This window comes from Corythoichthys intestinalis, chromosome 10 (assembly GCF_030265065.1).
Source record: "Corythoichthys intestinalis isolate RoL2023-P3 chromosome 10, ASM3026506v1, whole genome shotgun sequence".
Classification (NCBI taxonomy): Eukaryota; Metazoa; Chordata; class Actinopteri; order Syngnathiformes; family Syngnathidae; genus Corythoichthys; species Corythoichthys intestinalis.
In genome coordinates, this window is record NC_080404.1 from 23,561,539 (window position 1) to 23,696,352 (window position 134,814).

Genomic DNA, 134,814 nt, shown 5'->3' on the forward strand with positions numbered 1-134,814 from the left:
GCCGACGTCAGAGTGCGCCCGAAACCAAGCAGAGTATAGCTCTCTTTCGGGAGCACACAAAGACGGCCGAGAGGGGTGGAAGTCTCTACACAATCAAGAACCGCGGACGAGAGCGCGTGGGTGCCCGAGCACGGGCACTCACCGGCCAGCGACCATGGTGTGCGACAGGCCGCCAGTCGTCGGCCAAGGGAGGCGGCCACTCCCGCCTTCTAGGTGGGCAGTAGGGGTTTGACAAAATGGTGATATATCGTGATACTTTGTATCCCAAAAGGTTATTGATATGCTCCTGCAACAATCGAGATATCATTTTGAAAAGGTGTCAATGTCTTAAAAAAAAAAATAAAAAAAAAAATTTTTTTTTAAACAAGTTGCTACCAAAATCTTCCACCATAATAGTGTCTCAGTTAACTCTAAGGCTGCCTTGACGGGGCTCGACAACCAATTCATTTAGAAACCAGAGCATTCACAGTCATTCTGTCAGATTTTCAGGGCATTTATAGGTCACTTGCTGTTCATTTTAGGGCATTTCCAGGTCATTTCCTGTTGAGTTTGAGTCACTACCTATTCATTTGGGTGATTCCCAGGTCACTTCCTGTTCTGTAACACAAAATGAACAGGAAACGACCCATAAAATACCCCAAAATCAACAGGAAGTAACTGAAAATCATCAAGTAAATGACCTTAAATGGCCCAAAATTACCACATTGCCTGGCATTGGCTGCTACCGACAGCCATAGACGTTCAATCCGTTTGAAGTGGGAGGGATGACAGTGAATGAACGAATGTTCATTCGCTGCCACCCTCCCAGTTCAAATGGATTGGACGTCTACTACTGATAAACTCATTCCAATTCACAGCAGAAGCTTGTTTTTCTGTTTATTAGTTGGTTTTAGAATCCTAGAATGATTTCCTGACCAATGTTTCGATAATCGTTGTATCACCGTATCGTCAGATCATCGTTGGAGTGAGCTTTGTATCGCAAACCGTATCATATCGTGAGGTACCAAGAGGTTCCCACTCCTAGTGGACAGGTAGCATTGTCACCCACAAAATGCAAGCCACCTCCTTATTAAAACGTGTGTCATGATCCCAGTATTTGACATAATATAAAACAATAACTTACTCACTTCCTCGTCCTTCCAATGGTCGCTCCATTGTCATATTTGTTTTGCCCATTCTTTGCGGTGAACAGGATCTTTTTAAAACCCAGATATGCTCATGCCACTCTCCATGGTGTAGCAACAAAAGCCTGCAGCTGGTGTGATGCGAAACAGAAATTAATCCACAAAATAAACTGGATCCGCAGTCCTTTTGTATAGAATAGTTAATTGTATAGTGAAGATAATGTCTCCCGTTAACGTCACATTGGCCTTCTTCCTCAATCCGAGACTGAGGCCGGAAGGCTCCCATTTTCGTAGCGCGGGATTAGAAAACAAATTGAATAAACATATCGATTACTTCTGCCCACAACAAAGTGGTCCATTTCATTCAGGAGCATAAAATACTGCGTGTAATATGAAATAAACATGCTTTTTTGTGTCACAGGCATTTTAACAATATCTACTTTATTCAGAAGGATTGACAGTGTGCCATTTTACATGAATCCATATGAAATGAAGAATTATCATTTAATATCAACTTTATATGTGGATGAATATTCTAACTAATATTAAACTAGATTGAATCAAAACAACATGTAGGAAATCCAAATGGTAAACAAACAATATCAATTTTATCTGTAAGTGCTGTGCCATTTTACACTGATCTCAAACATTATTGATATAAGTATGAAATAAAGAATTATCACTCAATAGCAAATGTACACTGCATGTGGATTGACGTTGTGCCTTATTCTTTTTGATATCGAATACCTGTATTGGCCTATAAGTATGAAATGGAGCATTATCATTCAATAACCACCTTATAAAGACATTCCTTTTTTTTTTTTTTTTTTTAACTAATATTAAAAATGATCGATATCTGTATCTATTCATCAATATGAAATAAAGCGTCATCGACAGGGGTGCACATATTTTTTTTGCCCAGGTTCTCAGAGGAGGACCCGGAGATGTGACTTGGTCCTCATTGAGCTTGAGAGCCGACCCGCCTGATGCGATAAAATTATGACAAGCTTTACTTAGAGCCAATTAACTTTAAATAATTATATTAACAATTAATGCTTGATTAACATCAACTGGGCACAACAAAATTGCCATTACTTTGAAGTGAAATGTATAGAAATAAACATAAAAGCACCAATTCAAAATAAAGGGCATTATGCGGCTCCCACATTAACTCCAAGCCTTTGTAAAAGTGGGATGGCCTCCTCATAAGACCTTATTGAACGTGCATGTTTAGCTTTGTAAAATGCGAGCAAAAACACGTTTGTCAGTGCATGGCGCTGTTTTCATTACCTTTATTCCGACACTTGTCCATAGGGCGAGTGGGGTCCTGTCTGACATCGATAGTTTGCTTAATTACCACATGCTCTCTGTTTTTTTCGTGCTTTTCAAAGTTTGGATGGCTGAAATTCTTTGACCCTACATAAAATCCGCTGCTCTTATCAGCAACATTGGGATTCTCACGGCACATTTTTTACCGCATTTCCGTGCGAGCATCATTTGCTTCTAGCCATTGTACCTCCTGCAGCCACTTTTCAGTAAAAGTCCTTTTTTTCGGTAGCTCCGGTGACGTCTCTGTCGTCTGTCTGTCTTTTGACGGGGGTGGGGGAACACGGAAATAATTACTCAGTGGGGCCTGCCTCTTCGACATTTTGAGAAGTTATTTTCTCGTGTCCACCGCAAAGCCATCGGTACGCAAAAGCGTATGGAAGCCGTTGAGGGCCAGCGCGTTTGTCTACGTCCAGTACGCATGCGCACATGCGCACCACTTATGTGCATCCCTGGTCATCGAACTATATCAACCACAACCATACGTGGACTGAAGGTGCGCAGCCTGAAATCGATTATTATCAATATGTATCAAGCCTTCAATAAGAAAAGAAGTTAACGACCCGAGCCTGTATCGATCCACCCACACCAGTGGAAATGACAAGACGCATTTTCTCCAGCTGATTCACCGCAGATCTCACACCTCCTCCTCCTCTTCATCCTCCTCCTCTTCCTCCCCCTAGCTCAGTACAAGGCGTGGTTTTCTCTCGGATGGAGATGCGAGCTCCGTCTGCTCTCGCCGGGATCCCCCGTCCGCTTCTGCGCAGGCACGTTTGATCCTCTGTTTTCCTCCCTCCGTCCTCGCCGCGAAGGAGCGTCCGTCTCGTCCGGAGAGAAGGAGGAGGAGCAGGATGGCATCCCTGTGGCTGCTGGCGCTCGCGGTAGCGTGCGCGGGGCCGACCGACGGCAGGCGGCTCAAGCAGCCGCGCTGCCCCTCGTCCTGCACGTGCACCAAAGACAACGCGCTGTGCGAAAGCGCCGCTCTCATCCCTAGAGCTTTCCCGCCCGACGTTATCTCGCTGTGAGGCTGCCGAACGATGGCTCCTAACCCTCCTCCGTCTGTCCTCATTGCGGTTTTTCTTCAGGTCTTTCGTCAAGTCGGAATTTACCGAGATCCCCAAGGAGAGCTTCATCCACACGCCCGCCCTGCACCTCCTGTAAGTCCTCCCCGCCACTGACGGCAACGGACGTCCGATCCGTTGCTATCAAAGCTTGGTTAACCGGATTCAAATACCACTTTGCAGCTTGTTTACGGCCAATAACTTGGAGTCTTTGGACGAGGACGCCTTCCTCGGCCTTCCCCATCTGGAGTATCTGTGAGTGAGCACGCATCCCAGTCGAGAAAGCCGACGCTTTTCTCACCGGCGCTCGTTGATGTTTTCCTCCGAGGTTCATCGAAAACAACCAAATCCATTCCTTATCACCCTACGCGTTCCGAGGGCTGAAAACCTTGACGCATCTGTGAGTACCACATCATTACTTTGAAGTATTTTCCGTATCGTGTCGAAACTCGTGCAAAGCGGTCGGACGGGAAATTCATAAGTGAGCCGCGTTGGATGGAAATCGGCGGCCTTTTTCTGTCATGATAGTCATTTATTTCAGTGATGAATAATTGAGGTCCATTTCAGATGAGTCTTTTTTTAAACGCGATTTTAATGAATAGTTGGGCGAGGAAGTCTATTTTAGATGAGTCATTTACTGTATTTTGATCCCCGCCACTCGGTGAAAACTACAGAAGGCTAAAGCATCGGATTCCGTACGTATGTTTATATTCAAGATATGTAACTCCAGAGTGAAGAAAGACATTCTTCTAAAACTTGCAGGATATGTTTGTAAGGAAGATGAAACACAAGCGGTCATTAAACTTTGGGGTAGTGAGGTCAAAGGTCACAGGGCCAAATTGAATTTGTGAGTTTGCATTCAAAATCACACGATAACGAAAAAGGGATCGTTATCAAACTTGCTTGTAATATGATTATGAAATATTGGGGGTCAAAGGTCAATTTTAGGTCTTCTCTCATGGAGTGCTATTTCAGATGAGTATTTTTTTCCGTAGGGCCGAGATCCAAAAGTGGTGTTTGCCATGTGGCAAAATGGATTTTGCCATGTGGTGTATTTTTGCCATGTGGCAAAATTGATTTTTCCATGTGGCATTTTTTTTTGCCATGTTGCAAAATGTATTTTTTACATGTGACTTTTTTTTTGGTATGTGGCAAAATGGATTTTGGTTTGTGGCTTTTTTTTTTTTTTTTTTGGGATAGAAAATCACAGCCACAGCCTGTTTTTCTGCCATTTAATATGAATGGAAAATTTGGACGTGCATAGCCATCAATGGCATAGCCTGACTTGGTTGTCAGTTGATTGTCAATGCGCTGTAATGCTAAGTGTATGGTCAAAAATCACAGCCACACCTTTTTTCTGCTGTTTAATATGAATGGAAAATTTTGACGTACATAGCAACATTAACAACAGTGTTGTTAATAACGGCGTTAGAATATAACGGCGTTACTAACGGCGTTATTTTTTTCAGTAATGAGTAATCTAATTAATTACTTTTCTCATCTTGGCAACGCCATTACCGTTACTGAGGCGGGAAAGGCGTGCGTTACTAAGTTGGTTGAATAAAAAAAAGTCTGAGAGAGACGGACTCACGGAGACGAGAGAGCAGAGCAGGAGTGGGGAAGACGCCGTTGCAACCGCGATGATAGGTGGCTCCAATAATACCTGACTGTAGCCATAGCCGACAAACTACGCCCACATGACACGGTAGATATCATATTATAAAACTAGATGCAAATGACAGACACAGCTGCATTGGCAACATGTTTTAAGGACTACATGCGTTAGTAAACAGCCGCCATCTTAAAGCAGTAGAGATGTAGAGACCCTTCCTAGTGAACCTAAGTAACTTTTTTTAAAAATCTAAAATGCTCCTAAATCGGCAAAATCTTAACTTAAATCTATCTTTAAATGATGAAACAGTTTTAAAACTTACACGTTTAAAGTAGACAGAAGGGAACTAATGCAATAACGGGAGAAATTTTAACAACTTTAACGGTTGATTCACAACTTTAAATGACTTCCACACATAGCAAAGGTTACTATCTAGTTATCGCAATACCCTTGTGTCTAGTTAATTGGAGGGTAAAGAATTGGGCTAGGGCCAATTGTCCTCCAAACCCTTTAAACTTCACATTGCGTGACCTGTTTTTTTTTTTTAGGTTTTTTTTGAGAAAAAAAAAAAAAATTATCACTAGTTACTTTGCCAAGTAACTAATTAGTCTTACATTCAGGTAACTGAGTTACTAACGCAATTACTTTTTGGGAGAAGTAATTTGTAACTGTAATTAATTACTTTTTTAAAGTAAAATGAACAACACTGGCTGTCAATGGCATGGACGCGCATGGCCTGATAAACTGCCATACACCCCCCAAAAAATGCCACACACCAAAAAAAAAAAAAAAAAAGAATGCCACATGGCAAAATCAATTTGCCACATACCAAAAAGCGCCACATGTCAAAATCAATTTTGCCACATGGCAAAGAAAAAATGCCACATGGCAAAATCCATTTTGCCACGTGTAAAAAAAAATTCCACATGGCAAAATCCATTTTGCCACATGGCAAATACCAATTTTCATTCTCGCTGTCACTCATTTAAAAAAAAAAAAAAACTACTTTTTTTGTAACCCTAACAGTGGAGGTCATCAGTGAATGATCGTAACCGTAAATATGATCTTCTTTTATAATGATTTGTAATCACTTTTTACAAACAGAAGACCTGTAAATATTATGTTTTTGTTTTGTTTTGTATGTATTCAAAAATATGTTTAGATGAAAATTCGAATTCTATTTTAAATTAATTTCCATTTTTATTTATTTTAAAAAACACCAATGAATGAAAAACCCCCAGTAGATATTGTATGATTTCTTGTGCTACACTGTAAAAAATTGCTGTAAATTTACGGCCAATTTTGAACACTAAAATACCGTTTTTGTGTTAAACAGTTTATTACTGTAGTTAGCAATGCACTGTGGGTAGTTAGCAATGCATTGTGGGTTACCAACATTAAAGCAACAAGACAAATGCTGTAAATGGTATGTTAATGTTTCAATTACATGACACTACCGTATTTTTGGAAACTGAGTTTTGACTGGAAATTTGTAGAATGGTCAGAAATCTGACATCTTTTACATTGTGGCTATATAGACTATGTTTTTTGCCAATTTAAATTAAAATAACTAGACACCACAAATAATTTGCCATCAAATCCTGGAGGACCTATTTAGCCATAATTTGGATGTTGGAGACTCTTCAGAGGATGACTTTAGATGACATTTGCTGCTCTTCAGTGCTTGTTCTTCAACTTATATTGGGATTTATGTGTACCAATTTATAAACGGTGAGTTAATTAAGTCTTACTCATATTACCTAAATTATTTTATATTAAAGTTCTGAGGATTGCTGGATAGCGATGTATAATATTGATGTTAATTCCTCTGGAGTGCCAGTAGAGGGCAGTTTTCTATTGTTTTGCAAAAGATGCAGCTAAGTGAATTTTTTGGGGGAAATAAATAAAAGGTGTTTGCTGTTGAGCGGTTAAAAAGGCAAAATCCGAGGGTCTCGTATGTATCCAACTGTGGAGTTACAATACGATAAAATTTATTTTTAATTATTTCTCTATTTATATTATCATTAATAAATTTATTATGTTTATGTTTTGATTGTTAGTAGTTTTAAATTTTGATGTTGCAAATGTTAGCTGAATGCATTAGCGTTAGCTGTAGCGGATGATGTATGGGAGTTGAGCCTCAGACTACAACACAATCACATCGACGCAAACACCAGACTGGATGTTTTGTTGGCCTATAGGCTATATTATTATATTATTTGGCGTCTCCTCCATTCTATTCTACTCATATGTTATATGTTTCTTGTTGTATCCCCACTCTGATCTAAACTGGCCCTTCTCCAAAAATTGTAGTATTCCATCACCCTGAAGGCTGATTTATGCTTCTGCGTAGCGGTGACGGCGGACCTACGCCATTAACGCAGACCCGATTATGACCCTACGCCATAGCCTGACGTGCACCTCTAAAAAGTCCTGACAACACATCACGTCAACGCGCTTGACGTGAACGTCGAAGGACTGTGATTGGTCTGCTCAGAACATTGTTTCCGGTTCAGCACAACAACAACACCATTTTCACACATTCGCAAACGACTTCTGTGTCGCCTACGCTTCAACATTTGTATTGACAACATTTGTTGTTTAATATTAATCAGCTGCAGCTGCAAATGCACACGTTCCATCTCCATTGCCATTGCTGTCAATGACCGGTGGAAAATTAAAGGAATTCGACAAGAGTCCCCCAAAACCATACAAAGACAAAGCCCCACCAATCTAGTGGTATGGCGGTGAATTACGGTGGAAACGTCACTGGCTGCGACAAACTTTGTCCCCAAATGCCCCTTTACATTTGGAGTAAATTAGACAGGTGGTTTTTGCTTCAATTTTTTTTTTTTTTTTTTTTTTACAAACTCTTACTTCTTCATATTGAAGAACCCATGCGAGGAATGGGAGTATTATGGACAATGATTTTTCATGCATTGTAAAGTGAAATCCTGATAAAGATCAACAAAAAAAGCATTGAGCAGACGACCAGGGCGTGAACTGGAAAATCACCGGCATGCAAGCACTATGGAAACGATGCACAGCTGGAAGAGATTGGCCAATCAACCCATGAGCAACCCAGAGCTATAAAAGCAGGAAAGGAAGATGGCAGCCCGATTAGGCTATTGACACTTGCGGTCCTGTGCAGCTGGAGACGTTGGCAAAAGATAACCAGAGAGGCAGCCGGTAAGCAGCAGAATTAAAAGATAAAATGTGCCAGCAGCGGCCATTAGCACATGGCTTGATTCACCGGTAGTATATTGTTTAGGGGTAATTTGGGATTTGTCCTTGACCGATCACCACTTCTGACCCAGCCTGTCCTGCTTGACCCGACTTCACCAACTCTCCAGCCCGATCAACCTCCTCAGCCTGTCCTGCTTGACCAGACTATGCCAGCACTCCACTGAGCTCAACCTGTCCTGCTTGACCCGATTTCGCCATATCTCCAGCCTGCTCAGCCTGACCTACACGACCCGACTACACCATCTCTCTAGTTCCTGTCCGTTTTCACTGCCTGCCAACACGATGAAATAAAACCTGTTCTTTCGCTCCTGACATCAGCATTTTTTTCTGTACTAGACGGAAATATATGCATTCATAGACTGTAAAGTCATTTTCCCAAATACCGCTAAAACACAGCATATCGTTAAAAACGCAGCATACTGCAGCTCCTCAGTTGCCTGCTCTTTACTGTGAATTCTGATAATACAGGACTATACAGTGTTTCCTGGATTAGACTACTACTGTTAAATATTTTTACATTACCAAAACTGTAAAATAAGTCTGGTAATGGCAATCCAGCTGACGGACTTTTACTGTATTTTCTATAAATACAGGAATCAACCGTTTTTCTGGATTACGTACTATTACTGTGAAACATTTTTACATTACCAAGACTGTAAAATAACAGTCTGGTAATGGCAATCTTGCTCACAGACTTTTACTGTATTTTCTATAAATACAGGAATTAACAGTTTTTCTGGATTACGGACTATTACTGTGAAACATTTTTACATTACCAAGACTGTAAAATAACAGTATATAAATGGCAACCCTGTTGCCAGCTCTTTACCGTTATTTTACACTGAAATTTTTTACAGTGTAGGAAATACTACGGCAAGTGATGGAGCATATTTTGGACACAAATCCATCCCAAATAGTCACTCCAAAATCTTCAATGGCACGTGTCACACCCAGAATGAGCTAGCTCAATAACTGTAGCCTGTCTATTCTTTCTTTTGTTGATGTAAGAGCGTTCTTTCAGTCTGTCAACATGAGCAGCACTAGACACCATGGTCAACTCTGGTTATGAGTGGGCGGGTTCACCCAGATGCCCGCCCACTTTTGGCTGGAAATGGTCAAAAGAGCTAGCCAAACTTCTTTTCTACATGTAAAATGACATGAGTGCAGTCATTTTCATTTTTTAACATTCTCAACATTTCTTATTACCTTTAAACATGATTTATATACTGTATATACTGTACTGTAAAGCGTTAACCAATTTAATTTACCATATGTCTAAATTTAGGCAAGGAAAGCGAAAAAAAAAAAAAAAACTGCATTGTTTTGAGATGTTCTGTTGTGCAATATGCTCATTTCTAATGAGAAAGAAAGAAAAAAAAGAATGAAAAAGGGGCTGTTAAACGACATGCCGTTTGTGTATTCCAACAGGAGTCTGGCTTACAATAATCTCGAGAGTCTCCCCAGAGATTTGTTCAAGGGTTTGGAAGCCTTGACCAAAGTGTAAGTATAACTTCATTTAAACATTTTGTTGCTTTTTTCTTTAACACTTGCATAATGCGTTACATAATGGGCCAAACTATGCAAACGTGAACAATGAGATCGTTGTGTGTTTAACGACCTCTATATTTAGCCTATGACATCACGGCGCTGGCTCGTACGTTTGGCACCGAAGAATTTGGACTAGTGTATAAACCCGGACGGGGAAAAAGCAAAAATGGTCAATTGTAACAGAACGTTTTTTTCTAGAGACCTGCGAGGAAACCGCTTCACGTGCGACTGCAAGCTAAAGTGGTTGGTGGAATGGATCTACAGCACAAACGCCACTGTGGATCAGATTAACTGCAAAGGCCCATCCACTATGCAGGACAAGAGGATCAACGACCTGGCGCCGCAGTCCTTCGACTGCATCACCACAGGTGCCGTTACGCCGTAAAATCGTCCAAATCACAAAAATGCAGTTTTTTGAAAAATCCATCTTTTTATTTAAAGCTATCACGACATTCTGGGCAAACACGTACCTGCGCATGTCCCCGTTTGACCAAGCCTCCGCCTAGTCTCCGCTTGGCTAAAATACTTTTTTAACCCGCTTAAGACTTGATACTAACACTCAAAAATCACGTTTGCTTTTTATGTTTCTGGTGCTGATCATTTGATGTGCGACAAGCACGCACGCCGTGCACCAGCTCGACACAATTACGCTTAGGCCAGAGGTAGCTGTCGCCAGTAAAAAAGATCATGCCATACAGCAGCTTTAATTGAAATACAGTGATCCCTAGCAACTTCACGGCTCAAATTTTGTGCCCTCAGTGCATGGCAGATTAAAAAAAAAATACAATATGTATACATGTGCCGGTTATCCGTTTGAAAACGTCAACCGTCAACATTATTACCATCAGAACAAAAATAATTATTTTCCACAAAAAGCACGTGCGTATGACTCGTATCATTTTTTACATTATACACACACTCTCTTTCTCAACATAGACATTGGCCAGAGAGAAAAAAAAAACACGTTTTACCACTGCTAGACACACTAACCATGCTGGAGTTAACTATCATAGCTGGTGAGAAATGTTCATGACAATAACCCTTAATTTTGCATAAATGTGAACTCATATTGGAGGTATTGCCTCCTCAGCAGCCACCCTCCGCAAACATGTTTTACATGTCGGTTGGCCCTCCTCCTATAAGCCGCGACCGTCTATAACTTTTCTGATGGTGAAGTATTCCCATACCGGCTATTTCGTTTTCTTCGATAGGGGAAAAAAGTTGAGGAGTTTCACCTCCACCAGCCATCGTGTAGCACAGCTGACGCACTGTCACTGAGCAACAACCGGTGGGGGAGATTTGAGCCTTGCAGCTGCAAGCAAGGGATTTCTCCAGCATTTTTGGGGCATAAAATATAGTGGTAAAACTTTACAATAAGGGTCCCTTAATAAACATTAGCTAATGCATTTTTAGACAATAATTAATGCTTAAGTAACATTATAATAATTAATATAATTGCTTATCTAACATTTATTAATAAATGAATGAACATGAGTTAAAGCATTAGTTAATGCATTAGTTAATGGATAACCAGACAGTAACAAATGGTTTAGTAAAATTAAAAATATATGTAGGCCTATACTGTATAGGGTTAGGGTTTGTTAACTTAAGCATTTATAATTTCTTAGTTAAGGGACACATGTACTACATTTTACAATAAGGGTCCAAAAAGCATTCAGTAATGGTTAATAAAGGTTGGGGGGGTTTAAGCATTTATAATTTCTCTGTTAAGGGACGCATGTGCTACACTTTACAATAAGGGTTCAAAAAGCACTCAGTAATAGCCCAAATATAAGACTGTGTTTTTTGATTTGAAATAAGGCTGAAAAAGAGGAGGGCCGTCTTATATTCGCGGTCTAGACAGGATACCCATTCAAGACACTAGATGGTGCCAGATATCATTGAAGCTGTGTTCTGTCATGAGAGATCTCAGATACTCTCCCCATTCACGACGCTAGATGGTGCCAGATATCATTGAAGCAATGTTCTGTCATGACAGATCTCAGCTACTTGGCATTATTTCATTGCAATGTTTTTCCTTATTCAGATTTGTTTCAAGACTACAGTTACAGTTAGACTTCACGTTAATGGTTAATGCAGTTATTGCAATTTTGTTGTTTTATCACAATAGATCGGTTTATATGAATTTCAAAAACCAGAAGCCATTCATTTACGAATGTGATTGCGCTTTAGTTTACATATTTAAATGTTCAGATATTAAAATTTGAATGAGGCAAAATATCATGCTTTTTCTCTCAAATATATTGTTATAATCATTTGTTTCGGATGTAATGTAATTATTTTCTTAATAAAAATTAATTTGGTGTTCAAAAAGTCTTTTTTTTTAAACTTGAGTCTTGAAAACAAGGAGGTCGTTTTATAATCAGGGCAGTCTTATATTCGGGCCAATACGGTAATACTTTTGAGGTACGTTCACGTAAAATAATACCATACTTCAGGTTAGGTTAGCAGCACCCAAGGACTCACAGAGATATGTTTCATTTTAAAATAACATAATCACTTACTAGTACCAGTATATATTAATAACTATTTATTAATGCACAAATGTATATGTGAATTAATGTTAAGTAATTTATTATATATATAATATATTATAACCTAACCTTAAGTATGGTATTATTTCACATGAACGTACCTCATAAGTATTACTTAACATTCATTAACCATTACTGGTACATTACTGGTACTGTTACTTGTGTACATCATCCCCTTCATTGCTTGTTTCAGTTCCTCCCTTCAGGCAGGAGATTCAGAGTCCCTTGTTTTAAGTTAAATAGGACCTTCTTACCCAGTGCAATTTGGTTTCTAAATCTGACCGATTCTTGCACCTAGATGCAAAACTGTCTATAGCATTAGATGCAAAACTGTCTATAGCATTTTAAATTTGTAGTCTGTGTTGTTTTATTGTATGTGTACGAATTGTTGTGTTATCTGTTATCTGCATGCTTATCTGCTGTAAGACAAGTTTCCCCTTCTTAGGGGACAATAAACTTAAACTGAACTGAATGTTTTTTGGACCCTCATTGTAAAGTGTAGCACATGTCCCTTAACTAAGAAATTATAAATGCATAAGTTAACAAACCCTAACCCTATTTTTTTTTAATTTTACCAAACTATTAGTTACTGTCTGGTTATACATTAACTAATGTTAATTAATACATTACTAAATGTTAAATAAGGGATTATATGAATTATTGTAATGTTACTTAAACATTAGTTATTGTCTTAAAATGCATTAACTAATGCATTAACTTAATGCATTAACTCATGTTAATTAATATATTAATAAATGTTAGATAAGGGATTAAATGAATTATTTTCATGTTACCTACACATGAGTTATTGTCTAAAAATGCTTTAACTAATGTTAATTAAGGAACCCTTATTGTAAAGTGTTACCAAAATAACTAATACCTTAACCTTTATTCGGAATATATTGTTTTTATTATCTATTTTATTTTATATTATTATTTTAATTTAACATTATACTTATGTTACAGTTTGCTTATATGTTTTGAAAAATCAAAATCCTGTTTAATTGATTTTTTTAAAAAACCCAGATACCTCAAAGTAACACATTTTGGAGCTTTAATTGCAATATCGTGATACCGTGATATTTTGGCTTAAGTTTATCATACCGTCACAATATCATACCGGCACATGCCTAGTATGTAAAAGCATATTTAACAAAAAAACAAAAGTAGGCAGGGAGAGCCCGCAAAACTCAAAATCCACTTAAATAATATTTATTATACATTGGAATTATTATTTTATTTACATGTTTCAAACTTTAATGTTGTAATGATAACATTTGCATTTATAGGGTTTTATATACACTTATTGATATTATTTATACAGCCCAAAAAAATTTTAAATGGGTGGGTGACACTACTTTACCGTTTTTCACTTAATGCAGTCGGTTCTGGTCCCCGTTAACAGCGATAATTGAGAGATCACTGTGCTGTCCAAAAAATAACTTTCTCCATTTGAAAAAAAAAAAAATTATTCATCTTCTGGACTGCTTATCCTTATAAGGTTCGCGCGGGTGATGGAGCCTATCCCAACTTTTTACGGGCAGGAGGCGGGCGGTCTGAACACCCTGTAATGGTTGCCAAACCATGGCAGTTATTGCTTGAATGAATTTCCTCTATTTTTCTTGATTCTTTTGATTTATTTCAACAGCCTCGGGTCATCGGAGAACATGACAACTTGCATTTCACTCATCCTAGGGCCCTTCTGCTTCATTGTTTGTTTTTGTTCTCCTTCAGAGTTTGCTTCATACCAGTCCTTGAAATTCGAATCCATTTCCGTGGAGGCCTTTACTTTCGGTGAAGACCAGTACGTGGTCTTTGCTCAGCCCTTCATCGGCAAGTGTAGCTTCATGGAGTGGGATCACGTGGAAACGGTCTTCCGGAACTTTGATGATATTGACAGTGAGTACCGAGAAAACTGACTGCCGCCCTTTCTGTGAAACTTTCATTTCAAAGTGGAAGTCACGTCATCCGATTAAAAAAGGCCACATGCATAAACATGCATTGTAGCGAGATGATGTCAACCCTGTTTACACGGATCGGGATCGTCAGGAGACAAATCAATCCCTAATGTGCCTGCCACGTGGAACATCTGGTTCTGGAAATGTTGTCGTTTCAGTCAGATGTTTGTCAAGCAGCTGTTGCCGTATACTAAGACACTGCCGTGACCGGAAGACTGAAGGTCGCGCTGTATGATATGACCATACAAACAATGACATTTTACATGTATGCCATAAATACACCTGCTACATTGACAAGACTCGATATGCCGTAGCGGTAGCACCGATAGGCCTTGAGATGTCCCTTTAGCAAATTGGCTCCCCCTGCCGACCGTGAGTAAGTAATGCATGCGAGACAGTTGAAAATAGCAACGCATATACAATTCCTTCCAAAATCAATATTAACACGGATAATGATATATATATATATGGTGGAAACCACTCAGGTGACTTGAAGTTCCGCTCTGAGACCCCCAATTTGACCAAATTTTAAAATTGTCTTATATGCATGTGTGATACATCATTGAAAAGCTTAAAATCTCTATTTTCTAGGGGAAGAAATTTTTTGAACAGGAGGGCATTTTAAAAAAAAATTTTTTTTTTCAAACAGCAAAATCCTAACTGGAAGCGAAAGCACGCGAAAGCAGAATTAAAGACGCCATGGTTTTAACAACATAATATCCTGTACATACCTTGTTTCGATCCAAAAACTCCATGTAGCATGTATCATCGAGTGTCAAGACACAGATGTGAATGGCCACAGCCGGATTTTGGGGGGATTTTATGGGTGAAACATGGTAATATAACAAGGGTCGCGATGAAGAAATCGCAGACATCAAGGAGTGGTCGAGATGTTCTTTTTCATATATTTACTCTTTTAAATGTTTTTTTTTTCCTTCCAATTTTTCTTTGTTTGGATCGATTATTTATCATCCAACATATCGGGAAAAATGCGACAGTAACAAAAAAAAAATACAATTAAGCGATAGTTATGAGGTAGTTATCCGTGGCTTTTTTACAGACGCCATTTTTTTCATTGTGACATAATTTGTTTAAAGTTAAAGTTTAAAATATGCGAGTGAATAATTTTTTTTAAGTTTTTTTTTTTTTTTTTTAACGAAATATTAGACATTAAGTAATGATTCTAAGCCAAAAATGACGGACATTTTGAATAATAAATAAAATTAATTACCTTTTTCCTACCGACTGGAAAAGCAGTTTCTGCTCTTCCACTCCTCTTTAAAAGAAACTCCTGTATTTTAAGCCAAAACAACTGTTGTGTTTGATAGAAAAATATGTCTATATGCTGCCATAGCAGATTCATGGCGCATTAAGCCCCCCAAATTTTTTTAATTTGTCCGTTTTACCCTGGAAACCCCGTTTACAGTCGTCGCGCAACCGCTTTTGTTTCAACCCAGCCATAAAACGAAGGTAATTAATTATATTTATCATTCAAAATGTCTGTCATTTTTAGCTTAGAATCATTAGTTGATGTGTATATGTACCTAATAACTATCGCTTAATTGTATTTTTTTTTGTTACTGTCGCATTTTCTCTGTTAGATGATAAATAATGGATCCAAACAAAGAAAATTTGAAAAAATACGTTTGAAAGGGTAAATATATGAAAAAGAACATCTCGACCACTCCTTGATGTCTTCGATTTCTGCATTGCAACCGTTGTTATATTACCATGTTTCACCCAAAAAAAAGAAACAAAAATCCAGCTGTGGCCATTCACAGCTGTGTCTTGACACTCAGTCATACATGCTACATGGAGTTTAGGATCGAAACAAGGTAAGTACGCGATAATATCTCGTTAAAGTCATGAGTCTGTAATTCTGCTCTCGCGTGCTCTCACTTCCAGATAGGGTTTTGCTGTTTAATTTTTTTTTATTTTTTTAAATGCCTTCCTGTTCAAAATTTTAATTCCCCCAGAAAATAGAGATTTGAAGCTTTCCAATGATGTTTCACACATGCATATAGGACAATTTTGAGTTTGGCCAAATTGGGGGTCTCAGAGCGGAACTTCAAGTCACCTGAGTGTTTTCCGCCATATATGTACAGTGTATATATATTTTATTTTTTTAACCCTTACAGAACAGTCAGTTAACTCACTGGCTGCCATGGGCGGTGCTAGACGTCCGAACTGTTTGTCTGGGAGGGGCGAATGAACGCTCACTAGCCACAAGGAGATCATTTGATATCTTCACATTTGAGCAAAAAATAAAAAAAGATGCTACTGGGCCGCTTCTGTTTACACCGGATAGTTTTGCGGAGGTTGGAGCACTACTTGAAAAGTTCAACATTTGTGGATGGTTAGTTTAATAATAAAGTGAGGGGGGCAGAGAAGCTGTCATAATTGTTGTATCATTTAAAAATGTACTATACGTTGCCATCATGATATAAAATGGCCTACACGGTGATGGATTTTTTTCCCATATCACACGGCCACAAATTCAAAATTAGTGATGTACAGATCACATATTTTTTGCACCCGAGTCAGACTCATCTGATTTTTAAAATCTGCCAATATCGAGTCCCGATCAGGTACCGAAAAAAAAAAACAATTTAAAAAAAAAAAGAAAAAAAGCTCCTAATATGTTACAGTACTGTCGTCTTTACAATACTGCTTTTTCCTAGAGGGTTGCGGAGTATAACTCGTATTAATTTTGGCATCTTTTGCCAATGCCATTATATTTCTGGATTATTTTGTTATTTTTAGCCCTTAAAAAGTAAAAAAAAATGTATATATATAACAGAGGTTGCGCTAGACATTTTCGTTGTCTGTCATTTTGACTGACAGGCTCATAAAAATCCGGTCATAATCTATTTTTACCAGTCACTGAAAATTTTAAAATGATAATGATGACATATTCAATAGTATTTAGTTTTCATTCATTTTTAATTTTGTAACGCTTGCTTGGCGGCGAAAAATTAGACACTGAAGTTGTATTTTTTTCCCTCTTTTTACTCTGCTTACCGCCAACAACACCAACAAAACAACTCCACTCCCAAAGAAAAAGAGGCAACCATATAGACTCCAATCACCAACGTCACACAATGATCTTAATTGTGGTTGTCAGCCCAAAATCTTCTAAATATATATTAAATGCATCTTACCAGATATAAAATGACTACTACATAGTCTGTGGTGATCGTTTGGTGCCCCGACTTCTTGTCGAATTACAGCATTCCATCTCGCTCTCCTCTTCGGTAATTCCAGCTCCAATAGCATATATTTAAAAATGCTACCGTTCACAAGTTCGTAGTTGGATCACGGCGATCTCGGCGAACCACCGTCTGTCACAATTCCTGCCTCTCTCGGCCTCTCCCGGGAGTCGAGCTGTCATCCTCATTGTGGAACGCAAACTATATATGTTCGATATATGTCCATCAACGTACAAGTCAAGTTGTCTTCTCTTTTATAACAGCATTTCCCAGCTGTAAACAAACGAATAAAAACTTGTAACACTTGGATATATGCGGTGCATTCAAACACGATTAGCAACAGGCGGCTAGCAGCAGTAGCAGAAGCTAGTTGTTGTAAAAATGATTAAACTTCGTAATTACAATCATCATCGTAATATCAATAGCAAAGGCAACAAGTCGTTTCATGCGCCAGATTTTAGGTTTCGTATTTTTAGAGCACATTACCTTCCATAACAGCGGGGGTATGACTGCAGGAGCTGTCAGTTTTGTCCATCTCCTTATGACGAGTACGAGCACCCATGGTTTGGAAATCGACATGGTACGAAGCATGGAGGCCTTGGCTTGGTTCTCCACCCGCCTACATCAAAATAACATTCCCGGGATCTTGTATAAAGACCTTCCAACTTCGATTCCACCGCCATTGACTTCAATGGTAAACAGGCGGAAACGGAAGGGGAAGGAAGACACAAGGAAGTAAACCGGTACCTCGAAAACTTGTCTATACACAGGCGGCAATCTAGTCCACCAATTGGATCACGCGCTGGCACACCGGGTGCACCAATAAGAACCTCGCGTTGATGTGTCAATCACGGTGCCGCCGCCAGACCCCGGTTACACTACAATATTCTGACAGAATAGCCAACAACGTCATGCATTAAGAGAGACAATAGCTAATTAATGTGCCACCCTGTGGTCTGGGGTGTGAATTGCAACCTGTCAAAATGACTGACGGACTTCAGTTTTTTCCGTCACCGTTTTAAAAAACCGGTCAACGACGGAAAATTTCCGGTTAACGCGACCCCTGATATATAAATTAGGCTTGACTGATAAGGCAAAACATTGATTGCACTGGTGTGTCTAACTTTTTTCTTAAGGTGCACCAGCACAAAATGTAGGCACACCCACATCTTTCATTGCATCACCTTTACTGCCATACTTTTAATCATTCTCCATAACATTCATATAGTTCAAATGAGTGAGTCCACTCAAATTCACTCATGCTTTGACGCTCGCGGTATCGAAAACAGCCTCTAGACACCAAAGATTGAGAAAACAATGATTAACACATTTGTGCCTTTGATCGTAGAGGTACAGAGCCTTCATTCACCAGAACAAAGCTAAGTAGCAAACCTCAGCTGGCTGCTGACTAAGAAAAGCAGAAGGAATGAGAGTGACAGATAAATAACTACAGTGGTACCGCTACATACGAATATAATTCATTCCAGGACCTGGTTTGTAAGTCGAAATGGTTGCAAGTCGAGCAGGATTTTCCCATTAGAATACATTATAATTTGATCAAGTCGTTCCACAGCCCAAAAACTTACGCTACATCCTTAATAAATGCTGCAGGTACAATTAGAAATAGAAATTACACATAACAAAACAAAAAATTATGAATACAAATCATAATAATAATTATTTTAATGATTCGATAGAAGGACTTGGTGTAACAATCCCCTGGACTATGCATGGCAGGGGTGTCCTCCCCCCTGAGCCAAGCTTGCACCTGACCGCATACCTGGATGGACTAGGAGCTGCTGCTTTAAGGCTCTGCTCAGCCACTGAGACACATCATCAGTTGTATCCTCAGATCACGGGGCGTTTCGGCCACTTATCACAAGACGCCCTCAGCTGAGGCTGGCCCACCACAGGTTGATCACTCCTGGGTGTGTGTCTCAGGGCTAAGCATTTGCCCTAGCGGCCCAGATGGTGTCGCTCCTCTTCAGCCACAGCCAAGGGCTTGCCCTCTCGGCGGTGTTGGCCAGCTCTTTAATGGCCTGTCTGTGGACCTGTCCCCTGACTCCAATTTCCCTAAGGAGCTTTGCTGTTGAGCTGGCCACAAAACCCCTACACCCCACCTCCAGTGGGCGCACCCTCGCCTTCCAGCCTCTGTCCTCTGCTGCAGCCGCTAGGTCGGAGTACCGCAGCTTTTTGCGTTCATACGCTTCTTCGACCGCATCCTCCCAAGGAACTGTTAGCTCAATTATGTAGGCGAGCTTGGCTGTATTGGACCATAGGACGAGGTCTGGGCGTAGGGTAGTCGTTGCGATCTCCGGGGGAAAGATGAGCCTCCGATCTAGGTCGACCTGCATCTGCCAGTCCCTGGCTGCCTTCAGGGGGCCCAGGTCAGGGTGTGCGGGCCTTGACCTCTGCTTTTCCCCCTCCCGAATAAACGATGGTGGGTGTTGGTAAGCGTGCTGGTTCATTGGTTGGGCATTGATGGAAACTCTCTTGCGCTCAAGTTTATCAGCTAGACATCTGAGGACCTGGTTGTGTCTCCATGTATATCTGCCTTGAGTGAGGCTAGTTTTGCAGCCCACCATGATGTGCTTGAGTGTTGCTGGGGTCGCACACAGGGGGCATGCTGGGTCCTTTCCAAACCACTGCTGTAGGTTTACGGGAGATGGTAGCACATCATATGTTGCTCGAATAATGAAACTCAGCCTGTTGGATTCCATGCCCCAGAGTTCACTCCATGAGAGCTTCCTCTTCTCGACTCCCTCCCACCTCGTCCAGCGGCCCTGTTTGGCTTGTGTTACCGCTTTGGACAGTCTGGTTGCTTCTTCCTGTCGGCGCACCTCCGCTACAACCATGGTTCGTCGATCAGTTGCTGATGCCTTTGGGTTTGAATGTGACGATCTTGTTTTGCATGCAGCGTAACGTGTGATTGACAACAGACTGAGAGAGGTGCGTTAGAGGAGGAAGCTTTTACTTTCTCTTTTCATGTTCTGTTGTTGTTAGCGTCAGCTACGGCGGACAGTCGCCGTGTTGTGTTGCACAAGTTCTGAAATAAATGATTAAAAACTAGACAAAGCTGGCGACTTCCTTGCCGATGTTACAATAATATGAGACGTCCTTGAGATTTTAGACATTTTCTGGGCGTATTGTCAAGCCAGTTCACTGACGTGCACACCATGTTCATATTTTTCTATCATTTGTTTCTTAATTTAAATGGTAGGTGTCACCTTTTTTCACCACCTGCACTAACCTTCTACGGACCCTCTCCCAAGAAAATCCGCCGTGCGTCCGTCTTGCTGGAAAACAATGAAATTGTGACGCTGTTGTAAATTGTCGTATTTTGAGCATATCGTCACGTCGAGACAAATGACAAGTCGAATTTTACGTCGGATGTCGAAAGGATCGTATGTCGAAGCGATCATATGCTAAGGCAGCGATGCATATTTTTAAAATTGAAAACCCGATCCCGATCCCCTGAAAAATGGAGCGATCGGCCTGATTTCCGATTACGTGGTAGGATTGGGACATCTTTACTCTACATACAATCGGATGGAGCAAAGGAAAAATGCGGTCTTCTCTCCATGCAGGCACTTCAACGGTGATCTGCAAACCCCTGGTGATCGACGAGCAGCTCTTCGTCATCGTGGCTCAGCTTTTCGGCGGCTCGCACATCTACAAGCGCGACACCTCGGCCGACAAGTTCATCAAGTTGCAAGGCATCGACGTCCTGAAGATCCGTAAGCCAAACGACGTGGAGACCTTCCTGATTGACGGCGAGTCCTTCTTCGCCATCGCTGACAGCTCCAAAGCCGGCACCACCACCGTCTACAAGTGGAACGGCAACGGCTTCTACTCGCACCAGTCGCTTCACCCCTGGTACCGCGACACTGACGTGGAATACCTGGAGATCTCCTCCAAGCCTCACCTCATCCTGTCCAGCAGCTCCCAGCGGCCAGTCATTTACCAGTGGAACAAAGGCAGTAAAGTCTTCGAGCGCCGCACCGACATCCCCGAGATGGAGGATGTGTATGCCGTGGAGCATTTCCGGGTGGGCTCTGAGCTCTTTCTCTGCCTGACGCGCTTCATCGGCGACTCCAAGGTCATGCGCTGGGACGGCGCCCTCTTTCGGGAACTGCAGACGGTGCCGTCGCGTGGGTCCATGGTCTTCCGGCCTTTCACCGTGGGCGACTGGCAGTACGCCGTCCTGGGCAGCGACTACTCCTTCACTCAGGTGTACCGCTGGGATGCCGAGAAGGGACAGTTGGTCCGCTTCCAGGAGCTCAACATCCAAGCTCCCCGGGCCTTCTGGCCCGTTTCCATCGACGACCGCCGCTTCCTGCTGGCCTCCAGTTTCAAAGGGAAGACGCAGATTTACGAGCATCTGGTCATCGACCTGAGCGACTGACCGAGTGCTCCCTTATTCTGGCGTGTACTAAGCTATCGGGACACGTTGGTCGGGAGGACTGTAAATGGCTGGTTAACATTTTGCAGTCGGTAACATGAAAATTGAGAAACATCAGGGGTGTCAAACTCATTTTGGTTGGCGGGCTTCAAGCGGGTCACTTTTATGGCAATTCAAAAATCTCACGTGGTATATTTTTGATTAAATAAGTGAACTCGTCGGCTGTCCTCGTGGGGGGGAACGTCAAAATAGATCGGACGTCGAGTGCCGTCAATGGCGCTGGAAGACGGGCGCTCGCAGCCGGTCCTTCAGGTGTAGGTGAATTGCACGTCAATCCTTCTAAATGGCAGGCAACGACTTCATTTTGCCTCACTTCTGTGTCGCTTTAAGATACCTCCAGTCAATTTTCCTGTTGATTTTGGGGTATTTTCGTGGTGACCTCCAGTTGATTTAGTGTCACTTCCTGTTTGTTTTGGATAACTTCCTAGTTAACTCATTGGCTGCCATTGACGGGGCTAAACATCCAATCCATTTTGACCGCGAGGGGGTAAATGCAGGGTGTAAACGCACCGGACACGAAAGCCAACCAAGTGCTGTAGAGATTACACAAATCAAAAATCCATGGCTTTACGGCGCCGATCTCAAAATAAAAGCATGTGATTTTTTTATGTACAAGATGAATGAGCTACAGTCAGGCAGAACAACCCAGCCAGGGGCTGGATCGGAGTATTTGACACCCCTGATCATGAGCCCTTAAACCTTTTGAAGACCGCCATTTGGATGTTTTTGGCAAGATTTTGAGGTTCATTGGCAAAAATAGCCTTTCAAAGAAATCAGAGCGTTTAATTCTGTCACAGTAATTTTTTTCAGGGCGATAAATTGTCCCAGAAAATAGCGAAGTTCCCAATTTGAGGAATTTTTATGTTCGTTGTCTTTTTCTATGACTTTTTTTAAAGCCAATTACGAACGGCTCGTCGGTGTTTGCTAGCTCCAAATATTCCATTTCACATTCGACTTTCTAAGCATACAGCCGTCGGATAACCTATTCTCGCGCATCAGTCGTCCACCAGTGATCATCAAAACTATTTCCGACCAGATAATTGGTATCGGCACCCTATACGGCTATTTTTGGTGTATCAGACAGTCTCCGACCTAGTTTTCACGTGTTTTCGGCATTGTCGTCGTTCTCGACCGCGTTATTTTTGGGATGACTTTTACCGGTCAAAAATGACGGATATCGGGCAAAAATAGCTTGAAAAAAATCGCAAGTCCAAAAAATATGAATTGGGACACCACTAATAGAAACGTCTGTACCAGCTACAGTAAGTAGTGGGATGATCAAAAGTATCCAAATTTGCTTGGATTTCTTCAAGTGCTAGAGATGAACTCGAGTGCGTCTTAGAAGAAGAACAAATTGTATTTTTCAACTCACTGGCTGGCAGTGACGGCAACAGATGTCGACCGTCGCAAAACTTCAGCATCTGATTGAGAATCAAAGCAATTTTCATGGCTTGAAATTGACTTGTTTCTTGCTCATTTTTTTAAATTCTAAATTGAAAAGGAGTTGAATGAACGATACAAATGTGAAATTCGGTCTATTATGAGCAAATACTTCCCAGTCACGCCACAAAATACTCCGGAAGGCCACCATTTTGACAAACCTTTTGAAGGTAAATGCGTCAAACCAAGTTTTTTTTTTCTGTATTTTTCAATTTCCCAACGTGTCCCGATACGTTCATCCCTCTGTTATTATATTTCACTAAAATCCCGTGTGGTCAGGCGGGCAGGGTGGACTCTTTGCATGCATCTCAAGCTAGAATGGGACTTCATGCATGACCGAGCCGAGCCATCGTCCACCGATCCGGAATGTGCATTATAACATTTTTCACCGTCAGCCGTAAACATTTGTACGCTTGTGTCTTTATCTGATGTAAAACTTTTCAGCCAGTCTGCCAAAAAAAATGGAATGTTTACATTTTTTCAGACTAAATTTATAAATAAAAATAGGATGCTTTTCTAACGGCATTTAGATTGATATTCAGAGACGCGCCTTTCTCTCCTTGTACATTTTAATCACGAATGTTTGTATTTTTAAACAATCAGGAGTACTCGACACTATTTTCACGACTTATGCCTGTCAAGGGAATATTGATTTTTTTTTTCTCAGTGATTACTGCAATGAGTGAGTTCTCGGAATTGTAGCACCGTCACGGTTAAATGATATCATCACTAACATTGTGCTATTTCAATAAAAGCTTCAATCACTGACTTTGGCTGCTTTGACCGCAAGAGACTATTTTGAAATGCCCCATAATTTCCAGGATGTGGCCCTAAATCAACAGAAAGTGAGTCGACCCGAACAACGTAAGTAACCCATTTCTCCCCAAATTCAACGAGAAGTGACCTATAACGTCATGTAATGCAATGCGAAATGCCGCGCGATTTACAGGAAGGGGCCCGAAATTCGCAAGATGAGACGTGAAATGCGTCAAAATTTACAGGATGCATTTACCCAAAAATCTTCAGCTCGAACATGACAGTAACAAAATCAACAAAAAGCGACATGTCATGACCTCAAAATCAACAGAGATCGGCTGTATTGATGGCGACTGTCGTCTAATGCATTTTTACTCATTCGCTGCCATTGACAGTGCTAGAACGTCCAATCTGTCTGGACTGGGAGGGCTTCGCTGCAGACTTCTGGTTAAATTGGATCAGACATCTTGCGCCGAGGAAAGCGGCAAATGACTTAAATGGGTGGGGCCAGATGTCATCGTTGCCATGTTTACTTGACTTGAAAACACTAAGAAAATATTGTGTACTAAACGGGTTGGTGGTGGAATCCATCTTTACAAAGGCCTAACAGTATGGAGCCCAAGCCATAATCGTTTGCTGCCACACCCCAAGATTTGACAAGAAACAGGGAGGGAGGACTGAGCCAAGCTGGACATAAATCTTGAAAGACGCAATCCTGAAGATGAGGGGCCTTGCTAACTCGCTATTGCTTCTTGTGGGATGAAGAATTGTTTACTCAATAAAATGTATTTTAAAAATTTCAGCATTTAATATAAATCCATTTTAAAAATGTGACCGTTTTGTATTCATAAAATGTCAATCAAATTTGAAAAAATGTTTTTTTTTAAAAATGAGAATAGTGATGGATTCCCCCATTTTTAAATAAAAAAGCCAACCATTTAAAAAAATTGAAGCATTATTTAAAAAAGAAAAAATGTATTTGTTTGTTCCCATTTTTTAAAGGAATCATAAAAGAACATTGTTATCATTAGGCTTAACAAATGGAAAAATGAGATAAATGACCAAAAAGTTGACATTTCTAATCAAAAAATGAAATAGAGCTGTTTTTTTGTTTTGTTTTTGCTGTCATTTTTTTATTTATTTAAAAAAATATTTGGTTGTATTTTTTTTCTTTGAATGAAATTGTTTAAGGAATTAAAATGAATGTCAATCAAATTTGAAAAATGATTTTAAAAAAATGAGAATAATGATGTATTCCCCCATTTTTTAATAAAAAAAAGCAAACCATTTTCAAAAATTGAAGCCTTATTTTAACAAAAAAAAAATGTATTTCACAGTTTGTTTCCATTTTTTTACAGTAATCATAAAACAACATCGCTATCATGAGGCTCAAAAATTGGAAAAAATGAGATAAATGACCAAAAAGTTGACATTTCTAATCAAAAAATGAAATAAGAGTGCTGTTTTTTTTTTGTTTTATCTGTTTTGTTTTCTTTCTTTTTAAATTTAAAAATATATTTAGTTGTTGTTGTTGTTGTTGTTTTTTTTTTTTTTTTTTTAATGAAATTGTTTAAGGAATTAAAATGAAATACAGTGGTACCTCTACGGAAATTAATTGGTTCTGGAAGTAGTTTTGGAACCTGAAAATTCTGTAAGTAGAGACGTGTTTTCTACTGAAAATGTCCTAATCCGTTCCAAGCCCCCCACAATTCAGACATAAATCTTTTGGAATGCATAAAAATGCATCAAAACATGTAACACATGCATGTTACGATTAGATTATTGCACAATAAAGATAAAATCAGAGTTGTGCAAAATGCAAAAACCAAGAATAGAGTAAAAAATAAAAGTTAATACACTCGTGTAAAGCTGTCGGAACACGAAGGGCAAATGAAGAGGACGCTGGGATATACATATACACATACAGTAGAGGTCCCTCTTTGCCAATTGGATACCAGGAATGGTAGGCAATAGCCAATGGCAGAGCAGGTATAAGCAGTGTTGTTAATAACGGCGTTACAATTATTTATTATATTATATTATTATTTATTTATTTTTTTCAGTAGTGGGTAATCTAATTAATTACTTTTCTCATTTTGGCAACGCCGTTACCGTTACTGAGGACGGAAAGGCATGCGTTAGTATGCGTTATTATATTGGTTGAAAAGTCTGAGGGAGACGGACTCACCGAGACGACAGAGCAGAGCAGGAGTGGGGAGGAGAGATGGTAAGTAAAAAAGTAGAGAGATGGGAACTAATGCAATAATGGAAGCAATTTTAACAACTTTTAACGGTTGATTCAGGGTAAAGGGTAAATTAGGGTAAAAAATTGGGCTCGGGCCAATTGTACCGAAAACCTTTTAAAACTTCACATAGTGTGGCCAATGTTTTTTTTTTTTTTTTAGGGGAAAAAAAAAGTAATTATCACCAATTACTTTGCCAAGTAACTAATTACTCTTACATTCAGGTAATTGAGTTACTAACGCAATTACTTTTTGGGAGAAGTAATTTGTAACTATAATTAATTACTTTTTTTCCAGTAAGATTAACAACACTGGCTATAAGTATGTTATGTTCAGTAAACTCTGGGAGCTGTGAGTACTAGCTATACTGTATTGTTGCATTTCTTATGCTGAAATTTATTTCGTAACTAGAGGCAATATTTTCCCATTAAGGCGTGTCTTAACCTGAAAATTCTGTATGTAGAGACGTTCATAGGTAGAGGTACCATTGCAGTAACATATTACCGAATAAAAGTGGGGATTTTTAGTTCTCTAAACGATTTGACTTTGGCTAACAGATTGACAAAGAAAGCTCGCTAACAACGGACATTAGCCTGAGCTATGCTAGCTTGTTTTGTAATAATGAAGAGGAAGAAAAAACGAAGACTTAACTTGCATAAATATCCAAAAAAGGGCAGCAGTTTTGAGACCACTGTATTACAACACCACAACTGATAAAACCCACAGCCATATCTTGAAAAGAAAGTTTGTCTGCCATTGACAGCATGAGACGTCCAATCCATTGGAAGTTAGACTATAGGCAGCGAACGAATGTTCATTTGCTGCCACCCTGCCGCTTCCGATGGACATCTATACGTGATAGACTCATTTCAAGAGTTTTAAAGTAGTTTTGAAGAGCCATACAGTCTGTCATCGCCAAGACTAACAAAGCATTGTTTACCAAACGGGTTGCCGGTGGAGTCCACCCTTGAGAAGTTTACAGTGGGCTAACCATACGGACCCCGACCCATAATCCTTTGCAGCCACACCTGAGGAGCCGGGTATAAAAAGGCCTGAAGTAGAACGTGGGACATCAGTCTTTTTACATACTGTAGACTTGAAGATGCCTCGCTTTGCTAGCTTGATACTGCTCGTCCTGCTCGCTCTTTCTCGGGCCTATCAAGAAGAAGATGAAGAATTCCCAGAAGATGAGGAGGAAGATGCCGTGGACATCTCCGCCATGATCCTCGCCACCAACAACGGCACCGATGAGCTCCTCCTGGAAGGGGACTTGTTGCTTCCCAAAACCAGGAATGCCATGAAATGCTGGTCCGGGAGCTGCCGCTGGAGGAAGGACTTCAAAGGCTACGTGACTGTCCCTTACGTTGTGAGCGGCGCATTCCCTGAATGGGAGAAGCAAAAGATCCAAGCGGCCTTGGTGTCCTTCCACTCCGGCACCTGCGTCCGCTTCGTTCCACGGCGAAACGAGTACGACTACGTGAGCGTGGAGAACAAAGGCGGTTGCTTCTCGTCTTTGGGGAGGCAAGGCGGCAGGCAGGTGTTATCCCTCAACCGCCACGGGTGCCTCTACACGGGGATCATCCAGCACGAGTTCAACCACGCTCTGGGCTTCCACCACGAGCAGACCAGGAGCGACCGCGACAAATATGTCAGGATCAACTGGGGGAACGTGGACCCGCCAATGGCCCACAATTTCTACAGGCGGGACACTGAAAACCTGGAGACGCCTTACGACTACACCTCCGTCATGCACTATGGGAAAAAGGCCTTCAGCAACAACGGGAGAGACACCATCACTCCCATCCCCGATTCCCGCGTCCCCATCGGCCAAAGACGGGGCCTGTCCAAATGGGACATAAGGAGAATCAACATCCTCTACGACTGTTGAAAACAACATCTATTCCGTATATCCTCAATAAAGTGCAATTTCAAAATGTACCTCTCTCTTTGTCTTGTGGAATATATATTAGCGTTTTGGTTCATGTTTTAAAGTGCTCCGTTTGGTTCACTTTCTGTTCCAAAAAAAAAAAAAAAACCCAACTTAAAATGCCTTTTTTTTTTTCAAAATGTAAACCACATAACTTGTGTCAATAAATAAAACTAACACTTTTAGGTGATATTTCAAATAAATGACACACTGAGTTCATAACATTAAAACATAAATAAACAACTGTAACAATTATAACTAGCGCTGAAACGAACTCGAGGAACTCGAGTAACTCGAGTTTAAAAACTGATCCGAGTAATTTTATTCACCTCGACAAATCGTTTAATTTTGCCAGCTCTAAGCATCATGTTTTGCCCGGACTACTTTTAATGCGGGACAGCGTGCTGATGTCACGTGCGTAGAGGAAGAAACAATTAAAAAAATATTAAAAAAACCTTTCTGCAGCCGACAGCCCCTACAAACTACGCCGATGTTGCTAAAAACTAGCCCGCATGATGCTACCCTGGTAGCAGGTAGCATCTGATGCGTCTCATAGATATCACATGTACTGTATGTTGAACTAGATGCGAAATGACAGAGTCAGCCGTGTTGGTAAACAGCCGCCATCTTAAAGCAGTACACTTCTCAGCGCTATAAAATAAGATTAACATTACTGTCACTCGCTAACATAACGTTAGCCCTGCGGAGGGCTAGGTTTCTATTAAGACCACTGTCGATGCGTGGCTAACGTGTCTTACATACAGGCTTTATTTAATCTGTGAAAACATAGCGCTGTAGAGTGATGAGGGTGTAAAATGAAAATATGATACAGCTAACTGTCAATTTTAGCTCAGTAGTCATTGCTGGATAAAACACCAAGTAGCACTGGTCCCTAATGTGCTCCAATACAGCAGGTATCATACTGTAACGTTGACAAAGAGTCACCCGCTGCGTTAGGTTGCAATTATTTCTTTTTTTGGGAACTTGTGGAACGACAACAACAACAGGAAGGCACGTCTCTCGCTCTCCCGCACCTATCTCACCCCCGCACGCCACACGGTGCATTCAGGAACGCATGCAAATATCCCCGCCATATTATAACCTGATATGTTACAATACATTTACTTTGAACACTGCAAAAACTCAAAATCCTATCAGGACTTACAGTTTAGACTAACTTAAAACTTAACTAGAATTTAAAAATGGCTTGATACAAATGGAAATTCAATTGAAACACGTGGGAAAAACACCTAACTATTAAGTGATGTGTGTTATCAAGCGATATGGTAAGAAATATAAGTGTATATATATATATATATATATACATATACACATATATACATATATATATATATATTTTTATAAGATCTAAAAGTTTTTGGAGTGAAAGCAGTGAATTGGTCTTTTTTTTATTCTAGTCACATCTGAGAGGCAATTGTTGGCTGTTTTCAGCAATGTACATCGAAAATAAAGACATTGACTGAAAATGGTTCAATATTATATGAAATGTCTCTTTTTCTCATGTATATTTATAATTGCTCTTTACCTAAAAAATATGTTTTATCCGATTACTCGATTGATAGGATTTTCAGTCGATTACTCGATTACTAAGATATTCGATAGCTGCAGCCCTAATTATAACATTATAAAATAAGGAATGAACAAACAAAACCAAATTAAACTGTAAACAGCAATTACACAGAACATGCAAAACCAAAACAGTTCAATCCATCCACATGAACCGTTACACCCTTAATAGATATACAGTCCTGTATATTTGCTCAATTTTTCACCGATTTGCAAACAGCTTAGTTTTTCATAAACGTCAGAGATGCAGCAAATTAACAGCGTAGTGCATAGTTAAGAATAATGATATATCTTAAATATATCAAAATCCAGACTGAATCATGGCCATGTTAATAGGGGTTGTGTTATAAACAAAACAGTTTTTAAATACTGAATGTCAAGAATTTATTGAGCCAAAACTACCGTAATTTTTGGACTGTAAGGCGCACCTGACTGTACGCCGCCACCCACTAAATTTGACACGAAAACGGCATTTGTTCATAGATAAGCCCCACAGTCATTCTCACTGTATTATGAGATATTTACACCAAAAGATATTAACCGGTAACACTTTGACAGCGGCGCCATAAGACAGTCATAAGACTGTCATAAGACAGCAAACATAGTTTAACAGCTATCATAAAGACGGCTCAGCAGCATCTGCACTTCCTGCGAGTCCTCGGGAAGAACAAGCTGGATAGAAAGCTGCTGCTGGCCTTCTACCACTCATCCATTGAGAGCCTGCTAACATACTGCATTTCCATCTGGTACGGGAGCTGCACTGACGCAGACAAGGAGAGGCTTCAGAGGACAGTCAAGACAGCGCAGAGGATCATTGGCTGTCCTCTCCCCTCACTGATGGACATCTACTCCACCTGGTGCTTCACAGAGCTCTAAACATCGTCAAGGACAGCTCACATCCTGGTTTTCAGCTGTTTGAAATGCTCCCCTCTGGGAGACACTGTAGATCAGAGGTCTCAAACCGGTCCTCAAAGGGCCGCAGTGGGTACTGGATTTCATTCCAACCAAACGAGAACAATCCCTTTTCACCAATCTGGTGTCTAACAAGTGTAATCAGTTAATTGCAGTCAGGTGCTGCTTACTTTAGCAGAAACCTCATTGGTTGAACTGTCTGTTTTGGATCTGTTGGAACAAAGACCAGGACCCACTGCGGCCCTTTGTGGAATCGGTTTGAGACCCCTGCTGTAGATCAATTAGCGGACACCTCTCTGCGGACCAAGAGCAAACGGCACTTTTCAAAAAACAACAACTTTTTTTAACATATATTATTGGTAAAGATACACGATAATATCGGTCACCGATAATTATCGGCCGATAATGTCAATTATAACGTCACAGAGATAATCCAGATAATAAAAAAATTCAACCGATAATGCAATCCGATAATTATATACTTGATTTAGCCTCCAAATGTGCGCAACCGAAGAATTCAGCACGCCACCTCCTCAACCCCTCCCCTCTCTGAAGCCCCTGAGGGAGGAGGGGCTGAGGAGGTGGAGTTCCACGACAAGAAGCAGTAGTATATTATGGCGGCTGTTACTAAAAAAACGACGCTCTCGCCATCTGCGAAACATGCACCGCAGAAGTTCCACGAGGCGGAAAGAAAGCGTCCTCATTCAACACCACTAACCCAGCAGCCATTTAAAACTGCATCACAAAGATTTTTGAAACGAATATGAGGCCGCTGCTAGCGGGAATGCTAAAGCTATTGTAAACACAAACCAAGCTAAACTACGGGGCTTGTGACGATACAGAGTCGGGTTGTTTGGGAATGCAGCCCAAGGCGGGTGATAAACTCGCATCTAAGGCTAAACACCGGCACGACTCGAGACCGATAGTCGACAAGTAGCCGTCTTCCGACAGAGCCCGACGCTCTGGCCTGTCCGGCAGGCCGCGGCCGAGCCCAGTTCCTCGGCGGTGGGACCTCCGGCGAACACCCCGGTTTCTCGAGCGTTCCCCCACAGTGTGCGCCTCCGTCCGGAGTAGAGCCAGGCCCTGAATACGCTGCGGCGAACCGGCCGGGGCGGGCGGATTATCCGGTACGAGCGTAGCTGCTGCCGCCAAGACGAGACACAATTTTTTTTTTTACCAAAATGACCCGAGATAAAAAAAAAATAATGCAGTTTATACGACCACCATTCTTCATGAAAAACATGCCAAAGACATCATTTTCACCACGGACATTTGGACAAGTGATGTCCAGTAAGCAAACTTATCATGACGGCACAGTGGTTAGATGATAAACATGCAGAAAACGAAGTCGGCCAGTCAGTGATGCATTCAGTATGTAAAATGATGAGCGGTCAGATGACTTTGTAATGCTGCCTTTATTTTCGGCTAAACAAAACTCGGGCACAAAACAACATGCATGGGGATGCGAGCTCCAACTCCGTCCAAATAGTACTGCCGTGTATCAGTTTAGCTGCTGTAAAGCAAGTGTCGTGAGTGCCGCAAATGTAAGCAAAGCGCTGCAGAATGGGTACATGACATCTCGCTCTTTTGAGTTAATCATTTTCACAGTGTGCAACAAAGCATATAACCAGGGGTGCACATAAGTGGTCCGCATGCGCGCATGCGTACTGGACGTAGACAAACGCGCTGGCCCTCAACGGCTTCCATACGCTTTTGCGTACCAATGGCTGACCACTGTATTTGCGGCGGACACGAGAAAAAAACTTCTCAAAATGTCGAAGAGGCAGGCCACACTGCGTAATTACTTCCGTGTTCCCCCACCCCGTCTTAAGATAGACAGACGACAGAGACGTCACCGGAGCTATCGAAAAAAAGGACTTTTGCTGAAAAGTGGCTACAGGAGGTTCCATGGCTAAAAGCAAATGATGCTCGCACGGAAATGCGGGACAAAATGTGCCGTGAGAATCCCAATGTCGCCGATAAGAGCAGCACACTTTATGTAGGGTCAAAGAATTTCAGCCATCCAAACTTTGAAAAGCACGAAAAAAACAGAGCATGTGGCAATTAAGCAAACTATCGATGTCAAACAGGACCCCACTCGCCCTATGGACAAGTGGCGGAATAGGGCGGAATAAAGGTAATGAACAGCGACGTGCACTGACAAACGTGTTTTTGCTCGCATTTTACAAAGCTAAACATGCACGTTCAATGAGGTCTTATGAGGAGGACATCCCACTTTTAAAAAGGCTTGGAGTTAATGTGGGAGCCGCATAATGCTCTTTATTTTGAATTGGTGCTTTTTATTTCTTTACATTTCACTTCAAAGTAATGGCAATTTTGTTGTGCCAGTTGATGTTAATCAAGCATTAATTGTTAATATAATTAATTAAAGTTAATTGGCTCTAAGTAAAGCTTGTCATAAATTTATCGCATCAGGCGGGTCGGCTCTCAAGCTCAATGAGGACCAAGTCACATCTCCAGGTCCTCCTCTGAGAACCTGGGCAAAAAAATTATGTGCACCCCTGCATATAACATTAGCAATCACTTTTCAAATTATTTAACTTATTTGTCTGCTCACTTACAGTCACAGTAGATAATCAAAACTTATTTGCACTTATCAATTTAAATATGCACATTCCTCTTGTAATGAAATAACAATAATATTCTGTAGCCACAATTTTTTTTTTTTTTTTAGTATCAAGTATAATAATTTATTGCTTAAAATAAGGTTGTTAAGATTATTTTCAGATAGCTATTTTTCTTCCAAGAAATCTGAGAGAAATGCACTTGAAGCGCTGGCAGATAATTTCACTTTTTTCCAATAGATTTACATTTAAAACTGACTAGTTTTCAGGAGGTGTGTTTTTGCAGTGTAGTAATGTTATATATGTTAGGAATGGCTTACTTTTAAAGGCATTTTTGTGCAACTTAGGTATTTACGCTGTATTGTTGCCAAATGTTTACCATTACACAATCTCGGACAATCTGTCATTATTTAGATGTTGGAATTGACTACTTGTTCATATTTTATGTTGAAAAAAAGAGCAATAAATTATAGTTTTACACAGTAATATTTACTCTTGTCTATACTTTAAAATTTTACATAATTCCTTTAATAGAACTATTGGCTTGACATTATCGGTTATCAGTTGGAATGAGGAGGAAATTATCGGTTATCGGTATCGGTTGAAAAATGTATTATCGTGCATCACTGATTATTTGTATGAATCGCCGATCTATCGCTATGTGCTACTATTCTATTTCTAAATTCTGTTTCATTTTTAGTCAAATATCTTCCATGTTCCCACTTCTATTGTCATCCCTAAGACAATGATGCGCTGATTGCCTGAGAGCCTACATGGATGCGCTTATTGGCTGAGAGAGCGTGCACGGATGCGCTCATTGGCTGAAAGAACCTGCATGCTGCTAGCTAGCTAGAGTGGATGGACCGCAGCAGTATGAAACACGAGTCGCACCCGGCACTTTGTAATCTGTTTGTTTTCTGTTTGCCACCAGTAGAAGACCGAATCTAACAAAATGGCATGCTCAAAGTTGACTAAGAGAAGAAAAGTGGACAACGTAAATCGCTGTTCGGACTGACAAATATGGGTCCATTTTACCAACTGCTGGTACCAAACCAATGTGCCTAATATGCTTCAAGACAGTTGCTCTGATAAAAAGTGAAAATGTGTTAAAGAGCAGAGCTCTTTTGAAGAGAAGTTTCCTCCTTAATCAGAATTGAGAAGGTAAGAAATTATCAGGTTGAAGCTGTAATATCAAGAGTCAAGGAACGTTATCGTTAAATCTATGACACAACAATAAACTGCAACGGATTGCTCATTCAGTGTCATGGGTGTTGGCCAAACATAAGCCGTTTGCTGATGTAGAAATAATAAAAGAGTATTACTGAAGTTATGGCCGCAATGTTCGAAGGAAAAGAAATGGAGGAAATGACAACAGAAATCCAAATCTCACTCTCAGATTCATCAACCACAAGACGCACTGAAGTACTGGCTGATGATGTGAGTAAACAGCTTTGTGACCCCCAAATGCCGTTTCTCTCATTGAGCAGTGTTTTACAGTTAAAGTTACTGTCAATAAATATTATGTTTGCACCTTAATGGCATAGCTTGTCATTTAAGTTATGTACATGTGAACATGTAATGTACTACTTGCACATTTTCTTTTTTTGTCCAGCAGTGTTTTACAGTTACAAAATGTCCTGTCAATAGTTACTGTTTGCACCTTAATGACAGATCTTGTCAATTGTTTCGTGTACATGTGTAAACATTGTACTTGCATGATTTAAAAAATTTTTTTTAAGTCAAGAAAAAGTTTTGTTAATTTATTTTTATTTAATCAGAATGTGCGCTGCATTTTTGTTTGATCAAAACAAAACCACTTTCGACCTGCCTTGTACTTGATCGACATTAATAAATGGACCCATGCTTGTATGAATAAAATAATTGTGGACCTTCAAGATTTGTATTTGAGGACCCCTGCTGCAGATGTTTAAAAGGAAGAACAAACAAACTGCGGAACAATTTCTTTACTAAAGCCATCTCCACCCTGAACTGTAATATGTAACACCACATCACCTAATGTAAGATAATAATTTACATGCAATATTCTAGAGGCAATACTGCTTATGTGCAATATTAACGTACAATATTCACTGCCTGCACTGTCATCTGCTGTTAGTTCACTTGGATTATTTGCACTGTCTGAACATAGGACTACCTCATACACATTCTATATTTATTTAGATTTCTACTTTTATTATATTTGCAAGTCACTTTTCAGATTTTTATTTTTCCTGCACTGTAAAGGGAGATGCTCCACAATTCCATTGTACAACTGTATAATGACAATCAAGGGCTGTTCTATTCTATTCTATTCTATTCTATTCTATTCTATTCTATTCTATTCTATTCTATTCTATTCTATTCTATTCTGACATTAGCCACGTTTACATGGAGCCAAATATTCCAATTGCAATCGGTTTAGATGGTCAAACCGAATAAATGTGTTCCATATAAACACCTCATTCGAAATGAACAGGCCCAAACCGAATGGAATTTCATTCCGTTTCACAGGGGTGGAATATTCCTTTTCCCAAACCGATTAGAAGTAAAATTATATAATGTAAACAGGGAAGCGGAATGGTGTCTGGTTGCGTTCTTTCTGCACATGCTCCGTACTGACGTGGTGACGTCACTTGGTGACGTAAGTAACGTCACTTGCAACATGGCTTCCAAGCACACGCACAGCGCACCTAATTCGAGTCCGGCGGAAAGTTTATATCCATGAATCCCTCCACCAGCCCACACAACTTTTTAAATGAACGGCGTGTCATTCTGAAGTTTTGTTTCCACTCAAAAAGTTAAAACAGCAGCTAATCTGACGATCGATCTCCATGTTTTGCAACGTGACACTTTGTTTTGATTAATCTGTGCATGTCAGACGGCAGTTGTCAAACGTCCTTTCGGAATAAAGGCAGACACATGTAAACGCTGGATCGGAATAGATGAAGTGACATGTAAACAGCTGATCTGAAATTTCCATTCGGAATTATTGAATCGGTATGAATAAAAGTCAGCATGTAAACGTGGCTACTGTCATGGGTATTACTGAATGCTTATGACAGATGTAATTTAGTGTCATCCAGCAAATTATCTCACTTCTGAATGGATGTAAAAGATCTGAGCTGGACATTAATGGATTTAGTGACAAAATTTGCTGCTCCAACCTTCTCCTTGTGGTGTTGCGTGCAGACACTAACTGTAGTCTGCAGGGGCGTCAAATATAATAGTAGAAAATCACTCGCGTGCCCCTCACGTGCATACGCCCCTAGCAATTTGCCGTCCCGGGCGACCACCCAACCAACCGTGCCAGGAACTGCCATTGCTTACAACAGAGCCAGGCATAAAGGTCCTCTGACACAAGATGGCCGCTGAATCTGCCTTTGGACATCGAGCCTTTAATATGTGATGTCTATGGCTTTGCCGATGTTGCGTGTTAAGTCTGAAATAAATGCAGAATTCACCATATCAAACGTGGTGGCCACGGCAATAGGACGGTAGGTGGGTCCCACACTTTTCTTTATGGCACGGCCTCCCCCCTCTTTGTCTGGGCTGTCGGTCACGGGTGAGTTTGAGGGCTCTGGTCCTGGCCTCTCGCCATTCACCCGCTTTGACTACTGGGCCACAGGGGTCCTGATGTGGGCCGCGGTAGTGGCTAGGGGTCGGGATGGGTGGGCGGCAGTGTTGACGGGCACATCCCCTTGTCCTTTCCCTGATGGCTGGTTGACGAGCGGTGGCCCTTTTTCCGGAGACTGGGGTGGGGGGTTGTGCTCTGCTCCTCCCCCCTCCCCCCGCATGACAATCACAAATCGAAGTGGGTTCATGCTTGATGAGGTGCACCTCGGCACATTGAGGTGTATGAGATTGTCGGCGCCAGGATTGGCGATCAGGTAGCATAGAATATGAGCATATCAGGTGATTTTCATAATACTGGGTTCCCCACCTCACATTCATGGAATTGTGTTCGCCCCAACTCCACCTAATCACGTTTACTGTCGACTTACCTTCCCTCATCTTTTCCCTCGATCACCCCATACACATGGCATCCGAAGGTAAATATAATTAGATAATGATAGCACCATTATGTTGTAGTAGAGGTATATAATGATTTATAATGAACTCCTATGTGGCACATTGAAACTGTTCAGTCTACAAGGACACTCAGACTCAACAGACTCACCATATCATCTGTTGCACCTTTAATAAAAAACAAACCAATAAAATGTTTTTGAGTGAGCCCTTTAAAAGCTCCATTAATTACAACAGTCCACTTCATTCATTGGTCGCTTAAGCGTTCAATTTCAGTCATGAGCACAATTTAAGAAACAGAATTGAATTTTTTTTTTCCATAAATGAATACACAAAATCTGTGAAAAACAGATGTTTCAAATTATTTTAAAAAATCATAACATTGATGGATTCCGCCATTTTTAAATAAAAAAACAATTTTCACAATTTAAAGCGTTTGAAAAATACTTTGTCCCCATTTTTTTATGAGTTATAAAAGAACATAGCTATCAAGAGGCTCAAAAATTGACAGAAAGCTGACATTTTTAAAAAAATGAAATAGGAGTGCTGTTTTTTGCTGTTGTTGCTTTTTTTAGTTTAGCAGAAGAATATTAGGTTTTTGTTGTTGTTTTTTCTTTTTTAAATAAAATTGTTTAATGAACTAAAATGAAATACAGTGATACCTCTACTTATGAAATTCAATGGTTCTGGAAGTAGTTTCGCAACCTGAAAATTCTGTAGGTAGAGACGCATTTTCTATGTAAATGCCGTAATATGTCCCAAGCCCCCCCAAATTCAGACATAAATCTTGTATAATGCATAAAAATACATCAAACATGTAACAAATGCATGTTACATTTAAGATTATTGCACACTAAACATAAAATCACAGTTGTGCATAATGTAAAAAATCAAGAGTAGAGTAAAGAATAAAAGTTAACACACTCATGTAAAGCTGTCGGAACACGAGGGGCGACTGAAGAGGACGCTGGGATATACACATACTCATAGTCAGGAATGGTAGGCAATAGCCAATGGCAGAGCAGCTACAAGTATGTTATATTCAGTAAACTCTTGGAGATGTGAGTACAAGCCATACTGTATTTTTGCATTTATTATCTTTAGAATTTATTTTGGAACAAGTGGCAATATTTTCCCATAAAGGCGTGTCTCAACCTAAAAAATTCTGTATTTAGAGACGTTTGTAGAGGTACCACTGTAGTAACATTCCAAAGTGAGGATTTTAAGTTCTCTGAACGATTTGAATTTGGCTAACAGATTGACAAAGAAAGCTTGCTAACAACGGACCTATGCAACAGACATTAGCCTGAGCTATGCTAGCTTGTTCTGTAATGATGAAGAAGAACATAAAAAAAAGACTTAACTTTTGTAGATATCCACAGAAGTGTAAGAGTTTTGAGACCACTACATTACAGCTCCACAACTGATGAAACCCAGTCATATCTTGAAAAGAAAATTTGTCTGCCATTGACAGCACTAAACATCCAATCCATTGGTAAGTTTGAGGGTTGGCAGCAACGAACGAACGTTCATTCGCTGCCACCCTGCCACTTTCAATGCACGTCGACAAGCAATCAACTAATTTCAAGAGTTTTAATGTACAGTCGTTTTGAAGAGTCACATGATCTGTCATCGCCAAGACTAACAAAGCAATGTTTACCAAACGGGTTGCCGGTGGAGTCCACCCTTGAGAAGTTTACAAAGGGCTAATCATGCGGACCCCGACCCATAATCCTTTGCAGCCACACCTAAAGAGCCGGGTATAAAAAGGCCTGAAGGACAAACTGGGACATCAGTCTTTTCACATAGACTTGGAGATGCCTCGCTTTGCTAGCTTGCTACTGCTCGCCCTGCTCGCTCTTTCTCGGGCCTACCAAGAAGAAGATGAAGAATTCCTAGAACATGAGGAGGAAGACACCATGGACATCTCCGCCGCGATCCTCGCCGCCAACAACGGCACCGATGAGCTCCTCCTGGAAGGGGACCTGTTGCTTCCCAAAACCAGGAACGCCATGAAATGCTGGTCTGGGAGCTGCCGCTGGAGGAAAGACTCCAAAGGCTATGTGACTGTCCCTTACGTGGTGAGCGGCGCGTTCCCTCAATGGGAGAAGCAGAAGATCCAGGCGGCCTTGGCGTCCTTCCACGCCGGCACCTGCGTCCGCTTCGTTCCGCGGCGCAATGAGTACGACTATGTGAGCGTGGAGAACAATGACGGTTGCTTCTCGGTTTTTGGGAGGCAAGGCGGCGCGCAGGTGTTGTCTCTCAACCGCCGCGGGTGCCTCTACACGGGGATCATCCAACACGAGTTCAACCACGCTCTGGGCTTTCACCACGAGCAGACCAGGAGCGACCGTGACAAATACGTCAGGATCAACTGGCAGAACGTGGACCAGCAAATGGCCCACAATTTCTACAGACGAGACACTGACAACCTGGGGACGCCTTATGACTACTCCTCCGTCATGCACTACGGGAAAAAGGCCTTCAGTAACAACGGGAGAGACACCATCACTCCCATCCCCGATTCCCGCGTCCCCATTGGCCAGAGACGTGGCCTGTCCAAATGGGACATCAGGAGAATCAACATCCTCTACGACTGTTGAAAACAACATGTATTCAGTATGTCCTCAATAAAGTGCAATTTCAAAATGTATCTCTCTGTCTACCCTGGCATATAATACATATGGCGGAAAAAACAGACAAAGCTGAAAAAGCAGTTTCTGCTCTTGCACACCTCTTTAAAATAAACTGCTGTATTTTAAGCCAAAATATTTGTTGTATTTGATAGAAAAATATGTCTATATGCTGCCATAGCAGATTCGTGGCGGTTAAGTCCCCGAAATATTTTTAATTTGTCCGTTTTACCCTGGAAACCCCCATTTACAGACGTCGCACAACCGCTTTTGTTTCAACCTAGCCATAAAAAAAAAGGTCAGTAATCGTATTTATTATTCGAAATGGCTTTTAGCTTAGAATCATTGATATCTAATAATTAGTTTAAAAAAAAAAAAAAAAAAAAAAAAAAAAAACGACTTTAAAAAATTATTCACTCGCATACTTTAAACTTTTAAACAAATTACGTCACAATGAAAAAAATTAGCGTCTTTAAAAAAGTCACGGATATCTACCTCATAACTACCGCTTAATTGTATTTTTTTTCGGTACTGTCGCATTTTCCCCAATATTTTAGATGATAAAAAATCGATCCAAAGAAAAATTGAAAAAAAAAAAAGTTTAAAAGGGTAAATATATGAAAAACAACATCTCGACCACTCTTTGATGTCTGCGATTTCTGCATCGCGACCCTTGTTGTATCACCATGTTTCACCCATAAAATCCGGCTGTGGCCATTCACGTCTGTGTCTTGAGACTCGATGATACATGCTACAAGGAGTTTTTGGATTTAAACAAGGGTAAGTACGTGATAATATTTCGTTAAAATCATGGCGTCTTTAATTATGCCCTTGCATGCTCTCACCTCCAGTTAAGGTTTTGCTGTTTAATTTTTTTTTTTTTTTTTTTAATGTCCTCCTGTTCAAAATTTTTCTTCCCCCAGAAAATTGAGATTTTAAGCTTTCCAATGATGTATCACACATGCATGTCACGGACCCGACAGAGGAGGACCACAAATGCGTCACGTTTTCAACAATTTATTGACAGGACCAGCAGGGCAGGTGAAAAGATGGCAGCAGTACAGACAAGGGCTAGGCAGAAGTCAGGTTTCCAAAAGCAAAAGGCAGGTCGAGTTACCACTACCATATTATCAACCTTGTTCATCGCTATTTTTTAAGCACGTGTGCTTTCAGCTCCCACTCATCGGTTATGAAATGGGCTGTTACTGTAACAAACAATTCGGGGGCTAATGTCAAATGACAAATGTCCACGCATCACACATAACGGCGACTCTGTCTACATTCGACAGCGATGAAATGATTTCTACTTTGGTCTGCTTGTAGAGAGCCGGGACTGCTGTGTGAGTGAAACGGCGTCGGGATGGGATGATGTACCTCGGCTTGCTTTCTTGCTTTCATGATTCTTCGAAATCCCCTATTTTCTAGAAGATTTTCTCGAAGAATCCAAAATAATTCCACACGTCTGCTTTTACATTTATGGGAGCAGCTCTGATCTCACGGAGAGGTTGGTTGGTTAGGTCAGCCATAGACTTTATAATATATTGATATGACACGGGGCGCAGGGCCGATCCGTAGGGGGCCTATTTTCAAAAACTTCAAATTCAAATATTTTTAAAATCAAAGCTGCCACTGACCTAACACCAAAACAGGCACCTACCTTAGCCATATATGAGTCTCCATGACCAGCGGCATCAAAAAATTCAAAGTCGTTCCCTTAAAATCCAGATTACCGTAATTATTTTTTATATAACAAAACTTAAAATGGCTATAAAATTCTAAGAGTTTAGACTAGATGCACAAAAAACACCGAATGCAGAGATAATCACCTATGTTTTCAGGATCAATAGCAATATTTAACATATAAGTTTTTGCCCAAAATAGGAACTTTTTTTTTTTTTTTACTGCAACTTTTCAACAGCTAATAAATCACTCAATTTTCACATCAGAAACTTAATATTTGAGGAAAACATGCAGAATCAATAATAAATATTTTATAAATAGATTACTAATAAATTATATTAGAGCTGTCCCGACTAGTCGACATAGTCGACGTCATCGATTACGTAAATCCGTCGACGAGCACAACATCCCGTCGACGGTTAATGAAGGGTTAAAAAAATATATGCTTGGAAAGTTAGAATGTCGGATGCTCTGTTTGCAAGCGGGGAAAGCGGCAAAAAGCCAAAAAAAAGCGCACCAGAGTGTCCAAAACATTGACTTATTTCAAAGAAACAAAGGAGAGTACACTCTTCTGTCCTGTCTCTTCAGTGACATGCTTGGCTGCACGTCGGCGGTGAATAAACAACTCAAGCGCCTTAACGCAGTTTGTAATTTTTTTTTCTTCATTTTTTGTACACCAGAGGGTGCTGTCGCCTTACTAAATAATAATGTTTCATTGACAATGGGCCTATAAGTGCTATTAGTATTGTTCTTAATGCTAATTGAAAGGTTTATTTCATGTTATGGTTTATTTTATGGTATAGAAAATTATATAAGGTTAAAAGGTCATAAATATATACAGTATATACAGTGATTGCACTCAAGGGAGAGATTGTCAATGATAAGGTAATAAGGTAAAGGCAATTCATATAGGCAATTCATTGATATATAAATAAGGTTTAAAAGGAAAAAGGTGAAAAGTTTTTGTTAATTTCTAATTGTGTTGCTTTATTTGTGTGCACCGTAGCTCTTACAGTGTGTTTACATCAAGGATGGAATAAAAGTTGTAAAACATCAGTTTAAGAGACCATCTTTTCCATCGGGATTCTAGTTAATTCTATCAGCATTTGAACTCATTGTTTATTTGTGATTTATTATTGTTATTTACGTGTTTATTTGTACTTTGATAAATGATTTGAGTGTTCCAATATGTTTTTTGTGAATTGATAAGCGTCAACAAAAATTTCATTGCTAAATTAGTAAAAAAAAAAAAAAAAATTATTAGATTAGTCGACTAATCGTAAAAATAGTCGGCTGACTAATCGGGAGAAAATTAGTCGTTTGGGACAGCCCTAAATTATATATACAATCACAACTTATTATAGAATAGAATAGCCCTTTATTGTCATTATACAGTTGTACAATGAAATTGTGGAGCATCCCCCTTTACAGTGCAGGGTAAGATACTGTTAGTTAAAATCTCAAAGTGACTTGCAAGTATAAAGTATGAAATCTAAATAAACATAAATATGAAATGGGTATTAGGTAGTCTTATAATTCAGGCAGTGCAAACAATCGTTGTGGTGTTACCAGGATGTGAGCCTCGTCTTTCAACAATCACATAGCCTTTTTCTATGCCTTGCGTTTTCTGGTCAGCTTCCTCGACTTGTACAAGTCCCCGTTCCTCGCCATCTCCTTTCTGCCCTCCTTGACTCTGCTCCTTTTCCTGTCGGTCGGCCACTCAAAGGCCTTGTTCTTCCTCGCTTCTGAAGTCACATCCTTGGAGAAGTTCGCACCAGAAAAGTTGAAGGGGGACCGCCAGGAACTCCAGCAGGTGCTCTTGTGCTTCCTGCACATCAGGGAGTCCCACAGTAACATTCCAAAGGATGCCATGTGGGCCATGGGGAGAGATGGCCCTTGAGGACCGCCCGGCCCATCTCCAGCTCTCCCTTGTCTTCTGGAACATCTACAGGATGTCGGCTGTGTTCCTCCTTGACCCTGGTCATGGCGAGGAGCCTCAGCCTGGTGACCGTGTTGTGGTTGACGACCGCCATGATGAGCCCGATGCTCTGCTTCTCGATCGAAGAGCGCGCCAGCACCTTCTGGGTAAACTTGTAGCTGGCCTTGACAGACTTGTAGTTCTCCCACCTGGCCAGCACCTTCCAGCTCGAGAATAGGGCCGTCCTCATCCTCTCAGGCTCCTAAAAAACATGTTCGTTTTAGAAAGATAGGTGTTTTGATTAATCTTTTTCATAAAGTGAATAATACTGGCCACTTACTTCAGCCCCAGGACACCTGGTCAGCACCATACAGGCGTTGCTGTGGAAGCTGCTGTAGATGTTCTTCCAAAGGTGTACGGGGTCAAAGTAGATGAAGATATGCTTGTTGCCGTCGGTGTAGGGGTTGGTGTAGGAAAAGGTTTTGCCCTTAAGGACCACAGTTTGTGAAGACTCAGTGGCGTCCCCTAGGTTGCCTGCTCCTGGACGGCTGCGTGGTGGGACAGGTATCCGGTCTTGCAGCCCACAACCCAACACTTTCTCCCCATGGTATTTCATTGAAAGTCATTACATTGAAATGTTACATAAAATAAAACACGTAAAAGCTGACTGTTTTATTAAGGACGCCGAAATATAAAAAATAAATGTATACAAAATCCAACATGGCCACCGTAGCAAAATATAGAGCTTTTTCGGTTTAAAATTCTTGTGAATAAATGCTTAAATCCCTGAATTCTTAATAGATATGGACGTAAAACAGTCTTGATTCTTGATTAAAAGAAAAAAAAACACACAGTTAGCATTTATTTTGCGTAAATATTGCGAACTAAGAGGCGAGTCAGTTAGGTAAATTAGCACACGCCACGTGTACACGAAGAGCTTTTTCCGTTGAAAATTCTTGTGAATAAATGCTTAAATCACTGAATTCTTTATAGATATGGACGTAAAACAGTCTCGATTCTTGGTTTAAAGCAAAAAAAAAAAAAAAAAAGGGCAGTTGGCAGTTATTTTACGTAAATATTGTGAGGTATAATGCAAATGCTGTGGCAGGTAATTTTTCCCATTATTTTTTTCCCACAACGTTTCAAAATGCATACATGGTACGAAAAATATAATAATTACATTGAATCCTCGAATAAATTACTCCTGAGACAATCCTTCCCGTTTGTATGCGGTACAGCTTTCGTACTTTATCAAAAATCCGGCTTGGGCTTGCAGCATGTGCTGTCTGCGACTGACTACGACTAAATGAAGTGGAGTTTGGTCCAGCCCCCTACGGGAAGGCTTGACACAGTGAATGCCCAATGTGTCATGTCAATATATTTTGAAGTCTATGGGTCAGCCATGCTTGTATGTTTTGTATCTAGCGGCATGAGTTGTGAATGTGTACTCTCGGTCCGTTCCTCATTGTGTCCCGAAGACCGCGTTGACTGTGTTTTAGTTCCACTTTACTTGACATATTTAAATAACTGGAACATGGATGTTTGTGAATCGTTCTCGAATCTTCCACAACCGAATCGCAAATAATCTAAGAATCGGACTTTATTTATTTTTTTAACATGACACTGTCATGAGCATTAATGAATGCTTATGACAGATATCATTTAGTGTCATCCGGTAAATTATCTCACTTTTGAATGGATGTAAAAGATCTCAACTGGGCATAAATGGAGTTAGTGACAAAATTTGCCGGATGACACTAAATGACATCTGTCATAAGATGTTTTATGTTGTTTGTCTTCTCCTCGTCTGTCTGCTTCCTATCGCTCTGTCCCTCCCAAACACCTTCCTCTCCGCTGCTTTCGCCATATAATAAAAATATGAACCACACTATGGGGCGCCGTTTGTAAAGCAGCACATGCTCAAAATTACGACATTTTCTCACATTTAGCGCCACACAGTGTTTAAAACGTGGTGTGAAATTTTTAGTCACTTTTTTTTTTGCACATTTACATTATTTAGCAACTTATAGTGCATGCGACACGAAAAAGCATGTTAATTTCATAATACACGCGGTATTTTATGCTCCTGAATGATATGGACCGCTTGGATGTGTGTGGAAGCGATCGCTATATTTATTTAGTTTTTTTAATCCCGCGCCATGAAAATGAGTGACTTCCGGCTTCGGTCTTGCAATGAGGAGGAGGGCGCTGTGATGTGTACGGTAGAAGACGTCCTCTTCACTATACAGCGTACTGTTGTGTATGAGGACGAAGGATTCAGCTGATTTTGCGGATTAATACGTTTATTTTTCGCATCACGCCAGCCAAACGGCTGCAGAAAAATCATTCTGTATGAGGGAGAGGCGTATGCGCCTTTTTGGAGTTTCAAAAGGTTCCCATTCACCGTGGATATTTACTGTGGGACCATTGGACTTACGAGGAAGTGAGTAAACATCTTGTTTTGTATTATGTCAAATACGAATACAGCGATTACAAAGTAAACACTACAAACTTTCTTTAAATAAAGGACTACTTACGTTTGATCATTGATAGGCATGTAAAAAGCTCTCCTCGTGCACATTAGCACCACGTTAGCTGCACAACAACTGCAGCCACCCTCCTCCGGGGAACGAACTGTAAATTGCTCTCCGCCGGGCGGTTTGCCGATCCGTGAAGACAATCGACAACCCAGTCGTCATGTCAAATAATTGAGGCGAGTTATGTGTGATTTTCCGCTTCGAAAACTTTGAAACATCTCTCGGTTCGGGTTAGCATGTTGGCTAGCTGTCACGCCTTTTGGTTTGTTTACATTCTCCGAAGCCGGGGAAGGGAAATGACAAATGTCCGATTTAGGTGTCATAAAATATCGTTTGGGAGGTGCGAAAGTAAAGGTGAAGTCGACAGTTTTGACCATTATGGAGTAATTTTGCCATGTCGTCCTGAATAAATGCATTTTTATTATTTCATATTCCATTTAGCACAAGACTGTTATTTGTCATGACCATGCCATTTATTTAGCAATTGGGGAAAATACTTGGATAAAAAGAATATCCTGTAAAAATATTGAAGGAAAGAGACAGAAACAATGACATTTTGCAGCTCTCTTCATAGCGTTTTCCTCGTTGTGAATAGTTCCCCCTCGACGGGCTGACTGGTCCTTCTCAAGCCATTTATATAGCTATTGGGGAAAATACTTGGATAAAAAGAATATCCAGTAAAAATATTGGAGTAGAGAGACTGAAACAATGACATTTTGCGGCTCTCTTCGTCGCGTTTTCCTCATTCTGAATAATTCCCCCTCAATGGGCTGAATAGTAAAACCGATGAGCCCAGTCTACCGCTGACGTCGTCCACCTGTTGGGGACGCTAAAGCCCTATAATGGTAGGCGTGGCTAACAGGCAGATTAAAAGACTAATTTCTCGTCATCTGCGCTTTGCTAAATTGTTGTATATAGTCGAATCGTCTCAAAATATGATTCTAATTCACATAATAATGCCATTTAAGACTTTTTTTTCCTCCTGTCGTATGCTCTTCAAATGTTTATTTTTAAATAAGAAGTTTTGGACCTGATTGTTTAAATCGAGAACTAAATATTTAATTTAAATCTTAAATTTATATCCTATATCCTAAATGCTCAATCTGGAAATGGTTGGAACTAAATATTTAGCTTAATATGCAAATTCATATGACCGGAGACCGGAAGTAACAAAATAAAAGCTGGAGCACACAAAATACTCTTTAAATAGTTTCTCCTAAATATGTATTTTACTTGTATATTGTTATTATCACAATGACTCATGTCCAAGAGCGGACTGCCACCGTTGAGTAGGTTTTATTCATTTTTAAGCAACGTAACAGTCTGAGCTGCTCCACCAGCATTTATTTAGCTAGTACTTCCGGTCTCCCGTCATGTGAATTTGCATATTAAGCTAAATATTTAGTTCCAACCGTTTCCTGATTTAATTTTTATTTTTTAGGATATTAGTTTAAGATTTAAACAATCAGGTCCAAAACTTATTTAAAATAAATATTTAAGTTGCTAAATAATGTTGTAAATGTGCAACAACAAAAAAGTGACTCTAAAAATTTCAGACCATTTTAAGCACTATGTGGCGCTAAATGTGAGAAAATGTTGTTGTAATTTTGAGCATGTGCTGCTTTACAAACGGCGCCCCATACCACTCCCACGTGGCACATTGAAACGGTTCGGTCTACAAGGACACCCAGACTTTCATTCTCTGTGGCTAAGCAGCTGAATTGGACAGGTAAAAAAATATCACCATATCGTCTGTTGAACCTTTAGTATAAACAGAAACATTTTTTTTTTGAGTGAGCCGTTTAAAAGCTCCGAGTTACAGCAGTTTACCTCATTTATTGGCTGCTTAAGTGTTCATTTTCAGTCATGAGCACAATTTAAGAAATTGTATTTGGATATTTTTCCTCATAAATGAATCCATTAAATCCCTGGAAAACATGTTGCCTTACCTTCGAGTTGTAAATTTGTCAATGACGGTGTACCGTACGTCCATCCAAAATGGCGGTCTACTGACATGCAAACGCAAAACTTTTTCCGTCTTACTTTGTTAACTTCTCTCCAAATGTAACGTGTCTTACAAATGTCCTTTATTCGCCACAATAAATAAAGTCGAATGACATTTTTTTGGGTACTTTTTTCTTTTGTAGTTTTGAACAGTGTTAGTGCCGCCGCAGGATTCCACGCTGCAGTGCCACCACAGGCGAATCCCGGTACTACATACAATGAACAATTGTTTCAGCAATGAATCACGATTTCTGGGAATGTTTCTTCACACTTTCAGTGATAAATGTAGGTCAGGGCTTTAGATGAACTCTTTCAGTGCTATAGACAATAATGGACATCAGATAACGCGGCTTTTAAAAAACTAAAGTAAAACTATCACTAGTCGAGTCTATCACCGTTAAAATGGTAATCATTCAAAATAAATATTTCCTTAAAGGAATACACTTTTCCAATTAATTTTGTTCTCAGCAATGAAATGAAATGAATACAAACAAATAAAATCCTTTTTATTTTCTCCGACAAAGTGCACACCTGATTTCTACAAAGCAGCACATTACAATGTAATGGAATAAATACAATAACATTTGCTTGATGAACAACAACAACAACAAAAAACTAAACGCCGGAAGGCGAGTATCACACCGGCAGAGATGTCGGGACCAACGTTTGCTTCTTTGACTTCTCATGCTTCTCGGTGAACTTTGAACTGAGGACGAGCAAATCTTATTGTGAAAAGGAGGGAGAAACAACAGGTGCATCATGTGTCATACTGAGAAAGCTTGTGCAAAGAGCAACAACTGCTGCTGCCCAGAGAAAATAAAGTGAACACATTTTCAGTTTTACTACTATGTGGTGCAACTTTTTTTTTCTTCCTCATTTCCTTCGTAGGCAAATGAAATTAAACGCAAAAGTCTAGGGAACAACTCCCTTTCATATTCCGCAAAATAATTTAGTGCTCTTTAAATAAAAATCCAAAAGGCTATTCTCAAAATGGTGGCTTAAAAAAAAAACATTACGACGGAGTAGACGAGAAAAAAAAGGCCCACAAGAATAGTCGTATTGTTAGGAGATTCAAGTCACATGTCGTAATATTTACGAGTTGTTATATTACAAGACTACTACTGATAAAGACGGAATACGACAAACACCTTTCATGTAGTATTTTCGTAATATGACTCCATTTTCGTAATGACTGTTCTCGTCATACTATGACTCGTCATATTAGGACGTATGACTTCAATCTTATAATATTATGAATTAAATGTAATACTACAACTTACATCTCGTAGTGTATGCGTATATAATAGGGATTCACGTCAATATATTAAGAGAATAAGAACAGCAATCCCCTTTCTTGGAGGATGACTTTATTCTCATAGTATGATTTAAATCTCGTTATATGTTTCATAATATTATGGCTTAAATCTCGTCAAACCAAAAACCTAAACATTCTATTAATAGGACTTAAAATATGACAGACTCATATTATTAGGACTTCATTCTCGTGGACCTTTTTCTCTTAATACTGTACTCCGTGGTAGATGATCATGCTCTAAGAGACATCACCGAGAAAGAAAAAAAAAAACTCCCATGAAAGAAAATCTGTACACAACAGAAAAATCAATATACAGTACCTGCAGATGTTATGCATACAGTACAATTTTTTTTTTTTTTTTTTAAACAGTTTTTAGTATGCGCTCCAGCCTGCTCTCTATACGCACGGAACACAGGTGCATGGGAAAAGCGGCTAGTTTGAGTTATTCGGCGTAAGATCTGCTAGTAGTCGTTTAGAAAAGAAACCTCCCCCCCACCACAAAAAAAAATTATTGCAGGGTGTTCAGCTGCATACCGGACGGAGAGTTTGAAAGGAAAAGACGTCTGCGTCGATACATTCATGGCCAGTATTGCCGTGGTGAATCCAGTGACGAGATGAGGCGCGGCGCAGCTCGGTTGGCGTCACAGTTTGAGCTCGTTGGCAATTTTGCAGGCGATGTTCTTAAAGGCGATGGACGTGCCTGATATCCTCTTGAAGCGCACGCCGTTGAGGGAGAGGCGAGGCAGCTTGCACACCTCCATCTCCCACTGGACCAGGTTGTCCTGGCGCGCGTCGCCATGCACGCAGAAGAGGAGGAAGCGCTCACGCTGCTCGTAGTCGCAGCTGTTGGCGTCCAGAACCTTGCGAATCTCGCGCATCATCTCCGACGGCTCCATGGAGGAGGTGGTCTTCATGCTCCAGGTGAAGCGCAGAGAGCGAGGTTTGGAGTCTCGACCCGCTTCCTCCTTGGGATCACCTGACGCGCTCCTGCATGGTGCACGAAGAGACATGTTCAACTGCGGCCCGTCCGCTATACAACCGTTTCGGTAATTGGCTTCACTTGAAAAAATAGCTTTTTCTTTTTATCATATCATTATCATATATATTTTAAAAGAATCATCCTTTTCATAAAAAAATAAACCGTAAGTATGCTCCGACTGCAGTAACAAAGCAAAAGAAGATATTTGCAAAAATCTGTCCCTCCCAGTTCAAACGGATTGGACGTCTATCAACGGCAGCCAAGAAGTTAGAAGACACTCTCAGAAAGCTCTTATTTTTTACTTCTTTACGGTTGAATCCTCACCTGGGTGTTTCTGTCCTGGCACTGGCCTCTCCCTCACTGGGCACCCTGAAATCAAAGCAGGAATAACAATGAGATTGTTACTCCCGCCGCCATCATCATTATCATCATCATTATCATCGTGATCGGTGCGACACAGCCAGGGGCTTCAGGCGTCATGCCAGGAAAGAATCCACACTCCCGGCTGGGTGAGCACACAAAGGAGGGGGGCAAAACCAATGAGCACTACAGCAGGTGTCAGTAGTAGGGTTGGGTACCGAAACCCGTTATTCCTGCTATGTGCTGTCTGTCAATGGCAGCCAATGAGTTAAAAAAATAACATGTTCTTCTTCTGACCAAGGAACTCCTTCCCTTCCCACCAATGAGTTTATCAATAGTAGACGTCCAATCCATTTGAAGCGGAAGGGTAGCAACGAATGAACCAATCTCTACCACTTAAAGCGGATTGGACGTCTAGCGACGTACGTCAGCAGGAGCTGAAGAGGTCATCGCTGTTGAGATGGCTCAAAGTCTTGTTTTTGCTCTTTCGTAAACCAATAGTAAACGGTAATGGCGGCAAGTAGATCACAAGGTTCGTACACCCTTATCATCAATTCAAGGACTTTTTAAGGCCTTCCAAAACCAATTTTCCAGTACCGTTGAATTGTTATCCCAATGTTTGTATTTATTTCAACGTTGAGGCAGAAATAAAATCTGGTGCCTTCTGACAAGTATAGGCAAACGTCTTCCAAAATGTCGCATGACCCCAGAGGCTCCAAAATTTAGTTTGAAAGGTGTCGATTCAAAACCCCTCTGCAAGGGTGCACTCCCAGAGGCAGTGAACATTTTGTGGCAAACACTGAGCACGTCTGAGCAATTACGGAGGAGATCGCGTCGTGATAACCTGCCGTTCGGTGGCCGGAGACGCATAAGTCACGGCTGAGGAAAAGCTTTTTTTAAGTAGGGGGTGGCGTGGCTCAGTGGTAGAGTAGTTATCCCCCAACGCAGAGGTTGTGGATTCGATTCTCCGCCCTGATGAACCTTGAGCCTGATGTATCCTTGAGCAAGATACTGAGCCCCACGTTGCTCCTGGTGTTGTGTCACCAGTAGGTGGTGGGGATGCACTGTAAAGCGCTTTGAGGGCCTTGAAGGTGGAAAGGTGCTATACAAGTATAAATCCATTTGCCGTTTACCAAGTTTGGGACACTGGAAAATGGCTCTCACTCCTCCAATTGCTTAGCTAAATGATATCACCATGGGGGTTGCGTTGAACCGTAGTTCACGACGACAACCAAAAAACGATTCAGTTCCCGCCGTCTCGCCTCTTCCGTGATCTCTACATACAATAAGATAAGTAGCTATTTTATCGTGCAACGAGGGGAGTTGACGGAGATCCAGGCAAGTAGGCCGAGTCCTAGTGACGGCGACCAAACCGAGCCAAGTGGTTTATGGACGGATTAAACTGCGAATGGCAGACGGGGTGCGGAGGTCGCCATACAGAGGACGATAATAGTATAGTAGTAAACCACAGCAAATGCACGCATTTAAATACTACTCTATTTGTATACTATTTGGCTTGATTTAACTCCAAACTACGGACTCAAATGCATTGTACTCTTGGGAGCTACAATGTGACTTTATATGACATAATGGCAAAGCAACTTGAGAATGAGCGGCAATGAAGCAAATTGATTTTCCCTCATGAAATCATGTCTATTTGTAGACAGGGTGCTGGGAAATGACACATCCAAGCATTTTAAGGGAAAATTTAAGCATTTATCAAACCTTGAAAACACAACTGTAAAATCCAAGCATTTTGAGGGATTTCAAGGACTCGTACCAAAGAGACGGCAGCTTCACCACTATCTGATTGAATGCTATGACTCTTCTCTTAGATACAGGTAGTCCCCGAGTTATGAACAAGTCCTAAGCTAGCGATGTAAACCGAATTTCTGCGTAAATCGAAATTAACATGGATAAAGCATAGCTGCGCTCTGGTTTGGCCCACTTAAGGCTGTAATTTGTTTCAGCTAATATATGTTTGTGTATGCTTTTGCAATTTAGTTAACAGCTACAGTTTGTGGATTTACGTGTATGTATTTGCTATGAGAATTGTAAATAGGTTAGCATTCATAGAATTTAAGATAGTGGACTTTTGTTAGGCAAATTAAGCTAATTTAATCTACTAAATTTACATATTGATGAAACAAGATGGACGTTTGAACACCAATTGCTTTGTGTCAAGTGTTTGATTGTTAAGATGTGTGTTGAGAAGTCGAGTACATCGTAACCCGGGGACTACCTGTATCCCTAGTTTTGTCTGAGATACACTTCATTTCCTCATGAAAAGAGGAGCAAAAAGCATCACTTAAAGCTTTTTTTGAAGGAAAACAATGTTTTGATGAGCCATTGTCCAATCGGCAGCCGTATACTGCATTTTCTGAAACGACTGGATCTTTCCCAGAGGGATACTGTGCGTACTCGAATATACAGTATATGGCACAATCAGCCACGTTAACTCAAAGGGAGTGTAAAAGTGAAACAACAAATGTGCCGTCTTGAAATAAAATACACAAAACAATTTGTTCTGCCATGTAGATTCAACAATGTTAACGTTGGCAGCCTACGCGCTCATTGCTACTCAAACACTAAAATGCATTCATAATACTAATTACAAGTTAGCGCAAATTGTAAGCACAAATAAAACATGAAGCATCTAAAACAGGGGTCCCCATCTGCCGGGCCGCGGACCGGTACCGGTCCGTGGCGCATTTGCTACCGGGCCGCACAGAAATAATATTTTAATAACGACCGCATTCTGGCTGAATTAACCCTGTGCCCCTGCTTAACACACCAATATCCCTGTCTACTCTAGATATAATACTACGGGATAGATTACAATGTTGTCATAGAAATCCATTGATTGGACTGCTAGCAGTAAATCTTGTTTGTGTATATGTCTATGTGCGCTTGTCCTCGATAATAACGTATTGCTAGGCCGCGGGCGCAGCACATTTGTTCCCGGAAATAATTAGCCCCTACATGAGCGAAGATGACTGGAAAACTTATGTCTTTGGAGATATTTTTACGGCGAAAAGGTCACCTGACGAGCCCACAACCTCGAAGACCCATGAACTGCGAAGGAGTGGATTCGTGACCCGTTTGTGAATAAACCGAGTGATTCGAGCATGTCTGAGCAACAGGAAGATCAACTTGTAGAGATCGCAAATGACGGCGACCTTATTAAACGTACATTTGAGACAACAACTTTACCGAGGTTCTGGATTAAAGTCATTCTGGAATATCCTGACATCGCTACAAGAGCATTGAAAAGCTTGCTACAATTTCCAACATCGTATCTTTGTGAAGCGGGCTTCTTAATTAATATGTAACGACAAGGCGAAGTCGTTAATGGTGAGAGCGGTGTGAAGTTGTTGTGTGCAGCTTACATGGCAGGATGTATCTGAGGAGAACTTTTCTACAAGTCCATGAGCAAACGTAAGTCAATATTCCTTTCTTTCAGGAAAGTCTGTAGTGTTTACTTTGGAATCGCTCCTTTTGCGCATTTTGCGGCTACGTTTAACGTTACGCGCATGCGCAGAACCGCATCGTTGAAATTTTTGATGGGTTGCATAATTTGTCAGAACACCGGTCCGTGAAAAAAAAGACCCAAATAACACCGGTCCGTGGTGCAAAAAAGGTTGGGGACCCCTGATCTAAAAGACCAACTAACTACACCACTGCGTCTGCCCTCTTTCCCTCTCGCCGCTTTGAAACCTGTGGCTTATACTGTAAAAGTTTTTTTTTTTTTTAAAGGCTGCTGACCTGCATGCCTCTGGTGTGGCTGTCAAATGTATCGATACTGAAATGTTGCCTTTGGATACAATATTGGATTGAAAAAGTATCGAGGCTCAGTTATTGACATGATTTTTGCATGACTGCGGGTCCCCAGAAATTTATGGTCATGGGGTCAATTTGATTCGATAACTAACAATGGAGGATATATTGGCTGCCATTGGCGTGGAGGGGATCGCAGCGAATTAATGTTCGCTCATTCGTCTACCATTGATGAACGAATTGGTAGTATCTTGGCCATTTATTTTGGAACTCATCGGCTGCTATTGCGTGCTAGATGTCCAATTCATCTGAAGTGGGAGGAATGGCAGCAAATGTACAAACGATTATTAGAATCATTTGTATTTCCCTTGTTCAAAGAAAAACAAATCAATTCATTTTTATTTATTCATACAGTCTCGAAAATGGTAATGAGTTTTTTTGCAGTATCGATATCGAGTTGAAAATGTTAGTATCAAGACAACGCTAGTGGGATTATCCCTGGAACTTATACAGTATGTGAACGAATGCAGTGTTCTTGTCAAATTTGATGTCAGGTGCGCTTTGCAGTCAAAAAATGACAACAACACACAAACAAAAGGCAACCAATAAACACGGCAACATGCCGTTGTTGGCCCTCGATGTTGCCGGTAGTCATCCTTGACTGCTTTCGTAACCACATCTGGTTTGCTTTTCACAATCGGACGTCACTTTAACGATACCCAACCCTAGTCAGAAGGCAAAGGAGGTGTTTGAGTGGGGCTCGGCCGGGTTATTCAAACTCTTTATTGGTCTCCGTTGGGGCAAGGGGGTGGGGGGCACAAAATGTTGTCCTACCTCTGAGTGGACCTGAAAGACAGAGCTCTATGCCGGGGACGGGGAAGGACAAAAGAAAAGAAAATGATGTAAGCAAAAGAACGACGCGACGGCAGAGTACAGCGTGGGAGCAATTTTCGAGACCTCGCTCCAATTTTTTTTTTAATCTGTTGAGAGAAGAATCGGTCAGTCTAATGCCACGTTCAGACCGGCCGTGTTTTTTCCTTGTCGCGCGACTGCTTCCCGTACAAAATCAATGTAGCCAGTCGAAGCACCACGGACAACTATGCACTGGACGTCATTTCACCAGTTTGACTAGATAGACTAGATAGTTTGACTAGATTTTGGCGCCACAGAGAAGACGCTTTGATTTTTCTGCGACAGATTTCGGCAAAGATGAGGAAGCGGCCAATCCAATTCTCAGTTATGTAACTTTAGTTGCCAGAGCCTTCCACAGTATCCGGTCTGCAAAGGTTCAAAGAAAGGAAATAAAAAAGGAATAGTCCAAATATTAGGGGATGAAATATGACGAGAATCAAGCCATACATAACATATTGTAACATAACGAGAGAAAAGTTGTATTATTACGACATTAGGTCCTTCAGACCCGCATTTTTTTCTGCTGGGCAAAAAACAAAAAAAATTGAGCCTGATGTATCCTTGAGCAAGATACTGAGCCCCACGTTGCTCCTGGTGTTGCGCTGATTTTTACTCAGTTCAAATACCGCAACAGAGTGCAATTTTTTGGTCGGGGATATTTCATTCTTTGATTGGTTATTTTTAATGTTAAAGTTACATTGTTTTTAATGAGAAATGAGCACTTACAGTTACCTTTTTGAAGTTTCGTTTTGTCTCAGCCATTTTAACAGCGCCAAAAATAGCAAAGAGGGCATACTAAACCTCATGATTTGATTTCAATGGGTACAGTTCCGTCCAATCAGTTCTCAGATATAGCATTTCCATTTTATTTTAACTTATCAATAAATATTCTTTTTCAAAACTTATTCAGATGAATGAAAAAAAACCTAAGTATTCTCTGATTTCTGGAACATATACAGTAAACTACATGATTTCAATATGAAAAGATTCATCGCAAAAACAATCAGCGATGAATCAACGAACAAACAAATCCCGATATGACTTCAATACGAAAAAACATGAGATTTTCTTTTGCCGTCATCCTTCCGCTGTGAATTTATCGCCGGTAGACGTCCGATCCGTTTTAAGCGGGAAGGTTGGTGGAGAATGTACGAACCTGCTTCAAACGTATCGACCGTCTACTGGCGCTAAATGCTTTGAAAGAGCGACGGTGTGATCGGGTGTCTGTCATCGTCGGTCGATCGATCGAAAATGAAAGCCGGTCGCCGCTCACCTGCGGACAAACTTGGAGGTGATTTTGCCGATGATGCCGGTGGAGGTGCCCCGTCGCTGCTGCGCCAGGGCGCCCGTGTCGTGGGACAGCGTGGGAGAGGCGGGCGGCCCGTTGTAAGTGGCGCTGCGGCGGTCGCGCAGCTGTGCGCCGTGAAAGGTGCTGCGGCTGCTGGTGCCCCGGGGGAAGCGGTTCTTCTCGGGGGTGCTAATACTGTGCGCCGACGGGGAGGTGGAGGGACCCCTCGGAGATGAGCTGGCGAGGGCAAAGACAACACGCCGGGTTGGGCTCTCTCAATCCACCATTTTGATAAAATCCAATTTTTAGTCCATCCTAAAAGTTGTTATACTTGAACATTTCACTTACTGTCATTTTTGTACTAAAAAGTGCAACTTATTGTCCTGAAAATACGGTCCTTTCTTTCTTTCTTTCTTTTTTTTTTTTCATTGCCTGCCATTTAAGTTCAATTCATTTCAACTGGGAAAAATGTTTGCAAACATTCATCTTCCAGCCCCATTGACGGCGCTAGATGTCAAATTCATTTAGACCGGGAGGGGCGACAAGTCAAAATGGATTGGATGTCTAACGCCGTCAAGGCAGCCAATGAGTCAATTTTAAAAGACACAAAAAAAAACAAAAAAAAAAGGACATGAATATTCTCATATTAATTAATGTTTACATTATTTGTTTACAAAAAAAAAATCAAAAAAGGGAAACAGTAAAGTAATATTTTTATTTTTTAAAAACAGAAGCATAATGAGACATTTTATAGTTTTTTTCACCGCTAACAAAAATGATTTTTATTTTTAGTTTAAAAAAAGATTTACTGCACATTAAATATTGTTTTTGTGGGAAAAAGCTTTTTAACAAAAAGAACAGAGGATATAAAATGTGAATATTCATTTTTATTTACAATTTTTGTTTTTATTTGAAAAAAAAATTTTTTTTTCCTCTTTGAAAACAATGACAGTTAAATTATTTGACACTAAGTGCAATTTGTGCAAATCATTTGATTTTTGACTTTTAAAAAAAAATCTCTTATTATCATTAGACATATTATTGATAGTCTTTTCTCAGCGCTTCTTTTCTGGTTCCAATCCATATTTCCGGCGAAAGGCAAGTGGAAGTAAATGACGATACTTATACTGTGTATGAAGCAATTAGTCGACTTGTCATGAAACCAATCGGTAATGAGTGGAATATCAAAATGATCGTTTGTGTTGAACAAAAGTCATCTTTTCGGGTGAGCTTCTCTAACCTGGATTTTAGTTCAGCGTTGTCATCAATGGGGGGCAGCGTGCTCTTTGAGGGGTGTCCCGAAGACGACATGGACTTGATGTGACGAGGCCGCGTGGAGGTCACCGCCGTGGACGGGGTACTGCCCGACACCTCGGTTAAACTGGGACCACAGCGCCAACGTTGACTCTCCTTTGCTACAACATTTGAAAGGCGAGCGGGCTTACCTGCCGTCTTTGCCGTTGGGAATGGCCGAGTACCGCTCGGCGGAGGAGCGCTCGCACACGTATGTGTTCCGGCGAGTCATTGATCCGTTGGTCTGCGGCGAGAGACGCACGCCACAACGTATAAATGATGCATTCTAGGCAGCCTAATGTTGATGTGTTTCAAGTTGTCAATTACACTCCAGTTGAGGTCAACCAAGAAAATGTAAACCCGCTCACTGCATGGTAAACTACAATCGAAGACGTCATTAACGCGCTCATGAAGATGAGAATCTTGGCGCAGTATTCAAGAGTCCAAACTAAGGCTAGGTTTATACCGCAGGTCTAATGCAAAAATCCCAGTTTTTTTTGTGTTTTTCCGACTCCAGTGAGGCATTAACTTGACGGATGTGGTTTCAAATCCAATGTGGGCCAACGGAGGGCAGTCTGAACTCTCTCCCAAATCGGAATTCATGTGGCAATAACGTCAGCAGCAGCAATGGAGCTGTGCATTACCGTTAACGCCTAGCTTGAACTTGGCTTTTAGGCGAGGCGGGCTTGAAAACTAACCGTATGTGCGTCATGCATGTGTTCTATCCATACATATAAACTTTGAATAAAAGAGTAAACGGGGATTATTTATGTCTATTATTTGTGTCCTCTTTTTGGAAATCAAAATATGGTCACCCTAGAATAACGTAGAGACAGAATCTATAGTCACTTTTTTTGATGCTTCTGCACATGTGGCTCGGTTTGCTCAGCGCGCGTTGGAATGGAGTTACAATACTTGAACTGGCTCAATTGAAAGAGGCAGTTTTAACAGAGACGCCAAAAAAAAAACAGACACGACGAACGAAAAATTTGAATTGTACACAAAGACCTGCGGTCTTAACTTAGCCTACTGTATATGACCACACAAATACTTTGGGAACATTGATAGACAAGAAAGAGAAAGTTGCATCCACAAAACGTTATCAATTCGTCTTCCACTACTTGTTGTTAGTGTCAGTACTTTCTCTGTGCCTCCCAATCTAAGCTTTATACAATCCTCGCATTGTTGAGTGTATTACTTATTGTCATTCAAGAAGTGAGCTGAAATTACTAATGACAATATGAATGATGGAAAAAATCAACGAACAGTGACTCTGAAATGGCCTCAAATTCAACACGAGTCCAGATTATTCTTTACACTCGCTCGATACCAACCAGTATTAAAGCATTCCTGCATTTCTAATTTCTATAAACATTTTTTTGTTTGATTTCCTTGACTTTGTATGTTAATTGATTGATTGCCATTGACAGCGCTACACATCCAATCCATCTTGACTGGGAGGGGCCAATGAAACATGACGATGGAATACTTCATCTGCACTCACCCCAACACTACTTGTTGTTTTCTTCCTCTCCTGCACTCCTAGTGGCGAGGCGGGAACGTCTCCCTTGGAAGTGCTTAGCTCCAACCGGCGCGCTCCGTCCCATTCCTCTCTGTGGTCGCTCTCCACGCTCAAAGCCTGGCCGCGCCGTGTGTACGACACTGCCGGCGGCACCGATGGGCCCACTGAGACGAGGTAGACTAGAGTCAAACCTGGACCGTGGTTTGGCACGAGCGAGCAAAAAACCAGCGCAGTCATCCCCACCGTGATCGCTATAGCGACGCTGCTTTTGATTGGCCGAGATGCTGCGCGTCACTTTGGGATGAGCGGGGGAAATACTGGAGCCGTTGTTGATGTCGCTGGTGGGTCGCTGCCGCTGAGCCAGAACGCTGTTGGTTAAGGGTTCGCTCCCTTCAAACTAAAAAGAAATGGCATGCTCATAAAGTAAAATTATTGTTTCACTGATACCAATACGGCACTATAATGACCAGTGTTGTTAATCTTACTTTAAAAAAGTAATTAATTACAGTTACAAATTACTTCTAAAAAATAATTGCGTTAGTAACTCAGTTACCTGAATTTCCTGAATGTAAGAGTAATTAGTTACTTGGTAAAGTAACTGGTGAAAATTTTCATAGTCCCCCCCCAAAAAAAAAAAAAAAAAAAAACACAGGTCAAACTATGTGAAGTTTAAAAGGTTTTTGGGACAATTGGCCCTAGCCCAATTCTTTACCCTAATTTACCCTTTACCCTGAATCAACCGTTAAAAGTTGTTAAAATTGCTTCCATTATTGCATTAGTTCCCATCTCTCTACTTTCGACATGTGAAAGTTTTAAAACTGTTTCATCATTTAAAGATAGAGTCAAGTCAAGATTTTGCCGATTTAGAAGTATTTTGGATAAAAAGTTATTTAGGTTCGCTAGGTAGGTTCTCTACAACACAGCCTTCCTAAGAAGTCTACTGCTTTAAGATGGCAGCTGTTTACGAACGCATCTAGTTCCTATACTGTACATGTTGCTAACACTGTCGTGTCTGTCTTTTCGCATCTAGTTCTATATATATGTGATATCTACCATGTCTACCATATCATGTGGGTGTAGTTTGTAGGCTATCGGCTACAGTCAGGTATTATCGAAGCCACCTAGCATCGCGTTTGCTCGGCATCACAACTTTTTTTCCCCCTCCCCACTCCTGCTCTGTCGTCTCGGTCAGTCCATCTCCCTCAGACTTTTCTCGCGTCATTCAACCATTATAGTAATGCATAGTAACCCATGCCTTTCCATCCTCAGTAACGGCAACGGTGTTGCCAAGATGAGAAAAGTAATTAATGAAATTAATGACTACTGAAAAAAATAACGCCGTTAGTATCGCCGTTATATTGTAACACCGTTATTAACAACACTGATAATGACGGATTGGTATCATTGCTGAGTACTAAAAAAGAATGCCACGCAACATTTACTTTTACAAGTTGAATTTCCAGCCGCATACAGTGTACTGTATGTCCCTACCCAAGATGGCCAACAGAGGCGTTTGCCACTGTAAAAAAGGAATGCTCGCCGGTCTTCCATGAGTTTATCACCACTGAGCGTCCTATCCATTTGGAGTGGGTGACACCCAGTGTGATTACTAGAGATGTCCCGATCGATCCTGATCGGGTCCGATCACGTCATTTTCAAAGTATCGGAATCAGCAAAAAAATATCAGCCATGCCTTTTAAAAAAAAATATATATATATATATATTTTTTAAATTAAATCGTTTTCTAATTGTATTTAACGTTACAGACATAATATGTTACACTCATCCAGAGTGTTTAGTTAAGGCTTAAAGTAGAGTTATCAAAAATATCCCGGTAACGGCGGCAATTAATTTATTAAAAAATGTGTCACCTTAAAATAATTAACGCAATTAATGTATGCGCTGCACGACCCTCTCACTCATTGTCGCGCTCAAACTGTAATAACACTGTTTTACCTATATAGAGAGATATAAGGCAGCGCTAAATGAGTCGAGTGAATTTTGGCAGCCTTTGGAGCCTTTCTTCAATTGGCCAAAGCCTTGCAATCCCTCTCCCTATGATTAGAAATATCATGGGAAGCAATGTGGGGAAGCAAGGTGGCAATTGATCTTTGTCTTAACACCTTAAGTTATTTCCCAAAGCAGAGAAGATATATCCATTGGTAGCACGACGCACAGTCATGGTTCCACTTCCCATCATGGTTCCACTTCCCATCATGCATTGGGGCATGACTGCAGTATCATTTACTGAAAGCTCAACAAATACACTAGATGGCAATATTTAGTCACAATATACAAAGTCACAAGTCTTCCGATCCATGGATCCCTCTCACAGAAAGAATGTTAATAATGTAAATGCCATCTTGAGGATTTATTGTTATAATAAACAAATACAGTACTTATGTACTGTATGTTGAATGTATATATTCGTCCGAGTTTTATTCATTTTTTTCTTAATGCATTGCCAAAATGTATATGATCGGGAAAAATTATCGGGAATGATTGGAATTGATCGGGAGCAAAAAAAAAAAAGCAATCGGATCGGGAAATATCAGGATCGGCAGATACTCAAACTAAAACGATCGGGATCGGATCGGGAGCAAAAAAACATGATCGGAATAACCCTACTGATTACAAAAAATTAATCTAGTTTTTTTATTGATTACTTTATTATCAAAGTAACTAAGTTACTTTAAAAGTAACTTATCAGTTACTTTTTACCAATTTTTCTCCTTTTGCTACCTCAACATAAAAATGACGACAACAAAATGTCATCACATGTAATTGAATTTTTCACACAAGGCTTAATCTTTGAGTTAGCGGGGGTTTAATTAGTCGATGGAGTTGGAGCCTTGAAACTAACAGATCATTGACAAACTGCACGGAATTTGTTCAAATCAACTCCAACGACTAAATAAACCCCTGCTAATTCCAAGATAAAGCCTAATGTAAAAAATTCTGAACTTCCCCTTTAAAATAAAGACCTAGCTGTTAAAATATTATCTATAAAAGTTGTAAAGCAATAAAACAAACAACAAAAATTAATGAAATGAACAAGAATCCTACAACGAATTTCATAATGGGTCAAAATCATTTTTCGAGCAGATCATGTGACTACCACCTAAGAGACTATCTTTTGCTTTGCTAAGCCAAAACTACACCTGTGAAGGCCGGATGGATATTTAGAATTTCTGTAAACCTAAGGTTTCAAACACAACCAACAACAACTGAGCTTGAACAGTTTTGTATATATGTATATATACAATATTGGCCTAAAGTTTGGTGACACCTCAACAGTGGATACTTTGAAGAATGTAGAATATAAAAACTGTTTTCAGTTATTTCACTTTTTTTGGCCATTCCACATGTTCGCTCATAGTTTTGATGTATTCAGAGAGGATTTACAATAGTAGTGAAAATATATAAAACGTAAAAATGTTTAGATGTGTCCAAACTTTTGACTTTTGTTTCAGTCATCAAGATGCTTTGCCCCCAAACCCACAAAAGTAAAACTCCGCCTATGGTTACAAACACTGACAATAAAATGCGCATAAAGGCTGGTTACAAACTGTAGAAGTGCTGGCTGTCTTGTTACCTGAAGGTTTCGAGTTTCGTCGCGTTGTGCTGTAATTCCAAGTGCTTCTTTGTTGAATTGGATGTAGAGTTTTTAGCGGCTGACAGTCTTTTTCAGCCAAGGTAAAGTTTGCAACGCACGGAGATATTTTTGTCATCTTTACTGGACATAAATGTGAAGTAATGGTTGTATTTCCAGTGAGCAAAGGCATCCATTTGCGGTATATATCCTGCCTTTCACTGTTAGCCTCGCTGCCTTGTCAGAATGCTATGTTGTTGACGTCCGTGGGAGACAGCGCTCATACAGCATCGTAATACACGTGACCCGTCCAAGATGAGAAATGCTCTTCGTACATGACTACAGTATTCTTCATTCTACATACATTATGAGGCAAAAACAAAATAGTAACGCACAGGCACTAGGGAAACTAACTTTAATCAGATTACTGGCTTGGAAAAATGAACGCGTTAGATTACTCGTTAATGAAGAAAGTAATCAGATTACATTAACGTGTTAACAACACTGGTGACACCCCGGCCCTCCCGAATCAAATGGATTTGAACATCTATTAACGTCACTGAGTTCAAGCGCAGTCTGACCAAGCCAAGCCATGATGACTTTCCATTTACAAGTGAGTATGCAGTAATTAAGTTTTTCCGAAAAATGTTGTATTGGTACGGTATCGGCATCGTCCGATGCCACACAACCAGATATCGGCACAAGAGCCAAAAATGGTATCGGTGTGACTACTAGTTCAAATTAAAGACCTATACAGTTGATTAGCGCTTATTTCTTCTGATAAAGAAAAACACTGTGACAATTGATGAAATTGCCCAACTGTCCCTTTAAGGTTCAACTTCAGTGATGTTATGAGAAAGAAGCTGACCTCTGGTGCTTTTCTTCCCAGCAGCAGATAAGTGGCCATGACATCATCGTACTTCTGGCTTTGTAAGGACTCTGTGATCTCATCTTTAGGGAAGCCCATTGTCACCATGAGCTCTGAAAAAGTAATATGTTTGGACGACCTGGACCTGAATGACTTAACTTGGAAGCGGGCCCAACGCACCTATTCTCGTAGCGTCGCCGAAGTCGGCCTCGGGCTCCGTGTACGGCTTCAGCTCCTCCTCTTCGTGACCCACGTTCATCCAGTGGTCTTTCATGATTTGCTGCAATAGACAATGGACTTGTTTGTTTGGCGAGCTTTGCGGAGCCAGCGGTGGGTATTGCAGAGTGCAGACTGTCAACTTAGAAATGAGACCGCCGACCAACATCCGGCCACTCATCCACGATCAAATTCTTTTAACCATTATTCTGTTAACACTGGACAACCATCTTTTTACATGGTCTGTTGCGTGTTTTAATTAAAAATTAAAAAATAAATAAATAAATAAAAAAAATTATATGCTATTTTTGGTCTGACCGCACATTTTCTGTATGCTTTAGTATTCTGCAAACTGCATTTTGGATATTTACAGTGTATCACAAAAGTGAGTGCACCCCTCACATTTCTGCATATATATATCTTTTCATGGGACAACGCTGACAAAATTACACTTTGACACAAAAAAAGTAGTCTGTGTGCAGCTTATATAATAGAGTTAATTTATTTTACCCTCAAAATAACTCAAATAATAGCCATTAATATCTAAACCCCTGGCAACAAAAGTGAGTACACCCCTTAGAAACTACGTACATCCCTAAATGTCCAAATTGAGTACTGCTTGTCATTTTCCCTCCAAAATGTCATGTGACTCGTTACAGGAGTGCTGTCAGCATTGCTGCAGAGATTGAAGAGGTGGGGGGTCAGCCTGTTAGTGTTCAGACCATACGCCGCACTCTACATCAAATTGGTTTGCATGGCTGTCACCCCAGTAGGAAGCCTCTTCCGAAGACGGTACACAAGAAAGCCGGCAAACATTTTGCTGAAGACATGTCAACAAAGCACATGGATTACTGGAACCATGTCTTATGGTCTGATGAGACAGGCGGGATCATGTGCATAGTCGGGATGGGAATTGATACGATTTTTACGATTCCGATTCCATTATCGATATTGCTTAACGATTCGATTCTTTATCGATTCTAATTTCGGTAAAAAGGACAAACATTTTGATTGGCATCAAGTTTGTTTAATCAGAGGTCACAACATTACAAACTCACAACGAGGTCAAAAGAGGCCCAAAGCCTCAGTGTTAACTGTGGCAATAAGTGGCAAATGCACAAGAATGTGTAACATTTTACTGAAAAATTTTTCTAATAGAAATAAAAAAATATTGGTATATTTTGGCATATAGGTCATTGTTCTGCCTTTGGCAATGTCCCCAAACTTTTTCCTGTGAGGGCCAAATAACTTTTCCCTTGATGAGAGGCCGGGGTCAGTTTGTAACAGAAAAAGTGTGACGATTGCAGGAGTGCGTAAATGTAAAAAAATTATTATTTTTCAGAATGCCACAATCAAATAACCCTCTGTGGATTTTTCACGGAACAAAAGTAAATAAAATAAAAATAATAATATAATAATAATAAATAATAATAGCACTATTAATTAAATAGATAATAATCAAATAACCCTCTCTGAGTTATTCACTGAAAAAGGCCAGGAAATAAATAACACTACTGAGGGAGAAAAAAAACCCAAAAAAATTCAAAATGCTCTCTGGAATTGTTCAGGGGGCCGGACCAAATATGGAGCCGCGGGCCGTAGTTTGGGGACCCCTGTTTTTATTTACCACTATATTGAAATGCATGCCTTTTAGTTTTTATGGTGCTTTCACGCTCAAGTGGTGGCGCCCTTGCGCTTCCTCACGCGAAGAAGAGCGCGCTCACGTGAAGAAGAGCGCGCTTACACCGAAGAAGAAGAAATGCCGTATCCAAATGAGTGAGCAAGTTAGTGAGAAAGGGATACACTGCCACGAGCCTACGTTCTTTGTTAATGTTTGTAAAATATCTACAGAGCCAACGCCTGTATGTATCATCTTCTGTGTTGTTGCTGTGTGTTTCCACTCGCGATCGGACACTTAAATCCAGTTGTGTAGTGGTTTAAACGATGTGCTTATGCTAGCGAACGCATGCTAACTGTTTGTTATTACTGTGTTAGCAGCTAATCATCGCTGATTTACGTTGAAGCAAACCTGTTTGTTATTGGGGACGAAATTGATTTGTTTCATTTCTATTTTTAGTTTCAAGTGATGGTTGAATAAAGTCAGCAAATTATACCAACGTCTTCTGCATCGTCATTTGGGAGTTTAGCTAGCTGTATAGCCAGGACTGAGCCTTAGCGTCTCGGTGAGGACAGTGCAGTCTATTCCCTCCCGATGCAGTTATTTCCATCTCGCAATCGCTTTGTTGTAATTTTTCCTCGTGAAGTGAAGACACACTTTCGAGCGTTCGAACCTACGTGCTGTCATTGTTATGTTTACAGCGGCAATGCTCGTGCTAAACTATCGTAACCTTTCATTTTCACCCTTTTTCCTGGTGAAGTGTAGCCAAACTTTGGAGCGAGTGGTTCTTGGTGTCATGCTAGTTTGATGCGTCTGGACACCAAGACACGTCACGACGCAATATCCGTCTTTAGGGATCGTTAAAGGGATCGTTAAGGCTTTTTCATTGTGATGTCGAGGCCTCGAAACACTCGGAACCGGTTCCGAATTGGAATCGGATTTCGATTCCCATCCCTAGTGCATAGTGCATAGTTTTTGGATCCTTTGCCCATTTCTAGCAAAAATGTTAACCTCAGAGTCACAGTACATCATTTATATTGCAGTCAATAATTGGTGACCATTTGTAATATAGTCAATTATTGGTGATGAAAGGATTATCCATAACTGTTTGTGGCAGCCCTAACGGGTTCAAGTACCTCCAAACTGCCACGTTTGACCGGGTTGAGCACCAGTAGTTTCTTCAGTAGGTTTTCACAGTCTGTGGACATGTAGAAGGGGATGCGATACTTTCCACGTAGGACGCGCTCTCGCAGCTCCTGCGTGCGTGACCCACAACAAGGAGTTGTTAGGAGAATATTTGTACACACTTTTAACATAACTGTCATCGACACCAAAAAAACAGCAATATTCTTTTGATTTAAAAAGTACATGTAAACAGCGCATTGCTTTTTGCATATTGATTAATTTAACTTTCCCCCATTTTTCCCTTTGATGATTTAGTCACTGCTTTGGTCAGTATTTTCCTTCTGCTGCAAATTTTAATGAGATATTTACTAACACTAAGTAAAAAAAAGAACATTTGAACAATTTTAAGTCCAAAACATATAACTTAAAAAATAGAATGTTTACAATTTGTTCGTCTGTTCTTTAAATAAGAAAATGTTTAAACAATAAAACAAAAAACAAAAATATAATACTATTAAGAGGCTAAAAAGGAATTCAGTCAATTAATATGTCAAAAAAAAAAGGGGGGGGGGCAGTCAAAAATGGATTTGATGGCTCTGAAACAGGATCATCCTATTAATCTACACCCGGCACTACCGCACAGGTAGCTTTTAGCACTTCGGTGAGCATAAAGCGACCTAAAGGTTTATGATTATAATCGGGTCCATCTATCGCTGTCCAAGGGGGTTAAAAATTGAAGACAGGAGCCGTCACCTTGAGGTTTTGCCCGTCGAAGGGCAGGGAGCCGCTGACCAAGGTGTAGAGGATGACCCCGAGGCTCCACACATCCACTTCGGGTCCGTCGTACTTCTTTCCCTGGAAGAGTTCCGGGGCGGCGTATGGCGGAGAGCCGCAGAAGGTGTCCAGCTTGCTGCCCACCGTGAACTCGTTGCTGAAGCCGAAGTCCGCTATCTTGATGTTCATGTCTGCATCCAATAGCAGGTTCTCAGCCTGTAAAGTCAAAAGCGGCCATTAGGGATCACGTGATCGGAAATCGGGCCCGATCGCGTCATTTTAAGAAAAATGGAATTAGGTGAAAAAGAGCTACGAAGCGAGATGTACACTGACATCTTTAACGGGAAAAAAAAAAAAAATGTTATGTTTTATGCAACATTACAACAACACCGGTGGGAAAATGTCACTATCGTTCAGACATTATCACAGTCTGAAGTATGGCAATGCTTTACATTTTTTTCTCCTTTGAATAAATTGGCGAGGTATCGGATCGGTACGCCGTATCGGCGGATCTTCAAAATCGGGTGACTCGAATCGTGATTCTTTGACGATTGTGGGAGGCAAGTTGGGAACTAACAGAAGAATATTTCCCGTTTTATTTTGGTGTTTTGTTTGCTTTTTTCAAATGGGGAAAAAAAAGCTTCATATTTCCTCGTTGAAACTCAAAGTCTCTATCGACTAAGGCGAGCGTTCCATTCTGACAATACCTTGGTTATCATCGCACGCTTGGTTGGTGTTCACCCTTAGCTCGTGATCGGCTTCGTATGTGAGCAAAGTAGGTTATTTCAGGTACATGCTGACCTATTCTCAAGAGAAAACCCTTGCTGCCACAACGGAAGTCTCATTTCCGACTAACCATGGATGATTAGACATTTCAAATGAAAATTTTTGCTATGAGATGGCTCTTGGCTGCTACGGTAACGCCGAAAAGGTGTGCCGGAAGCTCTGACAGACTTCATCAAAACCTCATGGGACTTCATAAATTCGATGACGTCTGCCGCTAAAAAAAACTATTTTAAAACCGTTTGCTATGACCAGAGGGCGCTATGCTAGCGTTTGCTTGATCCCTTTACAGAAGAACAGTTTTAGGTTTGGTGTTTTGATTTTAAAAAGACAGATTGCTACAGTGTGCTACAACAAAGCTAGCGCTGATAGCTGTTACCCCTGAGTACATCAGATGCTACGGCGTGAATTTTTATGAGGACTTTGTCTGCTTCAAGCTTGGAAGGCGAGGTAAAGTGGATTTTTTGTTTAAATTAGTGACCTGTTTTTTTATTTTTATTTCTTTTTTTTTTGAGTTAGGTGTTTTCTTAAGGTTTCAATGGGAGTGGCAGCGAATGAACAAACTCGCTGTCATCTTCCCACTTCAAATGGATTGGCATCTACTAGCGATAAACTCGTCAATAACACTAAAAAAAAGTTCATACATGCATGTTGTAGTGAGATTCGGTGTGTATATGAATTAATGGTGAAATTTGGGCAGTGTGGCTTACCTTCAGGTCTCTGTGAACTATCCTCCTCTGATGGCAATACTGCACGGCAGACACAATCTGAAATAGAAACATTACAGCTCTATCATGATGGCATGTAACAGACAATACCTATTATGTTAGAATACTTTAAATACAATGTTTAATAAAGAGTTGAAATGTGCGAAGTGCAACCTTTGCTTAACCTTATAGTGGTTTACAACAATACATTCTAAATGATATGTAATCAAAATTAGAATGACAAATACATTAACTCATTGATTTCCATTGACGGCGATAGACATCCAATCCATCTTGGATTGGAAGGGGAGAATGAAATTGGATTGGACATCTATCACCGTTAGTGGCAGGGAAACATGATCACGGTCCAGTTAAAAAGATTTTTTTTTTAAATTAAAACTTTATTTTTGTAGGTGAGGAGCAGAAGTATTTGCACCCCTTGTGATTTTGCAAGTTCACCCACTTAGAAAATGGGTAGAGGTCTGAAATTTCAATCACTTTCACTAATCCGGAACTCAAATTGTATGATGATTTATTTCTATTTTACTGGGGTTCATAAGTGTTTGTACCGCTGAGAAAATCAGAGCTAATATTTAATGCAGAAGCCTTTGTTTGCAATTACAGAGTTCATACGCATTCTGTAGTTCTTCACCAGCTTTTCAAATATGGAAACCGTCTCTAGATTTTTCAGATTTCGGGGCTGTTGTTGAGAAACACAAATTTTCAGCTCCATCCAAAGATTTTCTATTGGATTGAGGTCTGGAGACTGGCTAGGCCACTCCAGAACCTTGATATGCTTTTTACGCAGCCTACGGATCCTTGACATGTTGGAAGCCACGACTCATCTTCAAGTCTCTCACTGAGGGAAGGAGGTTGTGGCTCAAAATCTGAGGATACATTTCACCATTCGTCCTCTGCTTTATACAGTACAGTCGTCCTGTCCCCTTTGCCAAAAAGCAGCCCCAAAGCATGAGGTTTCCAACCCCATACTTCACAGTGGGGATGGTGTTCTTGGGATTGCACTCATCCTTTTTTCTCCTTCACACCCGCTGTGTTAAGTTTGCACTAAAAAGTTCTACTTTGGTCTCTTCTGACCACATGAGACTTTCTCCTATGACCCCACTGTATCATTCAGATGGTCCCTGGCAAACCTCACACGGGTCTTCACATGTACTGGCTTCAACAGGGGAACCTTCTGATTTTAAACCATTAAACCAGTAGCCTTTGAAACTGTGCACCCAGCTCTCTTCAGGTCATTGACCAGCTCCTGCCGTGTAGTTCTAGGCTGAGCCCTCACTTTTCTCATCATGAATGATGATGAGATTTGACATTGAGCCCCAGTCCGAGCTAGAGTAGAGTAATTGCTGCAACTGTTGATTTATTCTCACCAAGCTGCTTTCCAATTGTCCCATAGACTTTTCCAGCTTTGTGGAGCTCAAATCTTTCTTCTCTTGTCCATGGTAGTAGTTGGATTATGACTGACTGCGGGGTGCACAGGTGACAATAAGGAGCTCAAACGGGTGGCGGGTGGGTGGTTACTCATGGAGCAAGGTAGAATATAAGATAGAAGGACAATTCTTTGAGTGTCATAATTATTGGTGATTCTAAGGGGTACAAATACTTAAGAACCCCAGTAAATTACTATCACGATTACTATTACAATTATTAATAAATTATAGAAAAATCATACATTGTGAGTTCCGGATTTTTAATTTTTTTAAGATTATGCCTCTATTCGTGCAAATGCATCTATGATTGAAATTCTAGAACTCTACCTATTTTCTAAGTGGGTGAACTTGCAAAATCACAAGGGGTGCAAATATTTCCCCTCCTTACTGTATACATACACATCTATATACACTCACCGGCCACTTTATTAGGTACACCTGTCCAACTGCTCGTTAACACTTAATTTCTAATCAGCCAATTACATGGCGGCAACTCAGTGCATTTAGGCATGAAGACATGTTTTAAGACAATCTCCTGCAGTTCAAACCGAGCATCAGTATGGGGAAGAAAGGTGATTTGAGTGACTTTGAACGTGGCATGGTTGTTGGTGCCAGAAGGGCTGGTCTGAGTATTTCAGAAACTGCTGATCTACTGGGATTTTCACGCACAATCATCTGTAGGGTTTACAGAGAATGGTCCGAAAAAGAAAAAATATCCAGTGAGCGGCAGTTCTGTGGGCGGAAATGCCTTCTTGATGCCAGAGGTCAGACTGAGAATGGTCAGACTGGTTCGAGCTGATAGAAAGGCAACAGTGACTAAAATAAGCACCTGTTACAACCAAGGTAGGCAGAAGAGCATCTCTGAGCGCACAGTACGTCGAACTTCGAGACAGATGGCAGCAGAAGACCACGCTGGGTGCCACTCCTTTTAGCTAAGAACAGGAAACCGAGGCTACAATTTGCACAAGCTCATCGAAATTGGACAATAGAAGATTGGAAAAATGTTGCCTGGTCTGATGAGTCTCAATTTCTGCTGCGACATTCGGATGGTAGGGTCAGAATTTGGCGTCAACAACATGAAAGCATGGATCCATGGAGCCTTGTATCAACGGTTCAGGCTGGTGGTGGTGGTGTAACGGTGTGGGGAATATTTTCTTGGCACTCTTTGGGCCCCTTGGTACCAATTGAGCATCATTGGAACGCCACAGCCTACCTGAGTATTGTTGCTGACCTTGTCCATCCCTTTATGACCACAATGTACCCAACTTCTGATGGCTACTTTCAGCAGGATAATGTGCCACGTCATAAAGCTGGAATCATCACAGACTGGTTTCTTGAACATGACAATGAGTTCACTGTACTCAAACGGCCTCCACAGTCACCAGATCTCAATCCAATAGAGTATCTTTGGCAGACGACAAATCTGCACCAACTGTGTGATGCCATCATGTCAATATGGACCAAACTCTCTGAGAAATGCTTCCAGCACCTTGTTGAATCTATGCCACAAAGAATTGAGGCAGTTCTGAAGGCAAAAGGGGGTCCAACTCGTTACTAGCATGGTGTACCTAATAAAGTGGGCGGTGAGTACATATATATATATATATATATATATATATATACATATACATATATAATAAAGAAAATACCACCAGTTATTTGAATTTTTTTTTTTTGTTAAAACTTTTTAAGGATAGTAAAACTTCAAATCCTATTGTTTTTTCAAGTGTGTTCCTAATGTAACGCACACCGTAACATACATAAAGCCTGAAAACAGCATGAGTCATCTTTGAAATATGGACGTGAAAGAATTGGATTATCCTTGAAATTGGGCTTGCCTAGAGTGAATAAAAGCCTCATTCATTCACCGCGTTTTGCAGTCAAATGGGCATCGTTGGATCAATGCTGTTGACGGCGTGTGCGTGCGCCACTGGGTGTCAGCACATGCAGCTGCGGAGCCAGAACTCTCCTCTGCAGTGAGTGATGTTGGCGCAGGAGACGCTGACTCACCTGCCTAAACTTGGCCCTTGCCTCCTTCTCCTTCATGCGACCGTGGGCCACCAAATAGTCGAAGACCTCACCTTGAAGCGTGCACATACACACAAGCACATATTTAATACCACGAATTGCCACGGTGGTGCCGGCCAGACTCACCACCACTGGCGTACTCCATCACCAAGTAGAGTGTCTTCTCCGTTTCAATCACCTCAAATAGTTTTACTGCAAAGAAACAAACGTGACATTTTTTTTTCCAAATTAAAAAAAAAAAAAAAAAAACATCAGAGAGGAGATGTGATCATATTCCATACTGGCTTTTAAATTATGAGCATGCTTGAAAAATTGGGAGTACTTTATGACACAAAACTTGTAATATGAACAACAATGAATAAGTACGCATTATGATTTTTAAAAAATCTATCTTTTTATCATGTAGTTTAGATTTTGTTAATATATTTTGGCTTGTAGCAATTCCTACATAATATATATCATTTATAATTACAATTTGCAAATGCTTTTCAATTATTTTTTTATGGAACAGTATCAACATGAGGCATCAAATATGCTTCTTTGTTTGCCATAATAAAAATCAAAGTACACTGTTCTCCACTTACCAATATTTGGATGATTGAGTAACTTCATTATTCGCACTTCCCTGAAGAGCTGTGGACACACACAGAAACATTTGTCTTTTTGAGAATTGCTGATAAGGCCTGTTTGGAAAGCACCATTATGTCGCAAAGTGGATTAGAGCGCGTCACGGGACTCGGGTGCTATGTAAGGCAACACCGCGGATGCATGCGGCCATAAATCTGCCTCTCAAGGATGACGAGCCACAAAAATAAATAAATCAACAAGTCTACTGACGCGCTGCGGTATCTGCGCAGCGGGGGCTTCCGGCCAGTCCGATCCAATAAAATCACGCACGCTCATCTTTGTTCTGCCGGCGTGCTGTTTATCGACCGACTGCGGAGCTTTAAGAATGACTCGGCGTCGTGTCAGAACATCTCCCGCGGCCACTTAGAGGTGCTGTCGAATCCTTTACTTTCTGCTGACCGTGCCCTCCGAAAGGGACATGGATGCCTTTTGACGTCAAGTGTCGGCCATCTTTGATGACCTGCTCAATGGTGACAATTTAGTCATGCTTTGAGTAAACGGAGGGCATAGTAGGGCTGCCACAAATAGGAGCAAATAGGACCCTGTTTATGATAGGAGACTCACCATAAACATTACAAATTCAAATTACAAATGACATTTCACGTTACAAAAAAAAGCTATTTCTAATTTGAAAAATATTCTTGTCAATAAATGAGTGGACAGTTTTTAGGTTAAAAAATATCCTTCAAAAAAAAAAAAAAAAAAAAAAGAAAATATTACAGTAAACCCGACCCCTTAACCCTGACCTTTACTTTGTATTTGCTTTTTCAAGTTAAAAAAAAAAAAAAAAAACTATTCAGAGGTTAAGTACCTAACTGATGATTAATTGACATAAGTAGATGAAGACGTCCAATCATGTGGTATGTTTTCATTTTTCTGCTGTGAAAATGACTATCACTAGTAGACATTCGCTGCCAAGCCTTCCACTTCAAATGGATTGGACATCTTTCGCCAGCCAATGAGGGATTTCAATTTGTTCTACTTACACAATTTCCCTCTTTGAAATAAAAATAGAGTTCCACACGATAGAAATTGTGATGTAGGACATGCTTGTTTTTATTCACGCTTGACCTATGTATGTGTCCACACATAGAGCACAAAACCTCATTAGAGCTTCCTAACAATAACGTCCTTGTCGGAGGAGCATCTGTGACTGAAATAGTCGGAGCGGTCTGCATGTACTCCCCAAGTGTTCCCGGTCTGCGTGCTGTAATTAAGGCTAGTTTGGGTGCTCCCAACTAGGTCACTGGCACAGACTACTCTACCTCAGGCAGGCCTGTTGTACAATTTGAGCATGGGATGGATGTCTATCCTTTTTACTCATTATTATTTCAAAGGAAAACAAGCCCAAAAGTCGTAAATATTATTGACATGGACACGCAGGCCCCATCAAAAATCTTGTTGTCAGGTTCATTGGCTGCCAAGATTTACTAACGAATCAACAAAAAATGGATGATTGTATTATATAGAAATGTTGAAATGTGCACCTGCTTTTTATAAGCCTCATAAGTTTTTTTTTCTACATTTGTTTTTTTTTTTACATAAAAGCAAATGAAAAAAAAAAAGATTAAACTATTTTCTATCTTCTAATATTGCGTCGCTAGGCCGAATTTTCAGGTGCACGAATGTAACACGTCGCTTCGCCACAAGAGGGTTGGCGATTTTCGCCTTGACGTGCTCGTTCGTATTGAACCCGAGCGAAGTCGCCTCCCGTGTGTTTTGCCCTTTAGTGTTTAAAAATTGAAAAACAGACTAAAAAAGACCTGTAAGTATTCTTTTCTATTCTTTATTTTTACTTCATTGAAAAAAGCAAATGGGGATGGGGGCAAAAATCAATATAATTTGATGTCTCTGGTCTTTGGGTAGAAAAAAAAAAAAGTAAATATTTTTTTTTACTATCATATGTTGTTAAAAAGATATTTTTAAAAGGTCAGTATTTTCTGATTTGTGTCATCCTTGATGAAAGCAAAGAGATTTAACGCTTTCAGTGCCATCGACGATGAGAGACGTCTAATTTTGCGGCTCGTCATCATTCTGCTGTGCATTGAAATGAGTTTGTCACATGTACGATGAACACTGGCTTTTCCTTTATTGCCAGCCCTCCCGCTTTAAATGGATCTTTGTCTATCGCCGAACAAGATATAAGCAAACATCTGTATTTGCCTTTAGAAACACAGATGCGGTTATAGTTACGATGTACTCATTATTTCTCAGTGCATAGTTTTGTGTTTCGATGCACTTTTGCAGTTAAAATAATCAGGGAAGAAAATGCAATTTCAACATGAAGCAACTACTTAATGATCGCCGATAAGTCGACTTTCAAAATAAGTCTGTGGATCAACATCTCAATCAACCGGCACAGCGTCGCTGCTTTTGCTTGTCTCTCCTTGGTCTCGATGTACTATTTCCTTGCGAGCCTGCACGCGCGCTTCCGCGTGAGGGGCTTGGGGGCAGTGACGCACACGAGAGGCGGCAAGATGAGATAGCGGCTTTTTAGGATGAAGAATGGCCGTGGCCTTGGCCTGGTTAGCGTCTTCCATTCTCTGTTTAGTGAGAAACTGTAGCCAATTAATAAGCTTTTTACAGATGCTTCATGATTTGTATCTGGGGTCCAATCCTATGTCTACTGTGAATTTCAATGAGTTTATCATTGGTAGACATTCTATCTGTTTGAAGCAGGATGGTCTGCCAGGGTTGGTTCATTCGCTGCCAACCTCCCCAGGGTTTTTACAGGTATCAGCATTTAATGCTTTTTAGTTGAAGTTATGGAAAATGCACCTCTATACTTATAGTTGAAATCAAAATAATGCAAACATCGGTTTTTTGAATAGAGTGCATGTCCCAAGTTTCAATTAGGCACTGCCATATAACATGACTCGCACAGTGCTTCTGGCTCAAAATAACAAGAGGCACACAGCTTCAGTACAGTGAATGAGGTACTGTATGTCATGACTTTATAATTCGTTATTTTTCAATTATTTATTGTTCACTTAATTTTTGCACCATGAATTGTCTCGTCACATAACAAATCCCAATTCCGCATCTTAGTTTGAAGACATCTGATGGTCAATAAACATAACTGCTGTGCTAAGCTGTGACCCGCCCTTGTACAATGGCAAAAGGTTTCTACATTCACTTTGAAGGCAACATGCATATTGGCCCAAAACCGATATCGATATTATTTTATATCATTTTAAAATTTGTTCATCGGCCGATACTATCGACTTCCCAATAATATCAGACAACTCTAATAGTATGGAAAAAAGTTTTTTTATCCATCAAGTTTACATAATTTTAAATGCCTCAAACATTTAGTTTAATCCTTGTTAAGGCCTGGATATTGACAAAATTTTTAATTTTTTAAATGACTTTTAATGACCCGCATAAACCCTGCTCCCACTTCAAACGGATTGGACCTCTAGTGCCGTCAGTGGCGGTCAGTGAGGGTAGAACTGGCTGGACGGTAATGAAGAATAGGGGGGGAAAAAAGATAATTGAAATAGAAATTGGAATGCTGAAAATGAACTGCCACTGAAATTCAATCTACAACCGCTAAATCTAAACAAAAACAACACCGTGATTTGTAAATCTTGTTCAACAGGGTCACGTTTACTGTTCTATGTCATCTTTTCTTTTAACAATATTCAACAAACGTTTTGGAACCCAAGATGCTACTTGTTAAAGCGTAGGTGGAATGTTTTTTTTTCCAGTTCCAGTCAAAATGAAGTAGATGCCTTAATGGGCTACCAGTAAGCCATTTCGTTCATGTATTATGTAGATTACAAAAATCTTTTTCTCCCCTTTGTTTACAGAATGTTTTAAATTGCTTTTTATTTGTAATATTTACTTGACTTGCTATTCAGTATTTCTTCGATATTTTGTGTTCACTGGTATTTAACGGTTAGGTCAACTGGTAAATCCTTAAGAAATGGCTATTGATAAATTGGATTTGACTATACTTATTTAAAATCTATTTAAAAAAAAAAAAAAAAAAAAAAAAAAAAGATAATTCAAAAAATGTTTTGTTTTGTTTTTTTTAAATTACCGATTACCCCCCTTTTTTAATTATAATTAGGAAAGAATATTTCCAACCTTTTTTTCTATTGATTAAAAAAAAAATTTTTTTTTTAATTATTTTTCCTTTTTCGTCTTTTAATGAAACAAAATGTCAAAAAATACATTTGAAAAATGCCACTGATGATGATACTTCAAATGGATTCGACTTTTACTGCAGTCCATGGCAGCCAAGTCAATAGCAAACGTTTCTCGGAATGAGCGTCATTAACTAAATATGTATCAGAGTGAATTGAAAATCAACTGTTATTTACAGATTAGGGCGAGATAGTCAGACGACGGGGCAGAGAGGGAGGGATTAACAGAGAGGCCTATTTTAAGGACAGACAGAATCCCCAAAAAACATCCCCGACCACAGATGTCATATGATGCATTTCCTCAGGCGGATCTCAGGAGGTGCTTCGGAAGCTTGGGCCAACCTCATTTCTCATGTGCAGTCACGTCGGGCCACAGGGTAGCACCGGCTCAGATGGAAACAAACTGCTTTTTAAAAAGAAAAGATACATCTCATTTTACGCTGTTTATCACTCACTTTGGTTTTGTTTAACTGTGAGAAATGGTCATTATCCATTGTGAAAATATTCCACAGTCCTAATACTGGTTCAATCTAGGGCCGGGCAATCTTTTTTAATATCGTTCGATCTCAATTATTATCACCAATTTTTGAAACTACCAGTGATAAACTCATTTACATTCAGAGCAGATAGATGATTGAACATCTATCGCCGTCAATGCAGATGGATGATTGGACATCTATCGTCGTTAGTGGCACCGAAAGAGTTCATTGACAACTATTTTGAAAGTGGATTTATTGTTTAGAGCCATTGTTGTTGACCTATAACTAGCCGATATTCCCTTTAATGAATCCCATAATAAAAAAAACCTTTTTAAAGTTCGATTTATTTTGGGTTATACTTTTAATTAAAAAAAAATATATATATATATATGAAAAAAAGGCTTTTTAAAAAAAAATGATAAAAAAAAAAATTTAGCTTTAAAAAAATAACACAAAAAAAACCAAAAGTAAAATATAAAACTATTTTTTGTATTCATGTTTCTAAATGTAAAATGTTTAAATTAATGTTAAAAAAGAAAAACAGTAAATATTCTGATTTCTGTAGTCTATGATGAAAGCAGATGATTATTTTGATTCTATCAAAATGAGATATTTGCAAAGATCTGCTTTTACTCTGGAAAACAATAAACATTTGCATTAGATCAGTTTAAAAACTTACATTTCCAGCTAAAAAATATGACTATTAATACCATGTTTTATTCCCAGGTTCTACGTCGTATTTCCTAGTTTGTTTTGTCGCATTGACATATGAAAACACTTTTGTTTCCCAAAAAGGATGGGTTTATGGTCACGACTTTGAAATTCTATTTTCCACTTTTCTTTACTGTTGTATTTTCTAATTCTTTTATATACCGGTGTGGTGTGTGTGTGTGTATATATATATATTATATATATATGGCGGAAAACACAGACAAGACTGAAAAAGCAGTTTCTGCTCTTGCGCTCCTCTTTAAAAGAAACTGCTTTATTTTAAGCCAAAATAACTGTTGTGTTTGATAGAACAATATGTCTATATGCTGTCATAGCAGGTTCATGGCACATTAAGCTCCCGAACTATTTTTAATTTGCCCGTTTTACCCTGAAAACCACCGTTTACAGACATCGCGCAACTGTTTTTGTTTCAACCCAGCCATGAAAACAAGTAATCATATTATTTATTCAAAATGTCTGTCATTTTTAGCTTAGAATCATTAATTGATGTCTAATATTTCGTTTAAAAAAAAAATCGACTTAAAAAAAAAAAAATATTCACTCGCATATTTTAAACTTTTACAAAAATTACGTCACAATGAAAAAATTGGTGTCTGTAAAAAAGTCACGGATATCTTCATCATAACTATCGCTTAATTTTATTTTTATTGTTACTATCGCATTTTCTCCGATATGTTAGATGATAAATAATCGATCCAAACAAAGAAAAATTGAAAAACAACATTTAAAAGGGTAAAACTATGAAAAAGAGCATCTCAACTACTCCTTGATGTCTGCGATTTCTGCATCGCGACCCTTGTTATATGACCATGTTTCACACATAAAATCCGCCAAAAATCCAGCTTCGGCCATTCACAGCTGTGTCTTGACACTCAGTGATACGTGCTACGTAGAGTTTTCAGATCAAAACAAGATAAGTATGCGATAATATCTCGTTAAAGTCATGGCGTCTGTAATTCTGCTCTCGCGTGTTCTCACCACCAGATAGGGTTTTGCTATTTAAAAAATATATTTTTTTAAAAATGCCCTCCTGCTCAAAATTTTTCTTCCCCAAGAAAATTAAGATTTTAAGCTTTCCAATGATGTATCACACGTGCATCTTGGACAATTTTGAATTCTGGTCAAATTGGGGGTCTCAGAGCGGAACTTCAAGTCACCTGAGTGTTTTCCGCCATATATATATATATATATATATACACATATATATACATACATACATATACATATGTACATTTTCCTCCTTATTTTATAAACTTAGTTTGACCTGAAACACGAAGAGATGACATTGAACATAGTTTCTGTGTAAGTAATAACTAACGTAAAATCAGAAATTTTGAATATATCCTCTAATTTTAGATAAAACTGAACTTTGACCTTTTTAGTGGCCCTTTTTCTTTTAGTTTGGATCCGAGCAACAGAAATAAAATGATTACAAGCCAGGAACAAATGGGAGATGAATCAATATTTGTTTGTGCCAGCTCAAATCATTTGAAATAGTCTACAATGAAAAGATTCTACCATTTAAACATAGTGTATGAATTAAATATGAAACAACGTAAAAGGTGAATTCTGACCGGCTATTGTCACGCATATTTCACATACGCCGGGATCATTTGTGTATTGAAATACGCTACAACAGTACTGCCAACTTGGAGTTCAATCTACGGCTGCATTGAATAGCAGAGATTGAAGCTGTACTAATAGTACTCCTTTATGTACTGTATGTAAAACTTTGTCATTTCATGTGTCATATAAACTCATCTGAGGATAAAAAACCCAAGATCATTTGCCCTCCTAATGTCCCAGGGCAGGTCAACAAAAAAAGAAATACAAAAGTACCTTTTGTGCAACAGCGGGAATTAAATGGGGAGAATACAAATTGGGTCTTTTCTAAACAAAGCTTGTCCTTTTTATAAGAACCATGGGCCAAGAAGAAAAAAAACAAAACTGGATGTCCTCCATCCTTGTCCTTTGTTTACCGTTTTCATATTCTCATCTTGGTACAGAGTCATTGGCTGGACAGCACTGCAATTGAAAAAAGATTTAGCATTCCCGACAAATATTGTGAGCCAAAGCTCTCGCATGTTTTGTTTCACTGATCGTTTTCAAGAATCTGGATGGATTACAGTGGTTAAAATCTGTTAAAGGGATCCACGGATAAAAACACTTGTAGTTGTGAAAAGATAAACGTTATTATGAGTGAAAATAATTGGATATTGAAACCCCTCTTGATGTTTTCGTTTATATACAAAATGTAATGTATGTATTTGTAAAATTAGTTTAACTAGTAAGTTGCCATTGTTGTTGACGTCACAGGGCGGTGACGTCACATGGTTACGCTGCCGGGCTTCCAGTGTATGACTCTAGCGACAAACATGTCATCTGTTCAACCCTTTCAATTTGAGCTCGACGGGAACATTAATGAGAATGCCAGCAGTGTCGATATTTCACAAAATGAGCAGCAAAAGCAAAATGAATGGGATGTCGGGATGAGACGAGAGTAGGATAAAACCTGTGTTCTGCCAGAATGTGCTACACCAGCGAAACGTTCTAAAAGAGGCGATTTTGACACCCAAAGTACTACCGTGCACTTTCAGCTTGTTGTGTTTAGATGCATACAGAACGAACATAGCAAAGATGCCTTAAGAAAATACTTAAACGTAGTAATATCAAATAAGGGTAGTTTAAACATGCTATGTGACTAATGTGGTCAACAGATCAACAATTTGCTTTTAAGCTACCATAAAAAAAAACACAATGCTTAAAAGTATAAGAGGGAAACACATGCAAAAAATATTTTGAGGCAATGAAAAGGTAATAAAAGACTCAATAAAAACACAAATAGTATATAGTAGTAATAGTCGCTGCTTTTAACCGATGAGCGCATGTGTTTGACGTCACGCCACGTAGGAGGAATTGTAGTAGTCATCGAGTGAAAATCTACGTCATCATTCCAAGCATCCATTGCGCGCTTCAAACATGGCCCCCACCGTAGGTCAAAACGTGTACTAAATATTATAGATTTTTCAATCAATGGCAATATTTTATGTGTTTCTAATTCGTTCATTCATTCATTTTCCATGCCGCTTTTTCTCACGAGGGTTGCGGAGGTGCTGGAGTCTATCCCAGCTAACTCCGGGCATTAGGCGGGGTACACCCTGAATTGGTTACCCGCCAATCACAGGGCAATCAGCCTACCATGCAATTTTTGGGATGTGGGACGAAACCCACGCAGGCACAGGGAGAACATGCAAACTCCAGACAGGAAGGACGGAGCCCGGGACTGAACCCATGATCTCAGAACTGTGAGGCGGATGTGCCAACCCATCGACCAGCGTGCCGCTGTGTTTCTAAAATCATATTTTAGTAAAAGAGAACAGTTGTGGCTTATTAGAGCCTACAAGTCTTTAAGTCCGAGGTTCCCTTTAACATGTGATGTCAATTTTATTGTGTCTGAGATACCATTTTTTGCTCCCGATACGGATTCTCTGATCTTGCTTCACCGTACAGCGTGTCTTTTGTCGTTTTGTATTACAAAAAAAATTTCAGCATACGAAAAATAATACGTACTAGAAAAGATTCGTAATTCCCCATCGCAGAGAATTTTAACAGTCGCGCCACCAACGAGCCGTAAGATCCTGCTGTCCCATTGGTCAGAATCTTCCTCGTCACACTTCGTAACATGATCCTACTGCTCTATTGATTAGAATCTTTGCAATCACGCTCCGTAACATGATACTGCTCTCCTATTATTGAAATGATGACAATTTGGGTGTCGCTGTGCGATGACGTACACACGCAGGCACGCCGGTGTAAATAATGTTGTGGTGGGCAGATGTCTTCGCCTCAAGAGCACAAGTCTCCTCTGGTTTTTATCTCACAAAGAGTGTTTTCCACCCACACACAGTGCGCTACATTGTTATCAATTTCGCTTTTAGACATTGCCTCAATCCAATGGTAAGGTTCCACATTTTAGTTTCATTATTATTTTTTTTTTTTTTGATAATGTTTTATAATCTACTTAAAGAGCGTAGGACAGGAGAAAAAAGTCTTAAATAGGATTATTATGTGAATTAGAATCATATGATGAGACGATTTGACTATATACAACAATTTAGCAAAGCGCAGATGACGAGAAATTAGTCTTTTAATCTGCCAGTTGCCCACGCCTACCATTATAGGGCTCTAGCCTCCCCAACAGGTGGATGACATCAGCGGAGTCACGATTTCATCTGATTTAGCATGCAGCCCATCGAGGGGGGAATTATTCAAAACGAGGAAAATGCGACGAAGAGCGCTACAAAATGTCATTGTTTCAGTCTCTCTACTCCAATATTTTTACAGGATATTATTTTTTTCCAATTATTTTTCCCCAATAGCTAAATAAATAGCATGATCATGACAAATAACAGTCTTGTGCTAAATGGAATATAAAATAATAAAAACACATTTATTCAAGAGGAAATGGCAAAATTACTCCATTATGGTCAAAACTGTCGACTTCACCTTTACCGTCGCACCTCCCGAACGATATTTTATGCCACCTAAATCAGGCTTATGTCATTTCCCTTCCGCAGCTTCGGAGAATGTCAACAAACCAAGAGGCGTGACAGCTAGCAGACATGCTAACCCAAACCGAGTTATGTTTCAAAGTCTTCGAAGAGGAAAATCACACATAACTAGCCCGGTCATTTCACATGACGACTGGGTTGTCGATTGTCTATGTCGTTCGGCAAACCGCCCGGCGGAGAGTAATTTACAGCTTGTTCCCCTGCTACTACGGACAGGAGAGCTCGCCGGGGAAGCAGCTGGACAAGGACCGCTGAACAAACTGGCTGACGTCGGAGGAGCGTGTAGCTGCCAAATGGTCAAAACAATATGGCAAAATAATGCGCGGCTGCAATTGCTGTGCAGCTAATGTGTAAGGGGAGAGCTTTTTACATGCCCATCAATGATCAAACGTAAGTAGTCTTTTATTTAAAGAAAGCTTGTAGTGTTTACTTTTTAATCGCTGTATTCGCGGCTATTTTTAACTCAAAGTTGCAATTTCTGATCGGTTGGAAAATTTGACAGAACACCGGGCACACGAAGAGGGGAATAAGCCGAGTATAGTGCCCTCCCGGCAGGGGGATGTGCAACAAGCCGACGGTGGTCGGCCGAGGGGGCAAGGAGCATGTCAGTCACAAAATGCAAGCCACCTACATATCAAAATGATTCCAGTATTTGACAAAACAAAACACGATGTTTATTCACTTCCTGGTAAGTCCAATGGTCCCACAGTAGTAGGGCTTGTTTTGGCCAATATCCATCGGTGAATAGGAACCTTTTGAAACCCCAAAAAGGCGCACACGCTTCTCCCTCGTACAGCAAGATTTTTCTGCAGCCGTTTGGCTGGCTTGATGTGAAAAATAAATGTATTAATCCGCAAAATCAGCTGAATCATTAGTCCTTCTCATACAACAGTACGGCTGTATAGTGAAGAGGACTCCTTCCTCCGTACACGTCACAGCGCCCTCTTTCTCAACTGGAGACTGTTGCCGGAAGTCACTCATTTTCATGGCGCGGGATTAAAAAAACTAAATAAATATAGCGATCGCTACCACACACATCCAAGCGGTCCATTTCATTCAGGAGCATAAAACACCTGTATTATGAAATAAACATGCTTTTTCGTGTCACAGGCACTTTAAGGTAGGTATAGTGAATGATTCAAATTTATCTGGCTTCTATTTCAACCTGTTTTTAACCTTATCAAAAATGAAATATAGTGCTTAGAACAAAGTAGGCGATTTACATGTAAAACACAGTTCATTATACAAAAAAAAATAAATAAATAAAAAAAAAAAAAAAAAAAAAAAAATCAACATACGAAAGCCACTCGAAACAAATTCATTTCGGATCTTAAGGCACCGCTGTATCGGCCGATGCAGTAACGATACCACGTTACAGTATTTTAATGTATTTTATTTCTTTTAATCCTAAATTAGTGCATACTCACTCAGGTGTCGAGTCGTTTCTCACCTTTTTCTATTTTTCTAACCGTTTGACACTGCTTAATTCATCGGCCGCCCCGCCCGGTCCAAACGGAATGGACGTCTAGAAGACGGCCTGAGAGTTAACAAGTGACTTGAAAATGAATTCAAAATCTACAGGAAAGCATCCCCACGCAAGTTTGACATAGTTACTGAGTGGTCAACGTAAAAACGGTTGCTTTTCATAGCAACTCTGGCACTGACACATGATCATTCACTGACTTTTTGTGACATAGCCTGTTTTGCACTCGTCCCCCTATGGATGACTGTAACTGTATACAGGCCCATCTGCAATGCAGACGTGCGTCTTAAAATGCAGCAGCTATCTCCCTCACGGGTTGAATCGATGACCTCATTGACTCCAATGCCATCCGCGGGAACGAGAAGCGCTTTTCGACTTTTTTTTCTCTCTCTTAGCAGTCTGACGTGCGAGGCGGTGGCATTGTTCGCGGGTTGACGAGCGTTGCTGGGTATTCGCGGGCCAACCGGGTGACACTAATTAAAGTCCGGGGGGCTTTTCGTGTCTAGTCGTTCTTTGACGACGTTACTCGAGGGAACTCTGAGCCACTTCCAGGTTGGCACGCAAAAGCAGCATTTTAGAGATGAATGAATCCTCAATATACATTCTTTATCAATTCGGGATGAGGCTGGGTCATTATACCGTATGAACTGAGAACTATGAATATCAAGGAACAGTAACTAATCATTGATTTTCAAAGTGAGGGCGCTTTCACACTTGACCAAGAGAACCAGCGCCCAGTTGGAGAGCTACCTCGCGGCAAGAAATGCAAATGAGTTGTTGAAAAGGTTCAGCATTCACACTGCGTCAACCAAACTTTCTGAGTAGCATCACATGGACGAAAGGCGCACTCATTGATTAGACAAATAGAAGAGGAAATACTCCCTCCCGACTCAATGCAAAGCAAACTGGAGTATATAGACAATGCATAGGGGAAAATTAAAGTGCCTGTGACATGAAAAAGCATGTTTATTTCAGAATACACGCGGTATTTTATGGCCCTGAATGATATGGGCCGCTTGGATGTGTGTGGAAGCGATCGCTATTTTTATTTAGTTTTTTTTAATCCCGCGCCATGAAAATGAGTGACTTCCGGCTTCGGTCTTGCATTGAGGAGGAGGGCACTGTGACGTGTACGGTAGAAGACGTCCTCTTCACGCTACAGTGTACTGTTGTGTATGAGGACGAAGGATTCAGCTGATTTTGCGGATTAATACGTTTATTTTTCGCATCACGCCAGCCAAACAGCTGCAGAAAAATCATTCTGTATGAGGGAGAGGCGTATGCGCCTTTTTGGAGTTTCAAAAGGTTCCCATTCACCGTGGATATTTACTGTAGGACCATTGGACTTACGAGGAAGTGAGTAAACATCTTGTTTTGTATTATGTCAAATACGAATACAGCGATTACAAAGTAAACACTACAAACTTCCTTTAAATGAAGGACTACTTACGTTTGATCATTGATAGGCATGTAAAAAGCTCTCCTAATGCTCATTAGCAGCAGCACGTTAGCGGCACAACAACTCCAGCCACCCTCCTCCGGGGGACGAACTGTAAATTGCTCTCCGCCGGGCGGTTTGCCGATCCGCAAACACAATCGACAACCGGGTCGTCATGTCAAATAATCCAGGATAGTTATGTGTGATTTTCCGCTTCGAAGACTTTGAAACATCACTCGGTTCGGGTTAGCATGTCGGCTAGCTGTCACGCCTTCTGGTTTGTTTACATTCTCCGAAGCCGGGGATGGGAAATGACATATGACCGATTTAGGTGTCATAAAATATCGTTCAGGAGGTGCGACAGTAAAGGTAAAGTCGACAGTTTTGACCATTACGGAGTAATTTTGCCATGTTGTCCTGAATAAATGCATTTTTATTATTTTATATTCCATTCAGCACAAGACTGTTATTTGTCATGACCATGCCATTTATTTAGCAATTGGGGAAAATACTTGGATAAAAAGAATATCCTGTAAAAATATTGAAGTAAAGAGACAGAAACAATGACATTTTGCCACTCTCTTCGTCACGTTTTCCTCGTTGTGAATAGTTCCCCCTCGACGGGCTGACTGGTCCTTCTCAAGCCATTTATATAGCTATTGGGGAAAATACTTGGATAAAAAGAATATCCTGTAAAAATATTGAAGTAAAGAGACAGAAACAATGACATTTTGCCGCTCTCTTCGTCACGTTTTCCTCGTTGTGAATAGTTCCCCCTCGACGTGCTGACTGGTCCTTCTCAAGCCATTTATATAGCTATTGGGGAAAAATACTTGGATAAAAAGAATATCCTGTAAAAATATTGGAGTAGAGAGACTGAAACAATGACATTTTGCGGCTCTCTTCGTCGCGTTTTCCTCGTTGTGAATAATTCCCCCTCAATGGGCTGAATAGTAAAACCAATGAGCCCAGTCTACCGCTGACGTCATCCACCTGTTGGGGACGCTAAAGCCCTATAATGGTAGGCGTGGCTAACCGGCAGATTAAAAGACTCATTTCTCGTCATCTGTGCTTTGCTAAATTGTTGTATATAGTCGAATCGTCTCAAAATATGATTCTAATTCACATAATAATGCCATTTAAGACTTTTTTTCTCGTGTCATATGCTGTTTAAACCACAAAAGCTGCGTGCTACCCCAAGTCACACAGGCGCAGAATTGCTCTCACTTTCGCGTCCTTTTGGACCGTCAAATTGTCGCAACTTCCAGCAGAACGAGAGTCACGAAACGGCTGCCCCAAGAGGCTCCGCACGTCTACGCCACTCTCCGTCTGACACGGTACGTTCAGCAACAGCATGCTAAACACAACCGCCACAGTAGAACCCGATTCTGTGTATCAAAAGCAACTGCTTAGCACAGTAAAACAACAATTGGCATTACATTTTGAGTAGAATGCGCGCTGTTCTTCCACTTCCAAGGACCCTCCGTGTTCCGTCACAGCTTGCATCGAGCATTACAGCTCCACGCTGTGACAATTTTTGAGCGGACCAAAGTTCGTTTGTTTGGTCTGAACTGGAGTTTGTATGCGCATACACATTTACAAAACGAAGCGGACTATCTGAGAAAAAGAACTCTGGTCCGTTAAAACGGACCAAACACTGCTAATGTGAAAGCGCTCTACAACACATTGTTAGAAAATATCCAATTTATTCATTATATGATAGGATTACAGAAAGCAGATTATACATACATAGAGACTAAATAAATAAAGAGAATCCTGAGTTTTTTTTTTTTTTTTTGCAAATGTCTTTAATTACAAAAATTAGTTTTTATTGAAGTACTGTATAAGTACTGTAAAAGTACAGTAAAATCTGAGCATTTATTGTTGCTTTTTAAAATAAAAAAATAAAATTCGAACAAAAAGACATCAAATGAGAATACTCATATGTGTCTTTTTGTTTATTTTTTAATTAAAATGATATTATAAATCCAATGAATAAATATTTAGTGGGTTTTCTCCTTATTTCTTATACAAAATATCATTCTCACTCCTTTCTGATTAAACATTTTTGAAATGGTTTAAAAATAAGAAAATATTGACTGCTTTTACCTATTTGTTTTTAGTAACATATTGAATTTTAAAAAACAAAAAAGAAAATATATAATTTTTTTTTCTCTTTGTTTCTTCAACTAAAAAGTCAAAAATGAAAAAAAAAAATAATAATAATACAATGTTTACTATCGGCTCAAAAAGAGGATTTTTCTTTTTAAGGCCACCAATGTGTTTACACGATTTATCAACTATCAAAATGGTGAATTTCAATCATTTCTATTATTATTGTGGAATACAAGGTTGTGGAAACACAACCTTGTTAAAAGTTTGATGATGTTTGCCTTTGTTTAGACCTGAACGAAAGACCAAAACATAACTGTTTTTGCCATTATTTTGGAATGCCAATATAAAAGGTCTGGGGGGGGGGGGGATTAAAAGTAAAAATTTGTCTAAAATAAGTCTCCTGAAATGAACTCTACATTCCACAAAGTCACATAATTACGACTGGGGGGGGGTCAACAAATGAGTCCTAAAAGTACGCATCCAAAATAACAAGCATTGATTTATCCTCCATAAAACTCCAAAGGACATATACTAGTGCCGTTGCCCTCACACACAGCAACAGAAGCAGGCTTTGAATAATTCATGGCAGAGAGACGATTGGTCGCCGCTAACACGTGATATGACGACGCGACCCGGACCGAACTCAAAAGGAGAACCGTCAGTCGGCTCGCTCGCTCGTATGCGTTCATTTTATCCTCCCGCTGTGAATTTTAATGAGTTTATCACTAGCAGGGTTAGGGTTAGCACTTAGCATAAAATAACCTGAGGGCTTTCTAGCTGGCTCCCCATTACTATCCAGCCAAAATGGATTGGACGTCTAATATTGTCAAGGGCAGTCAAATTCAGTGAAATTTAAGGCTTTTAAAAACTTATTAGAACAGAATATAATGTCCGATATGTTCACAGACACCTGTTGTCACTCATTTTTATCACTCATCAAATGATGTATTTTCTTTACTTTTTTTTTCTTATGCTTTTTTTTTTCAACCATAGATGCTTGTTGTCACTCTTTTGTATCACAGATCAAGTGATGTATTTTATCATTATCTCTTGATTGATTCTATTTTTTCATTCATCTACTGAAGCGCTTATCCTCACGAGGATCGCAGGGGTGCTGGAGCCTATCCCATCTAACAACGGGCAGGATGGTTTCAAATAAATAAAATTGATGACAATAAAAAAAAGAGACAACTTCAAGTTTTTCCCCTCTTTTTTCATACAAAACGTTTTTTAAAAAGTTGAAATATAAAATTATTGCAAAAAATATTCATATTTAAGTATCTCCCCCCAAAAATTAAAATAAAACGTGATGTACTCTGAATTAGGCTGACAAAAATTGTAGCTCAAAAACAAACAATTAATCAACTATCAAAATCATTTCTTTATTAAATAAAGGATGAGTCGTCAATTCATAGTGTCGGCCATAGTTCCAGTGCCAAGATTGGCTGTCATTGACGGCAACAAATGAATGAACGAACGAACGTTGGTTGGTTCGCCGCCACCCTCCCAGTACAAATGGATTGGACGTCTGCTAGTAATAAAATCATTGATGATTACACATCACGTGATCGGATGTCTAGCATTGTCAATGGCAACGAATCATGATCCTAAAAACTCCTCGTGGCCAAGTAGAACAGCCAGCGTTCCTAATGCTGCTGCTCCTGCTAATGTGCGCGTGAGCCACCTGCTTTGAGTTTGGCAGCTAAAAATACTGCGGCTTGACAGGCAGAGGCACTTTATTCCGCCGCCACCGCGCATCACATTATCACAGCTCACCTCTTTTGATTCAAGCATGGAGTAGATGACCAACAAATTGTCGTAGGCGCGCGTTAAAGGGCCATGACAACAATCAGGCCGTGTAAAAAGACTGTCTCATTGCCTGGCTGCAACAATGCACGTGCAGGGTGTCCGCAGGGTTCAACAATCCAAATGTAAGACTTAGAAGACTTTTTTAAGACCACAATGAATGCAATTTAAGACCCATTTCACATCAATACTGGCAAAAAACGTACAAAAGATTTGAAGGAAAACCGGAGGCCCGGAATTACTTGCAAAGTATATGAATTTACTGTATTCCCAGCTCTTTGACACTTGTGATACAAAATGTTTAACCTAACCTATAACATTAGCACTTTCACTTTTGTGACCCTACATGTGAACCACAAACGGCGTTTGCTTTTCAGATTTGCAATGGGATTCCAATGCCTTGATACCCAATGTTCCAAGTTTAAAAAAAAAAAATGTTCTCGCACAAATTGTGATGTGCTTCATGTGCTTCGTGTAAGTTTCCATCCACCGGTTTCAACCATACGCTGAACTGTACGTCAAGCCAGAACTCATTCAATTTTCATTTGTCCATGTATGCAACAACTGTTAATCGGTTTGGTTTTCTCCATGATGGCTATACAACTAAGATGCCAACACACACACAAGAAAATCTGCTTGTGTTCAATAAATTCTGACCAGGCAGCACAGGTAGTTCCGCTTTGTAGTTATGTTATAGTTAGGGTTAGGTATAGTTTGAAATTGAACGGTTCCGATTGCATGTTTCGATTCCGGTTCTGAACGATTCTCGATTCCGATTTTTTAAAAGAGGTAAGCTCCAAAAAAAAAAAAAAAAAAGGGGGCAGGATAAAAAATTTTAAGTTGAAAAATTTATTAATATTACTGTCTTAACTTCTGGATGATTTCTTTAAATTATACGAATTTAAAATAAATTATTATTATTTTATTATTTATTTAATTAGTAATACAATTAATATAAAATTTATGAATTATATGAACTTCTCACAGAGCTATTTTTAACTTGTATATAAATATCAGTCTTTGAATTTGAATGTGATGAAGTTTCTTCCCACAGGAGTGCACTTTCACAAAGATGTTTATTTTTCAAAAACTCACAGAGAACACATATTCTTATTACACATATTCTTCTGCCATACATGTACTTTAGCTGGGAGCTATGACGAAGCATTAGTATAAATTCTTCTATTGATTATAATTTGAAGCTCTTTTAATACTGTTGATTTTAACGGAGGCGTCTACTGCTTTAAGATGGCGGCTGTTTACTAACGCTGCAGACTGTCATTTCGCACCTAGTTCTATACGTACATGATATTGACCATAACCCAACGTAATAATACGACTTATTCTCGTACTATTTTCCATCCATCCATCCATCCATCCATCCATCCATCCATCCATCCATCCATCCATCCATCCATCCATCCATCCATCCATCCATCCATCCATCAGCAGAAACAGCAGAAGACAGTAACTTGTATTCCATGAAGCCGGAGGTGTTTAATCATACTGGTCGCGCAGCCACCTTTGCATGATATAGTTGTGTTTCAAATGATAAACTAAGCTGAGTGGCCTTTTTTTTTTTTTTTGGTAAAGTTGAGTCAAACTTTTGAGCGCTGCCACACCATGTCCATGGTTGTAATCAAGTAGCAGTGCACAAACACGCGCTTCTTGTGGCTGCCTCTTCGCGGTTTTCTGCGGCAAATTTTGTCGGCTTGCCAGTCAGGGCATCAAAACATGGAATCAAAATTAAAAAACTGGAACGGTTCCGGGACCATCGGAGTGTTAGAACCGGGTCCCATCGATGCTCGATGCCCAACTCTAGTTACAGTGTCCTCAAAAATCGAAACATTTAAAAGCGAGAATGATATCTATGCATGTCCAAAATAAAAAGCAACGTCAACAGATTTTTAAACTGTAATAAATACCTTTTATGAGATTTTAAGAGACTTTTAGACATTTTAAGGTCTTAAAATCTTTTTTTTTTAAGACCCTGCGGATACCCTGACGTGGCTGTAATACACCGTTGATATTGAAGGAGTTATATCCACATATAAGAAGCACTGGTAACCTGGCACACCATATAGATGGCCTATTTTAAAACATTTTTCATATATAGGGCACACTGCACTGCATCATAACAGGCAGTAGTATAAGTGGTTGGGGTTGCGTTATGCAACCAGTAAGTAGATAGATAAATGATTAAGCAAAATCGATGCATATATAGGGCGCACCGATTGTATAGTTTTTATTTTAAGTGCACATTTACAGCTGAGATACCGAGACCAGAATAAGTAAATAACATGAGCTACATGTGAACCAATGAGTCAACGAATCGCTATAATTCTGTGATAAACCAAACATCAAAATGATTAATTGTGGAACTCAACGTTTGGATTCCGGGGAGAGAAAAAAAAAAAAGCAAGAAGGACTCACCTTTTGTAGACTGGTTGGATTCAGCTGGGTTTTATCTATAATCTTCACCGCCACCTTAGAGAGACAAAATGAAGGGGGGAGAAACAGGTCAGTCAGTGAGACAGGGGCGCATCAGTGATACTCTTATTAAATTATTAATTATATTAGGAGATTTTTCCATGTTGTTTCGCCATTGGTATTCATTATTTTTTACCCTCCGAAAAAAATTCCATAAATTGCCCCAAAAATATTAAGAAAAATGAACAGGAAGTGACTCAGGAATGCCGAAAAAAAAAAAATAATCCGAGCATGACCCAAAACCACAGAAAGGGAGGCGAACTCAAGATTTCCTTAAAATTTTGAATTTAAAAAATCTTGATTTCTATTTTTTTATGACAACAGGGAAAAAATAGAGTAACAATGCACGTGATTTCCATTCACAAGCCGCACAATACGATGTGGCCTCGAGTTTGATACCTGTGAGTCACAACACAACAAAACCAACAAATAAGAGTAAAAATCTCTAACCACATTGGCATATAACTGACAGCAATAGACGTCCAATTCATTCAAAGTGGGAAGGTGAACGTCTACTAGTGTTAAACTCATTTTAATTCACAGCAAATGTCGAAAAGAGCTACACGACTGGACGTCTATCATCGTCAATTGCAATGAAAGTGTCCAAGCTGGCAAAAATGACACGCTGACGGTTACTACTATCCCTGTTCGAGTCACAGAAGATGACTACAATTCTTACGATACATGCTGAGCCAGTCTTTCCATTGTTTTGTTCTCTAACTGTAAATTATTCAGCACGTGTTTACAGCCAGTCACCGCACGCATGTCCTAAAAGCATTAAATTTGCATTCAATAAACAAAAGGCAGTGGGCTGCTTTGCTCCGGTCGAGTCAACTCGTCATTGGTGCTATTGACGGGCTTGAGATGAGCACGCAAAATAAATACGGTGTAGGTTATTTTAAGGCTGGGTAAGTTAACTCAGAGTTAACTCATTAACTAAAACAGTTCATTACTTTAAATGCTTATGAACTCAGGGTTATGACTTATATATATATATATATATTTTTTTTTTTTTTTTTTTTACAAATAATAAGTGTCACAATTACTAATTTCCAATTCATTTTTACACATGCAATTAATCACAGCTAAACTCAAGAGTTACTGGATTTGACGTCTATCAGTGTCAATGGCTGTCAATGAGTTGATATCATTTCATAAATATGGCAGTACATTTGAAATTAAAGTGTTCTAATTGCTTCTTTTGAATATATTATATAGGATTGGATTAATCACAGTTCATCTCACACAATTAAAACAAGCAACAATTGCCCAGTCCTAATTTAAAAAACACATTTTGACTTGCAGTGCGGCAAATAAGTATTTAGTCAACCACTAATTGTGCAAGTTCTCCCACTTGAAAATATTAGAGAGGCCTGTAATTCAACATGTCAACATGGGTAAACCTCAACCACGAGAGACAGAATGTGGAAAAAAAAAAACAGAAAAGGACATTGTTTGATTTCTAAAGAATGTATTTGCAAATTATGGTAGAAAATAAGTATTTGGTCAATACCAAAAGTTCATCTCAATACTTTGTTGTGCACCCTTTGTTAGCAATAACGGAGGCCAAACGTTTTTTGTAACTCTTCACAAGCTTTTCACACACTGCTGGTGGTATTTTGGCCGATTCCTCCATGCAGATCTCCTCTAGAGCAGTGATGTTTTGGGGCTGTCGTTGGGCAACACAGACTTTCAACTCCCTCCACAATATTTCCTATGGGGTTGAGATCTGGAGACTGGCTAGGCCACTCCAGAACCTTGAAATGTTTCTTACGAAGCCACTCCTTTGTTGCCCTGGCTGTGTGTTTGGGATCATTGTCATGCTGAAAGACCCAGCCACGTCTTATCTTCAATGCCCTTGCTGATGGAAGGAGATTTTCACTCAAAATCTCTTGATACATGGCCCCATTCATTCTTTCCTTTACACAGATCAGTCGTCCTGGTCCCTTTGCAGAAAAACAGCCCCAAAGCATGATGTTTCCACCCCCATGCTTCACAGTGGGTATGGTGTTCTCCGGATGCAATTCAGTATTCTTTCTCCTCCAAACACGAGAACCTGTGTTTCTGCCAAAAAGTTCCATTTTGGTTTCATCTGACCATAACACATTCTCCCAGTCCTCTTCTGGGTCATCCAAATGCTCTCTAGCGAACCGCAGACGGGCCTGGACGTGTACTGGCTTCAGCAGGGGGACACGTCTGTCAGTACAGGATTTGAGTCCCTGGCGGCGCATTGTGTTACTGATTTGTTGCTGTGGTCCCAGTTCTCTGTAGGTCATTCACTAGGTCCCCCCGTGTGGTTCTGGGATTTTTGCTCACCGTTCTTGTTATCATTTTGACGCCACGGGGTGAGATCTTGCATGAAGCCCCAGATCGAGGGAGATTATCAGTGGTCTTGTATGTCTTCCATTTTCTAATAACTGCCCCCACAGTTGATTTCTTTATACCAAGCGTTTTACCTATTGCAGATTCATTCTTCCCAGCCTGGTGCAGGTCTATAATTTTGTCACTGGTGTCTTTCGACAGCTCTTTGGTCTTGGCCATAGTGGAGTTTGGAGTGTGACTGACTGAGATTGTGGACAGGTGTCTTTTATACCGATAATGAGTTAAAACAGGTACCATTAATACAGGTAACGAGTGGAGCCTCGTTAGAAAAAGTTAGACACCTTTGACAGCCAGAAATCTTGCTTGTTTGTAGGTGACCAAATACTTATTTTCCACTCTAATTTGGAAATAAATTCTTTAAAAATCAAACAATGTGATTTTCAGTTTTTTCTCTCTCCACATTCTGTCTCTCATGGTCGAGGTTTACCCACACTGACAATTACAGGCCTCTCTAATCTTTTCAAGAAGGAGAACTTGCACAATTGGTGCTAGACTAAATACTTATGAGGCCCACTGTAGTGTATATATATATATGGATTATTAATTCAATTTAACAACTAGTAAATAATCTTTTGGGGGGTTTAATGTATTTTTAAAGCATTTATTTAACTGAAGAAAAAAAAAAGCATCCCTGTCACTCCTTGCGAAGTTAGTGATGCATTCAAAACAATTGGAAATAGCAGCGTTCAATAAAACAGCACAAGATGAAACCCACAAAGAAAACGGTTTGTTACGATATTAATATTTTTTTCATGGAACAATGATACTTTGCTAGCTTAATATTGTCTTACGCTGTCACAATAAATTAGGAAGGAATGATTAAAAATGTATGTTATTGTGGCATATCGTTATCATGATATCAAATACGCCATATTGTGAGTTTTTTTTTTTTTTTTTAACCTATTTCTAGATTTCCCAAAACAATGAGTGAATGAATAAATTATGTGTTATTATAATAGCCACCACATACTGTTTGCTTTTTCACAGAGTATATTATTAATCTTCCCAGCACTTATTCTCTGTGGAGCACGCGATGACGCCGAGAGCCTCTCGAGTCAAATTCCTGTTTGCGATGGACATGCGAACCGTGCCGATAAAATCAGGAGCATATCTGAATAGCGCGGCAAACTCGTCGACTTCTCAGACAAACAGTTTGATTGTGAACGCCATTGATGGGCAGAAGGCATCCGTTTTGTCGGTCTGTTCTCTGCTTCTTTGCATTCCGATGATGCCGTTCGAGTACACAAAGTGAACGAGCGCGCGAGTGACCTTCTGCTGCAACCCGGACCCCGTATCCAATGCGCCTGTTTAACATTGGCCGGCGACAAGGGCGACCGGGGGGGAGGAATATATTTGTGCCTTCAATACTCCTAATGTGCATGGCCACACACCGGATGAAACAGAGGATTAAATGAGTACGATGCAAGCTGTTGACTATTTCAACTAAAACCACAATGGCACGGTAGCATAGCATAGCATAGCATATATTGATAATTTCATCTAATAGTAAGAGAGTCACGACAGTTCCGTTCCACGCTGGTGGCGTGACCCGAATTTTGGCACACGTCGGATTTCACTGTTCAAGTCTAAATTTAACTTAAATTACTTCATATATAAACTAAAATACAAATCGATCTTTTTTTTTTTTTTTTTTTTTTTTTTTTTTTACATTAAACTTGGTTTCCATGGTAATTGCATTTCTTTTTGGCTGAACAGGCATCGCTAGAAAACCCAGCTTTCTTCTTTGGGGCCATCATGTGAAAAATGGAGGGCGATAAGGGGAAATATCCAAACACAGGAGAGCACTATGCACTAGCTAAGCAGAAACTAAGGTGCTGGGGACTACCGTATTTTTCGGACTACAAGTCGCACCTGAGTATAAGTCGCACCAGCCATAAAATGCCCAACGAAGAGAAAAAAAAAACTTAAGTCGCACTGGAGTATAAGTCGCATTTTGGGGGGAAATTTACTTGATAAAAATTGATATGTCATCTTGATTCTTGACAGGTAATTTAAAATAAAAATACAATCGAGAACAACATGTTGAATAAGTGTACATTGTACGGTATATGAACAACAGAATGCGAACATACTATCCTCACCAGGACGCTACAGCTCGGTCCTGGCTATACAGCGAGCTAAACTCCCGTTTAAATAAATGTTGCACTGTTTGCGATATTGGTATCGATACGGCACTAAAATTACGCCATCAGTATTGGGGAGTACAACGTGCCTATGCTGCCCAATATGGACTTTTCAACACCTATTGTAGTTTCCAACCACTGGTCGCTCTACCCAAAATGGCCAGCAGCCCCGCACACAACAAAAGGAGCACTTGTCGCCCTTCCCAATAGGGGTGTGACAAAATATCGAAATGGTGATATATCGTGATACTTTGTATCCCAAAAGGTTATCAATATGCTCCTGTCAAGAATCGAGATATAGTTTTAAAAAAGGTGTCAATTAAGAAAAAAAAAAGGGCTGGCACTGACTGCTCGACACCCAATCCATTTAGACTGGGAACGTTCGTTCATTCATCCACCGACACGCCTTCCTTTGAGGAAGCAGAGTCTGGGGACTCTGAGGTGGGCTCTTCGATCTCTGGGGTTGAAGTCACTGAGACCGTCGGTAAGCTCCTCGGTGGCAAGGCCCCGGGGGTAGATGAGATCCGCCCGGAGTTCCTAAAGGCTCTGGATGTGGTAGGGCTGTCATGGCTGACACGCCTCTACAACATCGCGTGGACATCGGGGACAGTGCCTCTGGATTGGCAGACCGGGGTGGTGGTCCCCCTTTTTAAAAAGGGGGACCAGAGGGTGTGTTCCAATTATTGGGGAATCACACTCCTCAGCCTCCCCTGTAAGGTCTATTCAGGGGTGCTGTAGAGGAGGGTCCGTCGGGAAGTCGAATCTCGGATTCAGGAGGAGCAGTGTGGTTTTCGTCCCGGCCGTGGAACAGTGGACCAGCTCTACATCCTCAGCAGGGTCCTCGAGGGTGCATGGGAGTTCACCCAACCAGTCTACATGTGTTTTGTGGATTTGGAGAAGGCGTTCGACCGTGTGCCTAGGGGAATCCTGTGGAGGGTGCTCCGGGAGTACGGGGTACCATAGACGTTCAATCCGTTTGAAGTGGGAGGGATGAACAAATGTTCATTCGCTGCCACACTCCCAGTTCAAATGGACTGGACGTCTACTAGTGGTAAACTCATTCCAATTCACAGCAGAAGCTTGTTTTTCTGGTTATTAGTTTTTTGTAGAATATCCTAGAATGATTTCCTGACCAATGTATTGATAATCGTTGTATCGCCATACCGTCAGATCAACGTTATTGTGTGCATCGAATCGAAAATCATATCGTATCGTGAGGTACCAAGAGGTTCCCACTCCTACTTCCAAAGATGATGATAGATGTTCAGTCATGTGGCGTCCAATTATCCTTCCGCAGTGAATTTCAATGTGTTTGTCAGTGGATTATTATTATTATTTTAAATATTTTATTAAATTATAACGTTTTATTAATAAAAAATTATATAATTTTAAAAATAAATGTTTATTAAAAAAATATATATATATAATTATAATTGAAACTTGGCATCCAAATTTGTTAGTAAAAACACAAAAGTACACAAGTGAAATTTCATTCCATTACAATAAAATGTGGAGGTGTCCAGTCTCATCTCACCTCTCGTCCGGTCAGGACGTGTCGCGCCAGCTTGACCTTGGCGAAATTTCCCTTCCCGATGGTTTTGAGGAGGCGGTAGTTCCCGATGTGAGGGTGCTCCTCCGTGGAGGTGAAGGAGTTGCGACATCGTGGCAGGCTGTGGCGACTCGCCGACTTTGTTGGGGGAGCCGGGGGCTCCGCGAAGCCGTCCGCCGACGAGTGCTGTAGAAACACAGTCAGGTCAGAAATGTGCAATGAAAATTGCTTTCGCTGTAAATCAGGGTTTGCACAAATGACTAGAGATACACGGGCCGATTATCGGCGCCGTTATTTGGAAATTTGACGTACAGTTTATCAAAAAAGTGAGTACACCCCTCGCATTTCTGCAGATATTTAAGCATATCTTTTCATGGGACAACACTGACAAAATGACAATTTGACACAATGAAAAGTCGTCTGTGTGCAGCTTATATAATAGAGTTAATTTATTTTCCCCTCAAAATAACTCAAAATATAGCCATTAATATCCAAACCCCTGGCAACAAAAGTGAGTACACCCCTTAGAAACCACGTACTTCCCTAAATGTCCAAATTGAGTACTGCTTGTCATTTTCCCTCCAAAATGTCATGTGACTCGTTACAGGAGTGCTGTCAGCATTGCTGCAGAGATTGAAGAGGTGGGGGGTCAGCCTGTTTGTTCTCAGACAATACGGCGCACTCTAAATCAAATTGGTGTGCGTGGCTGTCACCCCAGGAGGAAGCCTCTTCTGAAGACAGTACACAAGAAAGCCCGCCCGTTTCATCAGACCATTGGACATGGTTCCAGTAATCCATGTGCTTTGTTGACATGTCTCCAGCATACTGTTTGCGGGCTTTCTTCCAATCTTCCCAGTTCAAATGAATTGGACATCTATAGTTGTCAATGGCATGCAAAGAGTTACAAACTATGGCAAAAACCAACAAATTTAAAATGTTACTTGGGGCCGTAACCAGTGTTATTTTTCTGTTTCATTTGTATTTCATTCAATCGGTTTGTATTAACGCTATATTCATTTATAATATAAAAAAATGATCGATTTAAAAACAAATATTATCATAATTTCTAATATTTCCATGACCAAAAATCACTTGCTCAATTAAGGGTGGCTGGTTAACTTTTTGGTTTTGGTGGAAAAATAACCATCAAAATAGTTGTCAATGTATTTGATACTGGTTTAGTTCATTAATCATAGCAAACCCTAATCATGCTCATGTTTCCATGTTGATTCTGCTGTGATTCTATTTGCCAAGCACGCAAGGTTGTGTTTGCATTGCTGTTTCCACAAAGGAGCAGCCTGCATGCTAATCTAATGAGCCAACCACGTGACCTCCTCCCGCTCTCCGTGACACACTGACCTTATCAGTACCGGATGACACTCATTTTCAAGCCTCTAAAAGAACACCCAAAAATTCCAGCACTACACTCCGTTGAAGACGAGGCTTCTAACAATATGAGTCCAAGTTGAATTAGCGGCAGCTGCTCGTGTCGCTCCGGATCAGCGCTCCCGTGATCCTTGAGCGCCACACCCAAACGGAGGATAAGTCCCCTGTGCTGCGGAGGCGGTAAACTGGGCCTGCCGGCCGGCTCCTGTTTCACTCAGGAAAACGCTACACGCCTGAACGTGTGTGCTAACATCCCGTGAGTCACATCTGAAAATAAGAAAAGCACTTTGGATTTTCCAAATGGCCTTAAGATTACTGTTGGCATGATCAACTGGTTTAAAACACAAGACAAAAGACTGATTGAACACTTGGCGTACACCCAAAACGCTGCGAGAGAACCAAAAGGGGGAACCGGTACAGGTTCTTCTTGCCGGGCTGGCTGCTGCGTCACTCTGTGAATATACCAGCTTTGCTTCCCGTGGATTCCCAGACACACAAATGGATAGCGGCCAGCCAAATGGAGTCATCAGTCAATATCCGAACGAATGCAACGGCGGACACGAAAAAGAGCAGAGTGCAGTAGTGCACGCACTTGATCATGCAAATCACTTATTTCTGGTCTTACAGTGCCAATGTGTAAAGAAAAGCATGTGATTTTGTATGTACAGCATGAATGAGATATAAGGGGATGCCCGTCAGGCAGACCAACCCCGCCAGGGGGGCGAATTGGACTTTTTGGTGGGCCGCTACTGGCCAGCGGGCTGCACTTTTAACACCCTTGCTCTAAACAATAATCAAAATAATTGTTGACGCATTTGATACTCGTTTGGTTGCCAATAAATGCTAGCACATATGTATCTTAATAGTATTTACTGCTGAATTGGCTGAGTAGTGAATACAGAGAGCCAAGTAATACATGACTTGAAGCTGGACATCAAAGATAAATTCTCAACCGATTTTCCGTAACGTCCAGTGTCTTCGTGGAAATCTGACTCGCGCGCTAAAGACATTGTCCACTAAAAGCCTAGCATCTCTCTGGAGTAATAAGATGTTATGCAATCAAGTTTGCTAGCTATTGGGCCCGGCCGGGGCCGCTAGCTGGAGTCCATCTCGGCCGCTGCTGCCACCACTGCCTTTTACTTATTGATTTTCTAAACAGCACACACACGTATAGATAGTACACTGGACATAAAAAGACAACGCATCCTTGACCAAATGGATTATAGAAAGACTTTTCCATTATTAACTCACTGGCTGCCACGGATTGCGAGAGATGTCCAATTCGTTTGAAGCGCGAGGGCTGGCAGCGAATGAACATTCATTCATTCCCTCCCACCCACTAAGTTCACATGGATTGGATATCTACTGGCGATCAACTCATTGGTGGGAGGATGGAAATCCACCAGTGATAAACTAATTGGTAGTAGGGTGCATCTTGACCATAGATAGAACACTTTTTTTTTTTTGTAAATCATTGTCTGTCATTGACGGCGATGAATGTCCATCGTCCAATCCAACCTTACCACTTCAAATGGACTGGATGTCTATCTATTAGTGAGAAACTCATTTAAAATCACAGCAGATGGATGCCACATGACTGGACATCTCTCATCAATGACACTGATGGAGTTAAAAATATATTTTTTAAACTACCGGTAAAATCAATTGTTTTTTTAATTCATTCATTCATTCATTTTCCATGCCGCTTTTCCTCTTTAAATTGTAGAATATATATATATACATATATATATATACACACACACACACACAGGGGTGCACATAAGTGGTCCGCATGCGCGCATGCGTACTGGACGTAGACAAACGCGCTGGCCCTCAACGGCTTCCATACGCTTTTGCGTACCGATGGCTGACCACTGTATTTGCGGAGGACACGAGAAAATAACTTCTCAAAATGTCGAAGAGGCAGGCCACACTGAGTAATTACTTCCGTGTTCCCCCACCCCCGTCAAAAGACAGACAGAAGACAGAGACGTCACTGGAGCTACCGAAAAAAAGGACTTTTGCTGGCAAGAAGCAAATGATGCTCGCACGGAAATGCGGTACAAAATGTGCCGTGAGAATCCCAATGTCGCCGATAAGAGCAGCGCATTTTATGTAGGGTCAAAGAATTTCAGCCATCCAAACTTTGAAAACCCACGCAAACTATCGATGTCAAACAGGACCCCACTCGCCCTATGGACAAGTGGCGAAATAAAGGTAATGAACAACGACATGCACTGACAAACGTGTTTTTGCTCGCATTTTATAAAGCTAAACTTGCACGTTCAATGAGGTCTTATGAGGAGGACATCCCACTTTTAAAAAGGCTTGGAGTTAATGTGGGAGCCGCATAATGCCCTTTATTTTGAATTGGTGCTTTTTATTTCTTTACATTTCACTTCAAAGTAATGGCAATTTTGTTGTGCCATTTGATGTTAATCAAGCATTAATTGTTAATATAATTAATTAAAGTTAATTGGCTCTAAGTAAAGCTTGTCATAAATTTATCGCATCAGGCGGGTTGGCTCTCTAGCTCAATGAGGACCAAGTCACATCTCCAGGTCCTCCTCTGAGAACCTGGGCAAAAAAATTATGTGCACCCCTGTATGTATATGTATGTATGTATGTATATATATATATATATATATATATATATATATATATATATACAGTATATATTATATAATCATTGTATATACATTTTTTCATAAAAATAAAAGATGTTTTTATTGAAGACTACAGTAACCAGAATTTTTTTAAATGCCTTTTTGTAATTTAATTCAAAATTTATAAAAAATAAAATAAAATAAAAATGACCTTAACTCAAAATAGTGTCAAGTTTGTCAACCCATTCTTTAAATATTTTTATTTCAAATCGGTTATTTAAAAAAAAAAAAACATTAAGAAAGAAAAATATTTTATGGGAAAGAAAAAATAAGGATATCTACTATTAAAAAAAAAGGGGGGGGGGGGGGGGAATTTGGACTATTTTTTTTTTACAAAACCTGAACAGTACAATAATCAATATACTGTCGTTGCCAATGAATCAGCCCTACAGCGAGTGAGTAAAACCTGAAAAACAAAACAATTCCAGTTTTTCTCCCTCATTTCATATCACAAAAATCATTAGAGCGTAGCAGCACATGAGGTTCAATTCAAGTTATAGTTAGAAATGGCTAGGGTGACCTTTAAAATGCACACATATTTACCAAAGGTCGTTTAAGCGCTTGGCAGATGCTTTAGAGCAAATTTGAAACATTTCAGCAAGCTAATTTCCCATATGTTAACATGAATACTGTAATTTTATAGTGAGAATGAGACCTTTTGCCGGCACGTTTGACATTTCCACTTTATCCAATGGGATTCCTTCTTGCAATAGTGTTGCGCACAGTAAGACCTTGATAGCAAAATATTCCAATTCAAGAAGTGTTAAGCATCCCAAGCAGGCTAAACGTTGAAATCCAGGAATTTCAAGCACCTCAACTAAATGCTTTTCAATGGAAGCATTTGAAGCACCCGTAAGCTGCAAAACATTACAATTCAAGTATTTCAAGCACCCAAAACAACAAACTCTTCAATTTCAAGCACCAGCGGGGCCAGCGGGAACACAAAACCTTTTTGAGCTATCAACATTCTCAAGCACTTAATTAATGGAAATACAAACATTTTCAAGCCTCTGAAAACAACAAAGCATTCCCAATGATGTTAAACACCAAAACGTCACAGAGACAGAACAATTCTACCTGCCGCGATTAATCGACAACTGATTAATCATCAAATGAATCGACAATGATTCTGATAGTCGATTCATCATGTTGACGATCGACGTCCAATCCAAACTCTTTAACTGAATTTATCGCTAATAAACATTGTCCTTTTCATTTGAAGTGGGAGGGTGGCAGCTAGACATGTGCTGATTACCAGTTTTAAGGTATACCGTGGTATGAAAACGTTTCAAAAGGTTCCAAAACCGCGAACATTTTCCGTAAATACCGTCCCAAACTATTAGCTATTTTTTATGTCCCAAAAATGCATGGAGAAATCCCTTGTTTGCAGCTGCAAGGCTCAACCCTCCCCCACCAGTTGTTGCTCAGTGTCAGTGAGTCAGCTGTGCAACACAATGGCTGGAGGAGGTGAAACTCCTGAACTTTTTCCCCCATTGAAGAAAACGAAATCACTGGTATGGGAATACTTCGGCTACAGAAAAGTTAGAGACGGCCATGGCTTAGAAGAGGAGGACCAACCGATATGTAAAACATGTTTGCGGAGGGGCAATACCTCCAATATGATTTCGCTTTTTTATTAAACTATAATAAATATAATTTAAGCATGACACTAGTCATACACATCGGCTTTTTATGGAAAATAATTCAATTATTTTTTATTCTGATGGTAATAATGTTAAGCTGTGGCTGTGGGTTTTGGCTCACCTAAAGGACTGCTTTTGTTTTAATTTTATTTAGAATATTTTATTATTTTTACTTATTATTAATATTAGTTTTTTTTTAATTATTTGAACTTAACATTATACTTATGTTCCAGTTTTCAAATATGTTTTGAAAAATAAAAATCCTGTTGAATGGATTTTTTTTTAACCCAGATATCTCAAAGTAACACATTTTAGAGCTGTAATTGCAATACAGTGATGCCATGAAACAGTGATATTTTAGCTTAAGGTTATCATACCGTCAGAGTATCATACCGGCACATGCCTAGTGTCAGCTAATGTTCATTCTTTGGCAATGGATTGGACGTAAAGCGGCGTCAAAGGCAGCCAATTAATTAGCCTTCTAATCTGAAATACTCTAATTATTTATGTATTCATCTTCTCTTTGAATATGAAAAAAAAAACAATATTTAGAGGATAATATAATTTAAATATACAGTATTTAGTTTTACGAACGCACTCACAAGTTTTGATTCGGCTTCATTAACTCTCAGTAAGATGAATATTAACACACTCCTACACCACAAGTTAATGTCTTCGACAAAAAATATAAAACTCACAGGCTCTTTGTACATGGTGAAAAACAAGTGATATGAACCACTGACTGTACAAAAATAAAAGAAAAAATGTTGAGCGATTTATTTGCCAGTTTTTTTTTTTTTATATAACCATTTAGCATTTAGTTATGGGAGACAAAATATACTGCAATGGCAATGGTCTTTTCAAATTTGGCCAGTGATATTTTCAATGTTATTGGTTCGTGTGTAAATCTGACTAAATACATTAGTTAAGTGTTAGCAATAATCGCGCCTGTGTAAATTTGATTCAGCCGTTCAATTTTTAAAAATGATATTTTTAGATTAATGCGTGATAAATACAGATGAGTTGATCACAAAGTCGTTAGTACATTTTTACCCATTTGAAGTCTCTCAAAACGTTCTCGTATCATACAGCGAGGAGACAGACCCCTGAACACAAAAAGCAGCTTTGTGACGTCCAATCTAGAATCAATTTGTTGCTCAACATGACTTGCAATCTTTTGTTAGTAATATCCTCGTCGCAAAGAATGGGCAGCATAGACTGCTCGTTGTCGTGTCAGGGTGGGGGGCGCTTCGGGTACCAGCCCCCCCTCTCCCGGCACCGAGCGTGCAGCTCGGGGCCCACGAGGTGATGGATGTCACATTGCGATGCTTCCGAGCGAAAAAGTAGGGCAACATGAACATCCCCCACTCTCAATATTGACTCCAACCAATCCCCCCACTCCAAACCGGTTAGTTGGGTTCACGTTGCTATATATTCAAGCACGGAGGCTGACGCAGTGCGTTGTCAGGGCTAGCTTGAGCGTCACATCCACGCCAAGTGCACCTTCCGCGCTTGGTTATTCTGGTCCCGGGTGGGTTTTCTTCCCGGCAGAGGCGGAGGGGTGAGTCCTCATTAGCCCTCCCTCGGAGTAGCTAGCCGCTGCCACCCCCCGCACTGAAACAAGCCCTCGCCAAACAAAAGCACAGCAAAAATATCCACCAAAATGACTCACGTTCTCGGTGTCACGTTCGTTGACCGTGGGCAATGGCGTCCGGGTCGACATCTTGTGCGAAGGGAGGGAGGCCGCTCGGCGGACGGGCACACAGCAGACGCGGCTTCGGGTCCCACCTTCTCTCTACATCCCCCCCTCTCCTTCCTCAGCACAAAGCCAAGCCGGCAGCAAGTGCGCAAACGGCGGCTACTTTAGCGCAACATTGGCCGGCCGACTTGGGGCCCCGGCCGGCTCGCGCCCAGATGTTTCCCGTTCGGGCTGCGACGTTCCGGGCTTTGGCGTTTGGACGCTAGGCCGGCTCAGACTAGACGAGCGAGCAGAGATGGAGGGAGGGAGGGAGCGAGCGAGAAAGGGAGGGGAGACCTAAAGAGAAAGAGAGGGAGGGAGATGCGCATCTCGAAACCTCCCACCCACCGAGAAGGATGGAGGTCTCTCGTCTCGTCTCCCTTTGTCTCCTCCTCATTGGAGTGGGGAAACATTGATTTAACTCGTTTAATAGCCATTAAGCAGTGTTAGGCCCTCGACAAACCGGTCTAAATAAACACACTGAAAAATCGTCGCTGTGTGGCGTGACATAACGACGTTATTGTATCCTGATTGGCTCCAAGATTAGTTCGTTCAGATGCTAATTGTGTGGTAAGCAGGCTTTAGCTACCTAGCCGCAGGGTGAGGCCTGGGTTGTAAACACGGTGCGATTTGGTCGGCACTGACATCTGCCGGTCAACGACGGTATTGCATGGTGTGTCATGATCTTATTTTTGACGAATCATGCTTGAAATTAAAAAAAATCTCAGGGTTCTTAACGTTAACGAACCAAATGACGAAAAGTAGAATGGAAAAAAGAAACCTGTTAACAGAAGCAAGATTTCCACGCCAAAATGACGGCAATTGTCCCTTTTTTAATTTTTTTTTTTCTTATGCTAAGCCTGACAAATAACCCAATTTCTGACACACTAAAAACGAAAAACTAAGCTCATAATTTAAAAACAACAGACAACAAGCAAATCCACTACTGTACAGTGTATCACTACATAGTTGCTTTGGCCTCTAGGTGTCAGGCCATACCAGCAAATGAAAAGGTGAACTTATGGCTAGCCAACGAAAGCTAATGATATGACAGAACCTCTGTTCATGCAGTAAATGAACAGGTTATTCAAATGAACTCTTTTTTTTTCTGTGCCATTGACGAAGATAGACGTTCAATCTTGTGGCTCTCATCCTCTAAATTAAAAGTTTAAATGAGTTTTTTCACTAGTCCAATCCTTTTGAATTGGGAAGAAAGGGCAAACCCACTTGAAATGAATTGGACGTCTAGCGTCGTCAATGGCAGCCTATGAGCTTTGAACTGAATTGTACTGAAAAACAATTTAGTCTCGGCACTTTTACTTGGGAACCGAATCATAATATTCTTTCCAACTCTGAATTAAGTAGTACAATATGTGCTAAAGCTAACAACAGTTTTTAACATTCAACTCACTTACACTTCTATAAAAGTTGATTTATTAAATGTCAAAATCTTAGGAATACTGTTGGCCAAGCTTGTCGGCTGCTGTGTCAGCAGCGCAGCCCAGCGAGGCCCCGAGAGTAACAATGGACTCTGCATGACGCCACGTATCACAACAAGTGATGATTATGAGACCTGAAAGCCATTGAGGGAACATTCTGGGGAAATCTCAAGTTTATTTGCTCTCATCCGTCACTTTCGCCTGAATAAACGTCACACAAAAAAAGTTTTGTTTTTGTATAAGCCAAAGCAGAGCAACAATATGAGGTAGTTTCGTCAAAATCCAAATGGATCGAAGGATTCCGACCCTCAATCTTGGCACAGAGAAGGACATTTTTGGAATTCTGCTCATCTGGATCATCCCCCAAACATAGCAGATCTTATCTTTTCTGAGTGTCAACAAATGGATTGTCCAAATGACTCCACATTTTCTTTCTCCGCGTGCCTGATATGTTTCTATTTTCGATCTGATAATTGCAAAATTGCAAAATCACAACATGAAATCGAATGCAAACTTTTTCTAGTAGAACCTGCTTTACTTTCAAATGTTTATGTTAAAAAAATCAAAATGTGCAAGATAATTAGAAATTTTTGAGGGGGATACTTACAGTGCCTTGCAAAAGTATTCGGCCCCCTTGAACCTTGCAACCTTTCGCCACATTTCAGGCTTCAAACATAAAGATATAAAATTTTAATTTTTTGTCAAGAATCAACAAGTGGGACACAATCGTGAAGTGGAACAAAATTTATTGGATAATTTAAACTTTTTTAACAAATAAAAAACTGAAAAGTGGGGCGTGCAATATTATTCGGCCCCCTTGCGTTAATACTTTGTAGCGCCACCTTTTGCTCCAATTACACCTGCAAGTCGCTTGGGGTATGTTTCTATCAGTTTTGCACATCGAGAGACTGACATTCTTGCCCAGTCTTCCTTGCAAAACAGCTCGAGCTCAGTGAGGTTGGATGGAGAGTGTTTGTGAACAGCAGTCTTCAGCTCTTTCCACAGATTCTCGATTGGATTCAGGTCTGGACTTTGACTTGGCCATTCTAACACCTGGATACGTTTATTTTTTAACCATTCCATTGTAGATTTGGCTTTATGTTTTGGATCATTGTCCTGTTGGAAGATAAATCTCCGTCCCAGTCTCAGGTCTTGTGCAGATACCAACAGGTTTTCTTCCAGAATGTTCCTGTATTTGGCTGCATCCATCTTCCCGTCAATTTTAACCATCTTCCCTGTCCCTTCTGAAGAAAAGCAGGCCCAAACCATGATGCTGCCACCACCATGTTTGACAGTGGGGATGGTGTGTTCAGGGTGATGAGCTGTGTTGCTTTTACGCCAAACATATCGTTTTGCATTGTGGCCAAAAAGTTCAATTTTGGTTTCATCTGACCAGAGCACCTTCTTCCACATGTTTGGTGTGTCTCCCAGGTGGCTTGTGGCAAACTTTAAACGAGACTTTTTATGGATATCTTTGAGAAATGGCTTTCTTCTTGCCACTCTTCCATAAAGGCCAGATTTGTGCAGTGTACGACTGATTGTTGTCCTATGGACAGACTCTCCCACCTCAGCTGTAGATCTCTGCAGTTCATCCAGAGTGATCATGGGCCTCTTGGCTGCATCTCTGATCAGTTTTCTCCTTGTTTGAGAAGAAAGTTTGGAAGGACGGCCGGGTCTTGGTAGATTTGCAGTGGTCTGATGCTCCTTCCATGTCAATATGATGGCTTGCACAGTGCTCCTTGAGATCTTTAAAGCTTGGGAAATCTTTTTGTATCCAAATCCGACTTTAAACTTCTTCACAACAGTATCTCGGACCTGCCTGGTGTGTTCCTTGGTTTTCATAATGCTCTCTGCACTTTAGACAGAACCCTGAGACTATCACAGAGCAGGTGCATTTATACGGAGACTTGAGTACACACTGGTGGATTCTATTTATCATCATCGGTCATTTAGGACAACATTGGATCATTCAGAGATCCTCACTGACCTTCTGGAGTGAGTTTGCTGCACTGAAAGTAAAAGGGTCGAATAATATTGCACGCCCCACTTTTCAGTTTTTTATTTGTTAAAAAGGTTTAAATTATCCAATAAATGTTGTTCCACTTCACGATTGTGTCCCACTTGTTGTTGATTCTTGACAAAAAAAATAAATTTCATATCTTTATGTTTGAAGATTCAAGGGGGCCGAATACTTTTGCAAGGCACTGTATCTCCGTCGTTTTTTTTTTTGAAAAACTTAACGATTTGGTCACCTCGGTGCTAAGAAATGATACCCGACGTTAGTTCAAGCTTCACGTAGTGCTTTGACGCCATCATGAAATCAGTAACATCTTGAGATGTGAGCAGCTCCAAGATACCGGCTGTCATTTTGGTGATTTAAATACTCTGACTTGCAAACGTAAACATATTTTCATTGTGACACTGACATCTCGTGGTGTTATGTATGTATTGCAGTGCTGAATGTTTTTTATAGTGAATAAGCAGGTTTTTAAAACTAATATTTGCATTGCTAAAATTCATGCCTTTCAACATGTTCACTAGTAGACGCCCAAATCATTTGAGTTCAGTTCAAATGGATTGGCGTCTATTTCCGTCAATGGCAGTAAAATACGATCATTCACCACTTTTCACGAACTTTTCGGATCAGTCTATTTTGTGTAATCGACGGCCTAATCGCGGCTGCGATATTGCCATGGGATCGGTCTAATTCCTGGATCTTCGAGTGAGTAAAAAACGCGGATTTGGATTAGTATTGCTATCTTTTTTGTTGACTATTCTTCGTGGGAGTTTTCCCCAAATCATACTAAATAATTAAAGCACTATGGCACGCTACAGTGACGACAGTGACTCTGACGTGGCCCTTACAACAATGTTGGAGTTCGTCAGGGAATGCATGTTTGCGTACTGCTGAGCTCCCGAGTGAAGAGTGGTCTAGGTGGAAATATTATTTTTTGAGAATAAATGTGCATAAGTGGAAGCTTCTCCCCTTTCTAGTACTTTTATACACGTATCATAGCTACCACGCGTTACAATGTACAAGACCTGGATTACACAAGGTGTGCTCTTTGGCCTGTACTGTATGTAAAGCACACGACAGCTCTGGATGCTAACAATCTACATAGTTATATTGGGAAAACGTTTGAAAATGCAATATGCTTACCTTGAATATCTGCTAATAAAACCGGAGTTCCCGAATCCCAACAGCATGCACTCTCGCTCCCAACCGGAGTTCCCAACAGGACTCTCTCGCATCACCAGTTTTGCCCAACTTTTGTCTTATCAGGTATTTGCTGCACGCATTTTTCCCTGAAGCTCGTCTCATGAACGACCGACAGTGCTGTCCTGCTCTTCACTTTTCAGATCTGGTTCAAATAGGAAGGGTAGAACTGACAACATGGTAGGAAAGCTAACGAGTGTCAAGCTGGAATTTCGGCATTCGGGGCCAGTGACGTCACGCACTGCGACGTAACAAGAATGGCGACCTATCACTTAAAATAATTTTACAAACTTTATTAAAACAAAAACATTAAGAGGGGTTTTAATATCAAATTATTATAACTCATACTAACGTTTATGTTTTAAGAATTATTTGTCTTAAAAATAGAGGATCCCTTTAAACCAATCAGACGCAAGCTTGCTGTTTTACGATCATGCCAGTCTGTTCCATGACGTGGCGTCTTTAAAACATCGTAAAAAACGAAGTATTTGACATAGAGCGCTGCCCTAAACATGACTCGAACGCGTGGATTTAAACTTCTCTCCCAGTTTTTATTTGGCACCGATTGACCACGGAAAACCGGAGCTGTGATCCTTTCAATTTCATAGTAGTAACTATGAAGGAACTATTCACAATTCAAATTCAAATTAGGAATTATTTTCTCCACTACACAGCACCCATGCTTTTGGACGAATGACGCCTCATTTCTGTATTTTTTTTTTTTTTCATCTTTTGCCGGAATAAAATGATATATATTTTTTTGTATTTCTTTGGCTTAGTGTGATTATTTAATGAGTTATTGTGCAGTATCATTATAACAACAGTTCATATAGATAAGTTTGTGCTGTGAGCAAAACAAAAATAAGTAGTCATTCACAATGTTACTCATTGAGTATTCTTTTCACTGGATACTTTTTTACTTGTAGTTGAGTACATTTTTTGGATGACTACTTTTACTTTAGTAATATTATTTTGAAGTAACGCTACTCTTACTTGAGTAAAATGTTTGGCTACCCACCTCTGTTCACCAATAACGCTGTCAGTTAACCCTTCATAGGGCAAGTGAGAGTGACTATTTTTTGGGGGGCAATTTAAAAACCTTAAATATCATTACTCCATGCTATGTTTGTTTTTGTTAGCAGTGATAATTGTATTATTTATTGTTTTATTAATATACAGTGGGGCAAATAAGTATTTAGTCAACCACCAATTGTGCAAGTTCTTCTACTTGAAAAGATTAGAGAGGCCTGTAATTGTCAACATGGGTAAACCTCAACCATGAGAGACAGAATGTGGGGAAAAAAAACTGAAAATCACATTGTTTGATTTTTAAATAATTTATTTCCAAATTAGAGTAGAAAATAAGTATTTGGTCAACTACAAACAAGCAAGATTTCTGGCAGTCAAAGGTGTCTAACTCCTTCTAACGAGGCTCCACTCGTTACCTGTATTAATGGCACCTGTTTTAACTCATTATCGGTATAAAAGACACCTGTCCACAATCTCAGTCAGTCACACTCCAAACCCCACTATGGCCAAGACCAAAGAGCTGTCGAAAGACACCAGAGACAAAATTGTAGACCTGCACCAGGCTGGGAAGACTGAATCTGCAATAGGTAAAACGCTTGGTGTAAAGAAATCAACTGTGGGAGCAAATATTAGAAAATGGAAGACATACAAGACCACTGATAATCTCCTTCGATCTGGAGCTCCATGCAAGATCTCACCCCGTGGCGTGAAAATGATAACAAGAACGGTGAGCAAAAATCCCAGAACCACACGAGGGGACCTTGTAAATGACCTATAGAGAGCTAGGACCACAGCAACAAAGGCTACTATCAGTAACACAATGCACCGCCAGGGACTCAAATCCTACACTGCCGGACGTGTCCCTCTGCTGAAGCCAGTACACATCCAGGCCCGTCTGCGGTTTGCTAGAGAGCATTTGGATGATCCTGAAGAGGACTGGGAAAATGCGTTATGGTCAGATGAAACCAAAATAGAACTTTTTGGTAGAAACACAGGTTCACGCGTTTGTAGGAGAAAGAATACTGAATTGCATCCGAAGAACACCATACCCACTGTGAAGCATGGGGGTGGAAACATCATGCTTTGGGGCTGTTTTTCTGCAAAGGGACCAGGACGACTGATCTGTGTAAAGGAAAGAATGAATGGGGCCATGTATCGAGAGATTTTGAGTGAAAATGTCCTTCCATCAGCAAGGGCATTGAAGATGAGACGTGGCTGGGTCTTCCAGCATGACAATGATCCCAAACATACAGCCAGGGCAACAATGGAGTGGCTTTGTACGAAGCATTTCAAGGTCCTGGAGTGGCCTAGCCAGTCTCCAGATCTCAACCCCATAGAAATTCTGTGGAGGGAGTTGAAAGTCCGTGTTGCCCAACGACGGCCCCAAAACATCACTGCTCTAGAGGAGATCTGCATGGAGGAATGGGCCAAAATACCAGCAACAGTGTGTGAAAAGCTTGTGAAGAGTTAAAGAAAACGTTTGTTCTCCGTTATTGCCAACAAAGGGTACATAACAAAGTATTGAGATGAACTTTTGGTATTGAACAATAATACTTATTTCCACCATGATTTGCAAATACATTCTTTGAAAATCAAACAATGTGATTTTCTGGTTTTTTTTCTTCTTCACATTCTGTCTATCATGGTTGAGGTTTACCCATGTTGACAATTACAAGCCTCTCTTATATTTTCAAGTGGGAGAACTTTTACAATTAGTGGTTGACTAAATACTTATTTGCCCGACTGTATACATTTATAAATGAATGAATATTCATAAAAATGAAACTGAATTTAATTTGAAGAAATTGTGCAGGGATGCTATACTCTCCTGGTCAGGTCACTTCTTGTTGAATTGATCACTCACTTCCTATTGATTTTGTCACTTCCTGTTCTTTTAGGTTAAACTACAGGTCACTTCCTGTTGATGTTATGGGCATATTCGGCCGGGTGACTGACTTCCTGTTGATTTTTTGGTCATTCTGTTTTATTTTGGGCCTGTTGATTATGGAGCATTTCCCATCTGTTTTAATTCTAGTATTGAAAAGAGTATCCTATAAAGGGTTAATATGGATTGGACTTGTATAATAATAAGTCAGCTGGCTCACCACCCACCACATCAAATTCCTGGGCAGCCTCGTATCTATGCCTACCAAAAATATTCGGCATACCAGCGAGGTTTTGTTGACTTGTCCGAGCAGGGCTGACAATTCGTGTGCGATAACTCCATTTTGGCCTCTTTTAAGTGAAGTAGAGGAATGAGAGAGAAGGAATAAAAAAAGGAGGCTTGAAATTGGACAGAAGTTAGAATGATTTTTACCTCGTCTGTTTGTCATTCTGTCTGTATGTTTGTGTTTGACATAACTCAAGAACGCATAAAGGGAATTGCATCAAGTTTGCAGGATGTTTGCAATAAGAAACGGGAGATGCGATTAAATCCTTAAGTGCCACCGACGCCGCCGGACGTTCAATCTATTTTAACTGGGAGGTAGAGCTGGGCGGTAAACCGAAAATTTACCGTCACCGAAATTCTTCACGATGACCGACGTAATTTTGACCATGTCGGTAAATTCGGTAAATTAATAAAACAAGAAAATAGTCTTTTCATCCCGCTTTGACTCTGTGTTGTTCGTCTATGCTCATTCCCCTTTAAGAAAGCAGTGAATGTACTTACGTAGGGAGTCACGTGATCATCAGGAAGCCAATCAAACAGAAGCCCGGTAAGCTAACGCTAGCAGCTAATGCTACAAGCAAAACGTGATGGAGGGTGGCTTAAGGGAGGTTCGCCAAACTTTCACCCGACATTTAATAGACTCTTGGTGGCATCCAGACGGGCTTTCACCAGCTGTCCTCCCTTGTTCTCACAATTTCCGGAGATGGTGCTTTCAGTGCTTTCTACCGGTAGCCAGGCCACAGGCTAACGCTAGCCGCTAACGCTAGCGGCCGCTAGCGGCTAACGCTACAAATGAACGTGATGGAGTCGGATAGCGGCTCTAACCTTGTCGAAACGGCTGAATTTAATGAGTGGATTGGGCATGGACTGCATCTAGCAATTACTATGTTGCGTTAGTTTGTATCTGACTGTGTGTGATTTCTCTGATAGCTTTTGTGATGGTAAAGCATTCAGCATAAAGCACAAATGGCCCCAGCTATTTTTCTGTATGTGTTTAATTCTGTGTCATTATTGCTATCATAAAATCTTAAGTGTTTCATTTGCAGAAGATCAATATAGCTTTAATGTGTGTCTGTCTGTCTGTCCGTTTGGGGGTTCATGTATGTGTGCATTTATTAAAAAATGCACTGGGGGGGGGGAGACCCTGAAACCATAAAGTAAACACTTGTATTGAATAATTATGTCACAGCAGCCATTAACAATAAATTGTCTTTTTGAAGTGTACTGTTCGAGCTGCAAGTCATTTGTGTTACAATGACATGTTTGCACAGGCATATCGATTTTGACAATGTACATTGTTCAAGCCATACACTCTGTTATAAATGCTCATACTTGAATTCTTATTGTTTACAATTCATTTGTATAAACCTAATGTCTAGACTGCATGTACATTTGTTAAATATATCAAATTGAATGCTGGTAACTAAATCAACAAGAAACTGTTAATCTGTATTTCATGCATTGATTCAGATTTTCAAATTATATAACAGTCCGCTTGGACGACTTTATCGTCATTTATCGTTATCGAGATAAATCTGCTCCATTTATCGTGATACATGTTTAAGGCCATATCGCCCACCCCTACTGGGAGGGCGAACGTATTCGTACGATTCTCAATTCAATTTTGGGGAAATAAGAGGTAAAACAATATGCTGGTGCTTTGAATTTGGATGCTTAGGTGGAAGTTTGCGCTCTGATTTTTCAATTAATTTTTTATTTGAATTGTTCATTTCAGTCGCTTTTCATGAGTTTTGTGAATATACAGTATGTAGTAGGGCTGCTACAATTAATTGACTAATCACCAAGAATCCATTTTTCCATTTAGTCAATATTTTATTGTTTGATGGCTTTCCCTAAAAATGTTCTCTTCATTTTTGCCATAATTTCTCTATTTGTATTTCTTTAAAAAATAAAAAGGAAAACACAGTAAAAAAGATTCTCATTTATTAGGGCCCGAGCACTAAGCGTGCGAAGGCCCTATTGTTTTGCAAAGGATTATTAGGGCCCGAGCACTAGACGTGCGAAGGCCCTATTGTTTTGCAAAGGATTATTATTATTATTATTATTATTATTATTATTATTATTAGGGCCCGAGCACTAAGCGTGCGAAGGCCCTATTGTTTTGCAAAGGATTATTTTTTTTTTTATTTTTTTTTTTTTTTTTTTTTTTCAGGGCAAATGAAAACGGCCAATTTGGAGGCCTGAACATGCACGAAAAGTCACCAAAATTTGCACATACGTCCGGAAAATTGTAAATTTCGATAATTTTGCAACGTTGCAAAAAAATATAACAAAATGGCTCAGTGGCGCCCCCTTGAAATTTTAAAATTGGCCTATAACATTAGGGTCTGTCAGCGTAGAGCAATGAAATTTGGGGGGTCTATACCTTGTCCAAAACCGCTCCAAAAAAGCATTTACACGCATATTCCAAACCCAACAGGAAATCGGTTATTTTGGATCAAATATGAAATTTTTATCGATTTACAGGGTGCACATTTGAGACCTTTTCGCCGAGGGAGTTAGTTGGATCATCTTCAAAATTGGTGAGACTGTTCAGGAGACATATGAAATCTTAAGTTTTGAAAATGGTGCGTTTTCATTCACGGGTCTGACCTGGGCGTGGTGCCAAAGTCGACCATTTTTTCGGCAAAATGACAAATTCAGTAAATGACTTATAGTTCCTTGACACAACGTTCAATCTTTTTCATATTTGGCATGTATGTGTGGTATCCCACCCTTAACACGAGTGCATTGAAATATTACCCATTAGGTCTAGCGCCCCCTAGTGAGAACAGGAAATGCCTTTTTTTACGAGACAGGTTCCTCCTCCAAGGGAAAAAAATCTGTTGACCTCAAACCTGCATCAGGGGAGCCTTAAGACCTGTGTTCAGGTGCCTGATGAAAAATATTGAGGTTTCGTTGAGGCGGAGGGGTCCAAACAGGAAAGTGAAAATGAACGTCAACAATTTGTCACGCAAAAAACTTTGAACAGTCATAACTCGGCAGATATACAACATATCTGCGCCAAACTTCCCGTGTTTGTTGAGAGTCATACCCTGAAGGTTCTTGTAGGGGTCATTTGCATCAACTCTACAGTGCCAACTAGTGGCGACAGAAAGAAGTTTTAAAAAAGGCCTTTCCTATTGGGTTTTTTCAACATAGAGCAAGGAAATTTGGGGAGTAGATACCTTATGCAAAACTGCTCCAAAAAGTCTCTTGCACCCATATTCCAAATCCAACAGGAAATCGGGTATTTTGGATCGAATGTGAAATTTTCATGGGTTCACAGTAGGAGTTTACATTTGGAGGCTTGAATATGCACAAAAACTTGTACAAATTTGCACATACATGCGGCTTTAGATAACGTTCGATAATCTTGCAATGTTACGAAAAAATGTAGCAAAATGCCTCAGTGGCGCCCCCTTGAATTTTTCAAAAAGGCGTTTCCTATTAGGTTTTTTTAACAGAGAGTGATGAAATTTGGGGAGTCGATACCTTGTGCAAAACTGCTCCAAAAAGTCTCTTGCACCCGTATTCCAAATCCAACAGGAAATCGGGTATTTTGGATCGAATGTGAAATTTTTATCGGTTCACAGTAGGAGTTCACATTTGGAGGCTTGAACATGCACGAAAACTCACAAAAATTTGGACATACATGCGGCTTTGCATAACGTTCGATAATCTTGCAACGTTACGAAAACATGTAACAAAATGGCTCAGTGGCGCCCCCTTGAAATTTTCAAAAAGGCCTCTCCATTTAGGTTTTTTCAACGTAGAGGGATGAAATTCGGAGAGTCGATACCTTGTACAAAACTGCTCCAAAAAGTCTCTTGCATGCGTATTCCAAACCCAACAGGAAATCGGGTATTTTGGATTGAATGTGAAATTTTTATCGATTTACAGTGTGCACATTTTACACCTTGGCACCTAGGGAATTAGTTTGATCATTCTCAAAATTGGCGAGACTGTTCATGAGGCATATGAAATCTTAAGTTATCAAAATGGTGTGTTTTCATTCACGGGCCTGAGCTGGGCGGGGTGCCAAAGTCGGCCATTTTTTCGCCAAAACACCAAATTCAGAAAATGACTGATAACTCCCTCATACAACGTTCAATCTATTTTAAATCTGGCATGTGTGTGAGGTATACCTGCCTGAGCAGGACTGGATTGAGAATTTACCATTTGTGCCTGGCGCCTCCTAGTGGGAACAGGAAAAGCCCTTTTTTTACGGGACACACACCTCCTCTAAAGGGAAAAAAACAATCTACCTCAAACCTGTATAAGGGAAGCCTTAAGACCTGTGTTCAGGTGCCTGATGAAAAATATTGAGGTTTCGTTGAAGCGGAGGGGTCCAAACAGGAAAGTGAAAATGACCGTCAACAATTTGTCTCGCTAAAAACTTTGAACAGTCATAACTCGGCAGATATACAACATATCTGCGACAAACTTCCCGTGCTTGTTGAGAGTCATACCCTGAAGTGCCTTGTAGGGGTCATTTGCATCAACCCTACAGCGCCAACTAGTGGCAATAGAAAGTCACTCGTTTTTCCAATACATATCCAGTTCTTTTCAGTTTGGTCATTGTAGTTTCAAGACCTATTAAAATACTTATTTACGGCCCATGTCCACGTGTCTGTCTGTTGCCGTGACGACCCTTTGTTCGCCATTTAAAGGAAATATTTTTTTCCAGAGAGTCAGGCAGCTTATAGAGCCACAATATTTGGCACACTTGGTCAAATTGGCCCAGTTAGAAGATTAATTTTGGTTTTGAATAAGGGCTTGGCTGCACAGCTCAGTAGTGGCTCCTTTTTTGTAGTAATCTCTCCAATAGGGGTTTTTATCTCTTGGGTGTGGTAATGTAAGAGGCGACTTTCGAGCATGTTAGGTTCTAATGAGATGATTAGAGAGGAGGATCTGCCACCACCCTGACCTGCACACAGTCCGAGTTGCGTGACGTCCGAGTTGCGCTAGATTGCGAGGGCCCGTTCAGTCCTGCTTGCAGGCCTAGTTATTATTATTATTATTCTTCTTTTTTCAGGGCAAATGAAAATGGCCAATTTGGAGGCCTGAACATGCACGAAAAGTCACCAAAATTTGCACATACGTGCCGCTTCGCGTAAATTTCGATAATCTTGTGTCGTTTTGAAAAAATGTCAAAAAATGGCTCAGTGGCGCCCCCTTTACCCTTAAAATTTTCAAAAAGGCCTCTCCTCTCAGGTTTTCAACGTAGAGCAATGAAATTTGGGGAGTAGATACCTTATGCCTAACTGTTCAAAAAAGCCTCTTGCACCCATATTCCAAATCCAACAGGAAATCGGATATTTTGGATCAAATGTGAAATTTTTATCGGTTCACAGTTGGGGTTTACATTTGGAGGCCTGAACATGCACGAAAACTCACCAAAATTTGCACATACATGCAACTTTGCGTAAATTTTGATAATCTACAAAAAAATTTAACAAAATCGCTCAGTGGCGCCCCCTTGAAATTTTCAAAAAGGCCTTTCCTATTAGGTTTTTTCAACGTAGAACGATGAAATTTGGCGAGTCGATACATTGTGCAAAACTGCTCCAAAAAGTCTCTTGCACCCATATTCCAAATCCAACAGGAAGTCGGAAATTTTGGATCAAATGTGAAATTTTATCGATTTACATTTGAGACCTTGTCGCTGAAGAAAATAGTTGGATCGTCTTCAAAATTGGTCAGAGTATTCAGGAGACATATGAGATCTTAAGTTTTCAAAATGGTGTGTTTTCACTCAAGGGTCGGGCCTGGGCGTGGTCCCAAAGTCGGCCATTTTTGGGCAAAATACCAAATTCAGAAAATGATTAAAAACTCCGTGATACAACGTTCAATCTTTTTCATTTCTAGCATGTATATGAGATATCCCAGCCTGAACACGACTGCATTGAAATATTACCCATTAGGCCTGGCGCCCCCTAGTGGGAACAGGAAATGGCCTTCTTTACGAGACAGGCTCCTCCTCCAAGGGAAAAAAAACTATTGACCTCAAACCTGTTTCAGGGGAGCCTCAAGACATGTGTTCAGGTCCCTGATAAAAAATATTGAGGTTTCGTTGAAGCGGAGAGGTCCAAAGTGGAAGTGAAAATGACCGTCAACAATTTGTCTCGCCAAAAATTTTGAACAGTCATAACTCGGCAGATATGCAACATATCTGCGCCAAACTTTCCGTGTTTGTTGAGAGTCATACCCTGAAGGTTCTTGTAGGGGTCATTTGCATCAACTCTACAGTGCCAACTAGTGGCGAAAGAAAGAAGTTTTAAAAAAGGCCTTTCCTATTGGGTTTTTTCAACATAGAGCAAGGAAATTTGGGGAGTAGATACCTTATGCAAAACTGCTCCAAAAAGTCTCTTGCACCCATATTCCAAATCCAACAGGAAATTGGGTATTTTGGATCGAATGTGAAATTTTCATGGGTTCACAGTAAGAGTTTACATTTGGAGGCTTGAATATGCATAAAAACTCACCAAAATTTGCACATACATGCGGCTTTGGATAACGTTCGATAATCTTGCAACGTTACGAAAAAATTTAACAAAATGGCTCAGTGGCGCCCCCTTGAAATTTTCAAAAAGGCCTCTCCATTTAGGTTTTTCTAACATAGAGTGATGAAATTTGGAGAGTCAAAACTTTGTGCAAAACTGCTCCAAAAAGTCTCTTGCACACACATTCCAAATCCTACAGGAAATCGGGTATTTTGGATTGAATGTGAAATTTTTATCGATTTACAGTGTGCACATTTTACACCTTGGCACCTAGGGAATTAGTTTGATCATTCTCAAAATTGGCGAGCCTGTTCATGAGGCATATGAAATCTTAAGTTATAAAAATGGTGTGTTTTCATTCACGGGCCTGACCTGGGCGGGGTGCCAAAGTCGGCCATTTTTTCGCCAAAACACCGAATTCGGAAAATGACTGATAACTCCCTCATACAACGTTCAATCTATTTTAAATCTGGCATGTGTGTGAGGTATACTAGCCTGAGCAGGACTGGATTGAAAATTTACCATTTGTGCCTGGCGCCTCCTAGTGGGAACAGGAAATGCCCTTTTTTACGGGACACACTCCTCCTCTAAAGGGAAAAAATCAATCTACCTCAAACCTGCAAAAGGGAAGCCTTAAGACCTGTGTTCAGGTGCCTGATGAAAAATATTGAAGTTTCGTTGAAGCGGAGGGGTCCAAACAGGAAAGTGAAAATGACTGTCAACAATTTTTCTCTCCAAAAACTTTGAACAGTCATAACTCGGCAGATATACAACATATCTGCGCCAAACTTCCCGTGCTTGTTGAGAGTCATACCCTGAAGGGCCTTGTAGGGGTCATTTGCATCAACCCTACAGCGCCAACTAGTGGCAATAGAAAGTCACTCGTTTTTCCAATACATGTCCAGTTCTTTTCAGGTTGGTCATTGTAGTTTCAAGACCTATTAAAATACTTATTTACGGCCCATGTCCACGTGTCTCTGTCTGTTGCCGTGACGACCCTTTGTTCGCCATTTAAAGGAAATATTTTTTTTCAGAGACTCAGGCAGCTTATAGAGCCACAATAGTTGGCACACTTGGTCGAATTGGCCCAGTTAGAAGATTAATTTTAGTTTTGAATAAGGGCTTGGCTGCACAGCTCAGTAGTGGCTCCTTTTTTGTAGTACTCTCTCCAATAGGGGTTTTTATCTCTTGGGTGTGGGAATGTAAATAGGCGACTTTCGAGCATGTTAGGTTCTAATGAGATGATTAGAGAGGAGGATCTGCCACCGCCCTGACCTGCACACAGTCCGAGTTGCGTGACGTCCGAGTTGCGCTAGATCGCGAGGGCCCGTTCAGTCCTGCTTGCAGGCCTAGTTTTTTTTTTTATTTTATTTTTTTTTTCAGGGCAAATGAAAACGGCCAATTTGGAGGCCTGAACATGCACGAAAAGTCACCAAAATTTGCACATACGTGCGGAAAATTGTAAATTTCGATAATTTTGCAACGTTCCAAAAAAATATAACAAAATGGCTCAGTGGCGCCCCCTTGAAATTTTAAAATTGGCCTATAACATTAGGGTCTGTCAGCGTAGAGCAATGAAATTTGGGGGGTCTATACCTTGTCCAAAACCGCTCCAAAAAAGCATTTACACGCATATTCCAAACCCAACAGGAAATCGGTTATTTTGGATCAAATATGAAATTTTTATCGATTTACAGGGTGCACATTTGAGACCTTTTCGCCGAGGGAGTTAGTTGGATCATCTTCAAAATTGGTGAGACTGTTCAGGAGACATATGAAATCTTAAGTTTTCAAAATGGTGCGTTTTCATTCACGGGTCTGACCTGGGCGTGGTGCCAAAGTCGACCATTTTTTCGGCAAAATGACAAATTCAGTAAATGACTAATAGTTCCTTGACACAACGTTCAATCTTTTTCATATTTGGCATGTATGTGTGGTATCCCACCCTTAACACGAGTGCATTGAAATATTACCCATTAGGTCTAGCGCCCCCTAGTGAGAACAGGAAATGCCTTTTTTTACGAGACAGGTTCCTCCTCCAAGGGAAAAAAATCTGTTGACCTCAAACCTGCATCAGGGGAGCCTTAAGACCTGTGTTCAGGTGCCTGATGAAAAATATTGAGGTTTCGTTGAGGCGGAGTGGTCCAAACAGGAAAGTGAAAATGAACGTCAACAATTTGTCACGCAAAAAACTTTGAACAGTCATAACTCGGCAGATATACAACATATCTGCGCCAAACTTCCCGTGTTTGTTGAGAGTCATACCCTGAAGGTTCTTGTAGGGGTCATATGCATCAACTCTACAGTGCCAACTAGTGGCGACAGAAAGAAGTTTTAAAAAAGGCCTTTCCTATTGGGTTTTTTCAACATAGAGCAAGGAAATTTGGGGAGTAGATACCTTATGCAAAACTGCTCCAAAAAGTCTCTTGCACCCGTATTCCAAATCCAACAGGAAATCGGGTATTTTGGATCGAATGTGAAATTTTCATGGGTTCACAGTAGGAGTTTACATTTGGAGGCTTGAATATGCACAAAAACTCGTAAAAATTTGCACATACATGCGGCTTTGGATAACGTTCGATAATCTTGCAATGTTACGAAAACATGTAACAAAATGCCTCAGTGGCGCCCCCTTGAATTTTTCAAAAAGGCGTTTCCTATTAGGTTTTTTTAACATAGAGTGATGAAATTTGGGGAGTCGATACCTTGTGCAAAACTGCTCCAAAAAGTCTCTTGCACCCGTATTCCAAATCCAACAGGAAATCGGGTATTTTGGATCGAATGTGAAATTTTTATCGGTTCACAGTAGGAGTTTACATTTGGAGGCTTGAACATGCACGAAAACTCACAAAAATTTGGACATACATGCGGCTTTGCATAACGTTCAATAATCTTGCAACGTTACGAAAACAGGTAACAAAATGGCTCAGTGGCGCCCCCTTGAAATTTTCAAAAAGGCCTCTCCATTTAGGTTTTTTCAACGTAGAGGGATGAAATTCGGAGAGTCGATACCTTGTACAAAACTGCTCCAAAAAGTCTCTTGCATGCGTATTCCAAACCCAACAGGAAATCGGGTATTTTGGATTGAATGTGAAATTTTTATCAATTTACAGTGTGCACATTTTACACCTTGGCACCTAGGGAATTAGTTTGATCATTCTCAAAATTGGCGAGACTGTTCATGAGGCATATGAAATCTTAAGTTATAAAAATGGTGTGTTTTCATTCACGGGCCTGACATGGGCGGGGTGCCAAAGTCGGCCATTTTTTCGCCAAAACACCGAATTCGGAAAATGACTGATAACTCCCTCATACAACGTTCAATCTATTTTAAATCTGGCATGTGTGTGAGGTATACCAGCCTGAGCAGGACTGGATTGAAAATTTACCATTTGTGCCTGGCGCCTCCTAGTGGGAACAGGAAATGCCCTTTTTTACGGGACACACTCCTCCTCTAAAGGGAAAAAATCAATCTACCTCAAACCTGCATAAGGGAAGCCTTAAGACCTGTCTTCAGGTGCCTGATGAAAAATATTGAAGTTTCGTTGAAGCGGAGGGGTCCAAACAGGAAAGTGAAAATGACTGTCAACAATTTTTCTCTCCAAAAACTTTGAACAGTCATAACTCGGCAGATATACAACATATCTGTGCCAAACTTCCCGTGCTTGTTGAGAGTCATACCCTGAAGGGCCTTGTAGGGGTCATTTGCATCAACCCTACAGCGCCAACTAGTGGCGATAGAAAGTCACTCGTTTTTCCAATACATGTCCAGTTCTTTTCAGGTTGGTCATTGTAGTTTCAAGACCTATTAAAATACTTTTTTACGGCCCATGTCCACGTGTCTCTGTCTGTTGCCGTGACGACCCTTTGTTCGCCATTTAAAGGAAATATTTTTTTTCAGAGACTCAGGCAGCTTATAGAGCCACAATATTTGGCACACTTGGTCGAATTGGCCCAGTTAGAAGATTAATTTTGGTTTTGAATAAGGGCTTGGCTGCACAGCTCAGTAGTGGCTCCTTTTTTGTAGTACTCTCTCCAATAGGGGTTTTTATCTCTTGGGTGTGGGAATGTAAATAGGCGACTTTCGAGCATGTTAGGTTCTAATGAGATGATTAGAGAGGAGGATCTGCCACCACCCTGACCTGCACACAGTCCGAGTTGCGTGACGTCCGAGTTGCGCTAGATTGCGAGGGCCCGTTCAGTCCTGCTTGCAGGCCTAGTTTTCATTTGTAATTCTTTTATTTATGTACTTTTTAGTTAAAATAGGAAAACAATAATATTCTTTGAATTGATGGACGGATATAGCATATGATTTTTGTTGTAACTAATAAAAATTTATATTAAGAAATGATTCATGTGATACATATAGCTGTTTATTTGACTAATTGCAAAAATAATATACAGTGTACATATTCGTGGCTGCCTTAAAATCAATAATCAGGCATGAAAATGGGTCAGGGGTTAAAAAGTTGAGAAGGGTGTGGAGGAAATATGTTCCAGTACACTGTACAACTAAGGTTGTCCCAAACGACTAATTTTCTGCCAATTAGTCAGCCGGGTATTTTTACGATTAGTTGACTAATGTAATTACCCCCCGCCTCCCCAGACTTTTTTTTTTTTTTTTTTTAAACGAATTTAGAAATGACATTTTTGATGACGTTTATTTATTCACAAAAAACATTTTGGAACACTTAAATTATTTAATAAAGTACAAATAAACACGTAAAGAACAATAATACATAACAAATAAACAATGAGGTCAAATGCTGATAGAATTAACTAGTGCAAAAAAATGGAATGTGACAGATTCAGAACACTGACTTCGCCTTTCCAACATGATTTAAAACAATTCTTAAAAAAAATCTAGCATTAATATTATAGTTTACTACAACATATTAGTATTATAATCATTGCCAATCAGATTTTTTATAAAGGGTGTAATTTTAAAGCTATTCTTATTATAGAATCCGAATTCGGAAGTATGTGGGATTAACTCAGTGCTTCTCAATTATTTTCTGTTACGCCCCCCCAAGGAAGACGTAAATGTTTCGCGCCCCCCCCAACTCTCTGCCGCCACTGTAAATAGTATCATTTGTCTATAATATTACTATTATAAGTACGCCTCAGCCTAACATTGTGTCCTTTTTTTCTATTAAAGAAAAAAAGTAACATAAATCAACTTATAATAAAGTATAACTTTATTAACATTGTTTTGCTTGTAACAGAAAAGACTTAACGCGTATCAATTTGCCTGAAGTAAAATAAATAAATAAATAAATAAAAAAGTCACATCCAAACTGTAAAAATACACTCAAGGTACATTTTTGACCATTTGATACTGAAAAATAAAATGTAATTAAATCAGTAAATAATAACAAATTCAAATTGATTAGAAACATTTACTCTTCAAGACAACATGCCAAAAAATTTGACCGAAAAAAACAAAACTGAATAGAAGGGGGGGATAAGGTCTCTTTGGACAGAAGGAAAGTTTTTATTTTCGCTGATTCACCACAGTGCTCACTGGTTTACTGATATAACACTGACAAAGCGGGACGATTGTGACAATTGGGAATATTCGGCACGTTTTCGCTAAAAAACAATCAAGCGGCTTATCAATGAGATTGAGGTCTAATGTCTTTAAGTGGCGTCTTAACTGATTTGGCTTCAGACTCTCCGCTATAATCATTTTTAGACTCAGCAAACAGTGGTCTTTCCTCATTTCCCACTATATTAAAAGTCAAAGCCAAAAGGCAAACGGCCCGAAAAAAGCGCATTCTCGGCGGCCGAGGGAGAACCGTAGGTGAGGGCGGTGGTCGTGACGATCCCAAGCCGAAAACAGCACTTCTCGGCCGGACACGTGAGAACCGGAGAAGACAGTGGGTCGCAGTGTGAGTCCAGCTCTACATGAGTCTCTTCCGTGTGCTCTTGCTTACCTTCAAAAATACTGCACGCACTTTGAAAATGAGAGCGCCACTGCCACCCACAGAGTGGATGTGCAAGTACATTTTATTCTAGTACGGCCCAAAAAAAAAAAAAAGCATGTTCCCCGAGGTCACTCGCGCCACCCCTGGCATCGCTCTGCGCCCGCGCCCCACCATTTGAGAAGTACTGGATTAACTCCAGAAATCGATATTTATATGACGAACATGACCTTTTATTTTGAAATGTTTAGCAGAAGTACATTCGCTAAACCGCTCTGAGTTAGCTTTACACACCGTAGAAAAAGCTCTTTTTGTCATCGAATGTTGTGTCCGTAATCTTTTTTTTTTTCGTTTGCAAATGCTGTTTACCAGCGATTTTTCATGTTTGAAGTGTCACCTTTTAACCGCAAGTTTGTGTTTTGGAGAAGACTGCCAATGTTTTGTAGCAGGCTAAAGTAGGTAGTCTTTTTTTCCCCCCATTAGCCTCAATGTAGCAATGCTAACGTTTACAGTGTTTAATATACATGTGTTTGCTTATTTTGTATGTTTGAACTTTAATTCTAGCGTGTTGATGACCAATAAACTTCTGTGAAAGGAACGTAAGTCTCATATGCCATCAAAACGCACGTGTACACGCACGCACAAATGTATGCACGCACGCGGTGATAAAACGCAGCAGTGAAATATATTACCACCTTCATTTTTATTTACCATGCGATAAATGGACTCATTGCATATTGCGACAGGCTTAGCAACTTCAATAAAACATGTCGGTAGTTAGTTAGATGGACTTACAAACTGGGTGACGGCGCTTAAGGTGTTCATTCACGGCCGACGTGCAGCCAAGCTTGGCACTGAAGAGACAGGACAACAGTGAACCCTCCTTTGTTTCGTTGAAATAAGTCAATGTTTTGGCCACTCTGGTGCGCTTTTTTGGCTTAGTGCCGCTTTCCCCGCTTGCATACCAAGCGTCCGACATTAAAAAAATCTCCCGACCCCCCCCCTTAAAAATTTTCTCCTTGGATCTACACAATTCACGCAGGTCACCCTGTCTGACTTCAAAACAGCGAATTTTGCCGAAAGGTGAGTGATTTCACGCCTGGATAATAAACCTGGACCGGTATTGTGCTTAACTTTTGAAGAATTCAGTGTTTCTGTTTTTTTAGTCAATGAAGAGTACACCAAATGGGATATGACCTAAAATGATGATGGTACCTTTGTTGTACATAAATGTGCCCTATAATTAAAATTAAATTTATTTCAGTCATTAATCTTGAATCACTCTCCTGCAAAATAAGAGAACTGCATGACCACTGAGGTTCAGCTGTCAAAAAGTCTAAATTGCACCCCCCCGACCCCAAAAAAGCTGGAAATTTATAACCCGAAACATTTCTTCCACAGTGTTCCTGTCCGAGAAGTAGGTTCACTCTTTGCTCTCGCTTTCATTTTTTTTATTGCTGTTGCTTGTGAGAGCATGTAATTGCATTTGGCCCTGGGTGTACATGCACTCATTAAAGCAGTGTCAGTGCCCATTACATTCCACAGCAGCGCTACTCAGGTGCGGCGTCGGAATCCCAGGCACGAATAGGGCAGATGAGACGAGATTACGAGGAGTCAGTCATTCCCTGAAATAGTGGAATCTAAAAAGTCAAACCCACTACGGTGTCACGGCATTATCAAAAAGAATAATTACAGCTTTCACATTGACATATTCATAATCAACCAATTACAGTGGTGAGAACAAGTATTTGATACACTGCCGATTTTGCTGGTTTTCCCACTTGCAAAGGATGTAGAGGTCTGTAATTTGTATCATAAATTCTCTTCAACTGTGAGGGATGGAATCCAATACAAAAAAAAAACAGAAAATCACGTTGTATGATTTTTAAATAATAAATTTGCATCTAATTGCATGAAATAAGTATTTGATACATTACAAAAATCGAACTTAATATTTGGTACAGAAACCTTTGTTTGCTATTACAGATACCAAACGTTTCCTGTAGTCATTGACAAGTTTTGCGCACACTGCAGCAGGGATTTTGGCCCACTCCTCCATGCAGATCTTCTCCAGAGCCTTCAGGTTTCGAGGCTGCTACCGGGCAACACGGACTTTCAGCTCCTTCCATAGATTTTCTATCGGGTTCAGATCTGGTGACTAGCTAGGCCACTCCAGGACCTTAAGATGCTTCTTACGGAGCCACTCTTTAGTTGCCTTGGCCGTGTGCTTTTGGTCGTTGTCATGCTGAAAGACCCAGCCACGACCCATCTTCAGGGCTCTCACTGAAGGAAGGAGGTTGTCAGCCAAGATCTGGCGATACATAGCCCCATCCATCCTCCCCTCAATACGGTGCAGTCGTCCTGTACCCTTGGCAGAGAAGCCGCCCCAAAAAATGATGTTTCCTCCTCCATGTTTGACGTTTGGGGTGGTGTTCTTGGGGTTGTACTCATCCTTCTTTTTCCTCCAAACACGACAAGCCGAGTTTAGACCAAAAAGTTCCATTTTGGTCTTATCCGACCACATGACCTTCTCCCATTGCTCCTCTGGATCATCCAGATGGTCAGTGGCAAACTTCAGACGTGTCTGGACATGCAGTGGTTTTAGCAGCAGGACCTTGCGTGCGCTGTAGGATTTTAATCCATGATGGCGTAATGTGTTTCCGATGGTTTTCTTCGAGACTGTGGTTCCAGCTCTCTTCAGGTCATTGACCAGGTCCTGCCGTGTAGTTCTGGGCTGATCCCTCACCTTCCTCATGATCAGTGATGCCCCACGAGGTGAGATCTTGCATAGAGCCCCAGAACGAGGCAGACTGACCGTCAACTTGAACTTCTTCCATTTTCTAATAATCGCTCCAAAAGCTGCTACCTTCTCACCAAGCTGCTTGCTTGCCTTGTGCAGGTCTATTATTTTATCCCTGATGTCCTTACACAGCTCTTTGGTCTTGGCCATTGTGGAGAGGTTGGAGTTTGTTTGTTTGAGCATGTGAACAGGTGTCTTTTATACAGGTAACAAGTTCAAACAGGTGCAGTTACTTCCGGTAATGAGTGGAGAACAGGAGGGGTTCTTAAAAAAGAACTAAGAGCCGAAATATTTACTAGTTGGTAATGTATCAAATACTTATTTCATGCAGTTAAATACAAATTTATTATTTAAAAATTATACAATGTGATTTTCTGGATTTTTGTATTAAATTCCGTCCCTCACAGTTGAAGAGAACTTATGATACAAATTACAGACCTCTACATGGCTTGCAAGTGGGGAAAACCACCAAAATCGGCAGTGTATCAGATACTTCTTCTCCTCACTGTATGTCTCTTTCCAATGCTAAATCTGAATAAATACATTCACCCCCCCCCCCCCCCCCCCCAAAAAAAAATGTATGTAAATAAGCTCCGCCACTACTTCGCAGATTTTCGATTATCGCTGGGAGAGGGCGGACCCCATTAACCGCAAAAAATGAGGGATCTCTGTTCTGGTTGTTGGGTTGTATTAAATATACTTCATTTATTTTCTGCGTCACGCGTTGTTGGTTTTTCGGGCCACTGAGTGAGGAGTGGCGATGGAGGTGGGGTGCTTAGGGTGCTGCAGCACCCCGTAGTGTTGGGGAGGAAAAAAGTGTTTTGGTAAATTCTTTTTTTGTTGTTGTTAAAAATAAACCAATTATTAAAAAATATTGAAACAATGACATATTTATCTTAGGTGATTAAATATGTTCAAAAATGTTTTTTTTGTGAATAACATGGTCACCACCTGACACCTTGCTTGCAAACAGGATGCGTTAGATAAGGCGCTATTGGAACAGAAAAGTTAACTGTTGACAGAGGAGGCGTTAATATGGCGCAACAAACCGATTGGGGATTTTTTCTGTACAAAAACATTTTCTAAAATTTAATTCGGGGTCAAAAATGAAGATGATTACCGATATTTTCGGACTATAAGTCGCTACTTTTTTCCTTCATTTTGAATCCTCCTGCTTATAGTCCAGTGCGGCTTATTTGTTGATTTATTTGGATTAATAGTTAACACTTTTTTGACAGCGGCGTCATAAGGCTGTCATGAGACCGTCATAATTTTGACATGACACTATCATGGACATTAATGAATTCTTATAACAGATGTCATTTAGTGTTATCTGGCAAATTATAACAGTTTTGAATGGATGTTAAAGATCCAAGCTGGACATAAATGAAGTTAGTGACATAATTCTACACTTAATGACATTTGTCATAAGTATTCAGGAATGTCCATGATAGTGTCATGTCAAAATTATTGACAGTGTCATGTCATTATTATTTGCATTATAATAAATGGATGCTTTGATTTCCAAGACAAAAACTCCAATACACACTGTAGGTGAAATAGAACGCTGTCTTTGTAGTAGCCTAGTGGTAGTACGTAAACTATCCAGCATGTGTGTGTCCTAGACATGTGACGATTACCAGTTTCAAGGCATACCGTGGTATGAAAACGTCAAGGTTTCAAAACTGCTAAAATTTTCCGTCATAGCGTCCCTAAGGTGTTAGCTATTTTTTATGTCCCAAAAATGTTGCTCAGTGTCAGTGAGTCAGCTGTGCTACACGATGGCTAGAGGAGGTGAAACTCCTGAACTTTTTTCCCCATCGAAGAAAACGAAAACACAAGTATGGGAATACTTCGGCTAAAGAAAAGTTACAGACAGCCGCAGCTTAGAGGAGGAGGGCAAACCGACATGTAAAAAATATTTGCGGAGGGTGGCTGCCGAGGAGTCAATACCTCCAATATCATTTCGCATTTATACAAAATTAAGGGTTAGTAAACACTGTCATGAACATTTCCCACAAGTTATTAGTTAACTCTAGCATGTTTACAGTGTCTAGCGGTGGTAAAACGTGTTTTTTTCTCACTGGCAACTTTCTGCGTTGAGAAAGAGAGTGTGTGTATAATGAATGAATGATTTGAGTAATACACACATGCTTTTTATGGAAAATAATTCAATTATTTTTGTTCTGATGGTAATGTTGAGCTGTGGCAGTGGGTTTGGGCTCACCAAAAGAACTGCATTTATTTTAATTTTATTTAGAATATTTCAGTTATGTTATTTTTATAATTCATTTTAACATTATACATACGTTCCAATTTGTTACGTTTTGTAAAATAAAAATCCTGTTCAATGGAAAAAAAGTTTTTAAAAATTGTTTATTTTAATGCATATTTCTCAAAGTAAAACATTTTAGGGCTGTAATTGCAATACCGTGATACCGTGATAGATAGAAGATAGATTAAAAAATACCATAAGGGTGGATCAGTTGATACAAATCCCTTTTGTATCCAATGAAGGGTCATCTGACCCAAATCAGCATCTTTTGTGAGCATTGAGGTCCTCATTAGTCATTCCCATTCACACTCGCAAAACCACAGGGTTATAATGCTCCAATTAGCATCTTGAGTGTTTGTAGGGCAGAGGTGCCTCGGCTTTGTCGGATAGTGGACCGCTCAGGCAGGCAGTCGGGTGGACAACCTTTTTACATCTTCCAAAAGCTGCAGTTTGCCTACAGTGCAAGGGACGGTGAAATAAAAAACAAAACATTTTTTATGTGGTGATGTATGACACTTTGTCCTTTTCCTGGGGCTAGGCGTTGAAGGTTGTTGCCGAAGCAATTTTTCCTTCTGCGCCTTCTTTGCGCCCACAGGAGAGTGAGCCAATTCCTTTGCAAGACCCACCAAGAAGTCCACACGTCTCTCTAGCCTTCCGGTGCATGCCTGATACAACACATATGCATTCAGTGCTGCTATGTCAATCATATAGTAGAACACGCCGACTGGCCATCTCCGTGTTCCTCTGTGTTTGACCCCCCCCTCCCCTCCCTTCACACATGGGTGCGACTCCACGGGAGTGTGTAGGGGGGTTGTATGCTTGATTGCTTGTTTGAGTGACGTCTATTGTTTGACAAAGTCAAGTAATCAGTTTGGTATCGGGGTCATTTGACACCTTTCTGGTCTTTCTTTATAGCCAAAAAACCTGGGACTTCCAGTGTTAAAAAAATAAATCAATCAAACAGCGTAAGCAAGTAATCACAATGTTACTCACTGCTTGAGTATTCTGACAAAATACTTATTTACTTGTACTTGAGTACATTTTTCGGATGACTACTTTTACTTTTGTAATATTATTTTGAGGGAACGCTACTTTTCCTCGAGTGAATTTTTTGGCTACTCTACCCAGCTCTGGATGGCAGCCCACTTCAAATGGATTGGACGTCTATTACCGTCAATAGCAGCCAATGACTTCACATATTTTTCTGGTGACGTAAGTGACTGGAAACCATGAAACACTTGTAGTATGATTCGAACACTAATTGTGCAATCCCATCCACTGATCCTTCCAAACGGCCTGACTAATGACCTCTTGAGTGGAATATTCACGAAAAACATGAAAAGTGTAGGCGGTGCACTAGTGGGAGGTGGGGGTCGGGGTTACGGAGACCCCCTGGGGAGTTGACTCACGCACTAACATGGAAGAAAACCAACGAGGGGGCTAAGGATGGGAAACAATGACACAACACGGATCGGTTTACAAGTTTACAAATCACATCACCGCTGGGTAACAACTTTTACCAGAAAACCACTCCCCATCTCGTTAAAACAAGTGCGCATTGAGAGGTTTGGTTGAAACTGAATTTGGACTTTTTTTTTTTTTAGCTCGCCTGTATATATGCAAATGAGCTCCTTTCTCTCGGCTCCAAAGAAGAAACACGGGAGAAGCTAATAATAAAATGAGCTCGACAAACACACGTACATAAACACAGAAAAACGTACGTAAATGATACGTCACCATTTCACCTCCACGCGCCAAATGAACGACAACAAAGTCGCGTGCCTGTGACGTCACTGTCATCACAAAATTTTAAATTAAAGAACATTTTTCCACGTTCAGCAGCATTTTTATTGCTTGTGCTTGCTGATACACGAGACCGTTCACTGTAAATCTCATCTTCACCACATTTGGACGAAAACGACCTCAAGGTTTGTTTCAAATTCAACGCTGCCAGGTCATATAAACATTTGCAGGTGTAGTTATGAATATCAGTTGCTCACACCTTTTTGTTACAGACGTTTTTTAAAAAAATCACGAAACCAATAAATGTGCTGTTTTTGTTGCTCAACGAATGAGCAAACTCGGAATTTCGGCTTTTTTCGGCTTTCCCCGACTTGTTTCGGAGTCTTTCGGCTCGGATCATAGAGGCGTTCAAGTTTCCTTTGCCAACTCGGAAATTTGAATCTTATCTATTCCATTTTCTACAGGTTACCAGCAATTTCTTCTCATTTGATTTTGCGTTACTCTTAATAGTGATGGTAATGGAGGATTTATACATTTCCCCGATGAACTCATTGGCTGCCATGGAGTGGACGGCAATTAATGTCCAATTAATTTTGACTGTGAGGCGCAGATGAACAACTGAAGTTTTTTGGGGGGTAAAAAATAATGATCATGAAGGGAGAAACAATGAAATAATTTAATTTTTGGGGTTATTGATAGTAGCGTAGTATCGAAAATTGTATTGCATCTCGAGTATTTTTTTAGAGTATCGATATCGAGTTGAAAATTTTAGTATCGCGACAACAGTATCGCTGCAATCATAGACTTCATAATGATATTGACAGGTTACATTCACCAGACACTGCGCCACGCCTTCAAGTAGGGGGCCGTCCTACACTCTGCTTCAGTCGGTTGAAGTCGGTCGCAATTTTTCAACACATGCAGTAAGGGAGTTCCCAAAAAATCGATTATTAGATGCATCGCGATTCGACACGTGACGATTCGATTACGATTCATAAAGGTTCAAAAACGATGATTTTCCCTCATAACTTTATGAGCGCCGCTCATAGCGGAACGAAATTGAAGACACGTCTGGCGCCCGGACACCTTTAACGGACGCACACACAACGTTATGATGGATACTGCCGGTTACTGAGCGAGAGATTTACTCCTTTTCAAAAGACTGAAAAATAAATTTGTGTTTGAGACAGGCAGGAAGCCACCAGTCGCGTTTCTGTGCGCAAGTTATTTTTTAGAGCGAGAGGGGAAGAGAGATAGTTCGTTGCTCCTTGTCTTTCAGATGTCGAGCTGTAGTTTCAAGTCATGTCAACTGAAAAATGTCCTGAGTGTGTTGCTAAGACCCGTGTGCGTCTGTAAG

The 134,814-nt window shown here is 40.3% G+C and overlaps 5 protein-coding genes across 7 annotated transcripts; 3 read left to right on the plus strand and 2 right to left on the minus strand.

Annotated features, from left to right (window-relative positions):
- Positions 1 to 2,901: 2,901 nt before the first annotated feature.
- LOC130923202 (leucine-rich glioma-inactivated protein 1-like) lies at positions 2,902 to 24,309 on the plus strand. The gene is made up of 8 exons (XM_057848724.1): positions 2,902 to 3,471; positions 3,536 to 3,607; positions 3,695 to 3,766; positions 3,840 to 3,911; positions 9,798 to 9,869; positions 10,116 to 10,285; positions 14,207 to 14,371; positions 21,227 to 24,309. The coding sequence occupies exons 1-8, from the start codon at positions 3,302 to 3,304 to the stop codon at positions 22,042 to 22,044; spliced, it is 1,611 nt and encodes a 536-aa protein (XP_057704707.1). The 5' UTR covers positions 2,902 to 3,301; the 3' UTR covers positions 22,045 to 24,309.
- A 3,327-nt stretch (positions 24,310 to 27,636) lies between these two features.
- LOC130923024 (high choriolytic enzyme 1-like) lies at positions 27,637 to 28,428 on the plus strand. Its single transcript, XM_057848397.1, has one exon. It carries the CDS (start codon positions 27,643 to 27,645, stop codon positions 28,426 to 28,428), a length of 786 nt encoding a protein of 261 aa, XP_057704380.1. The 5' UTR covers positions 27,637 to 27,642.
- A 10,897-nt stretch (positions 28,429 to 39,325) lies between these two features.
- LOC130923012 (high choriolytic enzyme 1-like) lies at positions 39,326 to 40,210 on the plus strand. Its single transcript, XM_057848373.1, has one exon. It carries the CDS (start codon positions 39,395 to 39,397, stop codon positions 40,178 to 40,180), a length of 786 nt encoding a protein of 261 aa, XP_057704356.1. The 5' UTR covers positions 39,326 to 39,394; the 3' UTR covers positions 40,181 to 40,210.
- A 2,976-nt stretch (positions 40,211 to 43,186) lies between these two features.
- On the minus strand, positions 43,187 to 48,702 carry LOC130922804 (uncharacterized). Its single transcript, XM_057847884.1, has 3 exons — positions 48,295 to 48,702; positions 44,149 to 44,402; positions 43,187 to 44,070 (listed from the first exon to the last, which is right to left on the minus strand). Exons 1-3 carry the CDS (start codon positions 48,359 to 48,361, stop codon positions 43,726 to 43,728), a joined length of 666 nt encoding a protein of 221 aa, XP_057703867.1. The 5' UTR covers positions 48,362 to 48,702; the 3' UTR covers positions 43,187 to 43,725.
- Positions 48,703 to 48,834: 132 nt separating this feature from the next.
- On the minus strand, positions 48,835 to 106,994 carry mark1 (MAP/microtubule affinity-regulating kinase 1). 3 transcript variants are annotated; one of them, XM_057847880.1, is made up of 19 exons: positions 106,289 to 106,994; positions 98,907 to 99,107; positions 92,790 to 92,843; positions 73,539 to 73,587; positions 73,081 to 73,146; positions 72,937 to 73,007; positions 69,482 to 69,538; positions 67,968 to 68,204; positions 67,226 to 67,345; positions 64,436 to 64,535; positions 64,256 to 64,368; positions 60,039 to 60,192; positions 59,778 to 59,959; positions 58,426 to 58,517; positions 58,221 to 58,361; positions 56,966 to 57,217; positions 55,615 to 55,641; positions 50,968 to 51,012; positions 48,835 to 50,651 (listed from the first exon to the last, which is right to left on the minus strand). In XM_057847880.1, exons 1-19 carry the CDS (start codon positions 106,337 to 106,339, stop codon positions 50,306 to 50,308), a joined length of 2,358 nt encoding a protein of 785 aa, XP_057703863.1. In that variant the 5' UTR covers positions 106,340 to 106,994; the 3' UTR covers positions 48,835 to 50,305. The 3 variants fall into 3 exon arrangements, with proteins under 3 accessions (XP_057703863.1, XP_057703864.1, XP_057703865.1); XM_057847881.1 differs by lacking the exon at positions 55,615 to 55,641 and having other exon boundaries at positions 106,289 to 106,738; XM_057847882.1 differs by lacking the exons at positions 50,968 to 51,012; positions 55,615 to 55,641 and having other exon boundaries at positions 106,289 to 106,739.
- Positions 106,995 to 134,814: the final 27,820 nt, after the last annotated feature.

Excerpts from the sequence above, each read along its gene's own strand:
- mark1 (XM_057847880.1), bottom strand. The coding sequence starts at position 106,339 with ATGTCGACCCGGACGCCATTGCCCACGGTCAACGAACGTGACACCGAG. Across the intron at positions 58,518-59,777 it reads AAACAACAAGTAGTGTTGGG|ACCAACGGATCAATGACTCG; the intron begins GTGAGTGCAGAT and ends CTCTCGCCGCAG. Across the intron at positions 50,652-50,967 it reads GCCAGGACAGAAACACCCAG|GAGCGCGTCAGGTGATCCCA; the intron begins GTGAGGATTCAA and ends TGCACCATGCAG.
- LOC130922804 (XM_057847884.1), bottom strand. The coding sequence starts at position 48,361 with ATGTCAGTAGACCGCCATTTTGGATGGACGTACGGTACACCGTCATTG. Across the intron at positions 44,403-48,294 it reads GACAAATTTACAACTCGAAG|TGTTGGGTTGTGGGCTGCAA; the intron begins GTAAGGCAACAT and ends ATGGGGAGAAAG. Across the intron at positions 44,071-44,148 it reads CCAGGTGTCCTGGGGCTGAA|GAGCCTGAGAGGATGAGGAC; the intron begins GTAAGTGGCCAG and ends CATGTTTTTTAG.
- LOC130923202 (XM_057848724.1), top strand. The coding sequence starts at position 3,302 with ATGGCATCCCTGTGGCTGCTGGCGCTCGCGGTAGCGTGCGCGGGGCCG. Across the intron at positions 3,608-3,694 it reads ACGCCCGCCCTGCACCTCCT|CTTGTTTACGGCCAATAACT; the intron begins GTAAGTCCTCCC and ends ACCACTTTGCAG. Across the intron at positions 3,767-3,839 it reads CTTCCCCATCTGGAGTATCT|GTTCATCGAAAACAACCAAA; the intron begins GTGAGTGAGCAC and ends TTTTCCTCCGAG.
- LOC130923024 (XM_057848397.1), top strand. The coding sequence starts at position 27,643 with ATGCCTCGCTTTGCTAGCTTGATACTGCTCGTCCTGCTCGCTCTTTCT.
- LOC130923012 (XM_057848373.1), top strand. The coding sequence starts at position 39,395 with ATGCCTCGCTTTGCTAGCTTGCTACTGCTCGCCCTGCTCGCTCTTTCT.